The 144,179-nt window shown below is 42.7% G+C and overlaps 2 protein-coding genes across 2 annotated transcripts in view; both read right to left on the bottom strand.

Moving 5' to 3' along the window:
• The window catches only part of KERA (keratocan), a 46,108-nt gene extending 2,392 nt beyond the window's left edge, over window positions 1-43,716 (bottom strand). Inside the window, 5 exon segments of the mRNA XM_029597532.1 lie at window positions 8,389-8,758; window positions 8,760-9,037; window positions 9,040-9,137; window positions 42,769-42,873; window positions 43,598-43,716. Of these exon segments, the coding sequence (XP_029453392.1) occupies window positions 8,389-8,758; window positions 8,760-9,037; window positions 9,040-9,137; window positions 42,769-42,873; window positions 43,598-43,716 (970 nt within the window).
• Window positions 43,717-63,194: 19,478 nt separating this feature from the next.
• Window positions 63,195-120,454, bottom strand: LUM (lumican). Its single transcript, XM_029601636.1, has 3 exons — window positions 120,308-120,454; window positions 102,925-103,841; window positions 63,195-64,146 (listed from the first exon to the last, which is right to left on the bottom strand). Exons 2-3 carry the CDS (start codon window positions 103,820-103,822, stop codon window positions 63,992-63,994), a joined length of 1,053 nt encoding a protein of 350 aa, XP_029457496.1. The 5' UTR covers window positions 103,823-103,841; window positions 120,308-120,454; the 3' UTR covers window positions 63,195-63,991.
• Window positions 120,455-144,179: the final 23,725 nt, after the last annotated feature.

The following is a 144,179-nucleotide window of genomic DNA, read 5'->3' as shown; positions in this document are numbered from 1 at the left end:
TGACCTTCATAGTGCCATTTATGCTGACTGCACACTGGTATTCAGATTATCTAGTGTCTGTAACTTGATGGCATGTTTTTGTTTGTAATCATAGGTCATGGCTGAGTCCAGAAGTATTTCTCAAATTATTTTTTAAATAAATGTAAATAAAAACTTAAAGCTGAGAGTTGTGTCTCTCTTGTAAGAAAAGATGACACTTACCTCTAGCTGGAGATCATTTGATGGTTTAATTGTCAAATGGGCCTGACACTGTGCCAGTGTTTCATAATTCCTGCATCATGGGCATAAAAATATAAAACAGATTAGTCTTTTTTTTAGTGTAAGTCAAAGGACAATATATGTGTGGGCATGTCTGAATTTACTACAGAGTGAACCATACATGATTCTTATGATATATCTTCTAAAAAACCCTCCAGTCTTCTATGGATACATTTTGTGAGGGATCTGAGGGTATGGGGTCATATAATCTGTTGTTGCTCTGCTGATGCTGGATCTCCTGGGTGTATACTTCCATGTCTATAATCACCACAGCACAGCCTTTTTCTGTGGGCTTGATGCCGATCTGGTGCTACACTGGCATCACCCCACTTTTGGAATGGAGATCAAACATAAGACACATTCAGACTGCAATACTAAAAAAACGATCTACATTATGGGCGCGGGCCATCCAGTGCTCCTACCATGTGACAGGGGCCGGCCAATGGCATGGATACCCTGTCACATGCTAACGGCAAAGGTCCATCGGCACCATTTTGTTTACTGGCAGTCGACGACCCGAGAGCGGGAGAATGCTCCCGGGACCCCCACTGGACCACCAGGTACTTAAAACGTTTGGGGGGGATACTAAAGAACTAATTTTAAAGGGTTGGGCTGTGTTTTTGTAAGTGCCCTTTATTCCCGCCCCCCCCCCCCTCCCCCAATAACGATAAGAGAACCCACAAAATTAATCATGGGGTTTCCTATTGCTATCGGGGACCCCCGATATCTGATGAGATTGAAAATATCGTCCGATATTTTCGATCGTCAGATAAACGATTCACATCCCTATTATTCAATGCTCCAGCTCTCTGATTTATGTGGGACGAACCAGTCGTATCCGCATACGCTTGATGAAACATCACAGTCACATTAATAAGGCTACATCTATTTCACCATGGGTCAAAAACTGCTTGGAAGAAAATCATAATTCCCAGCAGCTTACCTGGACAGTCTTACAAGTGCTTCATTCATCACCATGGGGAGGTGATATTTCAGCACAACTGAATTGGGTGCTGAAATGTTAGTTTTAATTTAAACACTGTGGTTCCGAATGGGCTGAATGAAGGTCTATGTCATTTTTTCACTATCCCTTTGTAAATTACCATATTCCACGAATGGGATACTTTGATCAGTCAGCTGCCATATTTCTTTAAAAATGGTGTCTTATTGCATGGCCAGTCTCAACTGGCCTGGACACTGACAAGCATTTCAGGTGAAGCCTCTCCAAGTGCGTAAGAAATGATTCCATATTTATATATCTCCAAGTAAAATACTTTTTCGCAACTGTCTTATATGATTATATACATTCCGGCAGTTTACTATCCATGTTTAGAAGATATATCATAATCATGTACAATTTACTTTGTAGTAAAAATTCAGACATGCTCGTACATTTATAGTCCTTTGATTGTTACACTGAAAATAGGACCAATCTTTTTTATATGTTTATGCCCCTGATGCAGGAATTATGAAACACTGATACAGTGTTGGGTCGATTTGACATTGAAACCACAAAATACTCTCCTACTAGAGAGTATTTTGAGGCAGAGCGCCTCAAAACAGGAGCCAGCTAGGGTCAGGAGACCCTCAACGAATGGGGTAAGAGACCCCCAACGACCGGGGTTAGGCCCCAGCGCCGCCGCCGACCGACCTGCCGCCTCAAGGCACAAAGCCCAGCCCACCTACCTCCGAGGGCCTATCAGAAGCCCACTGAAGCCGCCCACCGCAGCCCTTTAAATCAAGGGCTGTCTTCGGCGCCGCGCGCCAAGCGTCGCGTGCTGAAGGAGGGCGACAAAGGGGCAGGCCCCTTTGTGCGCCCCTTCGTGCAGCCACTAGTGGTCACTTAGAATCTCTCGTAATCTCAGGCAACCTTACTGCGGTCCCTATTCCTCACAGCCTTTCAATATCACTTGTCTACTGCCTATCAATTATGTTCTCCTCCACTATCCCCACAATTAAAAACCTTTACTGCCACCGGAAAAGAATCAACCACCCCACCATCCTCCAGCACAATCATCTGATACCCATCATGACTACAAACATAACTCAATTCCTGGGTCTTTCATTTTTCTCATTAACTCTATTTAATGCCCAATCCATCACAAAAAAAATGCATCTCGTCAACGACTATCTACTTGACTCACAACCGGATATCTGCGGCATCACAGAAACCTGGCTGAAGCCCACAGACATTACTCTTATCAACCAATTACCCATTCAGCTATATGATGTTTTCTCAATTCCTAGATCGAAAAAGAGAGGGGGCGGTCTGATTCTAGCCGCAAAAAAAGAGTTTAGATTAACCTTACAAAGCACCAAACTCAACTCGAAACTTGAATGCGCCTTGTTTAACCAAACAGCTTCAGGTCTGTCTACTCTACGCCCCGCCTGGTCTTTTGGAATCAGACCCTTCTCCCCTAGTCGAGTATATTGCAAAATACATTAAAGCCGACACCCCAGCCATCATAATGGGAGATTTCAACCTCCACATGGATATGATCCCACTCTCAACCAACTGCGAAGCCCTGCGTTCAGCCTTCAAGGCTCTGGGATTCACACAAATAGTTAACATTCCCACGCATAAGGCTGGCCACACGCTGGACCTCATATTCATAAATTCAGGCCTCACTCAACCCTCCCCGCCTCACTGCACCCATATTCCATGGTCGGACCATCGGATGATCACTACTGAGCTTCTTATCAAGGAAAATCCAGCTCCCACCTTCTCCAAAACCAAGATTCAATACAGAAAAACCTGCACCTTAGAGGACCTAAGATCCCATCTCTCAACAGAACTTGCCAACCTGGACCTCACAGACGCAGATAAAGTGATCACCTCCTGGCACAACATCACAAATAAGGTAGCAGAAAAAATTTGCCCTTTAAAAACAAAAGAGCTAGACCCTCACACCAGAAACAAAAAACCTTGGTTCACACAGGAATTGAGAAAAATCAAACTAGAACTAAGACGAAAAGAGCACCTATGGCGAAAGAGACCGTCCTCAGAGAACTTAACTGAGTATAAAACCCTCATGCACATCTACAGAAATAACACCCTCCGTACAAAAAGAGACCATTATGCCAGCAAAATTCACAATTTCCTCTATGACGCCAAAGCACTATTCTCCTATGTCACCGAGCTCACAAAACCCAACCCTCTAATCATCCCAGACGACCAAGCCCTCTCAAGGTGCACGGAACTTGCACAATTCTTTGAAAATAAAATCCTTAAACTAATAGCCCCACTGGCTTCTTCAAACACAGGAACTCCTACACTCCTCTCTCCTAGCCTAGACCAGAATCCACAGCTAAATTCTTTCAAACCCACCACCTCACTCGAAATAGAATCCATGCTCAAAAAGATGAAACCATCCACCCACCCCATTGATGCAATCCCCTCTAAATTATTGCTCACCATTCCAGAAATCATCTCCAAGCCTCTAGCAGAGATTATCAACTGCTCTCTAACTCAAGGATTTGTACCAGACACACTGAAACTATCCACCCTTAAGCCACTTCTCAAGAAACCCAACTTGAACCCAATAGACCCGGCAAATTTTCGCCCCATTGCGAACTTGCCTTTTGTAGCCAAGCTCATGGAGAAAGTGAATACATTGAGGAATACATTGAGGAAAATAAGATTCTTGCTCCAGCACAATATGGTTTCCGTAAATCCCTCAACACGGAATCCCTCCTCATCTCGCTGACGGATAGAATCTACACAGGCCTTGAAAAAAAGACACCTTTTTTGCTGGCTCTTCTCGACCTATCCGCAGCCTTCGACATGGTGAAGCACTCCATCCTCATCAAGCACTCCATCCTCATCAAACGTCTAGCAGACATTGGCATATCAGGAACAGCCCTAGACTGGTTCAAGTCTTTTCTCGACAACAGAATATTCAAGGTTAGAGTAAATAATACTGATTCGCACCCAGTCAAAGCCACTCTTGGAGTCCCTCAAGGATCCTCTTTATCCCCAACTTTATTTAACATCTATCTTCTACCCCTCTGCCAACTCCTCACAAGCCTAAAGGTCACGTATTACATTTATGCTGACGACGTCCAAATACTGTTACCAATCTCGGAATCAATAGCTAAAACCAATCTCGGAATCAATAGCTAAAACTCTCAACTTTTGGAACAATTGCCTACAATCCATAAACTCACTCCTCACCAGCATTAATCTAGTACTTAACACCTCAAAAACTGAACTACTGCTCATCACCCTGGATGAAAACCTTCCTTCAGCTCAACTGACCTCGACCCCACATGTAAGAGATCTAGGAGTAACATTAGACAACTGCCTGAACTTAAAAAAATTTGTCAATAATACAACAAAAGAATGTTTTCACAAATTACATATATTAAATATACATATATTAAAAAACCTGAAACCTCTCCTCCATTTCCAAGACTTCCGTACAGTCCTCCAATCTATCCTATTTTCAAAAATCGACTACTGCAATTCCATTCTAATCAGCCTTCCAGCAGTCACGACAAAGCCTCTACAAATGCTACAGAACTCCGCAGCCAGGATCCTAACCAATACCAGCAGAGGTGAACACATCACTCCTATACTTAAGAGCCTACACTGGCTCCCCATTAAGTTCAGAGTCATATACAAAGTGCTAACGATAATACACAAAACCATCCACTCACAAACTACCCTCAAACTAAATTGCCCCCTCAGATTCCAATCAGCCTCCAGACCTATTAGAACATTGTATCTAGGCACCCTTCATGTTCCCCCTGCTAAGTCGTCTATGAAGAAACGTGCCTTCTCCATAGCTGGCCCTATTCACTGGAACAATCTGCCTTTGGACCTGCGCTTAGAACCATGCCTATGGACATTCAAGAAGAAACTGAAGACCTGGCTCTTTACCAAAGCCTTCACTTAAACCCCCATACTACCAATAAAGAACCATACGACCCATGCCGCACCTTACATTTGAATATTCTTACTTGCATAACACGCCATACTCTAGGTATATCCTATGCATTATGGTTTCAAATTGTTTAACGTTTTAATTCGTATAACCCTATATTTCATGTATCCATTATTTATTAATGTACACTGTTGAATGTTAATTGTTAATGTTAATTGTTCTATGTACACCATATATATGGTAATTCTAATGCTGGTTATCTGTAAACCGAAGCGATATGTACTAGTACATATGTACATATGTACTAGTACACAAAAACAAAAAATTGAGAAATACTTCTGGACTCAGTCATGACCTATAATTAAAAACAAACCCATGCTGTCAAGCTATAAACAAACACTCTGAATAGCAGGGTGCAGTCAGCATCCATGGCACTATGAAGGTCATGTTATAAAAGCATATATTCAGTGGGATATTCTGATTTAACTATCAGTGTATTCGGGTGAATCTCTTTCCATCATATGATGAGGCAAAGACCAGTAGGCACCATTTTGGAAAATGATGTGGACCAGCCCGGAGTTAGGGGGGGGGGGGGGGAGAGGCTCCAGGTCACCCCCCCTCCCCCCAGATCACCAGTGTCTATTTTCTATGTAAGGTGGGGGAGGTGAGTCCATCAAGCTAGATTGAGAGAACATTGCACAAATCTCATCTTTGGGTGAGTTTCCTCACTCCGAAGATCATCAAATCTTCACAAGAGAGCACTGTTCTGTTCGTACATCTCACTCTGAATGTCAAAGTGGCCCCTAACCCCTACACTAATACCTAAACCTCACCTTGAGTGAGTAGGTGGGCCTCCCATAGAGATATAAATATCAATCTAGTGGGACAACTTTATGGCTACTCTCTCTCTCTCCCCTTTGCATCGCACTAAATGTTATGGTGCTTTCACATGAGTTAAGGTGTTTTTTGCATGCGAAAATGCCATATAGCACTTTGATAAATGACCCCCTTAGCCAGATAAGTAAAATAATTATCAAGATAAGTGGCAGACATCTGATATGCGTGTGTATTTGTGCTCCTAATTTTAATCATTTACACAAGGAAATTTAACTGGGTGCCTGAATGTAATCCACTTTGAAGCGCTGAAAAAGTGTGAAAAGTGGAATATAAATCTAAATAAAATAAATATTTTCCTTAGCATCTGTCAGCTTTTATGTATACACTGTAAATTATCAAATTTTATAACATGCGTGCTTGAAGGAAATTACCAGTCAAACCAATTATTCCACCAATTTGCCAGGTCTATCCCTGGATCATCAAGACCCTCTGGTTCTTCAACCTGCACTCTCCCACGTTTACCCAGACCCCTCACCCAGTCAGTATTTGCCTTGAAAGATTATATTCTGATTTACACGTGATAATTAGCAGGCGTAAATATGCGCAGGTAACAGATGTGCATATGTCACTTCTTCGGGCTATAAAATAGCAACTTATATGTATAAATGTTGACTGTCCCGGAACGTCCCTAGCCAACCTCTTTTTATATGAGCAAAGATATTTGTGCACCATTACTTGCACATGTAGGTTTGAGGATTATAAAACAGCACAGAACTTCTATAGATTCTCTCTGCCTCTTAGGTATGGAATTCTTTTAAAATTCTCTTTTGAGTTTGTACTAGAGACAGCAGAGGGTAAAGCGTCTTGTCTGAGGTCACAAGGAGCTGCATCAGGATTTGAATGCTGGTTTCTGAGGTTCGTAGCCTACTGTTCTAACCACTAGGCTACTCCTTCACTCTGGCCAGAAAGCTTCCCTTCAGTAATGATATATTTCTTGAACCATGATTATACTTGAACCTTTGTCTTGCTATAGTTCTGTTAGTGTGTAATTATTGCAAACTTACCCATTTTAAAAGTTTGGCATGGTCGTATTGTGCTGTATAAGGCCATAGAGAGGGTAATTGTATAACTTAACCACATTGGACTAAAGTCTGCAGTTACTTTTTACCCTAATGTTCAAAGAGGACTTTTGTGTATAAATCTGTTTTGAAAATGTTCAGGATCTGTCTGTTCATCCCAGAGCGGAGTGAATAAATGAATACTAAATGCTGATACCTGTCAGCTCTATCAGCACTTAGTATTCTCCCTAGCAGGAGGAGGTAACAGCCTTTCCTCCTTTGCTGGGCTTCAGGGACGCTTCTGAAGGTTAATGGGTTAGGATAGAGGAATGGGGATTTGGCACCACACTCAGGGGCGGATTTTAAAAGGGTTACGTGCGTAAATCCTCAGGCGACACGCGCAAAGCCCCGGGACGTGCGTATGTCCCAGGGCTTTGTGAAAGGGGCGGGGCGGGACCGAGGCATCCGACACAGCCAGAGGCAGGCGTAATTTACAAAATAATGGTAGGGGGATTTAGGTAGGGCTTGGGGGCAGATTAGATAGGGGAAGGGAGGAGAAGGTGGGGGGTGCCGAAGGAAAGTTCCCTCCGAGGCTGCTCTGATTTTGGAGCGGCCTTGTAGGGAACGGAGAAAGCTATCAGGGCTCCCCTAGGGCTTGGCATGCGCAAGGGGCACTAGTGTGCACCCCCTTGCACGCGCTGACCCCGGATTTGAAACCAGTCCAGCACCAGCACCGGCACCGAGGGTATGATTGAAGGGATGGCTCCCGGACCCCCCGCTAGACCACCAGGTACATGTAAAAGGTTTTTGGGGGGGTTGGGAGGGTGGGAGAAGCAAAGGGGTAATTTGTAAAGGGTCGGGTGGGTTTTTTTTATCGGGCCGGGCCCTCCCACCCCCCACTGGACCACCAGGTAATTTAACATTTTGGGGGGGGGGGGGTTCAGGAGGGTGGGGAGAGCAAAGGGGTCATTTGTAAAGGGTCGGGGTGGGTTTTTTTTTTTTATCTGCTCAGGCCTCACTAAAAAATTAACAATGTGAATTGGAATCGGAACCAATTCCAATTCACATCTCTAACGATTCGATTTTTTTCTCCCTCCATCCGAACCTGATCGTTAAAACGATTGGGCACACGATTCACATCTCTAATTATGATCACTATTGCCAAGTGGCCCCACCACCATTTTTAGAATATATGTCTAAAAATAGCTGGCTAAAATTAGCAGGGTATCTTGCCTGTTCAGCTGGTCTTTGAATATGTACCTTATCCTGATAAAACAGATGATTTTGCTGAGCACTGAAAAAGTGCAGTTATTATTTGAAGGCTATACTTGCCATGACTGAGCACTTACTTTTGATCTTGTTGTGTTCAAGATGCAGATGCTCCACATGAGCACTGAAATGAGAAACTGTAGTGAGCAGATTGAAGGATAGCTGTAAGTCTAAAATAGATGAAACATTAAATACAAATGGAGGGGGGGGGGGGGGGGGGGGGATACCGGTATCAGAGAGCTTATTGTAGTTCAGCCTAAGGAAAGTCACATTTGGTACCATATTGAAGTAGTCAGCTGGTATTGTTTCTATGGAGTTGTTGTCTAAAAAGAGCTGTATGGTGTTTCTATGGAGTTGTTGTCTAAAAAGAGCTGTATGGTGTTAGCTGGGCATTTTCTGGAGTGAGTTCTTTGCGATATTGAGTTGCACAAGTTTTTTTAAGCCCTTGAAAAGTGTCCTCGTTAAAAGCACCATCTGCTAGTTTGTTATGTTGAAGATCAAGCATAGTTAAGTTTTCCAGCATACTGAAAACACCTTCTAGTATCTTGGATATCTTATTTTTATCCAGGCGTAGCTGCTCTAAACTTGCCGGCAGGGGAGATGGCACTTCTTCAAGTTCATTATCCTCTAGAAACAAAAAATGCAAGTTCTTCAGATTTCTCTGCAGATTCATTCCAATTCCTTTGTTCTCTATTTTATTTTGGTTCCAATTGATCCACTTTAATTGAAAAAAGATGTTTTCGAAAATATTTCCATCAGATTATTTTGGAGATAAAGGTACCAGATTCTTGATGGGATTGGTAGCACTTCTTTCACAATATACCAGATTCTTGATGGAAAAACATTCAAAGAGAAGCAAATTAGAAAGTGCAAAATGTGTTCAGTAAAAGCATCTGTGTACTTTGCACCTCCTATTTTGTGGATAGCAAGGGCAGCGGGGAGGGAGGAATATAGCGATTAGAAACTCAAATGTACGTGTGCTGTTTTCTCCTCTGACAAAAACAAGCCCACAGGAATGCCCATCCCCCTGCCTCTCCCCCCCCCCCCCCCCCCCCCCCCCCCCAGCTAAAATGTATCTGCTAAATGGAAGCCAGGAGCACTTTTAGCCATATTTGAGGAGGACAATTTCCAGTCAAGCCATTTTACCCAGCATAATCATTTGAAAATTGCCCTCCCCTTCAGTAGTATAGATCCAAGCTATTACTTTTGAATTTTTTTCACAAGGAGCTGAATATTTTTTAATGTTTACAGGATTTTTTTTTAATCAATTTCAAATCAAGAATAAACTTGTGACCTCATTCACTAAGCTGTGTTAGGCCATTTACCATGCAAAAAACAGTTTATCATGCAGTATAAGGCCTAACATGGCATACAAATACATGCTAATGAGTTCATTACTAGCCTAATCTATGTAAATCAGATAATGCAGCTTGCTGAAAAATTCACAAACTACGTTATTTGATTTGGAATTAACTGCAGCTCAGGAGTTGTAGCTCTTTTCTTGCAGGTGCATCGGGACATTAATGCATGTCCCGATGCACCCATGGCCTATACTTAAAGAGGCTGCTTAGCTCCGTGTATACTCTCCCCACCAAAGTCATGAAATCCCCCCGCAGTCTGCATAAGCCTCCTTATCCCATCCTCCAGACACCCTTGGAGGCAGCCGATGTTTAAAAAAATGTAAACTTCTTTTATATCCAAAGAGATTCCCTGCTACACCCTCCAACCCATAGAAACATAGAAACATAGAAATGACGGCAGAAGAAGACCAAACGTCCCATCCAGTCTGCCCAGCAAGCTTTCACACTTATTTTTCTCATACTTATCTGCTACTCTGACCGCTGAGGTCAGGGCCCTTATTGGTAACTTTTTGGTTCTAATTTCCTTTCACCCCCGCCATTGATGTAGAGAGCAGTGCTGGAACTTCATCAAAGTGAAGTATGAAGCCTAATTGGTCAGGGGTAGCAATAAGCAAGCTACTCCCACGCTTATTTGTTTACCCAACCTGTGCAATTTAGTCCTTGTTGGTTGTTGTCTGAATATAAATCCTCTTTTCTTCATTCCCCCTGCCATTGAAGCAGTGAGCTGCGCTGTATAGGTATTCCCACCCTGGAGATCTCCCAGACCCCTTACACCCGCTTTGTAAAAGGCATGTCCCTGGTGGTCCAGTTGGCTGTCTCACCCTCCCCAGATACTCCTTACACAAAAAGAGATCCCTGGTGATCTAGTTCAAAATGGCTGCTGCCTGGGCCTGGAGCAAGGCCGCACTCCAGCTCCCTCTGCATTTTTTAGGAAAGGGAGAGTCCAGGAGGATGGGGGGTTGGAGGATGGGGGTCCACTAGACCTTCAGGGATTTGTTTTTGTATAAGGGCAGGCCCACATGGGGCAAAGGGTTGGGCAGGGGCTTTCCTTTTACAAAGGGGGAGTCCAGAGGCATGGGGGTCCTGGATTTCTTGTAAAGGAGCAGGAATGGAGGGTGGGGAGGTGGAAGCAGTGTCACAGCGGGTATAAAAAAATGTTAATTATTTCAAAATGGGCCACCTCCAAGGGCAGCCAGTGGGGGGAGGGGGCGGGGGGGGTCTATGGCTTTGGTGGAGGGGACATCCGAGCAATGCATGATGGCAGCCCCAAAGTCCCAGGGCTGCCATCATGCATTGTTCGGATGCCCTTTCTCTACCACAGTATTTTTACACTGTGGGAAAATATACGAGGCATGGTATTTTCCTGCAGGGAAAACGGCACTGAATTCATTAAGCAGCAGCATGATTCACCAAGCCACAGAGTTATCTACTAGGACTTGGGGAATCCCTTGGTACGTTTATACCACAGCTTAGTGAATGACCCTGTTGGTTTGAAAAGCATCAATGGAATAAGAAGGAAGTAGAAGAGTAGAAATCATTCAGTTATGCTGTATATTGGTCTCCAAATGCAAGGGGAGCCTTTAAGAAAAATTATGAAGAAAAAGAAAAATACTGAAGAAATCAGGGGCCAACAGCAAAAGAACCTATGAATCTGTTTTTACATATATAGATCCTCTACCAGTATTGTTTGTGGATTTAACACTGTTGTATCCTACTTTAAATTTATATTAATCCAAATTGAAGCCATTCATGGTAAAAAAAACAAAAACAAAAACAAAAAAACCCCCGGAATATCAAATGCCAATAAATAAATTGAGAGTTCTTACAAATATCCCATCAAGCAAATAAAATAGGGGAAGACATCACAGGGAGGTTTACAACCTCCCTGTGATGTCTTCCCCTCCATTAAATAGCACAAACCTCCATTAAATAGCACAAACTCTTATTCTATAACTGGACCTAATACAAATCAACCAACCTTAAATTGACACTTATCAATACCTTCTGAGCTTTTATCATACCATTATCGCATTTATGCATCCGGTTATTTATGTACCGTCTCATAGTGATGTACCGCCACAGTTACTCACATATTCTTATTTAATCACTTTGCTACTCTATTACATTAATAGGCCAAAATGTAAATATTGCTCTGTACAATCTCTCCCCTTTTCCAGTTCCAAGTTGATTTCCCTGATTTTTTGTAACTTTCTCACATCCTTTATTTGATACACTGTATTTATTCACTGTATTTAAAGTTCAAGGTTCTTACTGAGAACATTGTTTTAAGTTATGTTATGCTTTACACACTATGTTAATTGTAAACCGGGTTGATGTGATGCCTGTCATGAAACTCGGTATAACAAAAACAATAAATAATAAAATAATAATAATAATAACAACTGATCCTGATTCGATAGACAAGAAAGCTGAAAGCTGAGTGGGGTAAATACTAGGGATGTGAATCGGGCTTCGGACGATTGAAAATACCGTCGATATTTTCAAAATTGTCAGAAATCGGGGGCTCTCCCAAAACAATAGGAAAACCCCACGATATTGATCGTGGGGCTTCCCTTATCGTTTTGGGGGAGGGCGGGAAAAACGGCATACAAAAATAACCCCTAAACCCACCCCGACCCTTTAAAGTAACCCCTTAGCTTCCTCCACCCTCCTGACCCCCCCCCCCAAAAACCTTTTTACAGGTACCTGGTGGTCCAGTGGGGGTCCCGGGAGTGATCTCCCACGATCTCCCACTCCGGGCCGTCCTCTGGCTACCGGGCCGTCCTTTGCCCTTACCTTGTAACAGGGTATCCGTGTTATTGGCCGGATCCTGTCACATGGTAGGAGCACTGGATGGCCAGCGCCATCTTGTGCTCCTACCATGTGACAGGGGCTGACCAATGGCACCGGTAGCCCCTGTGACATAGTAAGGGCAAGGCTATCGGTGCCATTTTGCCCTCAGGGCAAAGGCTAGCGCCGGCGCCATTTTGAATACTGGCAATATGGCCCGAGTGCAGGAGGTCGCTCCCGGACCCCCGCTGGACTTTTGGCAAGTCTTGTGGGGGTCAGGAGGTCCCGCCAAGCTGGCCAAAAGTCCCTGGGGGTCCAGTGGGGGTCCGGGAGCGATCTCCTGCACTCGTGCCGTCAGGTGCCAGGAACCAAAATGGCGCTGATAGCCTTGCCCTTACTATGTCACAGGGGCTACCAGTGCCATTGGTCAGCCCCTGTCACATGGTAGGAGCACAAGATGGCGCCGGCCATCCAGTGCTCCTACCATGTGACAGGATCCGGCCAATGGCACGGATACCCTGTCACAAGGTAAGGGCAAAGGACGGCCCGGTAGCTGAAGGATGGCCTAGAGCGGGAGATCGCTCCCGGCACCCCACTGGACCACCAGGTACCTGTAAAAGGTTTTGGGGGGGTCGGGAGGGTGGGGAGGGTGGGGGAAGCTAAGGGGTTACTTTTAAAGAGTTGGGGTGGGTTTTTTGTTTATCGGCTGGGCACCTGTGCGCACATACGTGAGCATCCTATAAAATAACCCTGTTCCACGTACATGTGCCCCTAATTTTAAGCTTGTGCGCACACAGCAGCACCACCCGTCAGCTTTGGGACCCACAAGTGAGGGAATATTATAACAGATGCATGTCCAGGCCTTGACCACTTTCACCAGTTTGTCCACCAGTTTGCTCAGTCTGGAGCAAGGTCCTCCACACCCCCTTGGTTCTTTAGCCTGCACTCCTCCCCCCGTCCCTGCAGTTTACCCTAGATGACTGGAAATAGTTTTATTAAGACTTGACACCTCATCCATTGCAGTTGTGACTTTGCGCTGAAATATACCTGGGCATGCACCCAGGTGTATATCTACTTGTGGACATATCTGATGGCCCCACCCCAGAACATCCATGCCCTGTCCACACTCCGCCCCTTCTTTTCCCGATGCGAGTCACCATGCATTGGTATTTGTGTGTGCATGTGAGTGGCTTACATTTTCCTTTGAAAATTACCTCCTACAAGCCTTTATCTGTCCAAAGTTTGTTCCATTCTCTGAATCGCTTCTCATAAACCATTCAGAGTAACTGAATGCGGTCTTATAAGAGCTGAGGATTTGACTAAATATTCCGAATCTCTTTTCCCCATAAATTCTTCAGGTATTCCTCTCGCAGGGTGCTCCCCTTGCTTGGTGATCTACCCAGAAAACCAGAGCTGCTTAACCTGCCCCTGCGCATCTGTGCCAGAGCCTTCCAACCCTACAGGGTCACAGCTTTTGCTTTCATCCGTCAGCACCTCTGCCTGGATGTCGGTGTAGTTCCTTTCCAGTGCCAGACTAGGGATGAAGCCCTGCATCTCCAGGCTGAAAGTAGCCTTTCAGTCCAAAGTCGCTGCTGTTCCTACCACATTTCGGAGCTAGCAAAGACATCAAGGATTCTGTTCTAAAGAATGTCATCTGCGCCCCTCTAACAATGTGCATACCCACTGGGCCTAGAGATATTACTGCTGCCACTACCGCTTTCCACTTGAGACCATCAGGAAGTTGGAACGTTGGACCCGCTCACAAAGGGCCTGATTTTAAAAAGCACTTACATGTATAAAATTGGGTTTTACACGTATAAATGCACGTTACCCTTGAAAGTGGGCTTTTGAAAATTGCTACAATGTATGCCATTGAATTGTCCATTGGATTTACCCGCGTAAGTGCACTTTATGCACGTAAAGAGATTTTGAAAATTGCTACAATAGTATGTTATATTTACTCATGTACCTCCTTTTAAAGTTACCTCTAAAGCTAGGTATTTATTGTCCACCATCTTGGGCACACCAGTTACATGTTAATCCACGTTTTTTTTTAAAGAAAAACAATCATGTTAATGACTCCTTAAATAGCACAGTTCCCACTCCTGTAACCCAAATTAATCCTGATAGTGATGAATGTTAAAATAGTACTAAATGAATCGGCTCCCATTTAACTGTCACATAGCTGTGAAGCATGCTAGAAATACTGGAATTGTCTGGATATCATATTAAATTAGAACGACTCTTATTAATTGAGCAATGGGTTGTTTCTTTTTTGCACACCAGTATCAGAGTACTTCTTATATGAGCATGTTCCATGGAAATTAGTGGTAATGTACCATGTAGTATTAAAAGAAATGAATCAATAGTAATAAATTTAATGTGGATTCTGTGTTAATTCTCTCAAGTACTCATATGTTCCTACTTTTCATTCCTGAACAATAACAACAGATGGATCAGATTTTCCAGGCCCTTCTCCCCTTAGACCACAAAAAGGATCAGAAAGCATTTTAGTAGCTGCTTCTTGGGTATGGTCTTAAATTACTGGAAAGTCTGCTTAACTAATTCAGCGGCTGCTGATGCACCCTTGGAAAAACGGTCTCACCTTTCTATCGGAAAAAGCACATAGTTCATCCAGACACTATGATTATAGTTTTTAAGGAAAAGAATGATTTCAATATCCACAGTACTTGTATGGCTGCTGAAAATATTATTTCATTTATTTTTTAGTTTCTGTCTTTAAATTCCCACTTTTTGTTAACAATGTTCATTTTAGCATTTATTTTTTTAGCAAAATGCATCAAATAGATCCTTTTTTTAGTAGCAATTTCTAGCACTAATGCGAGAGTGCCTGTCATTGATGCTCAAGCTTGTCTGTCTGTTCATCTGAATGCAGATCACAACCTAACAACAACCAAGGCTTGAAACCAACTCAGAATGCACTGGAGTAACCTTACACATTATTCCAGTCTTAATATGTTGGATTTGTGCAACTAAACTGCTCTGCTCTAGCAGCATTTCATAAATCTAGTATCCTGTTTGTTCATTTCTTTTGGAAATCAAAATTTTCCCTGTTTATCATAATTTTTTCCAGATTTGTTGTGAGATTAGGATGGTGAGAGCAAATGCTTGTTATCCATAAAATAAGAACATTAGATTTTCTATACTGTGACAGAACAAACGTCCATCAAGCCCAGTATTCTGTTCCCAGCAGTGGCCAATCCAGGTCACACGTACCTGGCAGGATCCCAAAATGTCGATAGATTCCATGCTGCTTATCCCAGGGATAAGCAGTGGATTTGCCCAAGTTCACCTTAATAATGGTTTATCTAATGGACTATTTTTCCTCCTATTAACTACTTTTGCTGTATTGTTCTCTAGTATCATATTCTGGCTCTTCCACAGTAAGGTTTTCAATGCATCTGGAATCCTTCCAAGCGACTCTTCGCCTTACACATTTCTAAGCATATACTAGTACTTTATTTGATAAATGTAATTTTTCACATTATCTCAAATTTACAACATGAACAATATCAAAAGAGGAAAAGAGAGAATTTACATTGGTGTGTTTCTGGTTTAATTGATGACTGCAGGACTTCACCTTAAAATAAAGATTTTGCCTCTAGTATGTTGTTCTGATCTTGCCCGTTGAGATTTAATTGCACATAAAGACAAAATGTGTTCCCCCAGTTTATTTCTTACACCTTTCTAGATTCACTTGTAATGAAGTATTGTTTGCAATATGATAATGTTTCAAAATCAGACCTACCTTGGTTTCCCTGTACCCTTGTGTTGTTTTTCTTGGCCACAGTTATGAGACTGTGTGAGTTTGATACAGACTGCATACCATGAATACAGCCTAATATATTTATTAGAGATGTGAATCGTGTGATCGATCGTCTTAACGATCGATTTTGGCTGGGAGGGGCAGGGAATCGGATCGTCACCGTTTGGGTTTTTTAAATATTGTGAAAATCGTGAAAATCGTGAAAATCGAAAACCGGCACACTAAAACATCCCTAAAACCCACCCCGACCCTTTAAAATAAATCCCCCACCCTCCCGAACCCCCCCAAAATACCTTAAATTACCTGGGGTCCAGAGGAAGGCTCCCACTGTGATCTTCCACTCTCGGACCTCCGGTGCTTGTAGAAATGGCCAGCGCCATTTTGCACCACCATTTTGCGCAAAATGGCGCCGGCCATAGACAACACGATTCGACTGCAGGAGGTCGTTCTGGACCCCTGCTGGACTTTTGGCAAGTCTTGTGGGGGTCAGGAGGCCCCCCCAAGCTGGCCAAAAGTCCCTGGGGGTCCAGCAGGGGTCCGGGAGCGATCTCCTGCCGCGAATCGTTTTTCCGTACGGAAAAACCAAAGGTAGCGCCGGCGCCATTTCTACAAGCACCGGAGGTCCGAGAGTGGAAGATCACAGCGGGACCCTTCCTCTGGACCCCAGGTAATTTAAGGTATTTTGGGGGGGTTCGGGAGGGTGGGGATTTATTTTAAAGGGTCGGGGTGGGTTTTAGGGTTTTTTTAGTGTGCCGGTTTTCCCGCCCTCCCCTTTCCCCTCCCCCTTCCCCCGATTTACGATTTTTGACGATAAATCGGGGGAATTGTTATTGTATCGCGGCTCTAACGATTTTTGACGATTTAAAATATATCAGACGATATTTTAAATCGTCAAAAAGCGATTCACATCCCTAATATTTATATGCTCCAGAAACTACCTTTAACCCCTAAAATAAATTAAGAACACTTAAGCACCTAAACAAAAAAAAAAAAAAGAGACATGGCGTTTCTGACTTTAGCATGAAGAAGCAGCTTAAGGGCATGTTCTTTGAATGTAAATTCATATCTCAAAAGCTACCTGAATAGATTGGATCATAGCAAGCAGGTAATAATATGAAATGAACTCTAAAAATGTATCTGTCATTTGATATGATAGGCAACATAAAAAGTTATCTTTGAAAATAATCCCTCTGTGAAATGTGTAAGGCGAAGGTACAACAACAATTAGAAAAGCAATACAATCTGTTCATGCAGAAATCTTTGATTTGATTAAAAAAAGCAAATGTTAGGAATGCTGCTCAGATACAGAATTCTTGATTAAAGAAAAGGAAATGTTAGACCATTTATTACAGCAATTTTGAAAAGGGTCATATTTTAGTTCTAAAAGTAAAGCATAAGCTTTATATATTCTCGATCCCTAGACCTAAGAAAAGAGGAGGCGGCGTGCTTTTAGCTGCGAAGAAAGACCTAAAGATAACTCTGCAACAATCCCTTTCAAGCTCAAATCTAGAAGGGGCATGCTTCAAATCCAAGCAACTACAAATATGCCTCATTTACGCTCCCCCCGGAAAATTAGAGGCCGACCCATCCCCCATTATAGAATACATATCTAAGTACATCAACTACGACTCCCCTGCATTAATAATGGGAGACTTCAATCTACACGTTGACTCGAACAAACGCTCCTCCAATTGCGAAATGTTCCTTGCTGCACTTAAGCACTTGGGCTTCAAACAAATCATAGACAACCCTACTCATAAAGCTGGCCATACTTTGGACCTGATCTTCGTGAACAAAGGCATCTCTCCATCATCCCCTCCAATCTGTATGCCAGTACCCTGGCCGGACCACTTTATCATCACAACGGTCCTCAAGACAGCAGATCTTCCACCACCTACCTTCCCCAAATCCACAATTCACTTCAGGAAACCATGCTCAGCAGAAACCATCTCCAATTTTCTTGACAAAGAGCTACCACGGCTCAACCTCTCCAATGTGAACTCAGCCATCACATCTTGGCATGCAATCACCAACAAAGTCGCAGACCAAACCTGCCCACTAACCACCAAGGTGATTCACAAGGCTCAAGACAACAGAAAACCTTGGTTCACACCCGAACTAAAGGCCATCAAATTAGAACTCAGAAACAAAGAACATATCTGGCGCAGAAATCCCTCTACCACAAATCAAGCAATACAAATCCATACTCAATAAGTACAGGAACTCTATGTTTAAAACAAAGAAAGACTTCTACGCAAAAAAAATCCACCACTTCATCTTTGACTCTAAAGCTCTATTCTCATATGTCTCCGCCCTCACCAAACCCCCTCTTCCATCTATTCCAGACGACCAGGCTCTTTCCAAAGCTAATGAACTCGCTTCTTTCTTCGAAGAAAAAATCATCAAGCTCACCAAACAGTTTCACACTTCCAACTCTACCACCAACCTCTCGCAAACCTCAATACCGCAACTGAACACCAAGTTAGAATCCTTCGAGACCACCTCATCTCTCGATTCCTTCAAGAACATTTCATCACTCGAAGTTATGAATATTCTGAAGAAACTCAAACCTTTCTCGCACCCTCTAGATACCATCCCCTCAAACATTCTCATTTCAATACCAAACTCCATAGCGAAACCCATCGCAGAAATCATCAACTGCTGATTAAATCAAGGTCACGTTCCCAACTCCCTCAAGCAAGCCATCTTGAAACCTCTCCTAAAAAAACCTAATCTGTCTACAGCGGAACCAGCAAACTTCCGTCCCATTGCCAACTTACCCTTCATTTCAAAGATCTTGGAAAAAATAGTCAATAAACAGCTCACAGAGTATCTTGAAGAACACAAAATTCTGGCTCCATCTCAATATGGATTTTGAAAAGCTCTAAATACAGAATCCCTTCTGATTTCTCTCATGGACTCAGTCTTCTTAAGTTCAGAAAAAAGACAACCTCACCTCCTCACTCTCCTCGACCTTTCTGCGGCCTTTGATACAGTCAGTCACTCAATCCTCCTTGACCGACTAGCTGACATTGGTATCTCAGGCACTGCCCTAGACTGGTTCCATTCATTTCTCAACAACAGATCATTCAAGGTCAAAATCAACAACAAAGAATCACAGGCTATCAGTTCAAACGTGGGAGTCCCGCAAGGTTCCTCTCTCTCCCCGACCCTCTTCAACATTTATCTTCTACCTCTCTGCTTCCTCCTATCTAAACTGAATATCAAACATCTTGTATACGCGGATGACGTACAAATCCTCATCCCTATCAGGAAATCACTTCAAAAAGCTTTAATTTTCTGGGAATATTGCTTTCAAGAAATTAGCTCGCTCCTAACCAAACTCAATTTAGTCATCAACAAGGACAAAACAGAATACCTCATCATCTCCCAGGAAGACAACTTCATCCCCAGAGAGATATCCTCCATCATAACTGATCAACCACAAAAAGGCATCTTCTCTATTCCAAATACACTTACAAACATTCTAAACAACCTCAAAAATACATACTACGTAAGAGACTTAGGAGTGCTTCTGGACAATCAGCTGAACCTCAAAAGATTTGTAAATAACACAACTAAAAAATGCTTTTTCAAATTACAAGTGCTGAAAAAGCTAAAACCCTTACTACACACACACGATTTCCGCCTCGTCCTGCAATCAATTATCCTCACCAAAATTGATTACTGTAACGCGTTGCTACTTGGTCTACCAGCTACCACCATTAAGCCTCTTCAGATGTTACAGAACTCTGCAGCTAGGGTCTTGACCAACTCTAATAAGAGAGACCACATCACGCCCATCCTGTACAATCTCCACTGGCTTCCAATTAAATACAGAGTCCTCTACAAAGTCCTGACCCTCATACACAAATCCTTAAACAATCTAGCTCCAATCGAACTCACCCTTCAGCTACGCACCATTAAATCAACAAGACCTATCAGAAAAGCCTACCAAGGCACCCTGTTCATTCCCCAAGCCAAAAATCCGCTAAGGAACAGGGCTTTTTCCACCGCTAGTCATTCTCTTTGGAACTCTCTTCCACCAGACCTCAGACAAGACCCCTGCCACCAGTCTTTCAAGAAAAAACTGAAAACTTGGCTTTTCAGCCAAGCTTTTCCCTGATTACTCTCAAGCCATATTCAACTTGCAATTATGTTTCTGCATCGCTCTAATTGTACAACTCAACTTGCAATTATGTTTCTGCATCGCTCTAATTGTACAACTCCACCCCACTCCTCCCCCCATTAAACTCCACCCTCTCAATGCTTTAAATCTCCCTCCTCATCATACTCCACCCCCTGTCCCTCCCCAATAAACCCTCCATCCCTTTAAACCCCCATCCCTCCTTTTCAACCCACCTTTTTTCCAGACCCCCTGTCTATCCCTCTCCTCCCTCCTCCCCATATCCGCCCTTTGCTTATCTTCCTTGCTCCCAAGCTCAAATGCGTTCGATTCATCCACGTGTAAGTTAATTATTGTTCGACTCATCCACATGTAAGGTTATTATTTAAGGTCTCTTCTTCAGCCTCTCGCAAGGTTCCTGTATAATTAGGAATATCTTCTAATAACATGTAATTCATAGTTCTTACATGTTTTCTTATATTTATTTGTTATTTAAAAATTTCTTCGCTATATGTAATGCCACCATGCAAGTTTAACCTGTTATTTAAAAGTTTCTTGTTATATGTAATGCTACCTTGCAAGTTTAATTTGTTCTCTGTAAACCGATTTGATTTGCATACAATGTAAGAAGATCGGTATATAAAAAACCAAAAATAAATAAATATAAATAAGCTCTGAAGTTTATAATTAATTGATGAAAACTTGTTAATTTATTTTGCTGAACTCAAATATTTTGTGCTTAATTTGGGTTCAATGGAAATTGTGTAAAAGGGCAAAGAAGGGAGGCTTATGTACAAATAGAGAGGGCAATCCTGAAAGCCATCTCTGCAAGCACAAAGCTGCCCTGGCTGTGTAAATGGTTTCTCATTGTTATCCTCTCTGTGCATGGGTAAAAATTACCTGGGGTGGGATTCGGTCAGGGGGGAACATTTAGTCAAGTGGTTTTGAATAATCAAAGCTCCCTGCATAAGTTTCCCTTATAAAAACCACCCGCTCAGAAAGCAGGCGCAAATTTGTGCAGATACTTCTCCCGGGGCAAGAATCGAAGTAAAACGATCCATATAGTTTTGCTTTGATTATTTCGGCAAACCTCCATGGGTAAAAGCAACCTTCAGGGCAGTAGCACAGGTCCTGAGGTAGCCAAGTTGGTCTAGCAGGCTGCTTAAGCTGAGGGTCAACAGGGTTGATTTAGCAGCTCCATTACAGCCATGTCTACTTGGCAAGCAGCAAATAAGTAGCGTTAATATGTAAGAAAAGACAACATTGTTATCGGTGGGATACCCAAGGTCTTGATACTGGAGCCAGTTCTTTTAAATACATTTAATAGTGGCATTACTGATGAACTTGAGGCAAAACTATGCTTGTCTGCAGATGATCCAAAAATTTGTAACAGAGTAGACACTTGGCAAGCTGTCAAAATGATACATATTTATAAATAAAGCTGGTCCAACGAGGGTCCCGGAGCGACCTCCTGCCACGTGACCTGTCACGTGGTAGGAGCACAAGATGGCACCGGTGACCATGTGACAGGGGCTGACCAATGGCACCGGCAGCTCCTGTGACACAGGCTATCGGCGCCATGAGGAAACCACAAACGAGTGCAGGGATGGCTTCCTGACTCCCCGCTGGACCACCAGGGAGTTTTGGTAAGTCTTGGGGGGGGGGGGTGTCAGGAGGGTGGGGGGTTGTAGTTAATTTAGTAGTAACGTATTTACAGATCGACAACTTATTGAATTCTCCATACTTCCGCATGAAACGGAATTGACCCCCCACGAATACCTATCTCGTACACAACGAAAACTTTTTGCCTGCACATCTCTAGTGACAGGTTCCCATGTTATGACTTATTCCTACAATGTTAGCATGGTAATGCAGTGCAATTAAATACATTTTTATGCACGTGACCAGTTATGTAAGAGCAGACGTTTCAGTTGGCAGAGTCTGGACCGAGGAGAATGGGTATTGTCAGACGAGGCATTTCAGCTAATTGTGGATCACCGGGGCCTTCCATTTCTGGACCTGCTAGCAACTTCTTAGGATACAAAGGTTCTTCAAGTCTTCAGTCACAGGAGAGCTCCAAAATCATTGGGTATTGATGCTCTCATGCAGAAATGACCGGGAGCCAAGTTGCTGTATGCATTTCCCCTGTGGGCCCTGTTGGGCAGCATGGTTCAGAGGAACAAGAGTCACAGAGGTATGGTGCATCAGGTGGCACCATATTGCCCAGGAGACCATTGTATATGGATCTGTGAAGGCTCATGGTAGACTCCCCCCCTCCCTCTGGTTACCGGCGCACAGGGATCTGTTGCGGCAGGGGCCTGTTCTTCACAAAGATCCAATTCAATTTTGTCTTAAGGTATGGCCCTTGAGAGGGCTCTCTTGTTGAAAAGTGGATATTCTACTGCAGTGATTACCACCTTGCTACAAGCAAGAAAGCATTTGTGTGGGTTTGGCGAATGTTTGGAGGCTTGGTGTGAAGACTGAGACGTGCTTCCTCATTCGGTTATGATCCAACTCATTTTGGAATTTTTGCAGGATGGATTGAATATGGAAGAGGCTTTTGCCTGTTTCAGGGGTCAGGTACATGGTGGACTGTTGTCGGCTCATCCAGATGTGGCCAGTTTCTTGAAAGGAATGAAACATCTTCGACCTTCCTTGCGGTTACTGGTGCCCTCATGGAGGCTTAATCTGGTTTTGGATTTTTTAGCGGGCTCTACGTTTCGACCAAATCGTAACCTTTCCTTGTGGTTGCTGACATTGAAAATGGTGTTTTTTGTGGCGATATGTTCTGCACGTAGAATATCCGAGCTACAGGCCTTGTCTTGCTGGGAGCCATTTCTTTGAGTGACTTCAGCGGCGATAACTGCTGCGTACTGTTCCTTCCTTTTTGCCAAAAGTGGTCTTGGATTTTCACTTGAATCTGTCCATTTCCCTGCTGTCTCTGGATAGTGAAAGAGACCCGGAGGAATAACGCCTATTGCAAGCCTTGGATATCAAGAGACATATCTTGAGGTATCTGGAGGTTTCTAAACTTTTCCAGAAGATGCATTGCTTGTTTGTCCTCCATGGTGGAGGTAAACAGGATGAACCAACTTTGCGGGCTACAATAGCTCACTGGATTAAGGGGATTGTCACGGCCGCATTTGTGGATGCTCAACAGCCATTACTTAGTCAAGTTAGGGCTCATTCCACTAGGGCTCAGGCAGTGTCATGGACGGAAGTTACATTGTTGTCTCCTGTTGACATTTGCCGAGCTGCGACGTGGTCTTCTTTACACACCTTTTTCCAGGATTTATCATTTGGATGTGCGGGCCCGAGAGGACGCAGCCTTTGCAAGTGCGGTTTTGACAGGACCGTGGGAAACCTCCCCCCCGGTTACATCCCACTTGTTCTGAATTCATCTGCTTGGTTGCTAAGACATGAGAAATTACTATTTACCTGATAATTTCCTTTTCTTTAGACCAGAAAGATGAATTCAGCTTCCTGCCTTTGGCTGCAGAATGATTCTGCTAGGGTCCTCCTGCGTGGCTATGTGTTCCAGGAGTTATTGGTAAGTGTTACTCCAGTCCCTAAAGTAGTGTTGATACATTCTTTGTCTAAGCTCAGTGTCTCCTGTGGGCTGAGTACTGAAATGGTTATCTTTTATTAAATAAGTTTTTCTTAGTCTGTCCTCAGTTAGCTTTTGAAGAGAATGCTGGCTGGCTGATATCACTGAAGGGATATATATACTGTGGCACCATGCATTTGCTAGTTTTACTAGTTCGCTCCCAGTTTGCCTGGTTAACCCCCCTGGTTTGATAGCCTGCACACACCCCCAGTTAACCCAGACCCTTTTAACCCCTCCAAAATGGCTTGTTATTTTTTTTTTTAACTTATAGGCCATCCATAACAGAAGTAGAGTTACGCAGCAGGGGGTCTTGGTGCGCGCCGGATTTTGTAAGTATTTACATGCAAATGTTTGGTTAAATTCCCAAAACACCCATGTACTGCCCAGACCATGCCCACACCTCAGCTTTTTTTTTCCAGAAGTTCCAAGATGTTCACACACAGTGGCATTTACGCACGAATCCAAGCAGCTTTTAAAATCCGCTCAGCAAGTGCAAACCCGATATTTTCTCGCATCCTCTAATTTCGGTGTGCATCAGGCTTTTAAAATTCACCTTTTAATTTTTAAATGTAACCACTCAGATCAGTCACCCAATTTTTTCTTTTTAAATATATGATTCCTGAAATAAGGGAAGGGACTGCAGAGAAATATATGTTACACCTCCAGTGAATTAAGATATTAGAACATAAGATATACCATACTGGGTTAGACTAAGGGTCCATCAAGCCCAGCATCCTGTTTCCAACAGTGGCCAATCCAAGTCACAAGTACCTGGCAAGTACCCAAACATTAAATAAATCTCAAGCTACTATTGCTTATTAATTAATCACAGTTTATGGATTTTTCCTCTTGGAACTTTTCCAAACCTTTTTTAAACCCAGTTACACTAACTGCTGTAACCACATCCTCTGGTAATGAATTCCAGAGCTTAACTATGCGCTGAGTGAAAAATAATTTCCTTCGATTTGTTTTAAATGAGCTACTTGCTAACTTCATGGAGTGCCCTCTAGTCCTTCTATTATCTGAGAGAGTAAATAACCAATTTACATTAACTTGTTCGTCCTGGATGGGCCTTGTGCATGTTACGCACAGAAGTGCAGGACACTGCAAAAAGGGCTGCCCCGGGGCCATGGTCTGGGCAGAGAGCGGCAGGGGGGGGGGGGGGGGGGCAGGCCGGGACAGTGCCATTAGCCACTGTCCCGGGGAAGTGCTTTTGCTCCCAAGGAGCAGTAAGTATAAAAATGTTTTAAAAAGAGGATAGGTAGGTTTAGTTTACAGGTCAGGGAAAAGGGAGGAAGGGAAGGTAGAGAGTAGGACTAAAGGAAAGTTGCCTCCCAGTCCGTGCCTGGAGCAGACCAGAAGGGAACTGGGCAAAGCCCCGATCACGCCACCTTGTGAACTTTTGAAAATTCCCCCTCTCCGCGTGTGCAAGTCGTGGGCTGCCCACACATGGGTGCGCAGATGTTAAAATCTTCTGCACATGTGCATGAGGATATCATATTTTATAACATGCGCGCACTGACACGCGCCTGTTATAAAATGATCATGTCCATGTGCGAGCGCCGGGAACTGTGCACAGATAGACGTGTGAACGCTCGTTTTAAAATCTACCTTAGTCAGTATATTGTGATTAAAAACTGGCATTCCAGAGTGGGGCCAATAGTTATGTGCATAAGTTGCTATTTTATAAAACACACGCACATTTGCAAATTTACTTGTGTAATTTGAAGCCTGCTAATTATCTTGCGTAATTGTTTTATGACTTGTTTATTGTGTATTATTAACTGGGTAGGCTGTCTGGGTGAACAGGGGAATTTAGGCTGAAGAATCAGGAGGGTTTTAATGACCTGGAGAAGGAGTGGGAGAATTGGTGGAGGAATAAGAAAACTGGAATTTCAATTGTGTGTGCATGCTTTAAAATACACCAACTTCCACACTTAAATCGGGTTTTACACGAGCAAGCCCTAATTTATTTTTGTATGTGAGACATACACACATATATTTTAAAAACTGGCAGGAAAAGTGCATGAGCTCAGTGTGCTGAAATACTTGCTTTCAGTGCCTTGTATGTATTTGCGCATAAGCATATATTTGTGTGTGTGCTGCAGGATAGAGATACATGGATTTTATAATATGCATGTTATCTGACACACACGGGTTATAAAATACTATCTCAGATCTCCACACAGCCATATATGTATATATGGGCTTTGCAGAGTTGTTTGAAAGTTACCTTAAAATCTTTTTACTGAAGACAAAAGACATAAAACAAAAATGTATAAAGTAGAAGAATCTGTTTCATTGCACTTCCCAATTCTTAATGTATGAAACAGTTACAGACCAATAGCTATATGGAATTACTATGTTTTACCCACATAAACGCCTTTTAAAATTAATCTTTAGCGTGTAAATGTTCTCAAATTAAAACTTTTTGTGATACCAAAAACAAGGATGAGAGTAAGTTTAGGAAGCATAAATGTAGCCACCTCCTGAGTCTTCACTGTAAAATGAAGGACTGCAGAGGTGCAGGTCCATTCCTGAGCAGAGGGGAAGACACCCTTTGAGACTCTTGGAATTAGACAGCTGGACTCTGACAAATCAGTTTTCACTCAGGAAAGGTGTGCCAGCAAAGCTTTGCTTAAAACAACAGTTTTTCAATGGTGATATCCAGATACCAAGTGCATTTCAATGGTGATTAATCTGTTTCTTATTTAATTGATGTATACTCCACCTTTCAGCCACTTCAAATCAAAGCGGATTACATTCAGGAGTTGTAGATATTTCTCTGTCCCCGAAGGGCTCACATTCTCTCTAATCCTGCATTCTCAGGATCCTCAAGCTTTTCTATGGCAGGATATCCCAATGAACACATGATAGGATCTCTTACTCTTCTAGGACATCCTGAGTGCTCGGATTCCAATGATTGTACCACTCGATAGCAGTCAAACAAATACTAGAGATAGAAGCATGCCAAAATGTAAGGCAGAGGGATGCCAGCAAGCTGGGAACTTTGAAGCCGTTAAGAGTTGGACTCCCAATTTGAATCCATGAGATATCCATGTTCGATTTCAAGCATGCTTGCTAGATAAATCATTTAAAAGTCTTTCTCCCACTGATGCAGGCCATTGCCAAAATATCAGCTGATATTGGGGCAGTTGTGAAGTTTTCAAACTGGCGATCATTTTGGGTTATGGCTTTTTTTTTCTAAGCTGTGTTCGAGTTCCCATGCATGAGATGTTTTGTGAGATATAAACTTGGCAATTTATTTTTGTGAAGTTTCTACTTCTAATCGTGTTGAATCTTTAGCCTCTCTATGACCAATATGTGAAAAGTATTACCTTTTGTGGTTGCTTTTAAGAAAATCTCCAAAAAGTTTTACAATTTCAGCAATAGATTATTTATTTGTTTATTTATTTATTTAAGTTCTTTTAATATACCGATGTTCAAGACAAGTCTTATCGAACCGGTTTACAATGAACAAGGGGAGAACCAATTAACAGAGCAGGCGTAGAAAAAAGTTACAATAAACAGGGAATGAATAACTTGGTCATTAGAAAATGAGGGATAGATTATTCATATTAGAATAAATGGCTGAGTAGCCAGGGTTGTCCACCTTTGGGCCAAATACAATGGCCATAATGGGTAGAACTTAAATATTCCTGGCTTGCTGACATCCCTCTTCCTTACAAATGTATTACATTATGGCATGCTTCTTTTAAAGTAGTATATTATCTCTAATATTTCTGATTGAGATAGTTTGTTACTCTTTTTCATTTTTGATTGGCTACTCAATAGCAGAACAGCCTCCTTTTCTCTTTTCTCCTTTAGTTGACCACCATGTTGGGAACAAGCTTGTCTCTTTTTCTTCAAATTGCATAGCTCCTTTCTTAAAAATACAGTCAGAGAAAGTTTCATGCTTGCTTTTCCCTCCATTGCTCTTCAAAAGAACGAGAGAGCCTACAAGCCCCCTTCTTTTGGGCATACAGCTATTCCTCTAGCACACTACAGCTCTTATGCTGTCTGTGTGCTAGGATTGCTATAAGTAATTAAAATAGGTCATGCTGTATACCACCAATTTAGAATAGATCTTGGAACCCTTAAGCTTACCTTATAGGCAGAGCGAGATAGATACCAATTTTCAAATGGAAAGGATAAAGCTAAGAGCAAAAAAGCCCATGAAAATGATGATCTCCAGGAACGTGAAATTGCATAGAGTATTCATATGTTTGTTGTGGTTTATGTAAACTCTGTTTGGCAGTATAGTGATTATAGTTTTTTTCTTTAATATACAATATAATAACACTCATTGCTGGTGGGAACAGAGAGAACTAGTCATTTCTCTTTAGAGTAAGTGATTGGATCGGGGTTCTCAAGGGCAGGAATTCACTGTTAATTACTAGCCTGTGCAGCCTCAGCATTGTGTGATTTGGCATTAAAAATTGTCAAGGTTTTACATTATTATTGTACTGAAATGATATGAAACTATGGGTTAGCCTCTACAGTGTAACGTAGGATTGCTGTCAATTTCCCCTTTGGATTCCATGTGGCAAAGTTATTCTTTGTATTTTATCCATACAATCCTCTGAAAGTTATGATGTTGTTAAATTGCCTTACGTTGAGTTTAACTATAAAGATCCTCCATAATCTCATTGAACCTGACAGGTTCAAGCTTCTCGCCTCCTAATAAATGTTCTGTTTCGCAGAATGTGAGTGTTATCATTTGCGACATTGCTATCTTGTACTTTTTTTTTTTTTTTAATAATAATTTGGTTCCTTCATTGGAACAAACTGTGAGACCTATCGCTTTAAGGTTTTATACTTCTGATTCTGTTAATGCCAGGAGCAGCAATGAAACCATGCTATTATTTCTGGAATGAAATCATAACTCTTGAGTGTTCTGTATTTCATTGATTATTTGAAAATGATTATACCCACAGTGATCCACAATGCTTAGAGACGGGTATCCATTATGAATATCCCCTAAAAAAGCATTATGAGGTAGATATTGGGAGGTCGATATTCAGCCACGGAGTGGCTACTTAAGGTAGCCAGATATAGCTATCGGCTAACTTAATGGGGATATTCAGCGGTGTGGCCATGCCACCAAATATCCCCAGCTATGTTAATCTTAGCCAGTTATGTCAAACCAGCTAACTTTAGGACAGCTCTATGGGCCAACCAGAGTTAGTCACATTGGTTAAGCAGATAACTCCAAATAATTCTGCATAACATATGTGGCTAACTCTGGCCTGCCCCAAAACGCCTCCTGCCTGCTCCTGAAACACCTCCAACTTATGCGGCTAGAATTTAGTCACATACGGCTCTCAATGTAGCCAGGTTCCATTTAGATGGATAACTTTGATAAATGACCCCTAGGTTGGGGGCGCACCAAGGGCGTAACTGGGAGGAGTTGACTTAGCCGGCTAAGTCTAGCTGGACCAAAGAGCTGTCCTAAAGTTAGGCAGCTATAGTTAGCCAGCTATATTCAATAGTGTGGTTGCACTATTGAAAGTTTATCTGGTTAACTTTGCTAGCCAGACTGTGTCTGAATCGTGGACCTCTCCATTGACACAGGTATTAATTCAGACTACTTGTACAACCTTTCAGAAGGCTCTCTAATTTGCCAAAAAGTTGAAAAACAATGAAAATACCTAGAAAACATGAAAAAAAGAGAGTTATATCTTTCATTGAAGTGGTGGTTCCCCCTTCCTGCTTTATTCTTCTACCTCAGTTAAATGGTGCTGAGAAATGGAACCATTAGCCTTATTTCGCAACTCTCTGAGGTATTTGACCCCCGATTTTCTTCCCTTTAATCCAGCCATCATAGCAGCAGTCCTCGGCTGGGCATTACACTCTCACATGGTGTTGCTGTTGAGCAATGGACAAGGCTTTCTTTCCTTCACACCCACCACTATCCCTGGCGGCTGTGAGCGCTGCCTGTGCAGCATCCACAATGCAGGAGGTGGAGTTCTGGTTTGGAAATCAAACCCAGTTTCTTCTCCATAGCAGCATGTATTGCTTCCACTTAGGTTTCTTGGCCGGCTCAGGAGCTATTTTTAATTATTTTTTCTTTCTGCCTGTTGCCATTCCTGAGGTGGCTGCAGAATAACAGTTGAAAGTTCCATGTTGTAACTTTAGTTTGTTTTTGACTATACTAATAAAAATGGACACGAATGTTTCAAAACCAGATCCAAACTGAATTTATGATTGCCAACGTGGAAATTAATTTTCTAGCTGACACCTAATGAATAAACAATGTATGGACCTTTTCCAGGCTTTTCACATTTCAAGCTGATAGAAGGCTAAAAAGGATCAAGTATTTACATTAGAACATAAGATTTCCATACTGGGTCAGAACAAAGATCCATCAAGCCCAGTATCCTGTTTCCAACCATGGTCAATCAAGGCTGCTTATCCCAGGGATTTCCTCAAATCCACCTTAATAATGGTTTATGGATTTTTCCTTCAGGAGCCTGCCCAAATCTTATATTAAATCTAGTTACACTAACAATTTTTACCATATCCTCCTGCAATTAATGCTAGAGGTTAATTTTGTGTTGAGTAAACAAATATTTTCTCCTATTTGTTTTAAATGTACTACCTAGTAACTTCATTGTGTATCCCCTAGTCTTTGTACTTTCTGAAAGAGTAAACAACAGATTCCCATTACACATTCCACTCCACTCATTATATTTTAGACCTCTGACTCTCCTCAGCTGTCTCTTCTCCAAGCTGAAGAGCCATAACCTCTTTAGCCATTTATCATTTTGGACTCCATTCTTTATTTTTTTTCTAATTATGCTATCTATTTTTGAGATATTTTGATCAGAATTGCACATTAAGGTGTGGTCACACCATGGAGCGATACAGATACTGTATTCTTACAGGGGCGGATTTTAAAAGCCCTGCTCGCGTAAATCCGCCCGGATTTACGCGAGCTGGGCCTTGCGTGCCGGCGCGCCTATTTTCCATACGCCGCCGGCGCGTGCAGAGCCCCGGGACATGCGTAGGTCCCGGGGTTTTTCGAAGGGGGCGTGTCGGGGGCGTGTTGGGGGTGGGACCGGATAACGCGGCGTTTCGGGGCGGGGCGCGGCGTTTTGGGGGCGGGACCGGGGACGTGGCACCGGCCCGGGGACGTGGTCCAGGCCTCTGGACCAGCCCCCGGGTTGGAAGACGGCGCGCCAGCAGTCCGCTGGCGCGCGTAGATTTACGTCTGCTTCTTGCAGGCGTAAATCTAGGGACAAAGGTAAGGGGGGGTTTACATAGGGCCGGGGGAGTGGGTTACGTAGGGGAAGGGAGGGGAAGGTGAGGGGAGGGTGAAAGGAAGTTCCCTCCGAGGCCGCTCCGATTTCGGAGCGGCCTCGGAGGGAATGGAGGCAGGCTGCGCGGCTCGGCGCGTGCAGGCTGCCCAAAATCGGCAGCCTTGCGTGTGCCGATCCAGGATTTTAGAGGATACGCGCAGCTATGCGCGTATCTTATAAAATCCAGCGTACTTTTGTTTGTGCCTGCTGCGCAAACAAAAGTACGCGATCGCACTTTTTAAAAAAATCTACCCCACAGTATGCAAATGGGTGTAAGATTTGGGCTGATGGTGTCCAAAACAGGCGAAGCTTAAAAGTTGCATTCTAATCTTAAATTTTGCCCACCATACGGGTATTTATCCTTAAGTGATGTTCATTGGCTCACAGTCTGTGATCTGATAATCTGGAAAAATCATGAATGAAATATATGTCTGCATTGGTATTTATTATTTTTTTTACATTTTTATTTAGTTAAACTAATTTCAGTTCTATCCTACTCACATGGAACATTTCAGTATGTTCCATGTGAGTTGTGACATACATAGCCAAATGATTTGCATGGGTTTGACTCATTTCTTCCCATCTTGAGTTAAAAAACATACCTGTAGCTGCAGAGAATATTTAAAACTTCACTTAACTTAAAATTTTAAGGCGTAGAATTTGAAACTTCCCCCTGCTGAAAATGCTAATCAAAATAAATAGTAAATAATATACAGTTTCTGAGCATTCAGACAGATGAATCCAGAACCAATGGGTTATGCTCCTCTACCAGATAGAGAAGTAGCAAAGCTGACATTACAGTATATACACCCCTTCAGTGACATCAGCCTTCCAGGATTCTTCAACTCCAGCAGATGATGGACATGCATCTCCCTACTGGGGAATGCTTAAGGTTTTCAGAAGGAGAAGAGAACAAAAGAATATTAATTTGCCCCGCTCTCCTGTGGTGATACCATATGGTCCCTCCCTCAGTTGAGAATCCCTGAGGTGATATATATTGGATTTTCCCTCAGATGAGTGCCTTGGTCCATTAGCTGGTTTTCATCCAGTGTGGACTTAGCTGTTAAAGACAGCTGAAAGGCAAGCAGGTGCAGGAAGCCAAGTGCAGTGATGATGGTATATGCCCTCTCCACCTGTAGCCGGAGATCGATTCTGTGAGTCGGGATGGGCTAAACTCGGGTAAAGCTAAAAAAAAGGAGGGTTTGCTGTTGGAATTCCTTCATCCTCTAGTCTCCGTGAGGTGATTGTCACTTTGCTGCGAGCAAGAAAGTTCTCCACTTCCTTGGTCTATGTGCGGGTTTGGCGAGTGTTTAAGGGTTGGTGTGAACATTGAGGGGTTGTTCCTTGTTTGGTTAAGGTCCCGCTCATTTTGGAATTTTTGCAGGATGGCTTGAATAAAGGATTGGTCCTTAATTCTTTGAAGGTACAGGTAGCGGCTCTTGCCTGTTTCAGGGGTCAACTGGACCCTTGTCGTCTCATCTAGAAGTGGCCCATTTCTTGAAAGGAGTTAAAAGATTTCATCCTCCCTCATGGTTACCGGTGCCCTCATGGAGGTGTAATCTCATTTTGGATTTTTCATCAATGCAAAAAATTTCCTTGTGTTTATTGACCTTGAAAACAGTGTTTCTGATGACAATTTGTTCATTGCATACAGTATCCAAGCTGCAGGCCTTATCTTGCTGGGAGCAGTTCCTTCAAGTGACTCCAGGGGCAATACAGCTGTGTACTGTTCCTTCCTTTTTGCCAAAAGTGGTCTCAGATTTCACTTGAACAATCCATTTCCCTGCTGTCCCTGGATAGGGAAACAAATGCGGAGGAATGTTGTTTGTTGTGGTCCTTGGATGTCAAGAGACATATCATGGGGTATCTGGAGGTTTCTAAGCCTCTCAGGAGGATGGGTCATCTGTTTGCCCTCCACAGTGGAAGCAAACAAGGCGAACCGGCTTTGTGGGCTACAATAGTTCGCTGGATTAAGGAAGTAGTCACTGCTGTGTATGTGGATGCTCATTCCACTAGGGCTCAGGCAGTGTCAGGTGCAGAAGTTAGATCGTTGACTCCCATCGACATTTGCCGAGCTGCAACATGTCCTTCATACACATTATCTTCTGGATGTGCAGGCCTGGGAGGATGCAGCCTTTATACATGCAGTTTTGACTGGACTACAGGCAGCCTCCCACCCTATTTGGGAGTAGCTTGGGTACATCCCACTGATTCTGCATTCATTTGTCTAAATTTATTTATTTATTTATTTAACATTTTTATATACCGAGGTTCTAGAGACAGAATCACTAAGCACTTCGGTTTACAGAGAACAATTGAAATGACTGAAAGTGAGTCTTACAGAGAACAAGGAAATGAATAACTGGGATGTTACTCAATTTAAAAACTCATTATGGTATAGAAACCTTAAATAACAGAATCATCAATAAAAGAATGGTAGTCAAACATGTAACAGTTGAATAAAATGATTAGAGTAATATGTGATTAAATCTGAGGTTGTTTAGTCGTGAAAAACATAATAAACTGAGACAGGGAGGATAGGAAGGATTAAGTCCAATTAATCGTAGGCAAGGGTGAAGAGCCAAGTCTTGAGCCTTTTTTTGAAAGTAATTGGGCATTGTTCAAGTCTAAGGTCTGAAGGAAGAGAGTTCCAATGATTCGGGCCAACTGTGGAAAAGGCTCTTTTATTTGAAAATGATTTAATTGGAGGTGTTTTAGAGAGCCTTGTTGAGCAGCTCTCAATGGACGGGAAGATGAATATAGTTGTAAAGGGATCCGGAGGTCAAGGGGTATATAAATGATAAGAAATGATAAACTACTACTTACCTGATAATTTTATTTTCTTTAGGACAAACAGATGAATCCAGCTTCCCGCTCTTGGCTGCTGAATGATTGTGCTGTGGCTTCCTGTGTGGCTATGTGTTTTCAGGGATTACTGGTAAGTGTTACTCCAGTCCCAAAACTAGTATTTATACATTTTTTGTCTGAGCTCAGTGTTGGCTGAGTGCTGAAATGGTTATCTGTTATTAATCAAGTTTTGTTAGTCTGTCCACAGTTGGCTTTTGCAGAGAATACTGGAAGGCTGATGTCACTACAGTGGTATATATACAGTGATGTCAGCTTTGCTCAGTCTCCATCTGCTGGTAGAGGTGCATAACCCACTGGTTCTAGATTCATATGTCTGGTATTAAAGTATCAATCACTAGAAGACAGCGTGAGACCCAAGTTAAACTTCAAAGTATACTATAAGGAAACACTTTCCCATATGCCAATATATACTCAAATATGCCATCATTATAGACTCTACCGGTGCTGAGACCTTCATTGTCTTATAAATAATCATCCTGCAAAGTTTATAATTTTCTCAAAAAGTATTTTTTAATAATTGCATTTTAAAAATTATCTTTGCCTAAAGAATACATGTCCCATCCCGACACAGTCCGCATTTCGAAACAAGTGTTTCTGCATCAGGGGGTAATCTCGTTGCAATACATTGCACCTTTCAATTCTGAAAAAAACAGGAAAAAATGTTTATAAAAGAATACAGTCCAATCACAAAGATAATCTAAATGTCTCTACTCATACATTGAATGACAGCGTTAGCATGAAATGGTGCCAATTTTACCGGAAGTGGGGATTGCATGATTGACATATAAATAGGAAAACTTCCTTAGACGTTAAACCAGTGACGTAAGTCTAGAAAGCAGTATTTCGTGATTAACCATATCAAAGGTGAGAGAGAGAGCTAAAAAGATGGATACATAAGATGTACCTGCATTGAATCCACAATGAATTATGTTGATGCTTGATGATTTATTTATTTATTTATTTATTTATTTAAACAGGTTATTTCTTCCCTGTTCTTTGTTTTATCCAGGTTATTATTCCCTGTTCATTGTAAAACAAGACTTTGTCTATGTTATTTTGCTGGTTGTAATGTAAACCGAAGTGATAATTAATCTTGTTAATTGAACCTCGGTATATAAAAGTTATAAATAAATAAATAAATAAATAAATAAATGATAATAGCATTTCTGTGCTATGGTTATGAAGTTGGTCTCCTAATTATATAATTTTAGCTCACTGAATTTGCTTATCTTTTAAATATTAGTTTCTATGGGCAGTTAGAGTTTTGTTAAAAATTGTATTGATTGTATTATTTTATTACATATTATTTTAGATCTGTTTAACCTCTGTATTAAGTTTTTCTTTTGGTTTTTAATGTCTTATGATATAAACCGATATGAAGCTTTTACGAATATCGGTATATAAAAAGAGAATAAATAAATAAATAAATAAATAAACAAATAAAGCAAAGTTGATATTAAGAACATAAGAACATAAGAACATGCCATACTGGGTAAGACCAAGGGTCCACAAACCCAGCATCCTGTTTCCAACAGTGGCCAATCCAGGCCATAAGAACCTGGCAAGTACCCAAAAACTAAGTCTATTCCATGTTACCGTTGCTAGTAATAGCAGTGGCTATTTTATAAGTCAACTTAATTAATAACAGGTAATGGACTTCTCCTCCAAGAACTTATCCAATCCTTTTTTAAACACAGCTATACTAACTGCATTAACCCCATCCTCTGGCAACAAATTCCAGAGTTTAATTGTGCGATTAGTTTTAAATATGCCACATGCTAACTTCATGGAGTGCCCCCCAGTCTTTCTATTATCCGAAAGAGTAAATAACCGATTCACATCTACCCGTTCTAGACCTATCGTGATTTTAAACACCTCTATCATATCTCCCCTCAGCCGTCTCTTCTCCAAGCTGAAAAGTCCTAACCTCTTTAGTCTTTCCTCATAGGGGAGCTGTTCCATTCCCCTTATCATTTTGGTAGCCCTTCTCTGTACCTTCTCCATCGCAATTATAACTTTTTTGAGATGCGGCGACCAGAATTGTACACAGTATTCAAGGTGCAGTCTCACCATGGAGCGATACAGAGGCATTATGACATTTTCCATTTTATTCACCATTCCCTTTCTAATAATTCCCAACATTCTGTTTCCCTTTTTGACTGCCGCAGCACACTGAACTGACGATTTCAATGTGTTATCCACTATGACACCTAGATCTCTTTCTTGGGTTGTAGCACCAAATATGGAACCTAACATTGTGTAACTATAGCATGGGTTATTTTTCCCTATATGCTTCACCTTGCACTTATCCACATTAAATTTCATCTGCCATTTTGATGCCCAATTTTCTAGTCTTACAAGGTCTTCCTGAAATTTATCACAATCTGCTTGTGATTTAGCTACTCTGAACAATTTTGTATCATCTGCAAATTTGATTATTTCACTCGTCGTATTTCTTTCCAGATCATTTATAAATATATTGAAAAGTAAGGGTCCCAATATAGATCCCTGAGGCACTCCACTGCCCACTCCCTTCCACTGAGAAAATTGGTCTAACACGGAGTGTTCATCGAGGAAGGTTGTAAGTTACTTTAACACAACTGATTCAATGATTTTGTATTGAAAAGGAAGAGAGGAGTTAAGGCAAAAGTCACAGAAATCTGGATTCTTAATGGGTTTCTTTAGAATTGGAGTGACATCAGCAATTTTTAGAAAGTATGGAAGAGTACAGTAGACAGAGAAGAATTGACAATTGGCAGGGCTATATCCTTTTTAATGGCTTTAAGAAGAACAAAGGAGCAGGTGACAAAGGATGAGAGGAAGGTTTCATATTTTAGATTATTTGTAACATTTCTGTACTGGTGACGGTATGAAAGGTGTCCCAAGTACAGATGGAGGAAGTAGTTGAGATAGTTGGAAGTAAAGCTGGAAATGTTTGAACTAAATTTTGAATTTTTGATTGAAACCATTTCCCAAATGAATTGCATAATTCTTGTGGGGAGCTAGGATCAGGATATTTATGGTTGTGGCTATGATGCATTGTAATTGATTTGACGGTATTAAATAAGACTTTAGGATTGTTATTGGATTGTTGAATACATTTTGAGAAATAAGCATTTTTAGTGGTATTGTCTAGGGATGTGAATCGTGTGATCGATCGTCTTAACAATCGATTTTGCTGGGGGGGAGGGAAATCTGATCGTCATGGTTTGTTTTTTTTTTAAATCGTAAAAAATCGTAAATTGGGGGAGGGCGGGAAAACCGGCACACCAAAACAACCCTAAAACCCACCCCGACCCTTTAAAACAAATCCCCCACCCTCCCGAACCCCCCAAAATGTTTTAAATTACCTGGGGTCCAGTGGGGGGGGGGGGGGGGTCCCGGCGTGATCTCCCACAATCTCCCGCTCTCGGGCCACGGCTGCTTTAATAGAAATGGCATCGGTGGCCCTTTGCCCTTACCATATGACAGGGCAAAGGTAGCACCGGCACCATTTTGGTTCCTGTCACCCGACATCACGAGTGCAGGAGATCGCTCCCGGACCCCCGCTGGACCCCCAGGGACTTTTGGCCAGCTTGGGGGGCCTCCTGACCCCCACAAGACTTGCCAAAAGTCCAGCAGGGGTCCGGGAGCGACCTCCTGCACTCGCGCCGTATTGCCAATATTCAAAATGGCGCCGGCGCTACTTTTGCCCTCACTATGTGATATGGGTCCGGGAGCGATCTCCTGCACTTGTGACGTCGTAGAAGCCTCTCATAAGGGACTTTGTCAAACGCCTTCTGAAAATCCAAATACACTATATCTACCGGTTCACCTTTATCCACATGTTTATTAACCCCTTCAAAAAAATAAAGCAGATTTGTTAGGCAAGACTTCCCTTGGGTAAATCCATGTTGACTGTGTTCCATTAAATCATGTCTTTCTATATGCTCTATGATTTTGATCTTGAAAATAGTTTCCACTATTTTTCCCGGCACTGAAGTTAGGCTCACTGGTCTATAGTTACCCGGATCACTCCGGAGCCTTTTTTAAATATTGGGGTTACATTGGCCACCCTCCAGTCTTCAGGTACAATGGATGATTTTAATGATAGGTTACACATTTTAACTAATAGGTCAGAAATTTCATTTTTTAGTTCCTTCAGTACCCTAGGATGCATACCATCCGGTCCAGGTGGTTTGCTACTCTTTAATTTGTCAATCTGGCCTACTACATCTTCCAGGTTCACAGTGATTTCATTCAGTTCATCTGACTCATCACCCCTGAAAACCATCTCCGGAACTGGTATCTCCCCAACATCCTCATCCTCATCCTCATTAGTAAACACGGAAGCAAGGAATTCATTTAGTTTTTCTACAATGGCCTTATCTTCCCTAAGAGCCCCTTTAACCCCTCGGTCATCTAATGGTCCAACGGACCCCCTCACAGGTTTCTTGCTTTGAATATATTTTAAAAAGTTTTTATTATGAGTTTTTGCCTATATGGCCAGCTTCATTTCAAATTCTCTCTTCGCCTGTCTTATCAATGCTTTACACTTAACTTGACAATGCTTATGTTTTATCCTATTTTCTTCAGATGGATCCTTCTTCCAATTTTTGAAGGATTTTTTTTGGCTAAAATAGCCTCTTTCACCTCACCTTTTAACCATGACGGTAATCATTTTGCCTTCCTTCCACCTTTCTTAATGTGTAGAATACATATGGACTGCGCCTCTAGGATTGTATTTTTAAACAATGTCCAAGCCTGTTGAACACTTTTAACCTTTGCAGCTGCACCTTTCAGTTTTTTCCTATTTTCCTCACTTTGGCGCTCACAAAGGAGCATGCTCCTTTGCTTGCACTCCTTTATGTGGGTGCCTCTGGCAACCTGGGCCCAAATAATTTGGGCCGTTGCCCCAATAATGTCAGGGGGATGGGACTATCACCGCCAAAGCGGCAGGTTCCTTACATGGAATGAAGCTGTAACGAGGGCTGAGACAGCTTGCAGGAGCAGCAGCAGGCACAATCCAGGCAAGAGATGGTAGGCAGACAGTACTATTTTGGAACATTTCTTGACAAGCTTTTGGGAATTTCAATCTCTTCATCATGTCAAAGTAAATTGTAAACCTGTATGATTCTGAAACATTCCTCTGTTGCTGCTTTTTTTTCTCATGCTGCACAAAAGATATTGGCCAACTTGGGAGATGGTCGACTCTGTCTCAGAGAGATTTACTCTGGTGGCCAAATTTTCTCCACAATTCCGAATTTTGCAAGACTGAGGCTCAGTATATTGACAAGCTGCTTTAATTTACCACTGGATAGCTGTAGCAATTATCTTGTTGATTTAAAATATAGTTTTTCTAAATTAATAAAGCAGAATGACCTAACCTCAAAGAAATGAAGCAAATGTGCTCCCTTCCCCCTCTCACCCCACCTTACAGATCTTTATTTTGGCCAGAACTGGTATTGGAAACAGATGTCCTGGAGGTGGGATCTTCGTGCCATTGCAAAGTAACAGAATTGAAGAAAAATACAAGAATAAGTTGTGCCCATGGGAAGAAAGATATTCAGTGCTTTAAAAAGAAGAAAACATCTGCTGTTAACAATGGCTCCGCAAAATCTGTAATGCTGCTTGCTAAGCAGGCAGCCACATCAGTAACACATTCTCAGACTTGTTTTTGGCGCAAAAAGGACAAAATATGCCTTAGCAGCCATTTAATACAGCAGTATTTGAATGCCAGATATTTTTATTTTTCAAATTATGAGACTAGCAAAGTCTTAATAGTTGTAGAGCTCTAAAATCAATTGTCTTCTCTTGTGTCAAAATCTGTTATGGAATTATAGTAAATTTAAGAAGAAAAAAGAACAGTCTGGGAAAAAAATCGTATGGAAAACTGCATAAAATCTTGAAACTTATCAAAATAGTATTTGGCAACCAAGCTATCTAAATGTCTATTCATGTTTAAAAATCAGTTGATTTAATCATTCACTCTCCTGTTTACTGAGAACGTCTTTTATTTCACTCCAGCTCCTCATGTAGCAGGAAAACGGACCTCAGTGCGGTGGAATGCCATATACTATCGCTCTGCTGAGGGCTTAGGGCATACTGGATGCACAAAGGACGGCTGAACTATTTTAGCTTACATCTTTAACCTGTCCAAATTGGGTACATCAGATATCCAGAGTTAAATTGAGACATGCTGCAAATTAGGGATGTGCAGCAGGGACGGATTTGTCCCATTCGGTATTCGTATTTGTTGGGACCCCAATCCATTGCATCCGTTCTCGGGGGACCCCGATCTGTTCATTAGTTACATATGTATTTGTTTCCCAAAGAAAACCCCATCCCAACCCTTTAAATTGAATTAACTACAACCCCCCACCCTCTTGACCCCCCCCAAGACTTGCCAAAAGTCCCTGGTGGTCCAGCGAGGGTCCTGGAGCGATCTCCTGCACTTACATAGAAACATAGAAACATAGAAATGACGGCAGAAGAAGACCAAATGGCCCATCCAGTCTGCCCAGCAAGCTTTCGCACTTTTTTTTTTTCTCTCACATACTTATCTGTTTCTCTTGGCTCTTAGTAACCTTTTTTTATTCTATTTCCCTTCCACCCCCACCATTAATGTAGAGAGCAGTGTTGGAACTGCACCTAAGTGAAATAGCTTAATTTAGTTAGGGGTATTAACCACGGCAATAAGCAAGCTACACCCATGCTTATCTGTTTATTCAGACTGTGTAATTCAGTCCTTGTTGATTGTTGCCTGAATATAGATCAACCTTTCTTCATTCTCCCCTGTCGTTGAAGCAGAGAGCCATGCTGGCTATGTATTGAAAGTGAAGTATCAGTCTTGCTCCCCTGCCGTTGAAGCAGAGAGCTATGCTGGATATGCATGAAGTGTCAAACTTCCTCCCTGCCGTTGAAGCAGAGAGCTATGCTGGCTTTGCATTGAAGTGAAATATCAGACTTGCTCCCCTGCCATTGAAGCAGAGGGCTATGCTGGATATGCGTGAATTGTCAAATTTCCTCCCCTGCCGTTGAAGCAGAGAGTTTTGCTGGATATGTGTGAAGTGTTAAACTTCCTCCCCTGCCGTTGAAGCAGAGAGTTATGCTGGATTTGCATTGAAAGTGAAGTATCAGGTATTTTTTGGTTTGGGGTAGTAACCGGTGCCATTGGTCGGCCCCTGTGACATAGCAAGGGCAAAAGCTATCGGCACCATTTTGAATACTGGCAGCTGAAGGCCCGAGTGCAGGATATCGCTCCAGGACCCACGTTGGACCACCAGGGACTTTTGGCAAGTCTTGGGGGGGGGGGGGGCAGGAACTCCTGACCTCCCCAAGACTTGGTCCAGTGGGGGTCCTAAAGCCATATCCTGCACTCAGGCCGTCGGCTGCCAGTATTCAAAATGGCGCCAATAGCCTTTGCCCTTGCTATGTCACAGGGGCCGACCAATGGCACCGGTAGCCCCTGTGACATAGTAAGGGCAAAGGCTATCGGCGCCATTTTGAATACTGGCAGCCGACGGCCTGAGTGCAGGATATAGCTCCAGGACCCCCACTGGACCACCAGGGACTTTGGCAAGTCTTGGGGAGGTCAGGAGTCCTCCCCCCCCCAAGACTTGCCAAAAGTCCCTGGTGGTCCAGCGTGGGTCCTGGAGCGATATCCTGCACTCGGACCTTCAGCTGCCAGTATTCAAAATGGCGCCGATAGCCTTTGCCCTTACTATGTCACAGGGGCTACCGGTGCCATAGGTCAGCCCCTGTCACATGGTAGTAGCACAAGATGGCATCGGCCGTCCATTGCTCCTATCATGTGACAAGGGCCAAGTAATGGAACCGGTAGCCCCTGTGACATAGTAAGGGCAAAGGCTATCGGCACCATTTTGAATACCGGCAGCCGACTGCCCGAGTGCAGGAGATCGCTCCAGGAACCCCGCTGGACCACCAGGGACTTTTGGCAAGTCTTGGGGGGGTCATGAGGGTGGGGGATTATTCGTTAGTGATACGTTGTATTCATGGGGGTTTACCATATGTTTTGTGACCCCCACGAATACAACGAATATGGCATATATGTTGCGGATTGCCAACACGTTGCAAACGAATGCACACCCCCTACTGCAAATCAGTTTTGATGACTCCATGGCATTTACAGGTTGGCAATAATAAGTTTGCCCCATTAACCTGTCTTCATTGCTAATGATCATCCCATCTGCCAACCACAGAGTGTGACCACTTGCAAGGTTTCTCCTTATCCTGGACAGTCTTTTATATCATCCTTCTTTGTACTGCCCCTCTGTACTGAAGAGTAAATGTGGTGCGCTATTCATAAGACATTCCATAGTATTGAAAGACATCATCCTGTCTATTGTGGGCTTTTCTCCCTTCAGGTGGCAGTTTTTTCTGACTTAAAATTCTTTTCTTAAGTCCCAAACCAATTTTTCACTTTAGTACACAGGGGTAGAATACCTTCACAGCTCACTATTAAATATTTAATAGCATGCCCATTAACCTATCTGAAATCATTTCAGGCTTCTTTTTTTTCCTACAACTGCCTTCACTCTGCAGCTCCATACTCCCTCTTTTATTTTCTCCTACATCATCTCTCCTTTTGATCTATGTTTCTTAGGCTAGCTGCTCTTACCTGTGCACCTCTCCTGCATTGTTAATTCCATGCTTCATGCTTTTCATCTTGCGGCACTGAATACCTAGAACGGCTCGATTCAAGTCCCCTCCTCTAAAAATATACCTTTTTGAGAATATAAGAACATACAAAAGTATTATATGGGTCAGATCAATTCTAATTCAGGTTACTTCAGTGAGATACTTTCTCTGTTGTTCATTCCATAGATATAGGAAGTGGTGATCCCTATGCCTGCCTGGCTAAGAAGTATTAAATGGACATATCTTCCAGATTCTTGTCCAAACATTTTGTAAACTCAGCTGTGCTATTACCCCATCATCTTGCAACATATTCCACAGCTTAATTATGTGTTGACTGAAAAAATGGTTCTTAAATTTGTTTAAAATCTCTTCTACCTGTTAGTTTCACTGAGTATACCCTAGTTCTACTAATATCTGAAAGGGTAAATAATAATTCCCTGTTAACTCATTCTGTACTACTCATGATTTTATAAACCTCGATCATGTCCCCTCTCAGTGATCTCTTGTCCAAGCTGTAAAGCCCTAACCTATTTAGCCTTTCTCCATAAAGGAGCCATTCCACCCTTTTATCAATTTTGTTGCGAGCCATCCAGGCTTCAGCTTCCACAGCACCCACACTCTTTCCAGCAGCAAAGGACTAGAAGGCTCATCTGCCTACTTCATATCAGCCATAGAAGAAGACTTGAGAAGAGACTGCTCACCATCCAGGCTATAACTTCCATAGCCCCTGCACTCCTTCTAACAGCAGAGAACTGCAAGGCTCATCTGCCTACAACTCCCAGCAGAGGGCTCCAGAAGACATTGCTCACCATCTAGGCTTCATCTTCCAGAGCCCTCTCATTCTTTCCAACAGCAGAGGACCAGAAGGCTCATCTGCATACCTCCCCAACAGTCCCAGAAGAGGATACCAGAAGATACTGCTCACCATCTAGGCTTAGCTTCCACAGCTCTCTCACTCTTTTCAACAGCAGGCTCATCTGCTTTCTTCTCCTAACAACCCCAGCAGAAGACTTCAGAAGACACCACTCACCTTATATACTTCAACTTCCACAGCTCCCACACTTTCCAACAGCAGAGGACCAGAAGATGCACGTCAAACAGGTATATGCCTCAACATCACCTCTTATAAATTTGCAACAACAGATGTGATACACTAAAGCATTTAGCTTTCATAAAGGTAACTATGATAAAATGAGGAAAATAGTAAAAAGCTGAAAGGAGCAGGTACAAAGATTGAGAGTTTACATCAGACATGGACACTGATATAAACCCAGACCAGATATATTCCATGCATTAGAAAATGTGGAAGGAAAGCTAAATGACTACCGTCATGGTTCAAAGGTGAGGTGAGTGAGGCTTTAATATGGAAAATGGATCCAAATGAAGAAAACAGGAAACAGCATAAGCAATGGCAAGTTAGATGCAGAGCATTGATAAAGGAAGACAAAGAGAAGTTGATAAGAATCTTGCCATGGAAGCAAAAACTCATAATAAAAACTTTTCCATGTACTTTTGACGTACAAAGCCTGTGAGGGAGTTGGTTTGGCCATTAGATGATCAAGGGATAAAAGGGGAACCTGGGGATGAAAAAGCAATAGCAGAGACAATAATGGCCAAATTTTTAAAACCCGGCCGCGCCAATATCGGGAAATATGCGCATGGCCAGGCCACACGCATTTTCCAAGCAGCCCAGCCATGCACGTATCTACCAGTACATGCAGAAGAGCCGGATATGTAAAAAAGGGTGGGCTGGAGCGGGGCGGGGGCCGGCCATGACAGCGCCATTAGGTGCTGTTCCGATGAAGCGTGTGCCGGCAGTCGGCCGGTGCATACAACTTACTGCTGCTCCATTGAGCAGGTAAGTTTAAAAACAAAACAAATTAGAGGAGGTAGGAAGGTTTTAGGGGTTAGGGTGGAGAGGAGAGGAGAAAAGGGAGGAGGGGTAGCTAGGGGGTTAGGGATGTTTCCTCCCAGTCCGCTCCTTTATAGGAGCGGACTGGAAGGGAACTGGCGAAGGCCTGATCGCATCGCCATGCACTTCTAACTAAAATCTCTCCCTTTGCGCGCACGAGTTGGCGGGTGTGCATGTGTGCGCTGATATAGGAGTTTTTAACATACGCGCGGCGACACGTGCATATTATAAAATTGCCATGTCCCTTTTAAAATTTATCTTTAAATTAATTCTTTTCATCAGTCTTCACCAAGGAAGATGTAAGAGAGATAGCCATGCTCAAAATGATATTCAAAGGTGATGATTCTGCACCACTAAAACAAATCTCAGTGAACCTGGAAAATGTACTGGGGTAAATTGACAATTAAAGAGTAGCACATCACCTGGACCAGATAGTATACATCCCAAAGTGCTGAAAGAACTTAAAAATGAAATTGTGGACCTGCCATTAGTAATTGTAAACTATCATTAAAATCATCTATGGTATCTGGAGGACTGCCAATATAATGGGCAAAAAACTGATTGGTTGAACTTTTCAATCTGCTTACACACTCCACATAGAATATTAAGATCAGCAAATAAAGGATTACTGCAAATTCCCTCAGTAAACACAGCCCACCTCACTTTAGTACGTGAGAGGATCATTTCCATTGCAGGCCCCAGTGTCTGGAATATGATGCTTGTTGAGTTGAGACTTGAAAAAGAGTTCAAAAATGTTTTCAAAAGCCTTAAAGACCTGGCTTTTTGAGCAGGCTTATGCAGATTACCTTGAGAAAGGCTAAAAACAGCTAGAATCAAAGATTGGCTAATTTTTATGCCTTTGTTTTATTTTATTTTATTTTATTATTAATTGTATTTTATTTCACATGGAAAACGTTTCTGTAAAATTCTTCTTTTGATGTATACCCTCTGTCTTTTATGATGTTTTTATGTAAACCGTTGTGATGTTTTTCGAACGACGGTATACAAAACCTTTTAAATAAATAAATAAATAAAATTATGCCAATTTTTAAAAAGTGCTGAAGGGTTGATCCAGGAAACTACTGATGTCAGTGTGTCTGAATCTATGCTAGGCAAAATGGTAGAAACTATCATAAAGAACAAAATTGCTGAACATATAGATAGGCATAGTTTAATGGGACAAAGCCAACATGGATTTGGTCAAGGGTAGACTTGCCTCACCAATCTGAGGGGGTGCATAAATAAACATGTAGATAAAGGCGAGCCAGTTGATGTAATGTATCCGGATTACCAGAAAGCATTTGACAAAGTCCCTCATGAGAGATTTCTTAGGAAATTAAAAGGACATGGGTTAGGAGGCAGTGAGCCATTACGGATTGCGAATTGGTTAAAAGAAAATGGAGAATAGAGCTAAATGGTAAATGTTCCTAATAAAAAAAAAAGGTGAATAGTGGAGTTTCCCAGGGATCTGTTCTGGGACCACTGCTTTTCAATATATCTATAAATGACCTGGAAATGGGAACAAAAAGTGAGGTGATCAAATTTGCCAATTTATTTAAAGTTGTTAAATCACAGAATGATTGTGAGAAATTGCAAGGGGACTTTGCAAAACTGGGAGACTGGGCATGCAATTGGAAAATTAAATTTAATGTGGACAAGTACAACGTGTGCATTTAGAGAAGAATAACCCAAATTATAACTCCACAATGCAAGGTTCTGTATTAGGAGTCACCATTCGGGAAAGGGATCTAGGTGAAATTGTTGATAATACGTTGAAATCTTCTGCTCAGTGTGCAGCAGCAGCCAAGAAAGCAAATAGAATACTAGGGATTATTAGGAAAGGAATGGAGAATAAAACAGAGAATATCATAATGCCTCTATATTTTGTCAATGATGTGACCTCATCCTGAATATTGTGTGCAGTTCTGATCACTATATCTCAAATAGATAGAGCAAAATTAGAAAAGTCACAGACAAAGGCAAGCAAAATGATAAAGGGGTTGGAACGATGAGGAAAGGTCAAAGAAATTAAGACTTTTCAGCTTGGAGAAGAAACTGCGGAGGGGAGATATGATAGAGGTCTATAAAAAATGGAGTGGAATGAGTAAACATTAATCAGTTGTTTATTCTTTCAAAGAGTACAAAGACTAGGGGACCCACAATGAAGTAACTAGGTGATACTAATAAGAGAAAATATTTTTTACCCAAATCATAATTAGCTCTGGAATTTCTTGCCAGAGGATGTAGTGAAAGCTATTAGTGTAGCTACATTTAACAAAGATTTAGAACACTTCTGGAGGCAAAGGCCATAAACAATTATTAAGATGGACTTGGGGAAATCCACTGCTTGCCCTTAGAATAAGCAACATGGAATTTTTCTACCCCTTGGGATCCTGTCAGGTACTAATGACCTGGATTGACCACTGTTGGAAACAGGATACTGGATTTGATAGACCTTTGGTCTGACCCAGTATGGCAAGCCTTATGTTCTTATATATTTATATCTTGGAATCTTAGACCAGATGTATTCCACACATTAAAAAAGGTTGAAGAATGGCAGCTGACTTCATGCATGGTTAAAAGGTGAGGTAAGAGAGGCTATTCTAGCCAAAAGAACACTTTCAAAAACTGGAAAAGGATCCAAATAAAGAAAACAGGAAACAGCATTAGCATGGGCAAGTTAGATGTAATGCATTGATAAGGAAGGCAAAGAGAGAATTTGAAAAGAAACTTGCCATGAAAATAAAACTCGTATTAAAAACTTTTTCAGGTACAGAAAGGCTGCGAGGAAGTCAGTTGGACCATTAGATAATCGAGGGGAAAAGGGGCACTAAGGAAGGGTAAGGTCATAGTAGATAGACTAAATTAATTATTTGCTTTGGTTATTATTGTGGAAGATGGAAAGGAGATACTCATGCCAGAAGTGATATTTAAAGGTGATGAATCAGAGGAAATAAAACAAATCTCAGTGAACCTGGTAGGTGTAATAGGGTAAATTGACAAACTGAAGAATAGCAGATCACTTGAACCAGATGGCATACATCTCAGAGTGCTACTTGAAGATTGGAGGATGGCAAACATAATGCCAATTTTTTAAATGGGTTCCGAGGTGATCTAGGATGAGTCTGACATCAGTGCAGGGCAAAATGGTTTAAACTATTATAAAGAATAAAATTAGTAAACATATAGACAGTCATAGTTTAATGGGACAAAGCTAACATTGATTTAGCCTGGGGTAGTCTTGCCTCACCAATCTGCTACTTTTCTTGAAGGTGTGAATAAAGGTGAGACAGCTGATATAGTGTATCTGGATTTTTAGAAAGCATTTCACAAAACATCTCATGAGAGGCCCTTGAAGAAATTAAAGTCATGAGGTAGGAGGCTATGTTCTGTTGTGGAATGAGAACTGATTAAAAGATAGAAAACAGAGAGCAGGGCTAAATGATCAATTTTCTCAATGGAAGAAGGTGAATAGTGGAGTGCCTAGGGATCTGTACTGGGACCAATAGTTTCTAACATATTTATAAATGATCAAGAGATGGGAACAATTAATGAGATAATCAGATTTGCTGATGATGCAACATTATTCAAAGTTTTTAGATCACAAAAGGATTGTGAGTGTTTGAACCAGCTCCTATGGGAGGAGGAGTTAACAATCTGTTATGAACTAGCTCCTATGGAGGGAGGAGTTAGCAATCTGTTATGAACTAGCTCCTATGGGAGGAGGCGTTAGCAATCTGTTATGAGTGGACTCCTACGGAGGGAGGAGTTTGCAATCTGTTATGAATCTACTCCTGTGGAAGGCGGAGTTAGCAATCTGTTAGGAACCTGCTAGAGAGTAACAATCTGATATTCTTCAACTCCTGAGGAAGGAAGGAGTTAGATTGTGTTATGGAACTCCGAGAGGAGTTAGCAATCTTGATAGGTATTAGACTGCGGAGTATCAATCTGATATGAGTCTGTTGCTGAAGACTCCTGATGGAGAAGGAGTAGCAATCTGTTACCAGCAGAGTGCTTGGAGAGGACACTCAGCTGTAGAGGAATGTAGATAGGTGGATCCTTGGGCCGATGGCAGATGACTGCGCCCCCAGGAGGATATTCTGAGAGGGACCACCGGCTAGGTTTGGATACAGAGACAGAACCAGATAATTCTTTTATTAGACAAATTAGTAGAACCACCAGAGGTGGCAGTAGTGAGTTGATATGCTCGGCAGGGCTAAAGTCCCTCAGGTACAGGAACAGCGATCCCAGGGTTGCTGAGCTGTAGAGAAACTATAGATAGTAGAGATGTGAATCGTGTCCTCGATCGCCTTAACGATCGATTTCAGCTGGGAGGGGGAGGGAATCGTATCTTTGCCGTTTGGGTGTTTAGAGTATCGTGAAAATCGTTAAAATCGTGAACCGGCACACTAAAAACCCCTAAAACCCACCCCGACCCTTTAAATTAAATCCCCCACCCTCTCGAACCCCCCCCCCCTCAAATGCCTTAAATTACCTGGGGGTCCAGCGGCGGTCCGTAGCTAAATCGGGGGAAGGGGGAGGGCAGGAAAACTGGCACACTAAAACACCCTAAAACCCACCGCCGACTGCAGGAGGTTGTTCCGGACCGCCGCTGGACCCCCAGGTAATGGCGGCGCAAAATGGCGGCGGCCATAGACCAACACGATTCGACTGCAGGAGGTCGTTCCGGACCCCCGCTGGACTTTTGGCAAGTCTTGTGGGGGTCAGGAGGCCCCCCCAAGCTGGCCAAAAGTCCCTGGGGGTCCAGCGGGGGTCCGGGAGCGATCTCCTGTCGCGAATCGTTTTCCGTACGGAAAATGGCGCCGGCAGGAGATCGACTGCAGGAGGTTGTTCAGCCGGGGTCCGGAACCCCCGCTGAACGACCTCCTGCCATTTTCCGTACGGAAAATGGGCCGGCAGGAGATCGACTGCAGGAGGTCGTTCAGCGGGGGTCCGGAACCCCCGCTGAACGACCTCCTGCAGTCGATCTCCTGCAGTCGATCTCCTGCCGGTGCCATTTTCCGTACGGAAAACGATTCGCGGCAGGAAATCGCTCCCGGACCCCCGCTGGACCCCCAGGGACTTTTGGCCAGCTTGGGGGGGCCTCCTGACCCCCACAAGACTTGCCAAAAGTCCAGCGGGGGTCCGGAACGACCTCCTGCAGTCGAATCGTGTTGGTCTATGGCCGCCGTCATTTTGCGCCGCTGGACCCCCAGGTAATTTAAGGCATTTGGGGGGGGGGGGTTCAGGAGGGTGGGGGATTTAATTTAAAGGGTCGGGGATGGGTTTTAGGGTGTTTTAGTGTGCCGGTTTTCCTGCCCTCCCCCTTCCCCCGATTTACAATTTTTTGACGATAAATCGGGGGAATTGGTATTGTATCGTGGCCCTAACGATTTTTGATGATTTAAAATATATCGGACAATATTTTAAATCGTCAAAAAACAATTCACATCCCTAATAGATAGTGAGTAGACAGGGTATGCTGTGTTCTTAACCAGAACTAGATGACAAAACTCACATAAGGTCTTTAGAAAGCTCAGTAGCTGGAAAGGATTAGGCCCTCGAGGAGCGAGTACCTGGTTCCAGAGAAAGCTCTGAGAGAGCGGTGGTAACTCACAAATGTCTGTATCTGCGATAGCTTCCAGGCAGTATAGAATCTTCAGCGTGTTCAGGAACATGGGCTCTCAAGAAGCGAGTGCCGGTTCCTATCGGCAGTCTGAAATAAATATAACTCACAAATGTCTGCATTTGCGAGAACTTCCAGACAGTAGAGAATCTTCAGAGTGTTCAGGAACATGGGCCCTCGAGGAGCGAGTACCGATTCCTATCGGCAATCTGAAATAAAGATAACTCACAAATGTCTGTATCTGCAATAGGGATGTGAATCGGGCTTCAGACGATTGAAAATATTGTCGATATTTTCAAAATCGTCAGAAATCGGGAGCTCCCCCGTAACGATAGGAAAAACCCATGATATTGTTTGTGGGGGTTCTCTTATCGTTTTGGGGGAGGGCGAGAAAAACGGCACACAAAAATAACCCCTAAACCCACCCCGACCCTTTAAAACTAATTCCTTTGCTTCCCCCACCCTCCCGACCCCCCAAAAACATTTTACAGGTACCTGGTGGTCCAGTGGGGGTCCCGGGAGCGATCTCCCGCTCTCGGGCCGTCGGCTGCCACTAATCAAAATGGCACCGATGGCCCTTTGCCCTTACCATGTGACAGGGTATCCGTGCCATTGGCCGGCCCCTGTCACATGGTAGGAGCACTGGATGGCCCGCGCCATTTTTAAAGATGGCGCCAGACATCCAGTGCTCTTCAGTTTGGAGAAGAGATGGCTGATTGGAGATATGATAGAGGAATATAAAATGAGTGGAGTGAAACAGGTAAACGCAAATCAGTTGTTTACGCTTTCAAAATGTACAAAGAGTAGGGGACATTCAATGAAGTTACTAGTTGATACATTTAAGACAAATAGGTGAAAATATTTTTTTATTCAATACATAATTCATCTGGAGGGTGTGGTGAAAGCTGTTAATGTAGCTGGGTTTATTTTTAAATTACAAAGTAAACCAAAGCAATTTAGTGCAGACATGATCGGGCTCACTGGTTGGTACTTCCCAGCCTTCCCTAAGCAAGACTAAATAATACTTCTTCAAAACTAGAACCCTAACCCCCTCCCCCTCTCCCTCCCCAGGCAGCACCTCTCAGGAAACCTGAACTAATTGCCTTCTCCTCTATTTCTCAATCTTATACTAAGAAAGTCTTTAGTCCATCAATAATTATTAAGAACTTGACTTCAAGCCTATGTTGTAGGGACTGCAGGTAAGGACCCCAGATTTGTAGAAAGACTCCCTCTTCTTCTTCTGGAAATATATCTTTCCACATATTTCTCACATAAGTACATATGATGTTGCTAGTTTGGTTTCTCCACTGAGTCAGTATCAGTGGATCTTCCTTCAACCAACATTGTAATATAATCTTTTTTGCCATTAGGAGGTCCTTGCATATCCAAAGCCTCAGAAATGTCTGCCCCGAGGAATTCCACCCAAACCATTAAAGAGGAGTACTTTACTCTGCAAAGATAACAATATATTCATAATCTTATAAATATGATGTATGACAGATTACCAAAAGTTGCTAATCAAGGAACACCCCCAAAACTGGTGTCCCAGAGTTCCTGATGAAGATTTGCACTTAACAATATGTCAGATGTTACTAAGTTCATTACAAAGGCTAACTTCTGTGAAAAATGATTCCTCATTAAGAATTCTTCATTCCAAGCATTTTATAATTTTTTTATATCTTGTCACTTGTTTTTGTCTCACCAGAGTACGATATAGAGATAATATTATATGATGAATCAGATCTTCTGTATCAAACAAGTCAGATAAAAATTCCCTATTATCCTGAGACCAATTACTAACCTGCAAAGATAGAATGTAATGCCTGACTTACAGACAGGCAAAGAAATGTTTTTTGGTCTAAATCAAATTTCGTTAATTCCTCTTGTAAAGATCAAAGCTTCTCTTCCTCGTTTAAAAATTGCGAGATCAGTTGATTGGCCCACACCGTAAACATTCGGTTGCGGATACCAGGCAAAAATTGGCAAGCAAAACTCTTTGATTGGAGCAGGGAACACAGATACCTCCAAGTTTGGACCAACGGGTAACAAAAGGATTTGCTTTGAGATTGCTTGGTAACAGCCCAAGACGCATGCAATACAAAGCTTGGATTCAGAGGAAAAAGGAAACCCTCTTTCCAATCCAATAGATGTGTAATAATTAGTGCTCAACAGACAATGGGCCATGTGGTGTAGATTACAGGCAACATTGTATAACTGCAGTTCTGCTACTCCCATCCCTCTATATTCCCATCTTCCTGATAGTTTAGCCAAGACTATTCTTGGTTTTGCATTCTTCCACAATTAACCCCTTAAGAGCCTCTCAACCTGGACCCCTCTTTTCTTGACAAGTAACAGAATAGTTTGAAACATATATATTATCATCTGAAATAAATTTACCCTGCCCCCCCCCCCCAAAGGTAAATGAAAATCCCTCCAAGTGTGAAAAATGCTTTTGTTTTACCTATCAGTTTTTGGAAATTGATTTTATAAAGCTGTACAGGATACCTTCTAGGGTCTGAGAAAATTCTCCCATGAGAGCCTGCAAGGATGCCACTGGATGTGTAGCAAAATATCAGCAAAAACTGCCAATTTAAAATATTGTAGTGTCAGTGGACCAATTGGAATGCCGTTCTGAATCTTCACTGTTCTGAATCTTCAACAGAAGTGGTTCTAGAGACAGAATAAACAATAACGGTGACAACAGGCACCCCTGCCTGGTGCCACGACTCAGGTGAATGTCAACTGAATTATAACCATTAACTGAAACATATGTCTGCGGGTCATTATATAATACTTGCAGTACCTTTACAAAATATCCTGTTATCTCAAACTCTTCTATTGTTTGAAACATAAAGCCTCCCAGTCTAGCCTATCAAATGCTTTTTCTGCGTCTATGCTCAGCAGCATAGACAGTATCTGCTACCATTTACTACTTACCAGGAAAGCAATGATTTTACAAATATTCATTATTGAATGGTGACCCTGTATGACCCCCACTTGATCTTCACCAATATGTTTAGGAAGAATGCCCACTAAACGGTTTGCCATGATCTTTGCCAGCAACTTTTTATCAAAATTTAATAATGAAATTAGGTGGTAGGAAGCTACAGAAGTCGGATCCTTACCTGCTTTAGGTAAAACAGATATAACTGCCCTATTAGGAGCCAATGGGAACCGTCCTAGTTCAATTAGTTGTTCATCCATTTTTCCCATTGGACTCACTACCTTTAGAGCTAAAAGTTTATAATATTCAGCCAAACAAACATCGGGCCCTGGGGCCTTAAATAATTTTGAATCCTTAATTCCCTCAAAACTTCTTCATATTGGTTGATTTAAACTCATCAGTTGTTCTTCTGTTACTTGAGGAATAACACCGAATTTAAATAATTCTGGATGTCATGGGGTCCCCAGAAGGCACTGTGTATGGAGACAGGTAATATTCTCTAAATACTTCGCTGATGTCTTTTCCAGTATTTACTAAACTGCCCACTTTATCTCGTATTGCATTACACATGTTTTACCCGCCCAATTTTTAGCTAAATTCACCAGGGACATATCTACTTTGTTTCCAAATTGTTAAAACTTATAACAATAATATATTATACCCTTATGGACTAGAGATGTGAATCGTGTCCTCGATCATCTTAACGATCGATTTCGGCTGGGAGGGGGAGGGAATCGTATTGTTGCCGTTTGGGGGGGTAAAATATCGTGATATATCGTTAAAATCGTTAAAACCCGCTAAAACCCACCCCGACCCTTTAAATTAAATCCCCCACCCTCCCGAACCCCCCCCCCAAATGACTTAAATTACCTGGTGGTCCAGCAGCGGTCCGGAACGGCAGCGGTCCGGAACGGGCTCCTGCTACTAAATCTTGTTGTCTTCGGCCGGCGCCATTTTCCAAAATGGCGCCGAAAAATGGCGGCGGCCATAGACCAACAAGATTCGACGGCAGGAGGTCCTTCCGGACCCCCGCTGGACTTTTGGCAAGTCTTGTGGGGGTCAGGAGGCCCCCCCCAAGCTGGCCAAAAGTTCCTGGAGGTCCAGCGGGGGTCAGGGAGCGATTTCCCGCCGCGAATCGTTTTCCGTACGGAAAATGGCGCCGGCAGGAGATCGACTGCAGGAGGTCGTTCAGCGAGGCGCTGGAACCCTCGCTGAACGACCTCCTGCAGTCGATCTCCTGCCGGCGCCATTTTCCGTACGGAAAATGATTCGCGGCGGGAAATCGCTCCCTGACCCCCGCTGGACCTCCAGGAACTTTTGGCCAGCTTGGGGGGGGCCTCTTGACCCCCACAAGACTTGCCAAAAGTCCAGCGGGGGTCCGGAAGGACCTCCTGCCGTCGAATCCTGTTGGTCTATGGCCGCCGCCATTTTTCGGCGCCATTTTGGAAAATAGCGCCGGCCGAAGACAACAAGATTCAGTAGCAGGAGCCCGTTCCGGACCGCTGCCGTTCCGGACCCCCAGGTAATTTAAGTCATTTGGGGGGGGGGGTTCGGGAGGGTGGGGGATTGAAGGAGGTAGGATTTGGCAAGGAAATGTTTAAGTTATTTGGGGGGGGTTCGGGAGGGTGGGGGATTTAATTTAAAGGGTCGGGGGTGGGTTTTAGCGGGTTTTAGTGTGCCGGCTCACGATTCTAACGATTTATAACGATAAATCGTTAGAATCTCTATTGTATTGTGTTCCATAACGGTTTAAGACGATATTAAAATTATCGGACGATAATTTTAATCGTCCTAAAACGATTCACATCCCTATTATGGACTCTGGTGTAGGAATGTATTCAAGGCCACTTGAGTAGCAATAAAGCTATCTTTGGTTTCTTTCTTTGAGTTTCGTTCATATCTATGCTTTTCTACATAGAGTTTGCTTCTCTAGAGACAATATTGATGTTGTCATTGTTTTCCGCTTAGCCACTGTATAGGAGATAATTTCCCCCCTAATTACTGCTTTGGCAGTCTCCCAAAATAATATAGGGGAAGTCTGATGATTTGTATTATAAGACAAAAAATGATCCCATTACTTTGTGAGGTACTCCTGAAACACTTTATCATTATATAAGTGCTTTGGGATTCGCCAAGATTGAGAATCATCTGTTGGGTGATACCCATCTAAGTCTATCTAGATGGGCACATGATTAGATATTATTATAGGGCCAATTTTGGACTCCAAATCCTGGAGAATGCCATCTGGCTGAGAAGAATGTAATCAATACAGGATTGTGAGTTCTGCGTGCGAGACACATGCGTGAATTCTCTATCTAGGGGATGCAGTGCTTTCCAAGTATCCACCAGGACTAGGTTATGGCACAAATAGCCTATTCCTTTCCCTGTCAACCCTGTAGGACCGGAAGCATTCGTGAAATGGTCCAATTGAGTATTAAAGACACAATTAAAGTCTCCTCCTATCATTATGGTTGTATTCACATATGGCAATAATAATTGGGCTAGATGCACAAAAAAGGAATGCTCATAATTATTTGGGGCATAGATATTACAGAATACTATGGGGTTCCAAAATAGAGTGCCTTCGACCACCAAATACCTCCCCTCATTTTCTGTTATTACCGACGTTTCTTGAAATGGAACTGCTTTCCCTATAAGAAGCATTACCCCTGCTTTCCTAGTACCTGAATGCAAAGAGTACACCTTACCCACCCTAATGTCTTTGTAACTTTTGATGCTCAACAGTGTCTAAATGTGTCTCCTGAATTTTGCTATGTGTTCCCCATCTTTTCAGAGCTTTTAAAATTTTATATCGTTTTGTAACCAATCCAGTTCTACCCACATTCTGTGTCACACATTGAATACTTGCCATCTTCATTCCAGCCCTGGAATATATAGATATTCTTGACAGTACACACATTCCATGGAACTCATTAGGGCCTCCCAGCCTAGGCCCTTACAGCTCACTATTAGGACTCTTCTTTATTCCAATATTCACTGCCTGATGTTAGTATCCCCTGAAAAGTCTACTCCCAGGAGGTCCTCTCCCCAACTGCCCTATATACCCCCTTCCCATTCCTCCCCCTCCTATAACCTTCTCTCCACCCCTTATTCCCACTATCTCCATTTTAATCAATACTACCATCTGTTGAATTCACTCAGTCATGAGCCAGAGGAAATATGCATTTCTGTATGGAAGGACTCCACTTCTTACACTCATCCAAAGAAACACATTCCTAGAGATAAAGAACAGAAAGAAGAAGAAAAAGAAAAAGAAGAGAGAGAAGCAAAAGAAAAAGAGTGAGAGAAACAAACAAAAAAAAAAGAGCAGCAATAGTCATGGCAAGGCTTCATAGCACACTGCTACCGTTTTCCAGTTTCAAGCATGAGCCTGCTTGTAACGATCTTCAAAACAAAAATAAAAACCAGAATCTCTCTAATTCTTGAAGAAACTTCTAAGTTCTTCCCAGTACTGCGCATCTAACCAGATGCTTCTGCTGATCCCTTTTACCGAGTGTCCTGCTCAGCCTCTGATTGCTTTGCGTCTACTGCTAGCTTCTGATTGAAGAACATTTGTGCTTCCACTGCCGACTCAAACAGGAGGGTCGCATTGTTATAGGTCACTTTTAGTTTGGCTGGGAATTGCTAAGTGAAGCAAATTTGATGCTGCACTAATCTGGAGCAAATTGGAGTGAAAGCCCTTCCCTGGGCGGATACTGCCGCCGAGTGATAAGGAAAGAGCAGCACTGAATGCCATTCAAACTCCAATTGACAGGTTAGCCTATATTTCCACAGTACATCTTCTTTATGTTGGAAATTCAAAAACTTGACTATTATAGGCCTAGATTTACCTTGACTCATGCTTCACGGCCCTATTCAATGTGCTGTCTTGATCTGGAGGACACCAACCCCAAGATCCACTAATGTAGGTAAATATACCAAAGACACATTTAACAAGCCATATTCACAACTTTTTTATATATTTTTTTCTTTTTTATATATACTTGCCCCTTAAAGATCCCAAAATCTGAGTAAAAAAATTTTTTTACTAATTTTTCTTAAAGACAAAATTATTTTATACAAAAAATTTGTTAAGAGGAAAGTGGTTGTTTCAAAAACTTTTAAGAGTACCATCCAGGTTATCCTTGTTGTTATTTTTAATCACGAACAAACCACCGTCCCCCTATGAATTAATAATTATTTATTCAAAAACATTTTTTCTTATTTTTTAAAAATTTCATTGTAAATTTTTGTCAAAAATGGGAACAGTCCACCACTACAGTGTTACCAAAAAGGAATCTTCTTTCTTCTCATACTTTAATCAGTTCCCTTTGTTGTATTCATTTTCAAATAACATCAAAGAATACTTAGTTTTAGCTTAGTCCACCTTGTTAAACAAGACGCTGAGGCACCAATCCACGGCGGCGTTTTAGCCCGACATGGCCAGGTTTCGAAAGAATTCTTCATCAGGGGAAATCGCTTACCCACCGCTCATCTCAGCTCTCAGTAGTTATCAATCATTGATCTTGTTCTTTTATTTTTCCATTTTCAAATCGCTTGCCATTTTTTGGGGAAAGGATACATGCAACACATAGCGAGCGATTTGAAAATGGAAAAATAAAAGAACAAGATCGATGATTGATAACTACTGAGAGCTGAGATGAGCGGTGGGTAAGCGTTTTCCCCTGATGAAGAATTCTTTCAAAACCTGGCCATGTCCACGCTGCCGTGGATTGGTGCCTCAGCGTCTTGTTTAACAATGTGAACTAAGCTAAAGCTAAGTATTCTTTGATGTTGTTTGAAAATGAATACAACAAAGGGAACTGATTAAAGTATAAGAAGAAAGAAGATTACTTTTTGGTAACACTGTAGTGGTGGACTGTTCCCATTTTTTGACAAAAATTCATTTTTGACTCCTATAAACTGCAGGCTACTCTTCCTCGAGCGGATTTCAAGATCCTTGAGCTTTATTTCTGTTTTTGCTGCTTCTGATTTGATCGCCACCATTTCTACCTCTAAGACCTGCATTCATGCATCTACACCCAAGGGATGTGTCTCCACCTCCGTTATTTGTTTAGTGTTATCCATCAATAAAGTTTGCAGTTCATCGAACTGGAGATGGATTTTATCAAGTTTATCATCCATCATTGCAATAATTGAAGTGGCAATGTCACCTTTTTCAGCCACTTTAGTGTTCAGGGATGGAGGATTATTAGGGTTCTCTGCCATTTTGTTTATCTCCGGCTTGCTCTTATGTTTTTACATAGATTTTGTTGCCATCTGCGATTCAAATGCCCCCAGAACCAGCCCAAAAAAGAGCACTCATCATCATGCCATATGGAACAACTTAATGTAAGAGAACTCTGTAATGACAATCGATGTAGGAAATAAGAGTCCCAGAGCTACTGAGGAACGCATCTTCACTCTCTCTTCACATCACATGACCTCCGTATAGCTGAGTTTAAAAAAAGGTTTAGACAGGTTCCTGGAAGAAATGTCAATAAACCATTATTAACGTGAACTTGAGGAAATCCAATGCTTATCCCTGGGATAAGCAGCATGAAATCTATTGATTTTTTGGGATCCTACCAGGTACTTGTGACCTGGTTTGGTCTTTATACGAAACAGAATACTGGGTTTGATGATATTTTTGTTTGACCAAGAATGGCAAAGCTTATTTTTTAACTTATAAGAATGGGCATCCAAATGGCAGATGACATTTAATGTGAACAATTGCAAAATGATTTGGGGAAGAGCACCCCAAATTATACCTATCAATGCATGGTTCCATGTTGGGAGTTCACCACCCAGGAGCAGGATCTAGGCGTCATCGTGGATAATATTTTGAAATCCTCTGCTCAGTGCATGGCGGTGGCCAAGAAAGCAAACAGAATGTTGGGAATTATTAAGAAAGGAATGGAGAATAAAACACAGGATATCATAATGCCTCTGTAAAGGCCTGGATTTATGCCAACATAGACACCTGCCTAGGGTGTCAAATTTTGATAGGCACCAAATACCCTAGCTGAAGAGGATGTGTCAAAGGGCTGCCTCCATGGCACTTCATCCACCCCTCTCTGACCCTTAATTTTCAGTCAGGCCTAAGGGCAACAGAATCTTCAATCCAGTCCTGCTTCTATATTGATCCATGGTGCAACCATATCTTGACTATTGTGTGCAGTTCAGATCATTGCATCTCAAAAATGATATAGCAGAATTAATAAAGGTACAGAGAAGGACAACCAAAATGATAAAGAGGAAGGAATGATTCCCCAATGAGGAGTTTGAGATTAAGGATCTTCATCTTAGATAATACAGCTGAGGGGAGATATAATAGAGGTCTTTAAAACTTTCAGTGGAGTGGAATCGGTAAACACGAATCAGTTGTCTACTCTTTAAAAGGTTCAAAGGATACTAGATGATACATTTAAAACAAATAAGAAACATATTTTTTTACTCAAAGCATTATTAAACTTTGGAAATCATTGCCAGAGGATGTGGTAAAAAAGCTGTTAGTGCAGCTGGGATAAAAAAAGTTTTGGACAAGTTCCTGGAAGAAAAGTCCGTAAACCATTATTACGTTCTACTTGGGGAAATCCACTGCTTACCTCTGGGATAAGCAGCATGGAATCTATCTACCCCTTGGGATCCTGCCAGGTAGAGATGTGAATCGGAACCGGAATCTGATCGGTTCCGGTTCCAATCCAAATCTTAAAATTTTTATCGCCCAGCCCGATTTGAGTTTTGATTATCGGCTGCGCCCGATCCGATAATCAAAAAACCCTCCCCCACCCTCCCAAACCCCCCAATAAGGTTTTAAAATTACCTGGTGGTCCAGCGGGAGCACGGGGAGCGACCTCCTGCTCTCAGACCATCGGCTGCGTTAATAAAAATGGCACCGATGGCCCTTTGCCCTTACCATGTGACAGGGCAAAGGTAGCGCCAGTGCCATTTTGAAAACTGGCAATATGGCCTGAGTGCAGGAGATCGCTTCTGGACCCCCGCTGGACCCCCAGGGACTTTTGCCCAGCTTGGGGGGGCCTCCTGACCCCCACAATCCTTGCCAAAAGTCCAGCGGGGGTCCGGGAGCAACCTCCTGCCCTCGGGCCGTATTGCCAGTATTCAAAATGGTGCCGGCGCTACCTTTGCCCTCACTATGTCACAGGGGCCGATGGCCAGGCAAGGTGTAGGTCAAAGCTACAGGAGCTTGTCCTTGTAGCTTCCAAAATCTCTGTCGGTAGAAGACCTTCCTACCTCTAATTTTTGAATGTCACATATTAATTTACTCAGATGATTTTTGATTCTAGCTCTTGTATTTTAAGGCTTTGTGAAAACTGGTTCACATTGCCCACAGAAGCAAAATGGTCCTATTTTCCACAGATTGGACAAATCTTCCCTTTAGCTATATAATGTCTCTTGTGAGGATAGTCCTGGCCACATTTGTAGCAGGATATGTCTGATATGAATAGAGAATCTATTGTAGTGCACATTAGAGATGTGATTTGGCTGAACCTTTTGGTTCGGCCTTCGTTATGGGCCTGCCGTGGGAAATTTTGTTTCCCGCAGTTCGGGCCGATTTTTGTTTGGCTACCCGAAACGAAAAAAAAAAAAACCCCACCCCAACCCTTCAGATTTAATTAATTACAACCCCCCACCCTCCCAACCCCCCAAAATGTACCAAAAGTCCCTGGTGGTCCAGCGGGGGTCCCAGGAGTGATCTCCTGCTTTTGGAACGTCAGCTGCTAGTAAACAAAATGGCGCCATGGCCGTTTGCCCTTACCATGTGACAGGGGCTATCGGTGCCATTGGCCGGCCTCTGTCACATGGTAGGAGCAATGGACAGCCAGCGCCATCTTAAAAATGGCATGGGCCATCCATTGCTCCTACCATGTGACAGGGGCCGACTAATGGCACCGATAGCCCGTCACATGGTAAGGGCAAAGGGCCATTGGTGCCATTTTGATTAGTAGCAGCTAACAGCCCAAGAGGAGGAGATCGCTCCTGGGACACCACTGGACCAACAGGGACTTTCGGTAAGTCTTGGGGGGGGGGGGGTTTGGGCAAGTCTTGAGGGGTCGGGAGGGTGGGGGGTTGCAATTAATTAAATTTGAAGGGTTGGGATGGGTTTGGGGTTTATTTTTAACGTGCCCTTTCTCCCCCCAAAAACGATAAGAAAACCGCACTTAATTTTGTGGGTTTTCCTATCGTTTCTTCTGCCCCCCGAAATGCCACTAAATAGGAAATATCATCTATATTTCCTATTTTGTCGCAAACGAATGCACATCCCTAGTGCACATTAGCTTGGATATTTAGTTCAGTCGATAACAATATTTTTCAGGGTTGAATAACTGTCATGCAAAGGGAAGGACATACCAGATTCCTAACTAATAGGGTCATTTATCAAATTGCATTATGGCGTTTTCACATGCGTTAAGGTGTTTTCGTATGCGTAAAATGTCTTAATGCATGCGATAAGCACCATAACGCATGGTGCAATGCAGATTTTTAAAAGGAGAGGGCTTGGGGAGGAGTCGGGAGCGGGATTTCTGAAAAAGTGGGCTGGCTTCGTGAAGCCATAACGCACAATATCACACAGTTTTAATTATGTTACCCTGGTAGAGAGTCCATCAAGATAGGTTGAGATAACATTGTACAAATCTCATCTTTGTGTGAGTTTCCTCACTCTGAAGGATCTCAGATCTTCACAAGAGTGTACTGTTCTGTTTGTATGTCCCACTCTGCATGTAAAAGTGACCCCTAATCCCTACACTAATACCTAAACCTCACCTCGAGTTACTAGGTGTGCCTCCTATAGAGATATAAATAGCTAACTACTACAATGACCTCGTAGATAGTCTCTCTCTCTCTTAGTTCCTCCCTAACTGGTTTTTTTGAAAGTAATAGGTGAATGATAGTCCAATTTCTCAGAAATAGTTCTATAAAAAAGATAATCTGTTCAAAAAAAAAAATAGTCCTGATCATAAAAATCTAGAATGATCCACAGGATTTTCTTAAGGCATTAAAATTGTTTTAGGATCTACTTCACAGGAGTAAGTGGCAATAATTGAAAAATAGTTCTGTACAGAGTTCTTGAAGATACTTGAAATGGTGCTGTGATTACTAGGCAAATGTCTTAAAATAAACATTATACAATTGGGAGGTAAATTTCAAACAGCCCACTGAGGGCTAAAATCTGCTGAGAGATACATTACCTGCAGAATTTTCAAAGCAGTCATATGCACAGAAGTCCACTTTGAAAATCTACAGATTGTCCTAGGATGTGTGTACACATACATACAGGAAGTTGAGGTGGTGTAAGCTTCTTTGGGTATATTCACGTGCATATTTTTGAAAACTGAAAGCATGGATGCAAATGCTTTCCCTGCCTCAACTCCCCCCCCCCCCCCCCCCGGGATGCCTATTGTGAATGCAGGGAAATGTTATGCAAGTAATCGTGTTAATACATAGGGTTTATGCATGCTACTCCTTTCAAATATTAAACCAAAATGACATTGATTGTGACATTGTGTTTCCCACTGTGGCAGATATTGTTTTAGAGGAATTTGAAATTTCATTATGACAGAGTTCATAAGCTGTAGCTCACACTTGCTTATATTTCAGGTCTTTCAGAAAACTAGGAAATTAAACCTTGTTATTGCTTGTTATTGTTTTTCATTCTTAAGAATTTATAAATCCAATGTTTCCATAAAAATTCATTACTGTTATTGTAATTGGATACAAATTGTTTTTCAATTTTTCTTTGTAAAAATGGAAATTTATAAATAAAGAATTAAAAAAAAAAAAAAGGAATCAAGTGACATCACTAACTATTCCAAAGGTTAATAGGCATAGATTGAATGATGGCTCAGACATTTCAAACAGGTATGAAATAGTATGCTGAAAAAATACTTTGAAGCTGCAAGATACAGAAAACAATTTATTTTTTTTGGATAAACATACAGTAGACTTTGCAAATTAATATGCTAGCTTAGATTTCTTTCTTTTTTTTTTTTTTAGCAGAACCCATTTTGAAGCATGACATGTAATACGAGGTTTAAACATTTCATAAGGGTATGAGCACAACCATATGATTTGTTATGGGTTATTTTCTAAAAATGGTTAAACATAGCATGCAGGTAATTAGTGGATATTTGTATATATGACTTACAGAAGGAGAGAACATTAGCAGAGAAAAACTGAGGCATCAGTATAAGAGCTAAAAAAATTGTTCACAAAGAGACAAAAAAGACTGGACACAATATAAGTACTTACTTAACAACCTCTAATAGAATGTAGTAATGCTGTGCTTTAACTGAATTTGAAACAAGTGTGTTTAAGCCACAATATTTTTGCCTTATACTTGTATATTCATTAGATTTTTATTTCATGTGTCCCTTGCAAAGCATTAAAAATCTAGGTGATACAAGGAGCTGTATAATTCAAAGTACGGCCGTCAAGTTGCTCGATATATACTTCATTTCCTTACACTATGGATTTGCTTCTTAGGAAGCAAAGAGCATCCACAAGAATTTGGAATAAAAATAAACTATGTTTACAAAATATAATTTTTTAGGATCACCCAATTTGTACTAGATAGTAAACTTGAAGAGTTAAACCGAGTGAAAATGAACCGACACTGTTTTTCATAACATGATGGTACCCTTTAAGTGCATCTTAACTAAAGGTTGCTCATTTATAGAGTTGAGAGCTGCAGAGTCTCATCACACCAGGTCTATTTCACTTGCTTGGCGGAGACAGGTATGAATTTCCTGTGGAACTTCAGCCTGAGTAATATTGTTTCCATCCAGGCGCAGATGTTTAATCCTTGAGTATTCCAGTGGTCCAATAGTTTTGCAAAAGCTGCTTACTTTGACCTCTGTAACACAAAAGTTTTAAGCAATAAATACATTGATAATATATCTAAGTATAGCCATTTGCCATTTGTTATTATTATCAGTTATGAAGATAACATTAAGTAACAGTCAGTATAGAGCAACATGATGCATTCTTTGTGCAAAGGAATTTTAGAGGCAGATGTACTAAGCATTTTCTCCAGAGATACAAACGGCTGAATTTTCAAAGCCATTTGCATGTATGAAACCCAATTTTATGCACATGAGTGGCTGTACTAAAAGAGCCTGGGGATCAGTTTACGTAAAACTACACATTTAACTGGGTTTCACTCAAACTGGCAAGAGGCATTCCGGGGTGTGGAATTTGCGAAGTGTTTAGTCTTGTGTGCATCCTCTTCGTTTTTAATAAGTATACACTTAACTGCACAGGATATGCTCTCGCTAGAGGAGGTGTAACTGTATGTGGGTTGGTTCGTGCATATTTCAAGGCGAACTTCTGTGCATAAATTATCTTCGAAAATTTGGGATATAGTCTGCGCATAAAAGGTTTGTGCAGACTTTACCTAATTGTACATAGTTATAAAATAATCTATGGGATAAACTCATTAGTACATCAGAATAAAAAAAAAACATTTTCTTGAAAACTAGAGGTGGAGCACCATCCTAACTGAGAAGTACCAGTTAGATTCCTCAGAATACCAATTTGTTGATCACTTAATTGTTCCTTTCTTTTTGGTCATATTCCTTGTTCTCTTTTTGGTTTTATGTCAATATATGTTTTAGTTTTTTACACTTTTTGGAATAAAACATGTGAACCCTATACTCTGTTCATATACACCTTTTAAAAAAAATCTCCTTCCTTGAGTTGAATCATCAGATGTTTATACAATAGTCATACTTTTGATTTTTATCCTATTTATTATCCTGATATTTTATGATGAATTTTATGATATTTTATGATATTTTATGAAAGCAAATGGCGGAAAACACCAACACAGACATCCCTCTCTGCTTACAAACTCGCACTCCACCAATACAAAAGCGCTACATTAAAAACAAAAAGGGACTTCTTTGCACAGAAGATCCACCATATTATCTTTGATTCCAAAGCCCTCTTTGCCTATGTATCTAACTTAACGCAAACCTCGACTCCTGACATCCCTGCCAACCTAGCACAAGAAAAAGCAGAGGAGCTGGCCCTCTTTTTTAGCAACAAAATCTCCAACCTTATAACACAGCTGAGAACCAACACATCAACGCCATCCAATACATACTTCCACCACAACAAAGACATTACTCTACAATCCTTCGAACCCATCACTACTTCTGAGATACTCTCTACACTGAAGAAAATGAAACCTTCATCTCACCCTTTAGACCACATCCCATCCAAACTTCTCCTGCTAATACCAGACACAATCTCCAATGCTCTGACAGACATTATTAACTGTTCTCTAGCACAAGGAATCTACCCGGACGACCTGAAAATTGCATCCATCAAACCGCTCTTAAAAAACCCCAACTTAAATCCTAATGATCCTACCAATTTCCATCCTATATCCAATCTCCCTTTCATAGCTAAGGTAATGGAAAAATTAGTTAATTCCAGACTCTCAGACTACCTCGAAGAACATAAAATTCTGTTCCCATCTCAATATGGCTTCAGAAAAGCTTTAAGTACTGAATCACTACTAATTTCCCTGACCGACTACCTCATCATGGGCCTGGATAAAGGTCACACTTACTTACTGATCCTCCTGGACCTCTCAGCTGCCTTTGATACTGTTAACCACTCCACCCTACTAATTCAACTAGCAAACATCGGAATAACAGGAACAGCACTATCATGGTTCAAATCGTTCTTAGGGAACAGAAAATACAAAGTCAAAATTCACAACAAAGAATCTCAACACTACTCTTCATCTACGGGAGTTCCACAGGGCTCCTCCCTTTCACCAACGCTCTTTAATATCTACCTGCTCCCTCTTTGCCAACTTCTAACTAACTTAAACCTTAAACACTTTCTGTATGCAGATGACGTCCAGATAGTCATCCCCGTCACAGAATCCTACACCAAAACCCTAGAATTCTGGGAAACTTGTCTTCAAAAAATTGATGGACTCCTCTCAAACCTTAATCTAATACTAAACTCTTCAAAAAGCGAACTCCTCCTAATTTCATCTGAAAACAGTAACATCGACACAAATCCTCCACCCAACTTACAAACTCCACAAGTAAGAAACTTGGGAGCTATCATGGATAACAGGTTAAACCTAAAAGCATTCATAAATCAAACTACTAAGGACTGCTTCTATAAAATCCAAGTCTTAAAAAGAATAAGACCACTCTTCCATTTTCATGACTACAGAACTATTCTACAATCAATAATTTTTGCTAAACTAGATTACTGCAACTCTTTGCTATTAGGTCTTCCATCATCTCACACCAAACCCCTTCAGATGGTCCAAAACACGGCTGCGAGAATATTAACTAACACACGGAGAAGAGACCACATATCACCAATCCTCAAAGACCTGCACTGGCTGCCAATTCACTACAGAATCATATATAAGTCCATAACCACTATTTACAAAGCTATACATCAACACTCTCAGCTCAACCTTCAAATTCCTCTCAAAAAATTCACGTCCAAAAGACCAATCAGAGAGTCCTATAGAGAAACCCTACAAGTACCACTCGCCAAATCCATGAGGCACATAACCGCCAGAGACAGGGCTTTCTCCACTGCAGGACCAACACTGTGGAATTCCATCCCACCAGATTTGCGACAGGAACCCTGCCTTCCTACATTTAGGAAAAGACTTAAAACGTGGCTCTTCATGAAAGCCTTTCCTGAACTAAACTGAACATATTCCATTATTACCTATTCACTCAGACTTTACCTTAATCATGGTAATTAATATCCCTACCTCATAAGGGCAATTCATAAACGCTACAAGCACATTGACTGGCATATATGTTCTCTCTATTTAAACCCCTGCTTCTTTTCTCTGATCCAAGTTATACTACTCCCTTGTTTTATTGTAACTGCATTCCTTAGCCTTCTCTTGTTTAATGTTTTTTTACTACTATTATTATTATTATTTGTATTACTTAGATCAATGTTATTTTTTACCTTTTGTTCCCTATCCACTTGTTAATTGTAAACCGACATGATGCGATATTTATCGCGAATGCCGGTATAGAAAAAAATTAAAATAAATAAATAAAATAAATGATGTTTTAGTCACTGTTGTCTGCAAACTATAGCTTTATTTATGTATGTACTAGACGTTAAGCCCGTAACGGACTACATTAACATTTTTTTCAGTCCATTTCCTTACCCCTCATTCTCCCCCTCCCCCTCATTCTCCCTCCCCCTCTAGTCTCCCTCCCCCTCCCCTCCCTCTCCTCCCCTCCCCTCTCCCCTCACTCTCTCCTCCCACCTCCCACCTCCCACTCTTCCCCCCCCCCCTCCCCCCTCATTCTCTCTTCCCACCCCCCACTCTTCCCCCTCCCCCTCACTCTTTCCTCCCTCCCCTCACTCTCTCCCCCTCCCCTCACTCCCTCACTTTCTCCCCCTCCCCTCAGTCACTCTCTCCCCCCTCCCCTCAGTCACTCTCTCCTCCCTCCCCTCCCCTCAGTCACTCCCTCCTCCCTCCCCTCAGTCACTCCCTCTCTCTCAGCTCATTCACAACCCCCTTGGATGGCACAGATGGAAGATCTCCGGGAGAGGTCCCTCCCTCCCCTGCGCACGCTGCCGCCGCCGCCACTGCTCCTCACCGCCTCCGCCACTACTGCTACTGCTCCTTGCTGCACCATTTTTGTTACAGGCAAGCTCTGACTGACATGCTGCCCGCACATGCGCGGTAGAGTTGCTCTCTACTGCGCATTTGCGGCATGTCGGTCAAGCTTCATTTATCTAGTAGATAAACCACATGGAATGGTTCTTCCACTATAGGTGGTATATAGGAATTTTAAAATAAATATATAAATATTTGGTGCTTTGACCCCTGCAAGGAGTTATGGCAAGAAGTCGCACTGTAGCATCTCAATGTTTTTAGATTCATAATTATGAGGATATGTAAAACAAAGAACTTTCCAAAAATGTACATATTAATATGCACACAGAAACAAAATATACATCAGAAAGAAAAAAAGGAATGTCTAATGATTAACTGAATCATTATTTATAAACTATTATAAAACTGAATTAACTTATGGTATTTATTATTTATATATTTGTTAATTCGTAGCTTACTTATTCTCAATACTAAGAGGGTTACAAGTATACATACATATTTAAGCAAATAAAATGTCAATAAACATATACAAAACTGGTGCGCAATATTAAAACAGAAATCCATAACATGTTCTGATAAAAAATTTCAAATTAAGGTAGACATAAATAAGGCAAATATTAAAAAGCCTGCTGGAAAAAGTAAGATGATAACCTTTAAACAGCCATGTGGGCATGCATGTACGCACATATGCCGGCTTGCGCCAATGGATGTCGCTATTTTATGCCATATGCAAGTATATTTGCATATGTTAAATAAAATCAGTAGTACGCGCATACATGTGATGCAATTTTATATGGACGCGCTCATGTACTAGCCGCCTCTACCAAGTGGGGGGATTTTGCTAGGCATGCATGCTGACACAAATACCCGTTTCCCCAGTTCGTTCCCAGTTTACTCAGTTAAAGGATAGGACTTCCTACTCCCCTAGCTAGCAAGCCTCTCTTTTACCCTATTAGCCCCGACTCTTTGACCCCGCTGACAAGCCCTGATTTTTTATTTTAAAACTTACATGAATTCCATAGCAGAAGTATAGTTACGCAGTAGGGGACCCCGGCAACTCTGTTGTGCATAAATATAGACCCAGACCTCCCATATCTCGCCCATGCCCCTCCTCTTCTTAAAATCTGTGTGGCGCACTCCGGCCCAAGATATGCGCAAATCTCCCGGCTTTGGCATGCGTAGGGCTTTTAAAATCGACCTTTAATCTTTTAGCATATTATGAAAAGTCATCATTGTGTGAATGTTTTTTACTGGTTCTGGTAGTGAATCCCATAAACTAGGCCCTGTAACATAAAACATTCTCTCTCTACTTTCCATAAGACGAATCTGAAGAAAGGTTGGAATCATTAAAAGATTCTGATCTGTAATGTAGGAATAGGACAATAAATCTTTAAAAGAGAACTAAAATAAGGTGGAGCCAGGAGGAGCCAGGAGAAGGAATAGCCTAGTGGTTAGAGCAGTGGGTTCGAGTCCCGCTGTTGCTCTTTGGGCCTTATTTTCTAAACATATAGCACGTGATAAGGGATGTTTCGCACACAAAAGGTCCCTTTTCGCATGCGATACCAAAATGGGGGCGGAGTCGGCCCCGGAAGAGGAGGAGTCGGGGCATCACCGGGGCCAACTCCACGAAGTCGCCACAGACGACGAAAAGGTAAGGCCCTTTTCGCGTCCGTGTTCGCGCCAATAGCTACACCTCCTATGGTGGCGCTATTGGGTGCGAAACTGGCAGCGATCGCACCGCGATACTTTAGAAAATGAGGCCCTTTGTGACCTTGGGCAAGTCACTTTACCCTCCATTGCCTCATGTACAAAACTTAGATTATAAGCCCTCTGGGGATAGAGAAATACCTACAGTACCCAAATGCAAACCAATGTGATATCTCAGATCAAATGTCGGTATATAAAAATAATAAATAAATAAATAAATGTTATGAATAGGCTGTATGTCGCCCATAGATACAAAATGGGAGAAAACCTAGGGATGATAACATTCAAACAACTCAGCATAGTGGCACAAACCAGTACATATGGTCATGCATAGATCTATAATATTATTTTAAACTTGCATATTATAAAATATGCGTCTCTCTATCCCGCAACATATGCACAAATGTATGTTTATGTACTAATATATGTGTAAGCCTTTGTCGGGGGGTTGTTGGTTCCCCTAAGACCATATAAGAATTTGTTAGTTGGGGCTGCTCTTGCCATCCTTCCCCTTCTGAGCTCATTCTGTGGGGGAAATGAAACCTTCTGTAGCTCATGTGATGGAGAGTCCCTTCTGTGGTGTGTGTGTATCTTTCTGGTAATGTGTTCTCTTTAAGGACATATAGGCTGTACTCAGATTGGGTGTTTAAATCATATTTATTGATTATTTCCAAAAGGTCAATCACTGTCCTTCAAACATTCAATAAATGAAACTGTACAGTTGATCTATTTACACGGTGTTTCTGCTGCGGTGCTGGTGTCCATCTCTCCAGCTTCTGGGAGAGAGCTTGCCACTGCCTACTCATCTGTGCAACAGCCCCATAGAGGAAGAATCCTAGTGGGAGACCCCATACCATGTAAAGATTTTACATGAGTCCATAGTTCAGTCTGAAGCCCACAGCCTGTGTCCTGGTCCCTATGAGATGGAGATCTGATTGGGAGTCTCCCAAGGTTTGATGTCACAACCTTGATGGATCTCTCAGGGAGAGAGGCCAAATGTTCCAGTTCAGCTCACAGCTCTCTATCTCCTTCATCAGGTTGCACAGAGGGGTGGGAAAAGCCTCCATATGAACAAAATGGGGAAAAAATCCAAAAGTCTTTATCCAAAATATCTCACAGTGGGTTGTGCTGTCACTGGTCTTGCTTCCTTTAGAGAGTAGAGGCATTACTCACAGATCTCTAGCCCCTATTCTCAGGATTAAAGGAGTTGCTCCTTTCTCAAGGCACAGGGTGTTCCCCAGAATAAGAAATAAAAAACTGGATCAAAACCTACAAAAACCTTAACTCGCTACAAAAATGAGGCAGATCATCTCAGATACAGAGTGCACTGAGAAAGGATCTTCCTCTCCTTACTCCTCAAAACCTAACTCAAACTAAAACCCATACTCTGATTCTAGCTCTGCCTAAGCCCTTGGGAGATCCAATCACAGTTAGCTCGGTGGAGAGACTGAAAGAGAATGGAAATCCCATGTTGACAGTAGTCCAGATGGTAAGGAACCTAGTGCCACTAGTGACAAACTAAAGGTCTAGTCACACTTGCAATGCGTTGAAAGTGCATACTTTTCTTACCTATTTTAAATACGTTTGTATGTTTTACGCATAAAAATAAAGTAGGACTTAGTCACGTTAAACCTGATTTACACATGCAAGTCAGTATATTTTAAAACATGCGTGGACTTAATTACCAGTTACTCCACCATTTCATCCAGTCCTTCTTCAGGTCATTGAGACTCTCCTGGTTCTTCAGCTTGAATTCTCCCCAGTTCACCCAGACCTCCCACCCAGTCAATAATACACAATAAACAAGTCTGATATCAATTACATGAGTAAGTTACCAAATGAATATGCATAAGTCTCATATAAAATAGCAACTTACACATGTAACGGTTGGCACCATCCTGGAATGTCCCTAGACTGCTCCTTTTTTTGCACATATATCTGTTTGAAACCAAAATAATGCACATATTTTTGATTTTTATAAAATAAAAATTAAGCGAGTACAGGCTACTTATGTGTGTATCTGTTAATTTTTATGCACATAACTCTTTGAAAATGAACCTCCTAGTACATATGCCCCTATATAATGGTTAAAACTTTGCTAATACTGCCATTTTGTGTTAACTATATGGTTGAATTTTATATATTTTTTAAGTTTGTATTCTTTGGAGTAAGAAAGAATGCATTTAAAAGCCTCATCTTTCTATATAATTTTATTTGATCTGGTAACCCATGTTTCTGATTACAAGATATGCTTATTAAAAGTGATTTGAAAGTTGCATTAAAAAGCATCTCATCTTGGTTTCTCTGTCAACAAGCAAGGCTTCATTAGTCATAACTTGGGTAAAGTAATCCGACAGCGTAGAATGAATTCAGCAGAACTTTTGCCATACTGAGCATGTGCAGGAATTCTTATGGTAACACTGCCTTATGAGCACCTTAGTCAACTGTCCATCCTACAGCCTGAATATTTATCTCTCTCTGTCTATCTTTTTTCATTTGTGGCCTAAATAGGCCTCCTTTTTTATTTGTTTTATCTGCCTCGCTCACTTAGCAACCCCTCAAAAGCATTTTTCAATGCTTAAAAAAAAAATAAGGAAGTACAACAGAATCTGTTGGGGGCTCAGAAAACTGACCTTCTGTAACTTCAAGGACTGTATCTGCAGTCATAAGATGTTGCTTATTGACATCCATGAATTCCATTAAACGTGTCTCAGTCTCTACCATGACTCAGAACATAGAGAAACTGAGCCTACAAGATGGCAGAGCTTCGAAACTTCAGAGCTCCTTTTCTTGGTAGGGGGTGAGTTGAACAAAACTTCTTCCACTGCTGGAGCAGCCTGGAGGTCAACTGGATCAAGGAAGCATTGTGCTTCAGATCATTCCGATTTTGTGCAGTAAGCAGGAACAATTTCCTCAGTGCTAAAGATGCAGGATCCCAACACATTGGTTGGAGAAAAGGTTCTGACTCTTCATCAAAGTGCAAGAGCATGGTGTGGTTAGTGCCATCAAAGTAAAAAAGCCTGACGTCATTGATGCCATAGATGCATGGAGCATTGCTGCCATTGGCACAGTCAATGCATGGAGCATCAGGACACCACACATAGCACTGATGTATGGAGTGGTGTCATCAGTGGATGATGTATGGAATGGTGTCACTGTTGCCTGGAGCATGGGTGCCATAAGCAATACTGGCACTACTGATGCAAGGAGCATCAGTACCACTGATGCCACTTATGTATTGAGCATCGGCACCATTGATGAAACTGGTACCATCAGTGCAAAGGGTCTGGAATTATTGATGCATCAATTTTCCTTGATCCTATCCATGCATTTCCAGGTGCAGGAACAGAAAATATCCTTGGAGCTACCAATGCACAGCACAAATATTCCAGCATGGGGATCAGAGGGAAATACATTTTGAGTTCCTTCTTTATTCATGATGTAGAACATACCTCTGCAACTCAAAGCTCCAGTATCCATGTGCTCTATTCTCCCTCTGTTTTCAAAGCAATGCAGGTTCAGATAGTCTAGTCAGAAGCAATATTCCCTCTAATTTTTTAAAGGCTATCTGTGCAAAAATGTTTCTTTTGTGTTATTTTTTATAAGCTGAGGTCAAAAATATGTGCAATGAGCCAATATAATACAAATAATATTGGGATTTCTTGTGCTCTCTATGTTTTATCATGTACACAGGATTCATGACATATGTCCATGTGCACAGTTTAGAGGGAACAGTGATCAGGAGCCCCTTTGTGGAGCTTGGAGGAGACATCCCAGAGTGATGATCCCATACTGGTTTCAGAAAACAATGTTACCTCACCAAGACCAGTCCAAGGGATACATCAGCCTACGGATCATTTGATGAAGCTGATCAAGAATTTCTTTACCTCCTTAGCTGCCAATCATAAAAGGGGAGCTTTACAACCATCTCTGCTTTGTTGACTGCACTATTAGGGAGTCCCATTGATTTCTACCTCACTGCAGGAGAATTCTCTTGTGCTTCCTACTTTTGGGACTAGTCCTCAAGCATCAGATCTATGCCTTGCAATAGAAGGATTCCCTGACTAATCAGAGGACCCAGCAGATGGAACCTCTCCCAAATCAAGGTGTCACCATTGTCAGCCTTGTCTTCATTGGGGTCTTGAGTAAGTATTTCTCCACTGATGGATTCAGAGGACGGTTCCACAGCCATTTCTTCAGACTCTTTACCAGATGCACTGGAGCATTCGTCTTCACAAAAAAAAACTCTACTAATCAAATTTTCTCAATAAGTTAAGCAAAGCCTTCAATGTCCATAGATGAAGGGAAAAAAGGTCTAAAATGGAGATGTTTGATATCCTCCATGTTTCAGAAACACTTTTGGAGCCAGCAACCCTACAAATTCATCAAATTCTGCACTTGTCAGCTGGTGATATGAAAGCTGGATCACAACAATAGAATGCAGCGAACACCAAGTTTTGGGGTGGTCCAGCTTCCAGACCAGTCAGTGGTAATGCCCTGAATAAAGCAAAGAAACCAATCCCAGCCCAGGAAGGATCCAAGGCTTCTGGATTTATTTGTGAAAATGTTTTTCCAAAGCTTAATGTTCCATGCCCGCATAACTAACCACCAGCTTTATATGGTACAATGAGTAGGGATGTGAATCGTGTCCTCGATCGTCTTAACGATCGATTTCGGCTGGGAGGGGGAGGGAATCGTATTGTTGCCGTTTGGGGGGGTAAAATATCGTGAAAAATCGTGAAAAATCGTGAAAAATCGAAAAATCGAAAAATCGCAAAACCGGCACATTAAAACCCCCTAAAACCCACCCCCGACCCTTTAAATTAAATCCCCCACCCTCCCGAACCCCCCCAAATGACTTAAATAACCTGCGGGTCCAGCGGCGGTCCGGAACGGCAGCGGTCCGGAACGGGCTCCTGCTCCTGAATCTTGTTGTCTTCAGCCGGCGCCATTTTCCAAAATGGCGCCGAAAAATGGCGGCGGCCATAGACGAACACGATTGGACAGCAGGAGGTCCTTCCGGACCCCCGCTGGACTTTTGGCAAGTCTCGTGGGGGTCAGGAGGCCCCCATAAGCTGGCCAAAAGTTCCTGGAGGTCCAGCGGGGGTCAGGGAGCGATTTCCCGCCGCGAATCGTTTTCGTACGGAAAATGGCGCCGGCAGGAGATCGACTGCAGGAGGTCGTTCAGCGAGGGTTCCGGCGCCTCGCTGAACAACCTCCTGCAGTCGATCTCCTGCCGGCGCCATTTTCCGTACGAAAACGATTCGCGGCGGGAAATCGCTCCCTGACCCCCGCTGGACCTCCAGGAACTTTTGGCCAGCTTGTGGGGGGCCTCCTGACCCCCACAAGACTTGCCAAAAGTCCAGCGGGGGTCCAGAAGGACCTCCTGCCGTCCAATCGTGTTCGTCTATGGCCGCCGCCATTTTTCGGCGCCATTTTGGAAAATGGCGCCGGCTGAAGACAACAAGATTCAGGAGCAGGGGCCCGTTCCGGACCGCTGCCGTTCCGGACCGCCGCTGGACCCGCAGGTTATTTAAGTCATTGGGGGGGGGGGGGGTTCGGGAGGGTGGGGGATTTAATTTAAAGGGTCGGGGGTGGGTGTTAGGGGGTTTTAGTGTGCCGGCTCACGATTCTAACGATTTATAACGATAAATCGTTAGAATCTCTATTGTATTGTGTTCCATAACGGTTTAAGACGATATTAAAATTATCGGACGATAATTTTAATCGTCCTAAAACGATTCACATCCCTAACAATGAGGCCTATCGCCAAGTATTCTTGGATGCAGAAAATGTGAGTGACATCTCAATCACTCCATCTACAAATTTTTCAATATGGTGGTGGACATCTTGTGTTCTGGAGATAACCTTTTCAGAGACGAGGATAGAGAAATGGTGTGGCAGACCAAGGAGCAACCTGCAGTGTTGCAATTGTTAACAAGTGCCACCAACCAGCCCTATGCTCAGAGGTGTGAGATTTTCTCCTACAAGAGGGTATACTTTCATTGCGCCTCTTGCGTACCGTGCTCCACCTCTGCCAGTTTTTTGACGAAGGTAAGCCTCACTCCCTACCTTCTCTGATGGGAGGGGAGGGTCCAACAGTTTCCTTCTACATGGAAAAAAATCACCAAGAACCAGTGGGCGCTAAAGATTGTGGAACATGATTACTGCTTACATTTCTTCCATCTACCATCACAACGCAACTGTTTGGCCTTTAATTCAATTCTGGTTCACTCAGCCCAACTCAATCCCTAGGTAGATTCACTACTTTGCCAATGGGTGATAAAGCGAGTACCCTTTTTGAGGCATGGTTGGGCTTTTACTCCTGCTATTTCCTTATCCCCAAGAAATCAGGGTCTTGAGTCCCTATCCTGGATTTACAAATATTGAACAAGCTTCTCAGAGGGAACATTTCAAAACAAATTCCCTTCACACCATCCTCCTCATCCAAGGCATTATCATAAGAACATAAGAACATGCCATACTGGGTCAGACCAAGGGTCCATCAAGCCCAGCATCCTGTTTCCAACAGTGGCCAATCCAGGCCATAAGAACCTGGCAAGTACCCAAAAACTAAGTCTATATTCCATGTTACCATTGCTAGTAATAGCATTGGCTATTTTCTAAGTCAACTTAATTAATAGCAGGTAATAGACTTCTCCTCCAAAAACGTATCCAATCCTTTTTTAAACACAGCTATAACTGCACTAACCACATCCTCTAGCAACAAATTCCAGAATTTAATTGTGCGTTGAGTAAAAAAAAACTTTCTACGATTAGTTTTAAATGTGCCACATGCTAACTTCATGGAGTGCCCCCTAGTCTTTCTATTATCTGAAAGATTCACATCTACCCGTTCTAGACCTCTCATGATTTTAAACACCTCTGTCATATCCCCCCTCAGCCATCTCTTCTCCAAGCTGAAAAGTCCTAACCTCTTTAGACTTTCCTCATAGGGGAGCTGTTCCATTCCCCTTATCATTTTGGTAGCCTTCTCTGTACCTTCTCCATCGCAATTATATCTTTTTTGAGATGCGGTGACCAGAATTGTACACAGTATTCAAGGTGCGGTCTCACCATGGAGCGATACAGAGGCATTATGACATTTTCCATTTTATTCACCATTCCCTTTCTAATAATTCCCAACATTCTGTTTGCTTTTTTGACTGCCGCAGCACACTGAAATGACAATTTCAATGTATTATCCACTATGACACCTAAATCTCTTTCTTGGGTTGAGCACCTAATATGGAACCTAACATTGTGTAACTATAGCATGGATTATTTTTCCCTATATGCATCACCTTGCCCTTATCCACATTAAATTTCATCTGCCATTTTGATGCCCAATTTTCCAGTCTCACAAGATCTTCCTGCAATTTATCACAATCTGCTTGTGATTTAACTACTCTGAACAATTATGTATCATCTGTAAATTTGATTATCTCACTTGTCGTATTTCTTTCCATATCATTTATAAATATATTGAAAAGTAAGGGTTCCAATACAGATCCCTGAGGCACTCCACTGCTCACTCCCTTCCACTAAGAAAATTGTCCATTTAATCCTACTCTCTATTTCCTGTCTTTTAGCCATTTTGCAATCCACGAAAGGACTGTCACCTATCCCATGACTTTTTACTTTTCCTAGAAGCCTCTCAAGAGGAACTTTGTCAAACGCCTTCTGAAAATCCAAGTATACTACATCTACTGGTTCACCTTTATCCACATGTTTATTAATTCCTTCAAAAAAGTGAAGCAGATTTGTGAGGCAAGACTTGCCTTGGGTAAAGCCATGCTGACTTTGTTCCATTAAACCATGTCTTTCTATATGTTCTGTAATTTTGATATTTAGAACACTTTCCACTATTTTTCCTGGCACTGAAGTCAGGCTAACCGGTCTGTAGTTTCCCGGATCGCCCCTGGAGCCCTTTTTAAATATTGGGGTTACATTTGCTATCCTCCAGTCTTCAGGTACAATGGATGATTTTAATGATAGGTTACAAATTTTTACTAATAGGTCTGAAATTTCATTTTTTAGTTCCTTCAGAAATCTGTGGTGTATACCATCCGGTCCAGGTGATTTACTACTCTTCAATTTGTCAATCAGATCTACCACATCTTCTAGGTTTACCATGATTTGATTCAGTCCATCTGAATCATTACCCATGAAAACCTTCTCCAGTACGGGTACTTCCCCAACATCCTCTTCAGTGAACACCAAAGCAAAGAAATCATTTAATCTTTCCATGATGGCCTTATCTTCTCTCAGTGCCCCTTTAACCCCTCGATCATTTATTTATTTAAACGTTTTTATATACCGGCATTAATTGTGGACATAATGCCGGTTTACATCAAAAACTGGTTAAGTTTGGAAATTACATTTTAACAGGGGAATCAAAACTGGCAGGAGGGTAACAAGAAATAGAATAGAAGAGAAGTAACAGTAACAGTAACATTAACATTAACGTGGATCCTCGGAGTGAAGAGGAGAGAGGATAACAAAATATGGTTCCTCAGTATGAGGAAGAGGATAACAAAATATGATTCCTCAGTATGAGGAAGAGAGAGTAGACGCAAGGTGGTCTATTTTTATTGGAAACGGTGTAAGCTTTTTATTCTGGGTAGGCTTGTTTGAACAACCATGTTTTCAATTTCTTTTTGAAGTTGTTCATACATGGTTCAAGGCGTATATCAGGTGGCAGTGTGTTCCAATGAGTAGGACCTGCTATGGAGAGTGCGCGGTCATGTGTAGAGGAGAGATGGGCTGTTTTCAGGGAGGGCACAACAAGGGTGCCTTTTTTGGTCGTTCTAGTCGGTCGATTGGACTGGGTGGCTGTGAAAGGGAGGTCTAGCCAGTTGGAGTTGTGGGTGTAAATTGCTTTATGCATTATAGTGAGGGTTTTGTAGATAATACGAGATCTAACGGTCCAACTGACTCCCTCACAGGCTTTCTGCTTCGGATATATTTTAAAAGGTTTTTACTGTGAGTTTTTGCCTCTATGGCCAACTTATTTTCAAATTCTCTCTTAGCCTGTCTTATCAATGTCTTACATTTAACTTGCCAACATTTATGAATTATCCTATTTTCTTCTGTTGGATCCTTCTTCCAATTATTGAATGAAGATCTTTTGGCTAAAATAGCTTCTTTCACCTCCCCTTTTAACCATGCCGTTAATCGTTTTGCCTTCTTTCTACCTTTCTTAATGTGTGGAATACATCTGGACTGTGCTTTTAGAATGGTATTTTTTAACAATGACCATGCCTCTTGCACACTTTTTACTTTTGTAGATGCTTCTTTCAGTTTTTTTCTAACAATTTTTCTCATTCTATCAAAGTTTCCCTTTTGAAAGTTTAGCACAAGAGCCGTGGATTTGCATACTTTTCCTCTTCCAGTCATTAATTCAAATTTGATCATATTATAGAAATGAAATGAAACATAGAAATGATGGCAGAAGAAGACCAAACAGCCCATCCAGTCTGCCCAGCAAGCTTTCACACTTTTTTTTTCTCTCACATACTTATCTGTTTCTCTTGACTCTTAGTAACCTTTTTTTATTATATTCCCTTCCACCCTCACCATTAATGTAGAGAGCAGTGTTGGAACTGCATCTAAGTGAAATAGCTTAATTTAGTTAGGGATATTAACCATTGCAATAGGCAAGCTACACCCATGCTTATCTGTTTATTCAGACTGTGTAATTCAGTCCTTGTTGATTGTTGCCTGAATATAGATCCACCTTTCTTCATTCTCCCCTGTCGTTGAAGCAGAGAGCCATGCTGGCTATGTATTGAAAGTGAACTATCAGACTTGTTCCCCTGCCATTGAAGCAGAGGGCTATGCTGGATATGCGTGAAGTGTCAAAATTTCCTCCCCTGCCGTTGAAGCAGAGAGTTATGCTGGGTATGTGTGAAGTGTTGAACTTCCTCCCCTGCCGTTGAAGCAGAGAGTTATGGTGGATTTGCATTGAAAGTGAATTATCAGGTATTTTTTGATTTGGGGTAGTAACCGCCATAACAAGCAAGCTACTCTCCTGCTTTTATGTGGTTGCAAATTCTTTTTTCCACATTTCCTCTTGCCATTGAAGCATAGAGCAATGTTGGAGTCGCATTATTGAATAAGGATATTCATCTCCAGGTAGTAGCCATCATTCCCTCAAGCCACCCCCATGCCTCTTCTCTTCATTCACATCCTCTAGACTTTATGGATAGTGATTATGATCACTATTGCCAAGCAGCCCCACCACCGTTACCTCTCTCACTGTGTTATTCCTCTCTCTCTCTCTATACATTCCAGCATTCTTCTCACTTTAGCTATCGCCTTGTCAGATTGCTTCACTACCTTCAGATCGCCAGTCACTATGACCCCAAGATCCCTCTCCCACATTAGTCTTTCACCTCCATCGTATACAGCTCTTTTGGATTACTGCTTCCCAGATGCATGATTCTGCACTTCTTGGCATTGAATCCCAACTGTGAAATCTTTGACCACTCGTCAAGCTTTCTTAAATCACTTTTCATTCTTCTACTCCTTCAAGCATGTTCACTCTGTTGCAGATCTTGTACCATCCACAAATAGACAGACTTTACCTTCTATCCCTTCCATAATGCCACTCACAGAGATATTGAACAGAACCAGTCCTAAATCTCATCCCTGTGGCACTCCACTTAACAATGTTCTCTCTTCAGTGTAGGTTCCATTTACCATTACATGCTGACTCCTGTCAGTCAAGGTGTTTGTAATCTACTTCACCACTTTGGCACCCACTCCCAAGCTTCTCATTTTATTCATGAGCCTCCTATGCAGGACCATATCAAAAGTTTTGCTGATATCCAAGTAAACAAGCTTTGCTGAAATCCAAGTAAATGGGCTTTTTCTGATCCAGCATTGTGGAATTCACTACTGGAAGCTTTGAGAAATGTTGATGATGTTTTACAGTTTCGCAAACATTTGAAAGCATTTTTGTTTTGCAGGATGTGACCTTATTGCAATTGTATATTTGTTTTTACTAATATTTTGTATTTATTAGTTTAATTATTGTTTGTTATTTTTATGTTTTTATTGTATTTTTATCTTGTTGTAATCCGCCTAGCATGGAGATCCATTCTAGGCAGAAAACAAATTGTTTCAAATAAATAAATAAATCACATCGATCACTCTTCCTTTATCCAGTTCTCTAGTCACCCAATCAAAAAATTCAATCAGATTTATCTGACAGGATCTTCCCCTGGTGAATCCATGCTGCCTCAGGTCCAGCAGCCCACCAGACTGTAGATAGTTCACTATTCTTTCCTTTGATATCATTTTTTTATATAAATTAAATTTATTTAAATTTCACCTGCAGCAGAGACTCAATAAACTTTTCCACCACTGAGATTAGGATAACAGGACTAAAGTTTCCACTTTCTTCTCTGCTACCATCCTTGTTAAGTAAAACCACAACTGCTCTTCTCCAATCTTGCAGTACCACTCCCATTTCCAGGGATCTATTGAACAGGTCTTTCAGCAGACCCACCAGCACATCTTTAAACTCCCTTAGTATCCTGGGATGCACTTCATCCGGCCCCATGCCTTATTTATTTATTTATAAAATTTCTATCCCGCTGATCCACAAATCTCAGTAGGTAACAGAAAATGCACACATAAAATATAAATAATCAGCAATGATCATCTAATGATATCAGCAAGCAATACCATAAAGCAAAGCCAAAACAAAACAAAAAGAGGATGTGTAACCAAACTTAAAGGGTCCTAGACCGCAGTCAGTGTTGTCTTTTGGCAAATGCCATGGAAAAGAGATGAGTTTTAAATTGTTTACTAAAGCAAAACAACTGTATACTCCTTAGGCTGTTAATTCCCTAGCTCTTTACATTCATTCTCTTCTGTAAAAGGAGTTTTCATCTTTCCACCCCCATCTATAGTCTTGGCAACCAGCAACAGTCCTTCTCCAGGCTCATCTTTAGTGAAAACTAAACTAAAGTATTTATTCAATATTTTTGCCATTTCTTCTCTCTCTACACATTATTCCTTGTCATCTTTCAGTTTCACTATACCACTTTGGGTCTTCCTTCTTTCTCTGATATTTTTGAAAAATGTTTTGTCACTTTGCTTTATCTCTTTGGAAATCCTTTTTTCTGCTTGATCTTTTATTTTCCTGATTTCTTTCTTCATCTCCCTCATTTTCACCAGGTATTCTTCCTTGTGTTCCTTTTTTAGGATCTTTTATACTTCTTGAATGCTGTATTTTTTGCCTTTATTTTTTCAGCCACCTCCTTTGAGGTTTGTTTTTCCTCTTAACTTTTGTTTACTTTTCTAACATATAGATTTGTTGCCTTTGTAATAGATCATTTTCATTTGGCCCACTGTTGTTCCACCTCAACTTTTTTCTCCCTGTCTTCTAGTTCTTCCTCCAGTTATGTCCATATTTTTGAAATTCAAAACTTTGGTCTTTGTGTGACTTCTCTGTATCCTATTTGCGATATCAAACCATACCGTCAGATGATCACTGGTGCTCAGCTGGGCACCTACCCGGACATTAGAGATGTTATCCCCATTAAAGAGCATGAGGTTGAGTATCGCACATCCCTCATAGGTTTCATTATCATTTGTTTGAGCAGAGCCCCTTGAAGGGCATCCACAATCTATTTATTATAGATCCTGCAGAAGAGATAATCCAATCCACATCTGGAAGCTTAAACTCTCCAAAGAGCAAAACCTCTCCCTTCTTTCCCACAATTTGGATATCCTTGATCAGATCTCTGGCCAGTTTGTCTAGTTGAGTCAAAGGCCTGTAGAACACACCAATAAAAATGGAAGCACAATTAATCCTTTTTAGGACAGTCCATAATGCTTCTTTTTTACCCTATTTCCCTTGCAATTCAGTTGCTTGGATATTGTTTTTAACATAAAGAGCTACCCCCTCCCCCTATTCTGTCCTCTCTGACCTTCCTTAACAAGTTGTAGCCCAAGATGGCCATTTGCAAATCATGAGAATCATTGAACTATGTCTCTGTAACAGCAACAATGTCCAAGTCGACCTCCACCATTAGGGACTGCAAATTTAGGGTTTTATTGCCCAGCCTATGAGCATTTTTGTTCATAGCTTTCCAACTTTTCTCTCTTGGGCCAGGATTCATCATTTCTTGCGGAATGATCAACACGGCAGTAAAGGCGGGCAGGGGGGCGAAGAAAGGAGCCGTCGGGCGATAGCCTGCAGCTGGCCACACCACGGCGGTGCGGTTTCGCTTGCCATGATGCAGCCGTGCTGCACACTATCACGGGCATAGCCCCACCCTAAAAGGTAGTGCTATTTCTTGCTTTACTGCTAGCGATAATGTTCTAAACATTATCGCCAGCGGTGGTGCTGCCGGCCAATTTCCTTAGTCCCCTCCCTAACTCCTCCACGACTCCTCCCCTCCACCTAATTTGAATGCTACCGCTGTGATAAGGCCCTAATGCACGCGATAATAACCCCCTTGGTTTGCTGCTCTTCCTTTTCTGCTTTTCTGAACTGATTGATTTTATTTTCTCCTTCCACTTCCTGTATTGCTTGGGGATGAAATGCCAATTTCATTGGCTACCTCTTGCCACACCCATTCCCTGGTTTAAATGCCTGATAACATATGATCTGAATTTCTCACTTAGCATCTTCTTTTCCTGCCATGGATAATTGTAGGATATCCTTACCATATAACCTTTTACTGCTCCATTCTCGGCTTCGGGCTCCAATGTATCCAAAACCACTTTCTTTACAACAGGTTTTGAGCCAGGAATTGAAATTATCTATATGGCATAGTCTTTGCCATGTGTCTAATCTTCTTCCCTAGATTTTGGAAATCTTTCTGTTCTTGCTGGACATCATTTCTATGAAGATCATTGGTCCCCAGGTGGATGATAACATTGATATCAGAGTCCCTACTTCTTTAACTGCTTTGACGACCTGGTTTGCATTTCGATTAGCTGAGGACTCTGGAAGGCATTTAACTATTGTTTCTCCATCAAAATGAGTTCCCAAAGTGATCCCTCTCATTGGACAGCTCAGATGCAATTTAAATATCAGTCACTAGTTCCTCCTTGGTTTTATCTATGATCTATGATTCATCTTCTATAAGTACATCATTTAAGGAGTTGAGCTGTATAATGAATTGTGAAGAAGTTATATAAGTAATCTATTTCCCTTTTTAAGTGATCTATTTTCAAGGGCAGGCCCAGGATTTCTCAAAACTGGGGGACCCCACAACAAGTCAGATTTTCAGGCTATCCACAGTGAATATGCATGAGATAAAGAACTCTAATTGCATGCATTCCTACTTCAGTAGCAACAAGGTAAACTTAAATAGGATTTCAATTAAATTAAGATGAAGGCAGCAGTCCAGCAGCAAGAGGGGGGGCTTCCAGTCTTTTGCTTCAAGTGTCACATGTATGATTTTTTACCCTCCTGGTTAGAGGTTGTATGTGTGCACTCAGTGCAAAGAGCTCCTGGCTCTCAGAGAACAAGTCTGATCTTTGAAGGCTAGAGTGGCAGACCTGGAGGAGCTGAGGCAGACAGAGAGGTATATAGATGAGACGTTCAGGGACATAGTAGCCAGGTCCAAACTCCAATCTGGTAGCCCTGGTGCTTCCTTGGAGGAGGAAGCATCAACCTGGTACAGCAGGACATGATCCTGTAGCAAGGACCTGCTCTCTAGATGATGCCTTGTCCTTGCCCTGAGAATATGTCTCCCAAGGCTATTTCCCAGGAGGGAAGATTTAGGTCGGCCATCATAGTTGATTATTAGGAATGTATGCCAGAAGTCTAAGAAATGAGAAGGGAGAGTTAGAGTGTATAGCAGTGATGAGATAGACTTAATTAGCATCTCAGAAACATGGTGTAAGGATGAAAAACAATGGGATAGTGCCATATCAGGGTACAAATTATATCGCAATTATAAAGAGGAGCAACTTGGTGGTGGGGAGGCACTTTATGTCCAGGATGGCATAGAGTCCAACAGAATAAAGATCCTGCATGAGATTAAATGCACAATCAAATCTTTATGGGTAGAAATCCCTTGTGTGTTGGAGAAGAGTATAATAACAGGAGTATACTACCATCCCCTGGCCAAAATGATGAGATGGATGATGAAATGCTCAGAGAAATTAGGGAAGCTAACCAAATAGGTAGTGCAATAATGGAGATTTCAATTACCCCAATATTGCCGGGGTACATTAGCATCAGGACATGCTAGAGAGATAACGTTCCTGGATGGAATAAATGAAATATTTATGGAGTAATTGATACAAAAACCAATGAGAGAGGAAGCTATTTTAGATCTAATTCTTAGTAGAGTGCAGGGTTTGATGAGAGAGGTAATGGTGGTGGGGCCATTTGGAAATAGTGATCATAACATAACATTTGAATTAATGACTGGAAGGAGGACAAGAAGTGTATTTATTTATTTATTTATTTTATTTGTTTATTTAAGGGGTTTTTTACTGACATTCGTCGGGGACATCATGGCGGTTTACATTGAAACAAGAGTAACAACGTAGAAAAATCAGTTACAAAAAACAAGGGCGCAGGAAACTGGGAATTGCGAACGTAATATGCATAAAAGTATGTAGGAAAGGCATAAGTAAGATATTATAAAACTAATATGGTGGCATGTCCAGAAGCGTATAACATTAGGAAATTATACACAAATCATGTTTCAAGGCCTTAGGAAGCATACAGCATAAACATATAACAGTAAAAAAACTTATACACAAATCATGTTTCAAGGTCTTAGGGAGGATTGCTGAAGTAAGGGTGGATATTCAAGGATTTCGTGAAAAGAATCTAAAATTGGTGGGAAGTGAAGAGGGGGGGGGGGGCAAGTTATATTAGCGGTTGGTAATCCATGGGAAGATTAAGTTATGCGGGGGTTAAGGGTAGGATTGCTTAAATAACCATGTTTTGAGGGTTTTTTTTAAATTTCTGTGCGCACTGCTCCTGTCTGAGTTCAGGTGGCATGGAGTTCCAGGCATAAGAGCCAGCAATGGATATGGCACGCTCTTTTGTGGAGTTGAGGTGTAAATGTTTTGGAGAGGGAGTGTGGAGGGTACATTTATATGATGATCTGGTAGGTCTATTGGATGTGTGGAAGTGGATCAAGTCTTTCAACCAGTGCATGTTCTGGGTGTGGAGGGTTTTATTTTATTTATTTATTTAAAGTCTTTTATATACCGAAGTATAGCTATCTGCCTTCACTCCGGTGGCACCGATAGCCTTTGACCTACCATGTATGATAGTGAGTGTTTTGTATGTTATGCGGTGGTAGATGGGGAGCCAATGAAGATCTTTGAGGATAGGAGTGATGTGGTCGAATTTGCATGAGTTGGTGAGTATTCTGGTGGTGGCATTCTGAAGCAATTGAAGGGGTTTAATCATGGTTTTGGGTAGACCAAGTAGGAGAACAGTGGCTTGCAGTACTGTAAAGTCACTAAGGTGGAGGAGAGGTCTGAGTTTTTTAAAGTATTTTTAAAATAGCAATCTTTCATAGTCGAGCCAATAAATTTTTGGAAGTTGAGGCGATTATCTATTATGACCCCTAAATCTCATGCATGCATTGAGAAGGAGAGGTTTTAGGGTGGGGGAAGGTGTACTAATGGTGTGATGCGACAGTGAGATTATGAGTAGTTCTGTTTTGGAGGAGTTGAGGGCTAGGTTTAGGCAGGTGAGGAGGCTATTTATCGATGATAGAGCATTTTCCCATCTTTCAAGGGTGGAGGCTAGAGAATCAGAAATGGGGATAAGTATTTGAATGTCATCTGCATAAATGAAGTGGGCGAGGTCAAGGTCAGAGAGGAGTCAGCATAGGGTAAGTAGATAAATATTGAAAGGGTGGAGGACAGTGAGGATCCTTGGGGTAAGCCTCTGTGGAGGTGAATAGGTTTAGATTCATGGTCACTGATTTTAATTTTGTAGAGTCTATTAGTGAGATATGATTTGAACCATAGGAGGGGGGTGCCAGCAATACCAATTTCATTGAGACGTGTTAGGAGTATGTTTATTTATTTATTTAAAACTTTTTCTATACCGTCCTTAAGGTAGGTACCGTCACAACGGTTTACAGTAAGGCACAAAAGTAATGCTGTTAACCTCTATCAGTTTACACAGGTGCCATAATGTTCGGTAACATAGTTTTAATCAATGTTAGTTGTTTAATGAGTGTGAACACTATCATGTCCCGGTCGATTCTATAGCAGTTTTGAGTCAAGGACTCATATCTATAAGTAACTTATCCTTTACTGATGAATTCTATTAAAACAAAAACATACACCCTAGTGACTTCTGTTTGTGAGGGTGTTTTGTCCCTTGCACTTACCTGGTTTATGTTGTGGTTTACCATGTCAAAAGCAGAAGAAATGTCAAGTAGTGCCAGTAAGTATGAGTGACCTTTGTCAAAGCCTTTTAGAATGGTATCAGTGAGGGAGAGTAGGAGAGTTTCAGTGTTGTATAGGGATGTGCAGAGGGACGCCATACGTTGCATTCGAGATACATATTTGTTGGGGGGCAAATACGTTGCATACGTCTGTTTGGCGCCCCGATACGGTTATACGTCTAATCCTATTCGGTACCCGGCTAAAATTAAATTTACTACAACCCCCCACCCTCCTGAACCCCCCAAGACTTACCAAAACTCCCTGGTGGTCCAGCAGGGAGTCCGGGACCCATCCCCTGCACTCACACACCCTCGGAACCAGTTTCAAAATGGCATCGAGAGCCTTTGACCTACCATGTCACAGGGGCTACCGGTGCCATTGGTCAGCCTCTGTCACATGGCCATCGGCGCCATCTTGTGCTCCTACCATGTGACAGGGGCTGACCAATGGCACCGGTAGCCCCTGTGACATAGTAAGGGCAAGGCTATCGGCGCCATTTTGATTCCTGGCACCCGACAGCATGAGTGTAGGAGATCGCTCCCGGACCCCCGCTGGACCCCCAGGGACTTTTGGCCAGCTTGGGGGGCCTCCTGACCCCCACAAGACTTGCCAAAAGTCCAGCGGGGTCCGGAACAACCTCCTGCTCTCGGGCCGTATTGCCAGCACTCAAAATGGCGCCGGCGCTACCTTCGCCCTCACTATGTCACAGGTATCGACGGTCGGCCCCTGTGACATAGTGAGGGCAAAGGCTAGTGGCTGCCAGTACTCAAAATGGTACCGGCTCTAGCCTTCACCTTCACTATGTCACAGAGGCTGACCATCGGCCCCTGTGACATAGTGAGGGGGAAGGTAGCACAGGCGCCATTTTGAATACTGGCAATACGGCCCAAGTGCAGGAGGTCGCTCCTGGACCCCTGCTGGACTTTTGGCAAGGCTTGTGGGGGTCAGGAGGCCCCCCAAGCTGGCCAAAAGTCCCTGGGGGTCCAGCGGGGGTCCGGGAGCGATCTCCTGCACTCGTGCCGTCGGGTGCCAGGAATCAAAATGGCACCGATAGCCTTGCCCTTACTATGTCACAGGGGCTATCGGCGCCATTTTGAAATGTACCGAGGGTGTGAGAGTGCAGGGGATGGATCCCGGAGCCCCCCCCCCCCCCCCGCTGGACCACCAGGGAGTTTTGGTAAGTCTTGGGGGGGTTGTTTAAATTGGCGACCGAATAATTCGGCGAAAATTTGTTGGATTCGTGGGGAATCGCGATACGTTTCGCTTCCCCACGAATACAACGAATATTGGCACATCCGTTGCAGTTTGCCAATACGTAGGGACCGAATGCACACCCCTAGTGTTGTATAGTTTTCAGAATCCGAATTGAAAAGGGAAGAGGATGTTATGTTTTTAAGATGGTCAGAAAGCTGAGTATTGACTATCTTTTCAAGTACTTTGGATAGGAATGGAAGGTTAGAAATGGGTCGGAAATTGGAGATGTCATTAGGGTCACGTTTTGGCTTCTTAAGTAGGGGTTTAACAGTGGCTTGCTTGAGGAGATACATGACTCTAGCACTAAACTTCCAAAAGGGAAACTTTGATAAAATGAGAAAAAAAGGTGCAGCTACAAAGGTAAAGAGTATGCAACAGGCATGGACATTGTAAAAAATATCATCTTAGAAGCACAGTCCAAATGTATTTCATGCATTAAGAAAGGTGAAAGGAAGGCCAAACAATTCCCAGTTTGGTTAAAAGGTGACAAGAAAGAGGATATTTTATCCAAAACATCTTTCCTCAAAAATTGGAAGAAAGATCTATCTGAAGAAAATAGGAAAAAACATAAGCATTGGAAAGTTAAATGTAAAACATTGATAAGACAGTCTAAAAGAGAAATTGAAAACAAGTTGGCCATAGAGGCAAAAACTCATAATAGAAGCTTTTTTAAAATATATCTGAAGCAGGAATGCTGTGAGGGAGTCAATTGGACCATTAGATAACCGAGGGGTTAAAGGGGCACTTAGGGAAGATAAGGCCATCACAGAAAGACTAAATGAATGATTTGCTTTGGTGTTAACCAAGGAGGATGTTAGAGAGATAGCCATTCTGGAAATGGTTTTCAAGGATGACGATTCAGATGAACTGACCCAAATCATGGTGAACCCTGAAGATGTAGTAGGCCATATTGACAAACTGAAGAGTAGCAAATCACCTGGACCCCAGTGTTCAAAAGAGTAGCAAATCACCAGGACCCCAGTGTTCTGAAAGAACTCAAAAATGAAATTTCAGACCTACTGCAAGTAATTTGTAACCTATCATTAAAATCATTCGTTGTATCTGAAGACTGGAAGTTGAATATATGAAAAGGGCTTCAGAGGTGATCCAGGAAACTATAGGTCTGTGAGCCTGACTTCAGGTCCAGGAAAAATCATGGAAACTATTATAAAGAATAAAATCACAGAACATATAGATAGACATGATTTAATGGAACATAGCTAATATGGTGGTACATAAGGGAAGTCTTGCCTCACAAATCTGCTATATTTTTTTGAAGGGGATGAATAAACATGTGAACAAAGGTGAACAGGTAGCTGTGGTATATTTGGATTTTCAGAAAGCATTTCACAAAGTCCCTCATGAAAGGCTTCTAAGAAAACTAAAAAGTCATGGGATAAGAGATGTCCTTTTGTGGATTGCAAACTGTTTAAAAGACAGGAAACAGAGAGTAGGATTAAATGGTCTAATTTCACAGTGGTAAAAGGTAAACAGTGGAGTGCCTCAGGGATCTGTAGTTGAACTGGTGCTTGCTTATTAATATATTTATAAATTATCTAGAAAGGGGTATGACAAGTGAGGTGATCAAATTTGCAGATGACACAAAATTATTCAATGTAATTAAATCAGAAGTGTGTTGTGATAAATGACAGGATGTCCTTGCATGACTAGAAGATTGGGCAACCATATGGCAGATGAAATAAAATGTGAACAAGTGCAAGGTGATGCATAAAGGGAAAAATAACCCATGTTGTAGTTATGCAATGTTAGGTTCCATATTAGGAGTTATTATGCAGGAAAAAGATCTGGGCGTCATATTTGATATTACATTGAAATCGTCAGCTCAGTGTGCTGTGGTGGTCAAAAAAGCAAACAGAATGTTAGGAATTATTAGGAAGGGAATGGCATTGGTTAATAAAACAATGGATGTCATAAAGCCACTGTATCGCGCCATGATTTGACCACACCTTGAATACTGTGTGCAATTCTGGTCGCCACATCTCAAAAAGGATATAGTTGCACTGGAGAAAGTACAGAGAAGGGCGACCAAAATGATAAAGGGCAAGGAACAGCTTGGTTAGGGCTGTTCAGCTTGGAGAAAAGATGGCTGAGGGGGGACTTGATAGAGGTTTAGAAAATCATGAAAGGACTTGAACGGGTAAATGTGAAATGGTTATTTGCACTTTCGGATAATACAAGAACTAGGGGGCACTCCATGAAGTTAGCAAGTAGCGCATTAAAAACTAATCAGAGAAAATTCTTTTTCATTCAACGCACAATTAAGCTCTGGAATTTGTTGCTAGAGGATGTGGTTACGAAAGTTAGTGTAGCTGGGTTTAAAAAAGGTTTGGATAACTTCCTGGAGGAAAAGTCCATAAACTGCTGTTAATCAATAGGGAATTGCCACTGCTTCTTGCCAACATCAGTAGAAAGGGATCTATTTAATGTTTGGTACTTGCCGTGTACTTGTGACTTGGATTGGCTGCTGTTGGAGACAGGATACTGGGCTTGATGGATCCTTAGTCTGACCCAGTATGGCATGCCCTTATAAATTTGATTATGCTGGGTCTCCAATACATGCAGAATATCTTGAAAACCCAATCACACTGATCTCTTTGGATTTGTGTTAAACAATGAAATGAACTAAGCTAAACTAAACTTACTGCAAGGTCCCCAGAACAAGTTTGGTAGCATTAGCCTAGCTCTAGATGAGAGTGTATGTTGATTTGGTCTGAGGACACCTGAAGGATGATGCTGCAATCTACGGGGCAGATTTTCAAAGCTTACGCATGTAAATCCAGGTGGATTTACGTGCGTAACCGCTCCTGCGTGCGCCGAGCCTATTTTGCATAGGCCCGGCGACGAGCGCAAGCCCCGGGACGCACGTTATGTCCCAGGGCTTGAAAAAAGGGGCAGGGCGGGGCAGTCCGGGGGCGGGGCCGGAGGCAGGCACAACTTATAAGATAAAGGTAAGGGGGGTTTAGGTAGGGCTGGGGGGTGGGTTAGGGAGGGGAAGGTGGGGGGAGGGCAGAAGGAAAGTTCCCTCCGAGGTCGCTCCAATTTTGGAGCGGCCTCGGAAGGAACGGAGGAAGGCTGCGTGACTCGGCGCACACAATTGTGCACCCCCTTGTGCATGCCGACCCTGGATTTTATAACATGCACGCGGCTGCGCACGCATGTTATAAAATTGGGCGTACATTTGTGCGTGCCGGGTTGCGTGCACAAATGTATGCCCGCACGTACCTCTTAAAATCCAGCCCTATGTCTATAAGTAACTACAAGAGCTACACTGGGATGTTAATAAACTATAGTTCATTCTATGCTGAAATGAGAAATACAGCGTAGTGCCAGCATCCTCTCATCCACTTGATTAGATATATTCTTCAGTACAAATGGGGATGGACTGTCTAATATCACAGTGACTGCCCATCTACCTGAGATCACATATGTCTAAATATATTGGTTTGTGATGACCATTTTTAGCACTTGTCATTTAGGAGGGTAAGTTAGTAACAGCACAGATAGTGTTTGCTGTAGCTTCATATTATAAGTTACACCTATTTATCCAAAATGCCTGCTCTTTGCAGGGAATAATTAGTGCAGGTTACTTTATGTACTTTTTTTTTTAATGCAAAAATCCCACTTCTATCTCTCAGAGCACTTGTTTTTTATGTGAATAAAAGTATGTCCGAGCTTGAGTTGCACGCATACGTTAATGTACACCAACCCCAGACACTTTTATGACAAAGCTATTTACTTGCATAAACTTGTGTTTTGTGTTCATAAATGGCTTTGAAAATTACCCCCCAAAAGCTAATATGCCGGTGGTTTGGGAGTTAGCTGATTTTCAAATTTTTCTCCATTGACTGGCTGCTTTTAATTACCTAAATTCACAAGGCTGGCAGATTTAGCCAGTCAAAAAAGGGCAAGCTGCAGGAGCTTTCCTGGACTCAGATTATAATTTAACTGCTTAGCACTGATTTTCAGTGCAAACTGGCTCAGTTTAGGTGGGCAACCCCAGCCACATAAATAGCAATCCTAAATCTAGCAGTTCAAATTTTTAGCTGAAAACCTAACTAGTTAAGTTTGGCTGAAAAATCATCCTAAAATTAACCAGCTAATGTTAACTGATTATCTTATCCAGTATCTTGAAACTTATTGGACTGCTACAGACTAGGACATTCTTCACAAGCTTGTGTGCAGGTGTGGATTTAGGAACAGGCAACGCAGGCAAGTACCGCCGGTATCAGATAATCGCTGCCACTGCATATCCCTAAATTGAAATCTTGCCGTATTGCCATTCTCTTCCTAATGTAGCACAGACTCTGGTTCCACCTAGGAAGTTGAGTTAAAATTAACACAGGGCCTTTAGCAGCCCTCTTGTGTTGTCAAACCCTGCTGTGTCCCACCCCTCGCATTGATTTTCCTGGCAATAGGAAGCCTGTGCAGGAGGAGGGGATGGGGTGCTACAGAGTCCGATAGCATGAGAGGGCTACTGAAGGCCCCAATGCTGATTTTTCCTCATCTTTACTGCTGCAGCCCAAGGAGCCGCAATTTTGAGGTGAGAGGGGACACCCTGAAAGGAGGATTTGAGGAAGAGGGATTGTACCCTCTCTGTCTTTCTCCCCCCCCCCCCCCCCCCCACTGTTGGGAGGAGGGGAGGATAACTCTCCCCGTTGCCTATGGACGCACACCCTCTAAAGTCAGTCCTGCTTGGGTCTGATTCTAAACACACCTGAATTACAAATGAACTTAGCCATCCATTTGGAGGTTAATTTTCAAACAGCTGCTAACTGGATAATGTAACCAGTTAGTCCCAACTTATCCAGCAAGCAGGTCAATACAGTAAAGTGCGGCCGCGGTTACCCTGCTCCTAACCTGCTTTTTACCCACTTTTCAGCCGCGTTAGTCCAACCCGCGATACACTATCCCCTTTAACCTACTCTTACCACGTCCTTAAATCACCGGGTAACCCCTTCCTCCCGCGGCATGTATATTACATGGAAACGATCGAATTAGCTATTCCCTCCCATACAGTAACGCGCGCCCCGACTATCGCTTTTTTACCCTGCCGTTTTGCCGCTCGTTTAACCTGCTAACTTACCGCCTACCCTTAGCCCTGCGTTAGAGGCAGGGGTAAGGGTAGGCAGCAAACTTTCCCCCAGCCCCCGCTCACCTGCCCTGGCTGCGTCCATGGGTGCTGGTCTCCGGGGCAGCCCCAGTCCTCTCCCCTCCTCCCGAAGCAACGAAAGTGGAAAAAAGCGAAAAAGCGAAAAAAAAAGTTGCAAGAGAGAGAGGGGAGAGAGGACGGGCAATCCTACGCTTGGGATTGCCAGTCCTCTCTCCCCTCCTCCCGAAGCAAGGCGCGAAAAGCAGCCTTGCTTCGGGAGGAGGGGAGAGAGGACTGGCAGTGTAAAGCAACAAAACGACTTACTTTTTTTGCAGCCCCCCTCCGGAGACGGACATCGGCGACGACAGACCGCGGCTCCCCTGCCTCCAGCTACCCGCGAAGATGGACGCATCGCACGGGCGAAAGCAGCCCCTGTGCGTGCAATTGGGCCACTCAAGGCGTGATATCATGAAGTTTGGTGTCACGGCTTGTGACGTCACATCTTGAGCGGCCCAATTGCATGCACAGGGGCCGCTTTCGCCCGTGTGATGCGTCCATCTTCGCGGGCAGCTGGAGGCAGGGGAGCCGCGGTCCGTCGTCGCCGATGTCCATCTCTGGAGGGGGGCTGTAAAAAAAGTAAGTCGCTTCGTTGCTTTACACTGCCAGTCCTCTCTCCCCTCCTCCCGAAGCAAGGCTGCTTTTTGCGCCTTGCTTCGGGAGGAGGGGAGAGAGGACAGGCAATCCTGAGCGTAGGATTGCCCGTCCTCTCTCCCCTCTCTCTTGCTACTTTTTTTTTTTTCGCTTTTTTTCCGCTTTCGTTGCTTGCTTCTGGAGGAGGGGAGAGAGGACTGGCAATCCCGAGCATAGGAGAACCGTCCACTTCCTGGTACCTGTCATTTCAAATGTCATTTGAAATGACAGATACCAGCGTGTCCGTGAAACGTTAGGCCAGCGCACCCAGGATACTGTATAGCGCTCTATACAGTAAAATGGGTTGCGTGGGCCTAACGCTTCACGGACGCTTCTTAGACGCAGCTTGCATTTGCAAGCTATTTACATACAGTATCGAGCGGTAGGTGAGCTGGACTGTGCGTGCGGCAACCGCGAGTGCGCCCGGCGCTAACGCAGCTCTTCCTACCGCTCCTTACTGTATCGGCCTGAGTGATGCCAAATATTAGGCCCCTAGGTCCAGATGCAGGCATAGTGGCTTGATCAGGGTAAACTTTCACTTTTCCTTGTCTCTTACCCTTCTCATACAGTGAAACTTTCTTCAGGACCGAGAACATTGGACACCACCTGAATCCCAGCTCATTAACTACTAATAATAATAATTATCATTTCTAAAGCGCTATTAGACATAAGATACACAAAAGAGACAGCCTTTGCTCCATGGAGCTTACAGTCTTGTCAGAACAAGCATTCATAACCAACAAGAGTCTGTGGGAAATGCATTTAGTTTAGAGAAGTACTTAAGATTTAAAAGCAACTGGTAGATGCCACCCTGGGTCTCCCATTCCTGTTCTTTTTTCATTTTAAGGCTAAATGGTACTATAATTTAGAGCAACACACCCTCTGATCTTTTCAGTCTGATCATCCAATTCTGTGAATCAGATGTTAGCAAAGATTATCACAGAAACATTGAAATTGAAACCAGACAAGAACCACTTAGTTTACCCAATCCTGATGCTATAACTCATAGCCTACAATATCTCAGACTTCACCTTTACATTTTATATAAGGCTTTTCTTTGCTTATCCCATGCTTTCTTGAAATATATTACTAGTTTGACTGCTACCACTTCTACTTGGAAGCAGTTTTATGTATGCACTACCCTTTCTGAGAAGAAATATTTCCTTACGTTACTCATGAGTCCTAATCCCTTTGAGCTGCATTTTATGGCCCCTTGTTCTAGAATTTCCAGTCATTTGAAGAATGCTTGCTTGTTGTACATTAATGCTTTTCAGGTTTTGGAATGGCTGTGTCCTCACTTCCAGAGTATGCATATTTAAGTCCAAAAGTCTCATTTCATAGGATTTATATGATGCAGACTTTGCACCATTTTAGTAGCCCTTCTCTGAACTGCCTCTGGTTGGTCTATACCCTTTTGGCAGTGTATGGCCATCAGCACTGGACAAAATTCTGCAGATGAAGTCTTACCAATTGCCTGTACAGAGGCATTATCACCTCTATTTTTCTACTGCTATTACCTCTCCTTATGCACCCTACCATTCTTCCAGCTCTTCCCACTACTTTGTCACACTGTTTGTATATCTCAGTATCATCATATATGATCAACCTGAGATCTCTCTTTTTATTTGATTCACATCAGTATTTCACTTCCCATCAAATACTGCTCCCTTGAATGACTCATCTCTTTTTCAGCACTTTTGCAGATTATGATTATTAATCGAAATGAAAAGAGATTATATTGTTTACTGGATTAAGGAGTTTAATAAGTTAAGAAACGACAACTCTTGTGTGCATTCCCAGTGTGATTTTTATAATATGCAGAACACAGGCAAGATGTTAGTGTTGGAATCTGTTGGAAGGAGCGCTAGGGAGCGCTCCCGATTCTGGGAAGATGTGTGCCCTTGGAACACGACGTGACTGCAGAGAGGAGCTCCATGGAAGCATCGCGGCAGGCAAGATGTGTCTAAGCATGGAAGGAGCAGGCTCCTCTGCCGAACCTGCATGCACCAGTAGAGACCCAACAACGCAAAGCTGGTCTCTGGGGCGGCAGATGTGGCAGGACGGACAGAGGTCGAGGACAGGCGATGGTACTGGAACTTGGAACAAGATGGAACCTCGGCCTTGGACTAGGCTTGAGGACTAGAACAAGACGAGGAAGCTCGGAGGCTCAGATGAACATAAGAACATAAGAAAATGCCATACTGGGTCAGACCAAGGGTCCATCAAGCCCAGCATCTTGTTTCCAACAGTGGCCAATCCAGGCCATAAGAACCTGGCAATTATCCAAAAACTAAGTCTATTCCATGTTACCTTTGCTAATGGCAGTGGCTATTCTCTAAGTGAACTTAATAGCAGGTAATGGACTTCTCCTCCAAGAACTTATCCAATCCTTTTTTAAACACAGCTATACTAACTGCACTAACCACATCCTCTGGCAACAAATTCCAGAGTTTAATTGTGCGTTGAGTAAAAAAGAACTTTCTCCGATTAGTTTTAAATGTGCCCCATGCTAACTTCATGGAGTGCCCCCTAGTCTTTCTACTATCCGAAAGAGTAAATAACCGATTCACATCTACCCGTTCTAGACCTCTCATGATTTTAAACACCTCTATCATATCCCCCCTCAGCCGTCTCTTCTCCAAGCTGAAAAGTCCTAACCTCTTTAGTCTTTCCTCATAGGGGAGCTGTTCCATTCCCCTTATCATTTTGGTAGCCCTTCTCTGTACCTTCTCCATCGCAATTATATCTTTTTTGAGATGCGGCGACCAGAATTGTACACAGTATTCAAGGTGCGGTCTCACCATGGAGCGATACAGAGGCATTATGACATTTTCCGTTTTATTCACCATTCCCTTTCTAATAATTCCCAACATTCTGTTTGCTTTTTTGACTGCCGCAGCACACTGTACCGACGATTTCAATGTGTTATCCACTATGACACCTGTGTTATCCACTATGAGATGAAGACATGTAGAGCTTGGGACTCAGACGAGATGAGGACGCTTGGTACTTGGTTGCTCAGACGAAATGAGGACACTTGGTACTTGGGAGTTCAGATGAGTCAAGGTCACTTTAAGGCTCAGACGAGATGAGAACAAGAGGAAACATGGAACTTGGAAGAGACGAGGACACTTGGAAACTTGGAACTCGGAACTCAGAAGAGATGAGGACAAAGGTAGCTTGGAACTCAGATGAGACAAGGACATGAGGTAGCTTGGAACTCAGACATGGGACGTTCAGACGTAGATGAAGATCAGAGATGGATTCCAGAGAGTGGGGTGAGGATCCAGATACTCCAATGAGGGCTTGGAACTGGGGAAGACTCAGAAGAGGATAAGGACTCAGGATACTCAGAGACAGACAGGCGCTGCCCCTCAGGGCGCCCTACTGTTATGATCTGCTTCTCCAGAGAGGAGGAGTTAGCAATCTGTTATGAGTGAGCTCCCCAGGAGGGAGGAGTTAGCGATCTGTTAGAGGTTTGCTCTTCCAGAGGGGAGGAGTTGGCACTCTGTTATAATCTCTGTGCTGAGTTGAAATCTTTTATGGTTCTGATGTCTGATGGGTGGAGACATAGATGAGAGCTAGCACTCTGTTATGCTCAGCTCCTGAAGTGGGAGGAGTGAGCACACTGTAGTAAATAGGTGAATCCTTGGGCTGATGGCAGATGACAGTGCCCCCAAGAGGATATCCTGAGAGGGACCACCGGCTAGGCTCGTGTATGGAGACAGATACAGATAGTTCTTTTATTAGACAGGTTAGTAGATCCACCAGAGGTGGCAGTAGTGAGCTGGTATGCCCGGCAGGGCTGATGTCCATCAGATACTGGAACTGCGATCCCAGGGCTGCTGAGCTGTAGAGAGACTATAGATAGTGAATAGACAGGGTATGCTGTATACATAGCCAGTAGTAGATGACAATCTCACATAGAATTTTAAGAAGTCTCAGTAGCTGGAAAGAGTTAAGCCCTCAAGGAGCGAGTACCTGGTCCCAGGGAAAGCTCTGAGAGAGTGGTGGCAACTCACTATTGTCTGTATCTGTAGTAGCTTCTAGGCAGTAGAGAATCTTCAGGGTCTTCAGTAACATGGGCCCTTGAGGCGTGAGTACCGGTTCCTATCTGTAATCTGAAATAGTAACCCACAAATGTCTGTACCTGCGATAGCTTCTAGACAGTAGAGAATCTTCAGAGTGTTTAGGAACATGGGCCCTCGAGGAGCGAGTACCGGTTCCTATCAGTAATCTTAAATAGTAACTCACAATGTCTGTATCTGCGATAGCTTCTAAACAGTAGAGAATCTACAGAGTATTTAGGAACATGGGCCCTTGAGGATTGAGTACTGGTTCCTATCTGTAATCTGAAATAGTAACTTACAATGTCTGTATCTGCGATCGCTTCCAGGTAATAGAGAGTCTTCAGGAACATAGGCCCTCGAGGAGCGAGTACCGGTTCCTGTCTGCAATCTGAAATCAAGAAAAGAGAATGAGGCCCCCAAGGAGCGGGTTCCCCTGGTAAGTCCGAGGAGGCAGAGAAGCGTAGGAGAGAAGCAGGTCCAGATGAATCCCTGCAATCAATCCACCAGAGTCCTTGCTAACTCGAATAGTAAGTGCAAGTGAAGACCTTATATGTTGGAAGCAGATGACGTCAATACAGGGGGATGCCCCTGAGGTTCACGCCGTTGCTGGTACATACTTCAGAGCACGCGCATGTGCATGCCCTACGTCATCAGGAACATGGCGGATCCGCAGTGTCGAGCTGGTCCGGGGACATCAGAAAGAAGCGGCATGGAGACGCCGCGGCAGCAAGCCGTCCATCAGGCCCGGAGGGAGTCCCCACAGAGGTAGAGAGGGTGGAGTGAGGGCGAAGAGCAGGCCTGAACGCAACACCTACACAGCTGACATGGGCTGGTCACGGACCACCCTGTCCCTTGGCGCACCCTACACAACCTGAGGAGGCTAGTCGCAAACCATGCGGAGAGCAGAACAAGCACAGGACTGAGGCTCAGGACAAAAGAGGAATCTGGGCAGTGCTCGAAGAGAGATCCAACCAGAAGAGGGTTCCAGCCACCAAACTCAGACACCGGATAGAAATGGATTTATTCCCAGGAAGTTCAGCTGAAGACAAGGACTGTGGTGAGGTGAAGCTGAACCTGGAGCTTGAGGACTGATGGTACTTCAGGATTAGGACTTGGAACATCAGGGCTGTAATGTAGGACATTGGATATGAAAGGACACCGGTACCTCAGGACATCAGGACATCTAGGCAACTGGACATCTATGGCATTTGGACATCTATGGCATCTGGACATCAGGGACCTCTAGAGAGGAAGACCTCAGGGACGTCTGGAACATGACGGATGAAGATATCAGAAGACTAAGACGTCTGGACATCTGAAGACAAAGGGACTTCGGGACATCCGGAGACAGAAAAACGTCTGGACATGGAGACACGGAGACATCAGGACATCTGAAGACAAGAGGACGGGATCCATCGAGAGACCAGGACATGGAATGAAGATGACAATGAAGGTTCAGGAACCATGAACAAAGACAAGGAGGACCAACAAGGAACAGAGTGCCTTGAAAAAGTGAAGAGGGATCACGGAGGACTCTGGAATGAAGAGCTGGAACTGAAAATCCAGGAGAGGTCCGACTCCGTGATCAACTCCTTGCGAAGGCGAAGATGGAATGAAGGAAGGCTCTCTTTATGGGGCTGAAGAGGAAACGTCTAAGGACATCAGCAGGAGGAGCTCAGAAGGACTGCCCACTGCTGGCCTTTTAAATCAGGAGAGGAGGTGCGACCTTGCACCTAAGGAGATAGGAGGCAGAACCCTGGAGAGCAGCGATGCTGAGAAGAGGAGCTGAAGCAGCACTAGGCCAAGAAGCAGGGCCCAGCTTTAAGGGCAGCTTCCTGCCACAGAAGAGAAGCCTGAAGATGGCAGTTCTCCCAGCGCTGGAAGAGGGAGAATGTCAGCGACCTCCGGGCCGCAAAGAGGAGCTCTGGGGCGGCCTCCTGGCTGCAGAAGAGGAGCAACGATGGTGGCACTTCGTGCCGCGAGAACAGCGCTGACATCGGCTGCTCCCTGCCGCGAAGACTAAGGACTTCAGGGCAGCCTCCAGGCTGCAAGGAACAGCGACAGCGGCCTCCTGGCCGCAAGGAAGCGCGGCGGTTCCAGAGAGCAGCGACGGCCTCCGGGCTGCATGGAGGCACGGCGGCAAGGCCTGCCGTGCGGAAGCTGAACGTGGGTGGTCTCCGGACCGCAAGGGAACAGCAATGACATCGGGGGGCTGGCTGGCAGAAGAGAGGAAAGGTGAGAGGCTGCTTGTGGGCTTGTTCCCACAAGCAGAATCGTAACAGCTGGGATTCTTTAATGACCCCTACACATGCAAAACTCTTTAATGTGGCCATGTCAGTAAGAGAGACGATGTTCATGTTTAGTATAGTCACCTTCTAATTAATATTATGGACTAAGAAAGCCATATTCAAAGATCTGCAGAGCTGGTAAATTACTCAGACAATTTTATACAGTAAAATTTACTTGGATATTCAGCAGCATTTATCCTGGTAAAAATGCCATTTAATATATTTGGATAAAGCTAACTTTAGGGTAATTTTAGGGCAGTGATTTTTCAATTGGAGTTATCTGGATGACTTTGTCTGGGCAGTGATCTGTGCAGGCCAGACAAAGTGATATTATGCCCTAGGTATGGCTCCCAGCATGCTTCGTTTTTACTCAGCCAGCAGACCTTCTGAAGTATTAATCTTTTTTTAAAGGATCAATATTCAATAAGCCACTGAGCAGCAGAAGCAAATAGGTAATTTTACCTGGTTCTCTTCAGCTGAATTTTCAATTAAACCTAACCAACTAGGTTTGCAGCTGAAATTTTTATCTAAATCTATCCTGATAACATTTGTCTGGTTAGATTCAGGGCAGCTGTGGGTAAGACTGGAGTTCTTCAGCTAATTTATCCAGTTAATGCTGAAAATCCATGCTGACTGGCTAAACTGAAAAGCTACCCCCGAGCAGCTCTAGAGTATTCCCTTTTCTGACAAATTTAGCAGTACTGCCCAACCAGTACTGCCCAACCAGCCCTTAGGCAGTACTGTTATTTTCATTATTTTCTCTTATGTGTATAAAGGGGTTTAAATATTCCTTACTAGGGATACAAGTATCACCATAGACAATTAGCAATGAGGTCAACAAGAAAGAGGTATTAGTTTTCCCGACATTCCCAGTGGGAGGTTTCTAAGGGTTTGGGGTTGAATAAAAAGATTAGACTCCTTCTGGCTCTCTGCTCAGACAGTCCACGGCTCAGGATCAGAGTCCCTGGAGCTTCAGGAAGGGGAGTAGTGCCTGGAATGACCATGAGGGGCTCCAAGCAGGAACCTTATCAAGGCTTCTTTGGAACGGAAACCTGGATGAGGTTTCTTTCTCTGTCAGGAATCCCCCAGCTTTTGTCTATTTGTGTAGAAGGTTGAAAGAAACTTTAAAGTAGTCCAAGCTTCATGGAGTGTGTACGGCAGTAGACCTATATTTTTAATTGTGTGTTTGCAAAATGAGATGTAGGGACTGGAGCCCAACCTTCAAATGTATCCAGGTACAGCATTTGCAAGCGTTAAGTATATGTGAAAAGATTAATGCTAGCATTTTATAATCTGTGATGGGAGCCGCACAGTTTATAAAATATCACATATTTCAACTCAAAACGTATGTGCATATGGTTCAGTACTCATATATATTTCCAATGCAAGAAAATGAATACTTTCTCTTCCCATTTTATGTATGCATATATTTTACATGTGAAATAATTGTGACACTGCATGAAAAAACACCTAAAATTAAACACAGAGACAGATATTTTATAAAGTGTGCTTATATACCATTTTGAAAAAACCTTACGCAAGCGCTTGGAATCATCATTTTGCAGATACCTCTACCAGTTCATCCAGGCCTTCTCCACTTCATCTAGACTCTCTAGCATGTCATCCTAAACCCCTGCCAGTTCATCCAATCCTCCCTCCCAAATACTCAGACAAGTCCAATTTCCCTTGCATGAAAAAAGTATCCTAAATACATTTGGTAATGTATAACTTTTATAAAATAGCAATTACTATCTGCACTTTAGAACCCCGCCCTGCAACACCACTAGACCACTCCTTTTTTTCCTAGTAATAAATGTACACATGAACTGAAAATACACACACACTCGCAACATTTATAAAATAGCATATATGCACGTACGCTTCTTGCGTGTGTGTGTATGCTAGTTTTATAAGTGAAACGCCTTTAAAAATTCCTTCCTTAATGTTTTTGTCCCCATTTATTGTTTTTTTAGGCATTCCTTTATGAAGTATAGTAAGAATGTCTTCTAGGGAGATTGCATCCATCCCTCTGTCTCTCTTTGACCTCATATGTCAGACAAAACAACGGGAGGCAGGGTGTTGTGCTATGGTGCGATTTGAGAGTGAGCTGTGGGAGTTACAATTGCTAAGTTTCACACTGGTCAGGCAGACACTATCATGTCTACAAGAATGCCACTCCCACACCCCTTGGTGGGAGTATACCTTTTATATTTGTTATCACTGCATGTGAGATATGTCATTTTTGCTTTTTTTCCTAACTGATCTTGAGAATGTAACTGCAATACATTTTAGAGTAAAGTAATACTGTAAGATACTGACACAGGGTGGGTGAAATTAACTAGATCTGTAACAGCATCAGAACTTCCTGTCATGCTTTATTGTTTAAAGACAGTTCTAAAAGTTGTAATCGTGAAAGGTATCTTGATTGCATCCTCATATAAATAAAACAACATTGTACAAATATGTAAATATAACTTACTATTGATGTTGTTGGCCTGTAAGTAGAGATTTTCTAGACCTTCATTGACGGTTGGAATACTGTTTAGTTCATTAAAGGAAAGATCCAGCTCAAGTAGGGAAGAGACGTTAAAAAGATTGCCAGGCACACCAGCATCTGCCAGTTTATTGTGAGACAAACGGAAATATTTTATACTTTGAAAACCTTGAAAGTAGTCGTTGGGAATACTGGTGATTTGGTTGTTATCAAGATATAAAATCTGTAGGGAAGCAGGAAGCCCAAGAGGTACTTTTGTGAGTTTATTGAAGCTCAAGTCAAGGTGTTCAAGTGAATTCAGACCTTTAAAAGCACCAGCAATAGAATCATCTTTCAGATCATTGTGTTGTAGATCAATCATGGTCACGTTCACTAGACCTTCTAATACATTAGGTGTGATTTTTGAGATTTGATTGTGAGCAAACTGCAGATCAGTCATGGTTTTTGGAAGTGGTCCAACAGGTTCAGTCAGGTTGTTAAAGTTAATATGCAATTTCTTCAGTTGTTTGAGTTTAGAGAATGCATTTTTCTGTATTTTAGCATTGGATAAGTGGTTATAGTCCATAATCAACCACTGCAGATCAGTCACATTATCAAATGTATTGTCTTCGATGGACTCAATCTGATTGTTTTGGAGATACAGATACTTAATTCCAGATGGAATAACTGGAATACTCTTCAGTTTGAGCTCATTACAGTACATGGCAGTAGGATAATTTGAAGGACAGTTGCACTCTGGTGCACAGTTTGCTGCTGATGCACTAAAAAATGCATGAGCATAGCTGTAATCATCTTCTGGAGGATACATTTGAGCATAATAATCATATGTACATTGGATGCCACTAATCAATACCACAAAGAACGGAAGGTAGTACAGATGCATCTCTGCAATAAATGTTGACCTAAAAACAAAATCAAGAAATTATGTAAGCATTTGCTTAATCATCAAAAGAATATTAATGAAGAACAGAGGCACATTCTGCTTTAGAAATGGCTAGAAAAATACCTTTAAATATTAGCCTGTTTCCAAAGGTTAAATCACCAGGAATAAAGTACCTTAGCTTCAAAGTACCAGAATACTAAGCACATGTGGCTCGGTTGAGGACTGAACAGCTTCCCTGACATTGCAGTTGGGATACATTTTTGCAGTGTAATTTTATTTTAACTTTACCACTATATTGCTCATTATTTCTGCTGTTAGATTCTGCCTATCTGTGTTACCAGCGGCGGATTCCCAATGAAGACTGACCCAGGGATTCGCCACCCAGGCCGGCCCAGGAGATACCATGTGGTCTGGTGAGCGCAGCTCTGTCACGGCCGCGTTCAACAGACCACGTGACTAGCGCAACCAGCCCACCAGGGGATGCCCGATCCCCCGATAGGCCAATCCACCCCTGTGTGTTACGTGGCTTTTGAATTTTTTTCTAGCAGTTAAAATATAAGATTCTTTTTGTAGCTTTTATTTTTAATTCCCTGTGTTTTTTAAAGGGAGAAGTAAAGGGGCGTTAACCTTTTGTTTTCCTTCCCATCCACCCCTAGGGTGTTTTCTTCTTAAATCATTTTTTCCAAGGACTTAAGTGAATCATATTAGACTTAAGTAATAATCCAACAACTTTTACGTTAGTCAAGCGAACCTTATACAAATCTTCCTGACACTCACTATCAGAATGTCTTTATACAGTGTAACAATTGTAGTTCTTATGTCCAAAAGCACAACATTTGGAAACTTAAGGGTTGTCCAATTTGCTTTTAGCTGTCTGCAATGAAAAAGGAGCTGACTCATCTGAAAGAGGAATTGCCTAGCCTCCGAAAAATCTCCCATACCTCTCAACATCCAGAATGTCACCCCCAATTCCCATAAATGATTTGAAAATCCAGGAAAACATGTATTACAGTGGGCTCTGGTAGAATAAGATCTGTGACCCAGGGATACCCGGTTTCAACTGAGCAGCATCCAGGATATCCACCCCACTTCCACAGAGGAGTCAAGAATCCAGGAATAAATGGATTCCAGGGGGCTCTGTTAAAATAAGGCCTGTGACAGAGACATGCCCACTCTCGCCGATGATAAACTTTCATAATGCCTTTTCTGAATTGGAAATGCAGCTGCTTCAGCAATGGAACTGAAGTGTTGACCAGAAAGGAAGAAGACACTCAATTCACTCAGAAACCCTTTAACATTATCAAATGTCATGAAAGAAAGCTTCTTCTGTTAGGAGACTAGGTCATCAGAGGAACTAATCTGGGAACCCATTTTGAGAGGGACACAATAGTTTAATACCTTCCAGGATCCTCAGCTGATAGAACGCATATTCCCAGATGCTCTCAAATCGGCCACCCTCAAACCCATACTCAAAAAACCGAACCTGGACCCGGGCGACCTCAACAACTACCGCCCCTTTTCAAATATATCGTTTGTAGCTAAGATCATGGAGAAAATCGTAAATAAGCAACTTTCAAATTACCTAGAAGACCATAATATCCTACACCCGTCACAATACGGTTTCCGAAAAGAACACAATACCGAAACCCTCCTCATCTCATTCCTTGATCAAATATACATTGGCTTTGATAAAGGACAATCGTTCCTCCTAGCCCTTCTCGACATCTCTGCAGCTTTCGATACTATAAATCATAATACTCTTCTAAACCGGCTATCAGACATAGGAATTGCAGGATCAGCTGTTAGATGGTTCGATTCCTTCCTTAGCAATAGAGGCTATAAGGTTAAAATCAATAACAAGGAATCCTCTCACACTAACTCCCCATTCGGAATCCCCCAGGGCTCCTCCTTATCGCCCACTCTGTTTAACATCTACATACTCCCTCTCTGCCATTTACTCTCAAGTCTAAAACTTAAGTTCTATATATACGCAGACGATGTTCAAATTTTAATCCCCATATCCAATTCACTGGACTCAACACTCAAATTATGGAACTCTCACCTGCAAACGATCAACCATCTCCTTTCAAGCCTCAACCTGGTGCTCAACACTTCCAAGACAGAACTATTGCTAATCACCCCAGAAGGCAGTCCCTTCCATCACGAACTGCAATCTAACATACAAATATCCCACGCTAGAGATCTTTAAGTCATAATTGATAGTCACTTGAACCTAGAGCAATTTATAAAACACACTACAAAGGAGTGCTTCTACAAGCTATAAGTACTCAAAAAACTCAAACCGCTCCTATTCCATTACGATTTCAGATCTGTCCTCCAATCCACTCTGTTCTCCAAGATCGACTACTGCAATTCCATCTTGCAAGGTCTCCCGGCTTCTACTATAAAACCCCTCCAGTTGCTCCAAAATGCAGCGGCGAGAATTTTGACGAATACCAATCGGAGAGCGCATATCTCTCCCATTCTAAAAGATCTTCACTGTCTCCCAGTAAACTTCAGGATTCTCCATAAATCACTTACAATTATCCACAAAAATATTCACCATCAGACCCCTCTTGATCTGCTACACCCTCTCAAATTGCACTCGACGGCCAGACCCTTAAGGGATGCCTACAAGGGATCCTTACATGTTCCTCCAATCAAAATCATACACCATTCAAACATCAGAGATAGGACGTTCTCTATCACAGGTCCCTCCATCTAGGAACGACATGCCTCTGGACCTCAGGCAGGAAACTTGTCTACTAACTTTTAAAAAGAAACTAAAGACATGGCTGTTCTGCTGAGCCTTCCCCGCCTCCAGCCCAACAGCCTGACTTAGAATTGTTTGATCACTTATGTAAATAAACAAATGCTAAATCACGCTTACAAGTTATCATGAGGTCGGCTCCTTGCCTCCCTCCCATACTCTATAGAATATTGTACTTTATCTTCGTTCTCCCTCTCTTTTTTCCTACTCCCAGTTAAGGCATCCTTGTTATAATGTAACTTTATGCTCCTTTTAAATTGTCTCTTGTTGATTGGTTGGTTTATAGTTACTGCTTAGTTCGATGTAAACCGAGTTGATTTGATTTGTATCAAAAAAGTCGGTATATAAAAGCCTTTAATAAATAAATAAATGCAGACCAGGTACTAGTCAGTGCAATCAGAGAAGAAAGTTAAATAATGTCAGTGTTATCCATCTAGAGACCAGCAACCTTGCTAGCAACAACATCCAAGCAGTACATGAAGATTTCCAGAATTTAAGGAAGGACATTAGACACATGGCAAAGACTATTCCCTTTTCTGAAGTATCACCTGTTAATGGAAACAGGTGATACATATTTTGAACCAATATATGGCTCAAAATATGGTGTAAAAAAAAAGTGGATTTAGATACATTGGAGGCTGGGGCCATGTATGGAGCAGTAAAAGACTATACCAGAGCTTTCCAAACTTTTCATGTTGGTGACACACTTTTTAGATAAGCGTAATTTCACGACACAGTAATTCAGTCTACTAGCAAACCAGAGATTAAAGGTTAAATGAACAAAACATATTTTGACAATTTATGTATGTTTCCTTAAATATATACATAAATTATTGTGGATTACATAATGTTACACCCGCACTGACCCCCAGGCAGCTCCCATTCATTCTCACACTGCTCCCTCCCCACCCCCCAGGCATGCACACATTCATTCTCACACATGCACAGAGACCCCCAGGCAGGCAGGCAGGCACTAATTTATTCTTACACACACATACACCACACACAGGCAGGCACCTATTCTCACACAGACAGACCCCAGGAAGACACCCATTTGTTCTCATACACAGATACAACCTCAGACAGGCATTCATACATTCACACATATACACCCCCAGGCAGACTCCTATTCATACACATGCACACACTGAAGGCAGACCCCCCCCCCTCTCTTTCTTTTTCCAGCAACCTCAGAGCCTCTCTCATTCCTCTGCTACTGCTGTCACTGCTGCCATGTGGATATTTGGGGAGGTGCTGATTGCTGCTACTGGCATTGAAACCCATTCTGCTGCCTCCTCTGTGCAGGCCCCGCGGTATTAAATATTTGCGGGCTTCCACTTCCTCCATGCCGATCTCATACATTGCGAGATTGGCATAGAGAAAGTAGATTCCCAAAGATAACAAACGCCAATCACTAAAAAGTAATTTGTTTTACCTTTGCTGTCTGATCTTAGTTTTCTAATTGGTTGGTCACAGGCTTTTTTTTCCACCTTCCCTTTCTTGTTTTTTGGCCAATTCCTTTTACAGGGTCTATTTTTTTTTTCTATTTCTTTTCTCTCCATCTGTCTTCTTCCCTCAAACACGCAATCAGGTTCTCATTCTCACAGCGGCCCTACTACTTGGTTTCCTCCTCTTCTTGGGCCATCATGACATGGGATATGCAGCGGCCCATTAACGCTGCTCTTCTTCTGACACGGCAGATGCTCCTCCTCCTTCCTGCCCATGCTGCTCCGACAACGTTTTTCTTCCGGGCTGCGCAGGCAGGAAGGAGGGGAAGTGAACGTGACCCTTTTCTTCCCGCCGTGGTGAGGTAAGCTCTACCACAGCCCCACTGATCTTCCTGCTGTAATTCCCTGCTTCCGCCGGCTCTGCTGCTATGTGGACCAGGCGACACACCTTTAAACTGCAGGCAACACACTAATGTGTCGCGACACACAGTTTGGAAAGCTCTGGACTATACGGTAAGGATGGCTTACATTTGACAGTGGTAGGAAAGAAGATCTGAGGATGGTAACTTTCAAACAGCCACGTGGGTGTACATGTATGCATATATGACAGCTCATTAGGGATGTGCAGAGAGACGCCATACGTTGAATTCGGGATTCATATTCATCGGGGGCAGATACGTTGCATTCGGCAAGGGGTCCCCCGATACATACATGTGTTAATTCTTATTCGTTTCCCGACTAAAATTGAATTAAGTACAACCCTCCACCCTCTTGACCTCTCCAAGACTTACCAAAACTCCCTGGTGGTCCAGCGGGGGGGTCCAGGAGCCATCTCCTGCACTCACACCCTCAGCTGCCGGTATTCAAAATGGCGCCAATAGCCTTTGACCTTCTATGTCACAGGGGCTACCGGTGCCATTGGTCAGCCCCGTCACATGGTAGGAGCAATGGATGGTCGGCCCCTGTGACATAGTGAGGGCAAAGGCTATCGTTTGCCCGAGTGCAGGAGGTCGCTCCCGGACCCCCGCTGGACTTTTGGCAAGTCTTGTGGGGGTCAGGAGGGTCCCCCAAGACTTTCCAAAAGTCCCTGGTGGTCCAGCAGGGGTCTGGGAGTGACCTCCTGCACTCGGGCCATCGGCTGCCAGTATTCAAAATGGCGCCAATAGCCTTTGCCCTTACTATGTCACAGGGGATACTGGTGCCATTGGTCAGCCCCTGTCACATGGTAGGAGCACAAGATGGTGCAGCCTCAGAGGGAACTTTCCTTCCGCCTCCCCCCACCATCCCCTCCCTTCCCCTACCTAACCCACCCCCCCCCCCCCGGCCCTATCTAAACCCCCCCTACCTTTGTTGCAGAAGTTACGCCTGCTCGAAGCAGGTGTAACTTTATGTGCGCTGGGCCGGCTGCCTGCCGCCATGTTCCGGTCCAGGGGCTGGTCCGGAGGCTGCGGCCACACCCCCAGAATGCCCCGGGCCGAAATCACGCCCGTGGCACCGCCCCCGGATGACGTGCCGACCGCGTCACGCCCCCCGACACGCCCCCGGATGACGCGCCGATCGCATCACGTCCCCTGACACGCCCACCCCAAGAAATCCCCGGGACTTACGCACGTCCCGGGGCTTTGCACATGCCGGAAGCCTATGCAATATAGGCTCGGCGCACGCAGGGCCGTTTTAGAAGGGTTATACGCAGAACCCTTTTAAAATCCGGCCCTGTATGCGCGAATATGGGCATGTAGTTTTATATGGATGCATGAATGTGTATGCAAAGACCATCTCTTTCACATAAGTGGGGGGATTTTATTAGATATGTGCGTGATGCAATTACCAGTTTTCCAAGTCTTTTCCCAGTTTGCCCAGGTAAAGGATAGGACTTCCTAACCCCCAAGTTAATAGGCCTCCCTTTTACATTTTTAGCTCCAATCCTTAAAACCCTGCTAACTAGCTTTGTTTTTTTTTTTTTTATTACTTACTCACTATCAATAGCAGGAGTAGAGTTATGCACTAGGGGACCCCGGTGCAAGCTTGTATGCATAAATACGTATGCGTACATTTCATGTTATAGACCTGGACTAAAGTACATTGAGGAGGAACTAGAAACCCAGGTGATGATGTGTGAAGTAGAACAACAATGGGCAAATTTAAAGGAGCTATTACAAAGACAATAAATCTCTATATAAGAAAAGTAAACAACTTTAAGAAGATAAAGAAACCAATCTGGTTCTCAAAGGAGTTGGCTTAAAAATAAAGGCAAAAAGAACAGCATTCAGGAAGTACAGTACAAAGATTCTCAAAAAGAGGAACACAGGGAAGAATATCTGGAGAAGCCTAGGTAGACAAGGAAAGAAATCAGGAAAGCAAAAGGTTAAACAGAAGAAAGGATTCCAAAAGAGGTAAAGTGAGGTGACAAAACCCTTTTAAGATATATTTATTTATTTTATTTATTTATTTTACATTTTTCTATACTGTTGTTTGGTGGGAACCGTCACAACGGTTTACATTAAGGCACATAAAAAGAAGCTAATGTATCTTAAATTACATAGGTGCCATTTGAAGGTCGGTAACATAGGCCTGGATTTATCAAAATGCGATAAGTACCGCATGCAATAGCAAAAGGGGTGTGTTTTATGCTAATGTAGTATTTATTGCATTTTGCAATAATTACCTGTGTGAAGAGCTAAGTTAGTGCACATTGTGATACCATTTCATATTCTGCAATAAGTGCCAAACCTGATGTATTTCCTGCATGCAACCACTGGGGGACCTGTTTTTCAATGATCCCAGATGTGAGAGAGAGAGAGAGAGAGAGAGAGAGAGAGAGAGAGAGAGAGAGAGAGAGAGAGAGAGAGAGAGAGAGAGAGAGCGCACCTGGCTGTAATAGCATGTCCCATACATAGGTATTTGTATCCCTAGGATAGGCCCACCTAGTAACTCGAGGTGGGGATTAGGTAAGAGTGTAGGGGGTTAGGGGCCGCTTTCACATTCTACATGAGACGTACGAACAGAACAGTGGTCACTGGTCTCTTGTGAAGATTTGCTGGCCTTCGGAGTGAGGAAACTCACTCAAAGATGAGATTTGGGCAAGGGTCTCTCAACCTAGCTTGATGTTACCCAGGTAGAGAGTCCATCAAGCTAGGTTAAGAGACCCTTGCCCAAATCTCATCTTTGAGTGAGTTTCCACAGTATACTACTACTTTATCTGACAAGTTTTATAGGTTCTCCATCGATGGCTGTACTATGTACTCATAGTACAGCAATCTGTACTATGAGTCTGTATACTAAAGGTTTTTTCACGTTTTGTGTCTGTGAGAAAAATATTTAGTTCCTATGTAGATACAGAGGATTATGGCATACATATATTTTTCAAACCTGCAGGAAGCTATTCATATAAAGGTGAATTTTAAAAGCCACACAGGTACAACAATTAGAGAATGTGTGAATATGTCCGGCCAGCGCATACTGAGCAGATTTTAAAAGCTGCCCAGATATGAGCGTAAATGCCGCTGTGCGCACAAATGAAAAGTTTTCAAAAAGGGGTGGGGTATGGGCGTGGTCTGAGTGGAGCTTGGTCGTTCCGGGATTTTAACCTAAAATTTGCACATAAACACTGATGCACACTGGCGCAGGCTGGGGTCCCCTGCCGCGTAAGTTTACTTCTGATATGGATGATGTGTGAGTTATAAAACAAAAAAATCTAGGCAGATCAGCGGGGTTTTAAAGGTTGGGGCTAACAGGGGGGAAGGAAGGCTATTAAACTAGGGGAGTTTGGAAGTTGTCGTTTCCCTTAACTGGGCAAACTGGAATCGAGCTGATAAAATTGGCCATGGGATTGGCGTTGTTGTCTTTTAAAATCCCTTCACGCGGTAGAAGCAGTATTTGCACACACAGGGCTTGCCCACTTAAAGTTGAGTCCACATGACTGCACGGCCAAGCTATTTTATAACATGTGCGTGAGTACGCATTATTATTATGAAATAGTCAAGTCCCTGGGTGCGGGCCGACGAACGTGTATGTGTGTGCGCCTGGCGCCACTTTGAAAGTTATCATCTTATATTTACCTATCTGAATGTCTGAGTTGGAACAGGACGGTCTAGCAAATTACTCCTCCCCCGCCCCTTCCCCCATTATCCAAAGGTTATGTTAAACAGCCCTCCATGATAAGGATGTACTTTTTTATTAAAACGAAATAGGAAATGTCAATGACATTTTGTTCACTTAACTTTCATTTATTTTTCACTAGCAACCAGTATTCCCAACGCCTTACCCCTGTCAATTTAAACCCATTCACCACATTTTTAAATAAAGCCCACCACAGGTTTGTCTACCTCCTTCCGCCACCTTCAGTCCCTGGGCTCAGCCTCCAGCATCTTACACCACAGCTGTAGGGTCCAAAGGAAGCTGGTGCCATTTTTTGAGGATGGCACTAGACAGACAGTTGCAATTGGGGATAGCTTTTGCACCCCTTTGAATTCCACAGCGAAGAGATAAGATAAGGAGAAGGGCAGCACTGGCGAGAGGAAGATGGGGCAAGACCAGGAGGGGATTTAAAAAAAACGTTTTGTGGTCGGGTTTTATCAGCAGGGGATGGAGCTGGCAGACAGGTTTTAGTGCTCTCTAATGGACCTCTACTTTTTAGCGCCTGCCCTAAAAATTATCCTTAATAGAAAATGCACACTATTAGCATGCACACAAAATGCACACCTGGATCTTCAGCCAGACTTTCAATGATGATTTAAGCAATCCACAATTGTGATGCCTTAAGCTTCTCATCCTTCTCCCCTCTTCTCTTCTCCTCATACCTACCCCTTCCTCCTTCCTTTACCTACCCCATCCCCCCCTCATTTCCTTCTTTTCCCATTCAGACTTTCTTGTATTCAGAGCACGAGTTTGTATATACCTTCCTCGTTTTTCGTTTCTATTTTCATTTTCGTTATTTGAATTAAATTATTTTTAGTTATTTCCTGTTACATCCTTCTCCATATGCTAGTTGCATATACTTTTGTTTCTCAAATTGTTCTATGTATCATTGTTTCGTTCCAATGTAAACCGGGGTGAAGGCATGTGCTAAACCTCGGTATATAAAAGCTTCAAATAAATAAATAAATAAATAATTCAAAACATTATGGGATCTGCATGCTATATACTGAATGCTTGCTTACTAAATAACATGAGGCCACTGCAAAAATAACCTAAATGAATTAAACTGAGCATTCTCCATTTTCTTTCCCTAATGGCTCAGTCTTCTTCTTTCAAACCTATGTAAATGTTTTCCAGTCATGGGGGGCTAGTTTTTAGTGCTGAGGAAGAAGTCAGAGAGCAATTGGACCCCGGAAAGAGAGACAGAGAGAGCAACCAGATAACGTTTGTTTGTCTTCAAATGCTATTATAATTATGTAAGAGAGTTTCGTTCTGTTTTTTCCACAGTGAGTCTTCACTCGTTCTTAGTTACAGGTCATTCCTTATGCATCCTGCTCTCCTTAGCATCACTACTCTGTTATCTACTGTAAACCATTGTAAAACTGTTTTGGATTCCTACTATCTTATTACTGTCTTTGTAATTCACGCTGAGCTTAGGAAATGTAGAATATAAATCCAACAAATGAATGAATGAATTCCAGGAAAGGGAGAAACAAGTGTTTGCCTGGCTTATGTTGTGCCTTACACTGCTTTTGTGTCTGATCTTTCTTTTGTTTGTCCATTGTTCCAAGTTTGTCATTGAATGAGTGTGTGTTTCTCTCTATTGGTTTCTGTGTCAGTGTAACCCCTGAGCTGAGGGTCCTAGATGAAGGACCACGCCTCAAACTCATCTCTGATATCCAAACTTCCCATGCTTTTAGTTTTAAGCTAACTTCCAGGATTCAGCTGAGCTTGGGGGGGGGGGGGGTGGTGAGAATTCTCTTCTAGGCCCTGTGCACTGCATTCAGTAAATCCCAATATTAAAGTCAGTTATAAACAGTACTAATAATCACAGCACGTGAATCCCCTTCAGATGATAATGATCCTACTTCTAGGTCCAGACACTCCTTCTCTCCCCTTCACTCATCCAGGAATGGATGAGAACCAACTCCTCTTCAGAACTCCTCACAGTTCCCCTGTGTTCTCAGATTGAGAAACACCACTCATTTGTTCTACTTTCACTGAGCCTCAGGGTGAGTACTCAGGCATGTTGAAAAAAAATGATTCAAAAGGGAAACCAAAAATATGAGATGAGGAGGGTGGAAAAAACTCCTATATCTGAAACACAAAACATTAGCAGATGTCCGGACATGGTCTGCATGGCTTCTGACACAGTCTTTCAAAATGTGGAAGTTCTCTGTCTCCTTTCTGAATCCAGGTCTCAATCAAAGACCCCCAGAGGCCTTCCTCCTGAAAAATAAATGAATCCAGGGAACAGCCATGGAGATGCTGCTCCTGGGAGGATCCACGCCATAAAATGGTGGCAGAGATTTATATACTCTAAAAGCATACCATTCTAGGTTCCCACATGGGAGAATTACAATCCCTCACTAGCTATTCTGTTTCTTTCCATTCACTAAATGGATCATTCCTTATGGTAGAAATCCGGTTCTAGTAAAGATCTGGGAGGATCTATGTATCAGTCAGGGTCTTGAAAGAATAGGAGTGAGAGACATGGCTGGTGAGAGAATGGAGCATGGAAGGTGTAGGTGGGTATAGGGGGGAGCATGAGAGGTGTCAGTGTGGATAAGTGTAACAGTGAAGAGATACAGAGGGATATTAATGCCAAAAGGAGAGTGGAAGCCATGGGAAGGAAGCCTAATTCAGTGCTGGAGGAAAGCAGAAAGGGAGGAGGTAGTGGTGGGGCAGGGTCAGAGGAAGTGCAGTCAGGCCAGGGGGCTATAAGACAGAGCCTGTATAGCCTGGTCCAGGCCCATCAGATACCTGGTGGAGGAACACAGGACAGGGAAGCACAGCAAAGGGAGAAAGTGATAGGAGAAGGACAAGAGTTGAGATGTTAAGGTGGCAAGGACTCCTAAAAGCATGCCACAAGCCTAATTTGTATCTGATGTTTTTCATCTACATGCTTATGCTCACTAATTTTAGTGCATATGTGTTAGTATTCTGGGGCTGGTTTAGCATGCAAACTAGGGCCTTCCTCTTACATGTGCAAACTAAACAGCCTTAGTATGCATGCTAAACTTTGTCTCTATGGGAAAAATGCTTAGTACATCTGGCCTATAATAATCTATAGATTTTCAGATTTCCTGAAGTTTTCTAAATCTGTTATATTTTTTGGTTACAATAGCCTAGTGTTGACGATAGTAAAGAATATCAATGATTGACAAAATAAATACAGTTTTTCACTAAGTATGTTTCTTTTAGTAGGAACTTCCAGTTGTTAAGGATGAGTTTTAAGGCCAATGAAGTAAAATATCTGTCAATGTCTTATTACAAGCAGAAATATCTTACAAAATTGCAGAAAGTTTCAAAAGAGTAATTTGAAATAAATGTCAGGATAGCCCGAATTTTAAATCGCGGTGTGTGTAAAATCCAGGGGTTGCACTCATGGCTGGGCCCTGCGCATGCCGAGCACATTTTAGAAAGGGCCCGGCCACGTGCGTAACTCCCCATACACACAGAAGTCCTGGACCTGAAGAAAGAGGCGGGGTCTGGGTGGAGAGGGGCGGGCTGGGACAGTGCCATTAGATGCTGTCCCGGGAAAGCATGCGCCGGCAGCCGGCTGGCGCGCGGAGTTTATTTCTTCTCCAGAGGAGCAGTAAGTATAAAAACAAAAAAACTGGGGATAGCTAGGGTAGGTCTAGGGGTCAGGGAGGAGAGGAGGAAGGATAGGGTTAGGGTTAGGGTTAGGGAAGTTCCCTCCCAGTCCTCTCCTTTATTAGAGTGGACTGGGAGGGAACTGAGGAAAGGCCCAATCGCATCGACGCGCAATTCTTTTAAAATCCCCCCCCCCACGCATGGAGGAGGACACCCGCCTGCACATGCTCACGTGGACATTAAAATCTGGCATGCATGTGTGCGTGGGAATCATGGTTTATAACATGCACGCGCCAACACGCACATGTTATAAAATAGCCGGAGGTCCCAGCACACGCACATGGACGTCTGCACGGGCCTTTAAAATCTACCCCTATATTCTTAATCCTTGCCCATGTCTTTCTCTATTTTTTCTTTGTATTTTTACAGAAATATAACATATATGAGAATATCCCTGTCTCTATGCAGCAAAACCAATACTTATTCCTGACTTTTGAGTTTGGAGATTTTTGCCAGTGTCGTCTGTCCTCTGAGCAATAGAATACAATGTCTGAATGAAGGATGCAGACATTGAAACCCACAATGACATGCTAGAAAAATTGCCTATTGCACATTGACTTCCTTTTCTCAAACTTTTTTTAATCCCCTCAGGAGCCCCTGGTAAATGTAGTCACAAGTTTTAAAAATCTCTAGCATTTCTTTCAATGAATGGATATTAGTTTTCTCTGCTAAAATACAGAGCCTCAACTGAAGCCATTTAAATCTTTGAGAACTTGCTAACTAACATTTCATACTTGTCTCTTGACAGGCCATAAGTGCTTTACCATTTAATATCTGGTTCAACATCCATGTGCTCTGTCTTTTACACCCAGGCCAATTAATGCAAGAATTGTTAATTTTTAACATTGGATTGTACCATCTTTGATGGTACCTTTCCATTTTATTTTCAATGAATCATTCATTTCCAAAATGCTGTACAGTTTGATATTAGTACTAAATTTTCTTTAATACTTTTTATAGGAATCACATCTGTAATATGAGACAGAGGGGAGAAGACAGACTAGTTCTGTTTCCATCTCTAACCACTGTGAGTTAGTCTCTTCCCTTCAATTTTGTAGCCATATTCCAATGCAGATTTATAATCTATAAAACAGATGCATTGTGCATAAAAGGCTTACAAAATTGCATAAAGCATAACACATCTGAGAAAAGAAACCTCCAAACAAATGTTTACAGTAAGAGTTAAACTCATTGCATGGCCCATGCAAAAAATAATTAAAACATCCTCAACTCTACATATTTCTGTTCAACACTTCCATTGAGACTGCTTATCCCAAATCTCGTCACTTAGCACTATCTATGACTAACACTTAGAATGAACAATTTTGGTCTTGTGCATTACATAGTAATGACGGCAGAAAAAGACCAAAATGTTACAGTATGGCTCTCTGTGACATATGCTCAAAATGAAACATCCTGGATACTCAGAACTCCTTGTAAATCACCCCTTCAATGAGGCTTCCTCACTCTGTGGAGATGAAACTCTATTTTTTTTTACTAATGGGATGGAATATTACTATAGTGTTTCCTTTATTAGTGTTGTTTTAGTAACAAATATTAGTCAACCATTTTAAAGAAAAGGTGTGGCCTAGTGGTTAGAGCAATAGGCTACAAACAAAACCAGGGTTCAGATCCTGCTTCTTTAACAGATATTTCTTATGTGCATAGGCAAGTCACTTTATCTCCCATTGCCCCAGATAATTATGTGGTTGGAAGCTCTTTGGGGAAGAGATTTATAAACCACTTTGAACCAAAATGGGAAAGGCCATCTCAAAACATTTTTAGTTATATATCTGTTCAGACTTTGTACTGCAAGGTTGTGTTTATGTTAAATTTGTTAGCCACCAAGAGCAAGGTTTTAGATTTGGATAACTAAAAATCCTATGAAATGTATAATTCATTAAAATAAATATGTATTTATGAATAACTAAATTCAGTGCAATAGCCCAATGTACCCTCGCCTGTTTTATCATGGGTATTATTTACTTTCAAACTGCCCACTCAAAAATCTATGTCTTTCATGCACGTTGTTCTTTATTTTTATGTAATCTGCTTGGTGTCTAACTTGGGAAAGGTGGAATATCAAATGATGAATAAATAAGTAAATACATTTGTTTGCCTATATGGTTGATTTTATTAGTTGGCTATATATTGCTGCTGTAAAGATGTAGGTTGGAAATCACTGGGTAATGCATGTGCAGTTTCTTGTTAAGCAATAGAATTGCAGGGAGCATCTATAAGATGCCTGCCCAAATCCTCAGCCTGTATTTATTTCATTGGAGGTCAATATATGGCTACCTGGCAGATATGACTTTCACATTCAGAGATTTTCTACAGTAATTTCTCCCATTCATAGATCAATGAGCAAGTAGGTGAAGAGTTCTATTATTTTACTATTTTCTTTTCTTTTATTTCCATAGGCCCCTTGGTTTACTGGCTAGAATGCCTATTTTTGATGACGACAGTTAATGCTGCTGCTTACAAATTTCAAACTTGTGTGTTTTCAGCCCATTTCTATATCTGTAACCCTGTGCTAATATATGGACACATTTTTCTGGCTAGAATAAGAATGCAAATAAGAGTACAACAATAGCTGTACCTTTCTAAAGTAATGTCTTCTGTGACATTCATAATGGAAGTCCTTTTTCTACTGTATTCAAAATCATTTTTAGGAATGTATAATGCTGAAAATAATACTCAAATTAAATTCAGATTTAGACATTAAATTAAACATTTTTGTGAAACTGTATATTTATTTCACTGAAATTCAATATGCTTTGCACTGTCATGCCACTTTAAAAAAAAATAGCATTTTCTAAAAATATTGGATTTTGACGTTCTTAAATGTGATATGGCACAGTACAAAACTCTTTTTTAATTTTCTTTGCTCTTTAAAGGGGTACACCCAGACAGTGTTATGCTGAAAGAGACACATTTTACCTTAAATTTACTTTGAAGTGAATGTGGCAAAATATTTGGTTAGGTTGATAGAATACAAGAGGTCCATTTCTCTTGGTTGTAGAATGGTTCCATTTGTCTTTTACCTGGTATATTCCTCCAGGCCATTTTTTTAGCCCCTAAACTCTTATGCCAAAGACACTTGCAGACTTGACATTTTATATCAATAATTACATCTTGATTGCACTAAGAAAAATGTATGTTTGTAGTCCTCACAGATATCTGATGATTGCTAGAAGGCTTAAAAATATAGTGTTATTATTAATTTTAGTTGAACAAATCTTTTACTATATACAAAAAGGTTGTTATATTGTCTAAAGATATCATGTATCTCAGCTTTAATATCAATGCCTGTTTTCAATGTATAGACAATCATCACCTTGCTAATAATCATCCTTTATGTCTTCAGATTACCCTAAGCTCCTGTACTGGTTTGAAGATTCTGCCTATATTAAAAGTGCTGAACTCTTCTGACTAGCATCTCCACTACGACTTGTCCAGGATTCGTTACAGCGGAGCAGATGTTTTAAGCTGCACAAATTTAATTAATTCCCTTTTTCATTTTGCCCAGCTCGCTGCATGCCAATGAAAGTAAGTGTATGAAGAAATAGGAACTTAACAATGTCACAAATACAATTCTTACATGTTGCAAGAGGATGTAACGCAGTTCCAGCTACTTTTTCCAGTGTGTTCTAAAGTAAGTGTCTTCATTAATGAATTATGCCTCAGTTTTTAAATAATATTTTATGTTATGTAGTTTCAGTACTTTTCAGATTCATGCATTTTTCAGATTTTGATTTGCAAAGAATAATTTCAGTTTTATATATATATATATATATATATAATAAAGTTCTAATACAATTAGCAGGTTTGTTTTGTCATGATTCACTTTATTAATATTGGTTTCTCAATCATATGCGGAGCAGGAAAAATGGTGGACTATAGCTCTGCGAATTATTATATTACCTAAAATGATAAGTAACAATCTCATCAGATGATATATTTGTCTTTTTTTAAGTCTTTGAGGTCATTGTTTTAAATGCAAGAGTCCCATCAAATCTTGGGTGCTGTAGGAACAAACTGTTTTCTTTCAGTCTATCCTGGAATTTCTTTTTCATCTCTTGGCAAATTAAGATTCATATTCTGTTCCATATTGCAAAATAGTTTGAGAATAGCTTACATCCTGAAAAGGGTTAATAAAACTTATAATTCTAAACACTACTGAACTTAAGTAATTTTTTTAAAAGCTTTATATTTTATTTTCAAGAATGCATTTTCCTTAAGTTTCATTTCATAAATACAATAAAAAAATTATATATAGATAATTTGCTCTAATTAACCCAAACATATATATATCATTTTTAAAGAAAATCAAGAAAGAATAAGCATCAGAATAACTCTAATTTAATAACTGGCAATGTTTCAAAGACATATTTTCCATGTTCAAATTGCAACTAGTCTATGTTACTTCTAAGTGAATGTTATCGTTAAAACATGGACTGCAATAGTACTTACCTCTCTGCCTTGAAGCTCCTTCCCTTAAATCCCGGCACAGAGGCAATAAGGGAGTAAACCAGCTGCTGTGTGAATTGTTGTAACCAGTATCAGGGGGGATGCTGATTGCCAGATTGGGTGAGATAGATAACTGGAAAAAAAAAAAAAAAAAGCAGCGAAAGGAACGAAAAGGAAAAAAAAAAAAAACAACCCTAGTGCCACTGCTCTATAAAAGCTACTGTGTCATCACACTGAGTGTGTGGTATGTCATGCGAAAGCAGCTCTAACAAAGAGCAGGTGGACAAAGAACGGCGCACAGCACAGCCCGACTGCAATGACTGTGCAACGAGGAAGACTTAGAGTAGCTGAGAAATTGTCAAAGCCAGTGTTGTCATCCAGGACACCATAATTATAGGCTTAATGCAAAAAATAAATAAATAAAAGCAATGCATCGCAGTTTAAAATGATATGAGCCTTTAAAGTCTTCAATTTGTGTGTAAGCTGACTCAAACACATTTTAATAGCGTTCATGCATTCACTGAATATATGATTCCCTAGTGCTCTTTAAATTTTATACCAAATTTTTTTATGTTTGACAGTACGATACATTCATCTAAATAGCAGGATATATACATAGATACATGTTCAACATTCTATGTGCTGAGCCTTTTCTCCTGCCCTTCACACACTTTGAATAAGGAATACTTTTTCTTGTGTAGTTGCTAGATGCTTGCTCCTAGATGATTTAGTCTGGATTTGATTACTGATTTTCCAGATGATACTAGCCAAGGAAAATATGCTTAATTCTTTCACTCCCTTTGGTACTAAACAACACAGTCATACCCTATATGTCTGGAAGTAATCATTTGCAAGGTATCTGTTTCTTGTTTCATGGATAGCTTTCAAGAATGTATCTTAAAGCTTTGATGATAAGGCTTCCTGTAAGTAAAGATAGTGTTGTGGAGTCTAAATGAATTAATTTATAGAACCTGGGGTAATTTTCAAAGGAGTTACACATGTAAATGTAACATACTAACATAGCAATTTTCAAAAGTCCATTTACGTGCTAACAGCCTGATTTTAAAAAGCATTTACTGGAGTAGAATTGTTTTTTTTCATGTGTAAATGCGCTTTAGTAAGTGGACTTTAGAAAATTGCTACAATATAGGCCATTGAATTGTCCATAGGATTTACTAGTTTAAGTGCACTTTACTCAAGTAAATGGCTTTTGAAAATTTATACGATAGTATTTTAGATTTATGCGCATAACTCCTTTTAAAATTACATCTTAAAAGTGCATTTGCATATGTAAAACCTATGGACAATTCAATGGCATATATTGTAGCAATTTTCAAAAGTCCACTTATGCGTAAAAATGCATTTACACATGTAAACCCAATTTTACGCATGTAAATCCTTTTGAAAATGACTCCAGAGGGCCTGATAACTGAAAATGTATTCATCTAAATAACAAAGCCAGCATACTAAAAAATGTATGCACCTAAATTCTAGCCTGATAACTAGTTATGTGGCTATAATTTAGTCACATAAAACGAGGGTGTTACAGGGTCCAGTAGGAAGCATTTCGGGAAAGAGCAAAGTTAGCCGCATAAGTTAACTGGCTGTGCCTCTATTAGCCAAATAGGTTTATCCTTCTTACTAGTTGAACCGCTCAGCGGTTGAATATTGCTCCCTAAGGGGTAGATTTCATAAACTTGCGCACACCCGTACTTTTGTTCGGCCACCAGGCGTGAACAAGAGTACGCGGGATTTCAATAGATACGTGTGTAGCCGCGCATATCCATTAAAATCAGGGGTCGGCGTGTGCAAGGCTGCCAAAAATCGGCAGCCTGCGCGCGCCGAGCCGTGCAGCCTGCCTCCGTTCCCTCCGAGGCCGCTCTGAAATTGGAGCGGCCTCGGAGGGAACTTTCCTTCTGCCTCCCCCACCTTCCCCTCCCTTCCCCTACCTAACCCACCCCCCGGCCCTATCTAAACCCCCCCTACCACTGTCGCGAAAGTTACGCCTGCTCAAGGCAGGCGTAACTTTGCGCGCACCGGGCCGGCTGCCGCGCGCCATGTTCCGGTCCGGGGGCTGGTCCGGAGGCCACGGCCATGCCCCCGGAATGCCCCCGTGCCGAAATCACGCCCACGGCGCCACCTCTGGATGATGCGCCGGCCGCGTCACGCCCCCCTGACACTCACCCCGATGATGCGCGGATCGCATCACCCCATCGCCCACATCACCCGCATCGCCCACCAACACGCCCCCCCCACCCCCCAGGAAAGCTCTGGGACTTACGTGTGTCCCAGGGCTTTGCATGCACCGGAAGCCTATGCAACATAGGCTCGGCGTGCACAGGGGGTGTTTGGGCCAGTTTTTCGGGGGGTACGCGCATATCTTACGCACGTACCCCTTTGAAAAACTGGTGTTAAGTGTACAATTGTTGCCCAGGGTGTAGGCTTGGCTCTGTTCAAGTAGAGTAAAGCAAGTTAAGGGAGGAGGAATAGCTTAGTGGTTAGAGCTGTGGGCTATGAACCAGGAGACCAGCATTGTTGTTCCTTGTGACCTTGGGCAAGTCACTTTACCCTCCATTGCCTCACTTACAAACTTACAGGCTGATACAGTACAGTGCGCTCCGACGGAGCGCACTGTTAACCTGCTCTTGGACGTGCGTTTCCCTTACCCCTTATTCAGTAAGGGGCGGAAAACGTGCGTCTAACCCACGGCACCTAATAGCGCCCTCAACATGCAAATGCATGTTGATGGCCCTATTAGGTATTCCTGCGCGATACAGAAAGTAAAATGTGCAGCCAAGCCGCACATTTTACTTTAAGAAATTAGCGCCTACCTTTGGGTAGGCGCTAGTTTCTGCCGGCACCGGGAAAGTGCACAGAAAAGCAGTAAAAACTGCTTTTCTGTGCACCCTCTGACTTAATATCATGGCGATATTAAGTCGGAGGTCCCAAAGGGTAAAAAAAGTAAAAAAAAAAAAAAATTAAAATGGGCCAGTGGCTGTCGGGCTGAAAACCGGATGCTCAATTTTGCCGGCGTCCGGTTTCCAAGTCCGTGGCTGTCAGCGGGCTCGAGAACCAATGCCTGCAAAATTGACCGTCGGCTGTCAAACCCGCTGACAGCTGCCTCTCTGTGCTAAAAGGAAGCGCTATGGACGCGCTAGTGTCCCTAGTGCTTCCTTTTGCTTGTTTCTACTGCACCACCTAATTTAAATACTGAATCACGCGCACCGGCGAGTGGCCTGTGCGTGCACCGGGAGAGCGGGCGTTCGTCCGCTCTCCCGCAGACTTTACTGAATCGGCCTGTTAGATTGTAAGCCCTCTGGAGATAGGAAAATACCTACAGTACCTGAATGTAAACTAATGTGATATCTCAAATCAAATGTTAGTATATAAAAATAAATAATAAAAGTTATCTTACCATAAATAGTGTTTTCTTTGATGTCATGATGGTGACTTTAGTATCTATTATGTATGTTTATTGTAACCCTTTGAGATCTGTGGATCAGCGGGCTAGATATTTTAAAAGTAAATAAATAAGTGTCTCGGATATCTGAGACCATTGGTTTTCAAACCCCACTGCAATCTCCGTATAAGCAGACAGTTGAGAGAGATATCACATAAATGGCTGCTGCAATATGGCCTAGCAGGACAAGGAGTTTGCGGACCATTGTTCTTGTTTTGCTTCTCAGATTCAAAGCTAAGAGTCATAGGCACTGTGCACTGTGTCTGGGTAGATACACCCTCCCTTATATGGAGTCTATTGTTGCACCTATGAACTGTAAGATCATGGTTGGTTGGAGGACTGACTTCTTGTAAATGATTAGGTAGCCCAATTCTCCCAGGCATTGAATCATGGTGTGTAGGTCTTGGCAAAAATCCAATGGATTGGGGAATACTATTAGCCAGTCGTCAAGGTACGGGAAAATTCATAATCCTTTGCAATGAATATACACCACAGTCACCGCCAAACATTTTGTGAAGACTCGGGACAGGCAAGAGTCCAAAAGGGAGTACTTTGTATTGATAATGTGTGTTCTCTGTTTGGAAGCAGAGGTACCACCAGCAGGAAGGGCAGATCTGAATGTGCACATATGATCTTTCAAATCGAGTGGACACATCCAGTCGTTCAGTTGTATAAAGGGTAGGATAGATTTCAGAATTATCATCTTGAACTTTTCCCTTTGGAGTGTTTTGTTGAGGAGATAGAGATCCAGTATTGTTCAAAGATCCCCCATACATTTGGGAATGAGGAACTATTGGGAATAGAATCCCTTGTGGATGTAGGAAGGTGGGATCTTTTGGATGACTCTTTGTGTTAACATGCTCTCTGCTTCTTGCTTTAAGAGAGGAATTTGGTCAAGATGCCTCACCAGTGAGGCTGGTCGAGGCAGATTTGGGGGAATTCTGAACTTTAAGTGATACCCCTGTTGATTTATATTCAACATCCAGCAGTCGTATGTTTTCTGGGACCACCTTGGATAATGAGTGGAGACTTCCCCAGGCAGACTGGAAGGTTGTGGCTTGGATTGCTTCACATACCCTGATGGTTTTTCACATGTGTCTGCTGTTATGGCTTTTGTGGTCTGCAGTCCGGCTGGTGACCTTTTTGTGAATCTTGTGGAGGTTGCGGGCAATGCTGTTGGTAGACTGGAGCCCGATACTGGGTATATTGCTTGTAGGGCTTTCGATGATAATATATATATTTTTTTATTGCGGAAAAAGTCACTTTAAAGGAGTGGGTTGGTCTGTCTGCAGCATGAATGACTGTAACTCTACATTTTGCTCTTTAATCTGTGCTGCTGTTTCACATAACTTGTTATACCCATAGGGATGTGAATCGTTTTTTGACGATTTAAAACAATCGTCAGATATATTTTAAATCGTCAAAAATCGTTAGAGCCGCGATACAATAACAATTCCCCCGATTTATCATCAAAAAATCGTAAATCAGGGGAGGGGGGAGGGCAGGAAAACCGGCACACCAAAACAACCCTAAAACCCACCCCGACCCTTTAAAAGAAATCCCCCGCCCTCCCGAACCCCCCCAAAATGTTTTAAATTACCTGGGGTCCAGTGGGGGGGTCCCGGCGCGATCTCCCGCGATCTTCCACTCTCGGGCCACGGCTGCGTTAATAGAAATGGTGCCGGTGGCCCTTTGCCCTTACCATATGACAGGGCAAAGGTAGCGCCGGCGCCATTTTGGTTCCTGTCACCCGACGTCACGAGTGCAGGAGATCGCTCCCGGACCCCTGCTGGACCCCCAGGGACTTTTGGCCAGCTTGGGGGGGCCTCCTGACCCATACAAGACTTGCCAAAAGTCCAGCGGGGGTCCGGGAGCGACCTCCTGCACTCGCGCCGTATTGCCAATATTCAAAATGGCGCCGGCGCTACCTTTGCCCTCACTATGTCATACGGCCACAGTACATGCACAGCCCTATGCGCTTGCGATAACGTCTCTCCTGAGAGGTCAGGTGGCTTCGGCCTAGTTGCATAAGTTCTTCCTCCTCTAGGGGTGCAGATGGTAAGCTGGAAGAAATAGACACAGGTTTAGGATGGTTAGCCCCCTCTGTAGACTTTCATGGACTCTTAGCCTCTTGAGTACGATCGCGGATACGTTGGTCAATTCTCACTGCTAGTTCCTTCAGGGACTCAGGCAAATCACGAGCCACTAATTTGTCCTTTATGCGAGAGTTGAGATCCTCCATGAATATGACATGTAAGCTTCCAGTGTCCCAATGCAGTTCGGATGCTAGTGTCTTAAATTCTATAGCAAAGCCTGTAAGTGGCTTGTAACCTTGCTGAAGGTTGAGCAAGGCGGATGCAGTGATGGTCTGATGAGTTGGGTCATCAAACACAGACTTAAAAAGTTGTAGAAATCCTGGTAGGTCATTCAGGATAGGATCTTCACGTTCCCATAGCAGTGAAGCCCATGCCAGGGCTCGTCCTTCAAGGAACGACAGGATGTAAGTGGTCTTTTAAGCCTCAGTGGGAAAGAGGGTAGGCTGTAATGAAAAATGCATGCTGCATTGATTGATGAACCCTCTGCACATCTTGGCTTCACCCGTGAAGCGGGTAGGTGTTGATAAAGGCACAGTGGTCTTATGGGTTACCATTGGTGACAGCAATTCCTTCACAGGAGGAGCTGAAGAGTTCAGTTGAGTGTGAAACTGATTGAAGGCAGTAGCTAGGCTCTCCAAAGACTTTTGTTGTTCTGTAATCCGCTGGGCTAGGCCAGGGATGGCCTGAAGGGCTGCGAGCTGAGCAGAGTCCATGGAGTAGCAATCTGTTGTGTTTGAGGCATTGTGGACGGGGAAGAGCCCCATGGGGAACCACTGCGATTGACTGACACAGATAGCACATACAGAATGGATAGAGTCTTTATTGTACCGCTGCAAATAGATGGTGGAGCAGGAAGATAAGGCACTGATCCACGAAGTGCCAATACGCTCAACAGGCTCAGAAGTATAGTCTCACCCAGATGTTCACGATTGGCAGGAGCCTGCAGTGTGGGTAATGTCGCGGCTGGTGGATGGAGTTGGAGCACTGGATCATAGAGGTACTCACAGAGTGAAGGCGTCTTCCTGAAGGTAGAATGGTGGGAATGAAAGTCCGTGTTGCAGGATATGAAGTATATAGGCCCTCGAGGAGCAAGTACCCAGTGGTCCAATATCCTGGAAATGAATAGAGAGAAAAAACCCCTGAGGAGCAGTTGTCTTGTTTAGTAAGGACCCCGAAGGGAAGTTGGAAGCGAGAGACCCCCGAGGAGCGGATGTCTAGAGTTTCTGCTGGAGCGAGGCCCTTAGCATGAAAGTAGCGTCTAAGCGTACAGCTTAGAGCAGGCAGAGTAGTGAAGCGAAGTCTTTGCTAATTCAAATTGGTAGCGTAAGCGGAGGCTAGATATACCCGGAGGTACTGACATCATGCGGTGGGGCCGCCTGCGAGGTTCCCGCCATGATATGTATTTGAGCATGGCGGATGGGGACGCCCATGCTGGTCTGGAAATGCCGGGGCCCTCGGCACTCGGCACCAGAGTCAGCCATCTTGCCCAAAGAGAGAGAAAGGGGAGAAAAAGAGGTAAGACAGAGCGGTCGTCTGCGACCGACAGACGCAACAATTAAATTAGAAATAATATTCAGTTCACATTATCACATCATCAAAAAAGAAAAACAATTACAACATCACACCTCATATAAAGGTAACAGATGACCATAAACCAAATACAATACTGCATTTTCAAAGGCTACAGTGAAAAGATATTTTTTCTTGAACTCCTTAGTGTTAAGTGTTAACCGGAGTGAATCAGGCAGGGTGTTCCAGAGGATAGGACCAGCAACAGAAAAGGCAAGCCTTCTGGTAAGATCAAGTCTTCTGGTAAGATAAAGCCTTGCTAACTTAATTGTGTGGACATTGAGGAAATTTGTGTTCATTGAAAGAAGATGCCTGCCAGGTTGATAAATGCGAAGACTAGAGCATAACCAGATTGAAGATTTATTGTATAATAAGTTGTGAATTATAGTAAGAACTTTGTACTGAATATGGAAAGAAACAGGACGCCAGTGTAGTGAATGAAGAGCAGGTGTTATGTGTTTTCGGTGACTCAAATTAACTAGGATGTATGCTTCTGCATTTTGGATTAGTTTTAGTGGATGTGTGGCATTAGCTGGAAGCCCCAGGTATAGCACATTATAGTTATCTAGTTTCTTTGTTTACAGCAGTCTTGTGTCATATGGCTTTGTAGACTGCTCCGTTTATATTGGACCTGCATTACGTGGAGTCATGTGCTTTGGTCACGATGGACCTGCATCACATGGTTTGGGCACACGGGTGTCATGCGTCATGTGTCGAAAGTGCTGTCTGAGCTGGAGGTTGTGCACCATGTGGCGATGCATGTTCATCGTGTCAATGCACATCGTGTGTGGATGCGCTGATTGCTTGGGCCCCAGGTGCTGGTTTCGAGCCTCTGTCCCACTCATGCATCTTTTTGAGTGGTGTTGATGATGCAGATTTTGACTGAGGTTTTGCTTGTATTGCTGAATCACTGCCCTTTCTTTTTTGTGGCTTGGCTTTGATTGGTTTGGAATTTTTGTCTCGTGGCCTGGAAGCCATTGTTGTCTCGGGACCCTCCGATGAGGCCCATTTTTGTGTCTCCCTATGGTAAACCTTTGGTCCTGGCGAAGGCTGTATAGAGCGCCCTGGGGAAAGTGAAGATCCGGCCTCCGTCTCTCAAAGTCTGGCAATTTTTTCATCTCTCTGATGCTAAGGCTAGGGAGACATGCAGCCACAGTCCCTACATGTAGACTGATCGTGGTCGGGCCCAAGACACAGGTAACAATAGTTGTGCCCATCCGTCACAGACATAATGTGTCCACAGGAGCAGTATTTAAAGCCCTTTCATTTTGACATTGTTGAATACTTGCTGTTGTGAAACAATTAGATCTTAATCAACTGAGGTGAGAAGATTCACATCCGTTGAGTGTCGTGGAAAAAATGTAACTGAGAACTATTGACTGAGGTAATTGCAAGGGAACAGCTGTGTATGGGCAGAGAGTCAAAGCTCTACTAACCAGAGAAGGTTCCGATCGCATGCCGTGGATGACGTCACACAGCATGGCTAATTCACTTGGCTTATCGATCCAAATGAATCACATTCATGGTATCCGATCTGGAATAAAGCAGAGTAAAGACTGTTAGTGGTCTAATTGCTAAAATATTCCTCAGGCCTGAGAAAAAGCCAATATTTACTTGAGCGCCATCTACCAACTAACATTATGGCCTCCTGTGGGAGACTAAGTGCTGTCACCAAAGTCACTGCTCAAATTCAGAAGAAATGTCAGCTGAAACTCTCATTTGTAATGCCTACTGAAAACAAAGATGGTAGCAGAATAGTGGTAGCCCATTCTTGTCCACTGAAGGGTCCCAGAACCTGGCAGCTTCAAGGACAGGTAATGCTCCAGGTCATAGAGTGGGCTAGTATCATCACCTACCAACTTGTGAAGCTTGACCTTAGAACCACATTCACCTTGGTCCAATTTGGACCTACGTATGGTCAGTGCCAGCTTGTTGCAAAATATCTGAATATCCTTAAACTGAGAATTATTTTTGTTTGACTATGCAACTAGCTTGATGATATGCAATGCTGCAAGGAATGCCAGTGAAAACACAATGAAAAAAAGACAAGTTTCAAAATTGTTAAAGCAAACTCTCCTCAATACCTGCATTACCATCCACATGTATTGATGCATAATAGAACATCATTTGTCCCTGGCCCTTCCTGCAACTCTTGCCTATCAATCCTTTCTTCCATCTGACTTTTTGCTTTTTTTGATTACTTTCTTTATCTCCCTCAGTTTCACCAAATATTCTTTCCTGTGTTCCTCTTTTCTTGAACGCTGTACTTTTTGCTTTTATTATGTCAGCCACCTCCCTTGAGAACCAGATCAGTTTCTTATTTCCTACTTTTGTTTACTTTTCTAAAATATAGATTTGTTGCTTTTGTAATTATTCCTTTTAGTTTGGCTCACTGTTGTTCCACCTCTTCCATTTTCTCCCAGTCTTCTAGTTCTACCTCCAGATACATTCCCATTTTGATAAAATCTGTATTTTTGAAATGTAAAACTCGGGTCTTCATGTGTCTTCTCCTTGTCCTATTTGCGATGTCAAACCATACCGTTTGATGATCACTGGTGCTGAGGTGGGAACCCGTCCAGACATTAGAGACATTATCCATGTTAGTGAGTACTAGGTCGAGTATAACTCCCTCCCTCGTGGGTTCCATTATCATTTGTTTAAAGAGAGCCTTTTGCAGGGCATCCACTATCTCTCTACTTTTGATAGGTTCCGCAGAAGGGATTTTTCAGTCCAAGTCCAGCATATTAAAGTCTCCAACAATCAACACTTCTCCCTTCTTTCCACCCTTTTGGATGTTTTCAACCAGATCTCTGTCTAGTTCTTCCATTTGAGTTGGAGGCCTGTAATCCACACCAGTAAAAATGGATGCACCATCATCTTATTTTTAGGACAGCCCATAATGCTTCTTCTCTACCCCACTTTCCTGGTGGAGGTAGACTTGGACATTGTTGCTGTTACGGAGACATGGCTCACTGATTCTCATGATTGGGATATAGCCATACCGAGCTATAACTTGTCAAGAAAGGATAGAAAGGACAGAAAAGGGGGAAGAGTCACACTTTATGTCAAAAACAAATCCTGGCAACTGAATTGCAAAGGACATGGGGTAGAGAAGAAGCATTATGGTGCTTTCATTTCTATGGGTGTGATCTACAGGTCACTGACTCAAACAGAAGAACTGGACTGAGAACTCATGGAAGACATTCAAAAAGTGGGAAAGAAGGGCAAAGTATTGCTCATTGGAGATTTTAATCTGCCGGATATGGATTGGACTATCCCTTCTGTGGAATCTATGAGAAGTAGAGAGATAGTGGATGCCCTTCAAGTGGCTCTGCTCAAACAAATGCTAATGGAACCCACAAGAAGGGGGCATGATAATCGAGCTAGTGCTCACTAATGGTGATAATGTCTCTAATGTTTGAGTAGGGGCTCACCTGAGCACCAGTGATAATCAGATGGTGTTGCGCTGGAGGTGGACCCTTGGCCTGGTGCAGAATTCGTACGGCCCTCAGGTCAGACCCAGAGAACGCCTACCACTAGGAGGTGGAGCACAGGAGGAGACAGAGGCTAGCTGGAGCTTCGCCAATAGCAACTCGGGGTTCCCTCAGGTTGAGCCCTTGGTTACCCGGGCCACCTGGTCTTAGGTGGGCCTCGCAGGGTCTCCTAGAGAGAAAGTGTAGGTGCCCACCTCGAACAAGGGTGCACGGTCGATGTTCAGGCAACAATGTCCATAGGTCGCAGGAGGCCAGAAGAGAGTGTCCGAGTGGATAGCGAGGATCAAGGCCAGAGTATCAGTCCAGAATGGTCAAATGAAGCAGGGGTCAGTACCTGTAGTCAGTCCAGGAGTAGTCAGGCCAGGCAGAGGTTAAGTTCCAGGTAGCAATCAGGAGAAGTCAGTGGACAGGCAGAGGTCGGATCCAGGCAGCAGGCAGACAAGGTCAGGAGCAAGCAAAGGTCAGTACTGTGAGATCAGTCTGAAGGGTACTACCAGGGATGGAGAGATGAAGGAACAGGAGACGCTGGAACAGGAGACACAGAAGACGCAGGAATAAGAGACACTGGAACAGGCAAACTAGAGAACACTGGAGTGTACGACCTGATTGCCAAGGCAAGGAAGTGGTGTCTGACCACTTCCTTATATCCGGCTGTCAATCAGCACGTGCCGCGGAGCTGGGAGCCGCCCTTGGCCCTTTAAGAGGCCAGGCGGTTCGCGTGTGTGCGCCTAGGGGCAGGGCCGACACCATGGAGGACGCTGAGCCCCGCCATGAGGCCTGGTGAGCGGTGAAAGGCCCAGCGGATGCCACCGTGGGACACCGAGGACGAGCAGAGCTGGCAGCAGCAGCGGGGGAGACGACCTGGGACCCATCAGAGCGGGGATGAGGTGAGCAGGCACGGGCCAAGTGCGGACGGGACACGCAACAGATGGTATGGTTCGATTTTGCAAATATAATACAGAGAAGTCACACAAAGACTCAAGTTTTTTATTTCAAAAATACTGGCTTTGTTAAAATAGGGAAGTTCCTGGAGGAAGAACTGGAAGACTGGGAGAAAATGGGTTAGGTGAAACAATAATGGGCCAAGTTAAAAGGAGCTATTACAAAGGCAACAAATTTAAAATTTAAGAAAAGTAAACAAAAGTAAGAAGGAAAAAAATGATCTGGTGGCTGAAAAGATAAAGGCAAAAAGAACAGAATTCAAGAAGTATAAAGTATCCCAAAAACAGGAACACAGGGAAAAATATCTGTTAAAACAGAGGGAGAAGAAGAACAAAATAAGGAAAGCAAAAGGTTAGGTGGAAGAAAGGATGGCCAAAGAAGTAAAATGAGGAGACAAAACATTTTTCTGATATCTCAATGAAAGAACGGAGACCAGAAATGGTATAGTGAAATTGAAAGGTGACAAGGCTAAATGTCTGGAGAGTAACAAAGAAATGGCAGAAATATTATACAAATACTTCAGTTTGGTATTCACTAAAGAAGACCCTGGAGAAGGACCATTGCAGGTTAACAAGACCATAGATGGGGAAGGAGTAGATGAAACTCCATTTACAAAAGAGAATGTATAGGAGAAGCTAGGCAAGTGAAAGTGGACAAGGCAATGGGGCCAGATGAGATACACTCCAGGATAGTGAGAGAACTCAAAGATGTGCTGACGGGTCTGCTGAAGGACCTGTTCAATAGATCCATGGAATTGTCATGGGAAAAGTGATTGGATAGGAGATGATGTCCTGTTGTGCTTTACAAACTGGTTATAAGACAGGAAACAGAGAGTAAGAACATAAGAACATAACAACATGCCATACTGGGTCAGACCAAGGGTCCATCAAGCCAAGCATCCTGTTTCCAACAGTGGCCAAGCCAGGCCACAAGAACCTGGCAAGTACCCAAAAACTAAGTCTATCCCATGCTACTGTTGCTAGTAATAGCAGTGGCTATTTTCTAAGTCAACTTAATTAATAACCGGTAGTTGACTTAGAAAATAGCCATTCCTATTACTAGCAACGGTAACATGGAATAGACTAAGTTTTTAGGTACTTGCTAGGTTCTTATGGCCTGGATTGGCCACTGTTGGAAACAGGATGCTGGGCTTGATGGACCCTTGGTCTGACCCAGTATGGCATGTTCTTATGTTCTTAGGTTCTTAATGGACTTCTCCTCCAAAAACTTATCCAATTCTTTTTTTAAACACAGCTACATTAACTGCACTAACCACATCCTCTGGCAACAAATTCCAGAGTTTAATTGTGCATTGAGTGAAAAAGAACTTTCTCCGATTAGTTTTAAATGTGCCACATTCTAACTTCATGGAGTGCCCCCTAGTCTATCTATTATCCGAAAGAGTAAATAACTGATTCACATTTACTTGTTCTAGACCTCTCATGATTTTAAACACCTCTATCATATTCCCCCTCAGCCGTCTCTTCTCCAAGCTGAAAAGTCCTAACCTCTTTAGTCTTTCCTCATAGGGGAGCTGTTCCATTCCCTTTATCATTTTGGTCGCCCTTCTCTGTACCTTCTCCATCACAACTATATCTTTTTTGAGATGCGGTGACCAGAATTGTACACAGTATTCAAGGTGCGGTCTCACCATGGACTGATACAGAGGCATTATGATATTGTTATGGTTTAGCGGTGTTTGGGTGGATTCCTGGATACTGTGGCAGATGACCATGCCCACAGGGAGGAGCCCCGTGGGGAGCCACAATACTGGGCTAGACTCAGGATACACAAACACAGAGTTAGATCTATTATTATACAGCTTGTAGTATACCACCAGAAGTGGCAGTAGTGTGGTGATCCAGAGGTAGCAGTCCAGGGACCCTCGGCAGAGGGACCCCGTCTCACTATGTTGGTATAGGGAGATTCCAGTGTAGGTTTCCCAGCATGGCAAAGCTGTAGGTGAGATAGACTGAGAATTAGATTACTCACTAGATGGTAGCTGTAAGGTTGGCGATTCCACCAGGTTGACGTATATGGTAACAGGCACCGATGCAGGGAGAGCAGGCCCTCGAGGAGTGAATACCTGATCCCAGTAAGGCACCTGAAAGTAAAGCAGAGGGCCCCCGAGGAGTGGGTACCCAGGTTAGAGAATACCCCGAAGGGTAAGGTAGAGCTTCCAGTGGCAGCAAGAAGCAGCAGAGTAGCGTAGACCGGACGTATCCAATCCTTGCTAACTCAACGAGCTAGCAAACAAGTGAAGGCTAAATACCCGGATGTTGTGACATCACTCGAGGGGACGCCCCCAAGGTTCGTGCCATAGCTAGAATAAAGACATGGGTAGCGCGCGTGCACCCTAGGAGGCCCTTGGGAGGATTATGGCGGGATGCAATGCCATAGCCGTTCCAGGGACACCGGAGAGAGCGGCTTGCAGATGCAACAGTAGCCATCTTCCCAATGCTAGTGGGGAGAGCAGAGAAAAAGGTGAAGCACAAGGGTCGAAGCCATCTGAGACCAATGGACACAACAGACATTTTCCGTTTTATTCACCATTCCCTTTCTAATAATTCCCAGGGTTCCCAGTAGGATTAAATAGTCTGTTTTCACAGTGGAAAAAGATAAAGAGTGGAGTGCCTCAGGGATCTCTACTTGGACCAGTGCTTTTTAATACATTTATAAATGATCTGGAAAGGGGTACGATGAGTGAGTGATCAGATTTGCGGATGACACAAAAGTATGCAGAGTAGTTAAATCTCAAGCGGATTATGATAAACTGCAAGAAGACCTTGTGAGGTTGGAAGATTGGGCATCCAAATGGCGGATGAAATTTATTGTGGACAACTGCAAAGTGATGCATATAGGGAAAAATAACCCTTGCTTTACTTACACGATGTTAGGCTCCATATTAGGAGTTACCACCCTGGAAAAGATCTAGGTGTCACAGTGGATAATACATTGAAATCATCGACTCAGTGTGGTGTGCCAGTCAAAAAAGCAAACAGAATGTTAGGAATTATTAGGAAGGGAATGGCATCTAAAATGGTGGATGTCATAATGCCTCTGTATCGCTCCATGGTGAGACCACACCTTGAATACTGTGTGCAATTCTGGTTGCCGCATCTCAAAAAAGATATAGCTGCACTGGAGAAAGTAAAAAGAAGGGTGACCACAATGATAAAGGGGATGGAATGGCTCCCCTATGAGGAAAGGCTAAAGAGGTTAGTGCTGTTCAGCTTGGAGAAGAGAAGGCTGAGGGGGGATATGATAGAGGTCTACAAAATCATGAAAGCATTTGAACGGGTAAATGTAAATCAGTTATTTATTCTCTCAGACAATAAAAGGAATAGGGCACACTCCATGAATTTGGCAAGTAGCTCATTTAAAACAAATCAGAGAAAATTATTTTTCACTCAAAGCATAATTAAACTCTGGAATTCATTGCCAGAGGATGTGGTTTCGGCAGTTAATGTAACTGGGTTTAAAAAAGGTTTGGATACGTTCCTAGAGGAAAAGTCCATAAACTGTTATTAATTGATAAGGAATAGTAGCTTGGGATCTGTTAATGTTTATGTATTTTATTTTCTAAATATTTGTGACTTGGATTGGCCACTGTTGGAAACAGGATGCTGGGCTTGATGGATCCTTGGTCTGACCCAGTATGGCATGTCTTATGTTATGTTATGGGAGTGGTGCCAAGGGATTGGAGAAGAGTGGTGGAGATCCAGCTTCACAAGAGTGGTAGCAGAGAGGAGGCTGGAAACAACAGGCCGATTAGCCTCATCTCAGTGGTGGGAAAATTAATGGAAACGGTGTTGAAGGAACGGATAGTGAACTATCTACAATCCAGTCAGATGCAGGACCCAAGGCAGAATAGATTCATCAGGAGAAGGTCCTGTCAGACAAATTTGATTGACTTTTTAAATTGAAGACTAGAGAATTGGATATTGAGGAAGAATGCTTGATGTGATCTACTTGGATTTCAGCAAAGCTTTTGATACGGTCCCACATAGAAGCCTAATGCATAAAATGAGAAGTTTGGGAGTGAGCACCAAGGTGGTGGTATGGATTACAAACTGGTTGACTGATAGGAGACAGTGTGTAATGGTAAATGAAACCTACTCTGAGTAGAGATCAGTGTTAAGTGGATTGCCACAGGGATCAGTTTTGGGACTGGTTCTGTTCAAGATCTCTGTGAGTGACATTGTGGAAGGGATAGAAGGTAAAGTTTATCTGTTTGCAGATGGTACAAGATCTGCAACAGAGCGATCTGAAGGTAGTGAAGCAATGTGACAAGGCGATAGCTAAAGCCAGAAGAATGCTGGGCTGCATAGAGAGAGGAATAACCAGTAAGAAAAAGGCAGTGATAATGCCTTTGATGAGGAGGATGGTGTCAAGGGAATCTTTTTTGAAATTTTCCCCCTGAGATGCTTGTTCAATCTTTGTAAATCCAGGATAGGGGCTCAAGACCCTGATTTCTTGGGGATAAGGAAATACCAGGAATAAAAGCCCGACCATGCCCCATAAAAGGTACTCACTTTATCACCCATTGGCAAAGTAGTGAATCTACTTAGAGATGGAATTGGGCTGAGTGAACCAGATTTGAATTAAAGGCCAAACAGTTGTGTTGTGATAGTAGATGGAAGAAATGTAAGCGGTAATCACGTTCCATAATCTTTAGCGCCCGTTCATTCTTGGTGATTTCTTTCCATGTAGAGAGAAACTGTTGGATCCTCCCCTCCCATCAGAGAAGGTTGGGAGTGAGGTTTACCTCCATCAAAAAACTGGCAGAGATGGAGCACTGTCGCAAGAGGCGCAATGAAAGTACACCCTCTTGTAGGAGAAAATCTCACACTTCTGAGCACTTGTTAACAATTGCAACACTGCAGGTTGTTCCTTGGTCTGCCCCACCATTTCTTTATCCTCATCTTCGAAAAGGTTATCTCCAGAACACAAGACGTCCACCACCATATTGAAAAATTTGTAGATGGAGTGATTGAGATGTCACTCACATTTTCTGCATCCAGGAATACAGCTGTCTCTCTGGCCCCTGAAGCAGGTATAGACTGCCAAAACACTGCCAGTATCGGGTGGCTTCACAGCACCTAGAGAACATTATCAGCAATGCGGCGGACTGTTTAAGATAGGTTAAGTCAGCGAGACTAGCTGTCTTAGAAATTTCACAAGGATGACTTTATAAGTATTTTGGAAAAACGACATATTCAGCCAGTCTAAAACACTTTAAGGCCTGTGGTTATTAAGGAGATCTTAAGTAAGATGATCTTAAAAGACTGAGAACACTATGAGGAGAGGTCCATTACCTGCTATTAAGTTCACTTAGAGAATAGCCACTGCCATTAGCAATGGTTACATGGAATAGACTTAGTTTTTGGGTACTTGCCAGGTTCTTATGGCCTGGATTGGCCACAGTTGGAAACAGGATGCTGGGCTTGATGGACCCTTGGTCTGACCCAGTATGGCATTTTCTTATGTTCTTATGTTCAATGAGTGTATGATTATACACTCAATGTTCTCAGTCTTTTAAGACCATCTTACTTAAGATCTCCTTAATAACCACAGGCCTTAAAGTGTTTTAGACCGGCTGAATATAAGTCATTTTTCCAAGCTCACATATAAAATTAAAAGCAAAAATGGTATACATTAACATTGAGGTACTTCCTTTTGGTTGTTACCCATAAAGATACCGGACATTAGAGTTTATTCACAAAGATTTATATTTTCCCCATGTTTTGTTTGTTTGCTAGATGAAGAAAGGGGGAATTGTATTCTGAGGTTGGGTATTTTTAATTGTGATTCAATGCCAAGAAGTATGGATTCATGTATCTGGGGGGGGGGGGGGGGGGGGGGGGGGGCGGGTGAAAGACTGATGTGCACAGACCAAAAGAGGGATCTTGAGGTGATAGTGTCTGGTGATCTGAAGATGATGAAACAATGAGACAAGGTGATAGCTAAACTCAGAAGAATACTGGGTTGCATAGAGAGAGGAATAACTAGTAAGAAAAAGAAGGTGATAAATGCCCTTGTACAGGTACGTGGTGAGGCTAAATCTGGAGTACTGTGTTCAGTTCTGAAGACCATATCTGAAGAAGGATAGAGATAGGATGCAGGTGGTCCAGAGAAGAATGACCAAAATGTCTGTATCGAAAGACCTATGAGAAGAGGATGAAGTATCTGAATATATATAGGGGCAGATTTTAAAACCTGCGCACAGGGGCAGATTTGTTCGAGGAATCCGGCACGAACAAATCTATGCCCGATTTTATAACATGCGTGCGCAGCTGCGTGCATGTTATAAAATCCAGGGTCGGCGCACACAAAGGGGTGCACAATTGTGCAACTTGCCCACGCCGAGCTGCGCAGCCTACCTCCATTCTCTCCGAGGCCACTCCGAAATTGGAGCGGCCTCGGAGGGAACTTCTTCCGCCAACCCGCACCTTCCCCTCCCCTTCCCTACCTAACCTGCCCCCCAACCCTACCTAGAACCCCCCCCCTTACCTTTGTTGAAGAAGTTACGCCTGCTTCCCGGCAGGTGTAATTTACGTGCGCCGGCCATCAGCCAGCCCGCGATCCCGGGCACAGCAGCAAATGGCCGCTGTGCCTGAAGGCTCAGGCCATGCCCTTCCCTGCCCCCCACCCCGGACCACCCATGCCCCTCCCCTTTTTGCAAGTCCCAGGGCTTGCGCGCGCTGCCGAGCCTATGCAAGATAGGCTCGGCGCATGCAGGGGGAGGCAGGGGTAGGTTTTCGGGGGTTGTGTGCATATCTTATGCATGCAATCCTTTGAAAATCTACCCCATAGCCAGGAAGAGAGGAGGTGCAGGGGAGTTATGATACAGACCTTCAGATACCTGAAAAATGTTAATGATGCACAAACTTCAAAACTTTTCTGTTGGAAAGAAAACAATAGAACTAGGGATCACAAAATGAAACTCCAGGGGGGATGACTCAGAACCAATGTCAGGAAATATTTTTTTACGGAAAGGGTGGTAGATGCCTAGAATGCCCTTCCAGGGGAAGTGGTGAAGACAAAAACAGTCAAAGAATTCAAAGGGGCATGGGATAAACCTTGTGGATCTCTGAAGGCTAGAGGACAGAAATGAGAAAAGCATGCAGGGGGGTAACTTGCTGGTGTGGCAGTTACTACCCTTAGCAGAAGGCATGGGATTACTATCCTTAACCAATAAGCCTTGATACTTTTAATGCAATGTCAAGATTACTCCTCACTTAGTTGGCTAGAGGACGGAAATGTATGGCATACAGGGGTGTAACTTGCTTTTGCAGCAGTTACTAACCTTAACAGATGCCCCCCCCCCCACTCAGTTAGCAGTGGGGGGGGGGAGAGGAATTGGTTTCAGACAACAACCCAGGGCTTGACTACTGTGGTCTGGGTTACTGATACACAGACATAAAGGAAAAAGCTCAGGACTGCTTCTATGCCCAAGTCCTAAAGGAAATGAAGAAACCATGCATGGGGCTATCTTCCTGGTATGGTAGTTACCAGGGATGTGAATCGTGTCCTCGATCGTCTTAACGATCGATTTCGGCTGGGAGGGGGAGGGAATCGTATTGTTGCCATTTGGGGGGGTAAAATATCGTGAAAAAATCGTGAAAAATCGTGAAAAATCTAAAAATCTAAAAATCGCAAAACCGGCACATTAAAACCCCCTAAAACCCACCCCCGACCCTTTAAATTAAATCCCCCACCCTCCTGAACCCCCCCAAATGACTTAAATAACCTGCGGGTCCAGCGGCGGTCCGGAACGGCAGCGGTCCGGAACGGGCTCCTGCTCCTCAATCTTGTTGTCTTCAGCCGGCCGCCATTTTCCAAAATGGCGGCGAAAAATGGCGGCGGCCATAGACGAACACGATTGGACGGCAGGAGGTCCTTCCGGACCCCCGCTGGACTTTTGGCAAGTCTCGTGGGGGTCAGGAGGCCCCCCACAAGCTGGCCAAAAGTTCCTGGAGGTCCAGCGGGGGTCAGGGAGCGATTTCCCGCCGCGAATCGTTTTCGTACGGAAAATGGTGCCGGCCATACGCGTATGGCCGGCGCCATTTTCCGTACGGAAAATGGCGCCGGCAGGAGATCGACTGCAGGAGGTCGTTCAGCGAGGCGCCGGAACCCTCGCTGAACGACCTCCTGCAGTCGATCTCCTGCCGGCGCCATTTTCCGTACGAAAACGATTCGCGGCGGGAAATCACTCCCTGACCCCCGCTGGACCTCCAGGAACTTTTGGCCAGCTTGTGGGGGGCCTCCTGACCCCCACGAGACTTGCCAAAAGTCCAGCGGGGGTCCGGAAGGACCTCCTGCCGTCCAATCGTGTTCGTCTATGGCCGCCGCCATTTTTTGCCGCCATTTTGGAAAATGGCGCCGGCTGAAGACAACAAGATTGAGGAGCAGGAGCCCGTTCCGGACCGCTGCCGTTCCGGACCGCCGCTGGACCCGCAGGTTATTTAACTCATTTGGGGGGGGGGGTTCGGGAGGGTGGGGGATTTAATTTAAAGGGTCGGGGGTGGGTTTTAGGGGGTTTTAGTGTGCCGGCTCACGATTCTAACGATTTATAACGATAAATCGTTAGAATCTCTATTGTATTGTGTTCCATAACGGTTTAAGACGATATTAAAATTATCGGACGATAATTTTAATCGTCCTAAAACGATTCACATCCCTAGTAGTTACTACCCTTAGCAGAAGGCATGGAGATTACCACCTTAACCATTAAGTCTTGATGCTTTAAATGCAACTGAAAACACTGCTCCTCGCTTCAATGGCAGGGGGAAAAGGGAAATTGGATTCAAACAACAACCAAGAGAGCCTCGACTTCTATGGTCTGGGGTATCGATATGTAGACATAAGATAAAAAACACAGGACTGCATCCACAGCCAAGTGTATAAGCACATCAAGCAACTCTTATCAATTGTCAAGAAAGTTCATCCCCCGGTAAAAAAAATGTTGCTAGCTGAAATTTGTATGGGTATCATAAGGTATGGGGATAATTGCACAGTTACTACCCTTAAGAGAAATATGGGAGTAACCTGCACAGACTGGCAATTACTACCTTAAGCTTGCTGGTCAGACAAGATGGACCATTTGGTCCTTTTCTGCTATCACTACTATGTTACTATGTGTGTTATCTTCTGGCAAAACTTTGCCCAACTTAAAACAGGTGGAAAAGCTCAGAAGTAAGATGGGAGAATTAGAATGTATAGCAGTGAATGATGACATAGACTTAATTGGTATCTCAGAGACATGGAGGAAGGAGGACAGTGCTATACTTACTGGGATACAAACTATATCGCTATGACAGAGAGGAGCACCCGGGAGGCAGTGTGGCGCTTTATGTCCTGGATGGCATAGAGTCCAAAAGGATAAACATCCTGCATGAGACTAAATGCACAATTGAATCTTTATGGGTAGAAATCCCTTGTGTGTTGGGGAAGACTATAGTGATAGGAGTATACTACCGTCCACCTGGTCAAGATGGTGAGACTGATAGTGAAATGCTAAGAGAAATTAGGGAAGCTAACCAAATTGGTAGTGCGGTAATAATGGGAGACTTCAATTACCCAATTCAAAAAAGGAGAGTCAATAGGTCAATCAATTACCCCAATATTGACTGGGTAAACGAATCATCGGTACATGCTAGAGATATAAAGTTCCTGGATGGAATAATATTTATTTATTTATTTATTTATTGGTTTTTATATACCGCCGCTCATCAGAGATATCACGTCGGTGTACATAGAACAAAATCCGCAATTGCGTTTTACATAAAACAGTAAGAAAATCAACTGAGAAAACTTTACATTAAAAAACTGTTAAATGTAACAACAACAAAACAATTTATAAAATATAAATAGATATATAATGATAATATTATATAAAGTAGTTATAACATTACAATTTATAACAGAGTCAAGGGAGAATAAGGGGGGGGCAAGGGAAGGAGAGGATAAAAATTTGGGTAGGGGAGGAAAAGAGAAAGGTGTGAGGAGAAGGGATTATATACAAGTGGGGCTGCAAATGAGCAAATTCTTCAGTTTATAAAATGGAAAGGAAGGAGCTAGGGTGAAAAAGGTAGGAAAGAGCCTAGTGTTGGCTGTTGTAAAGAGGAGGTGTGAGAGGTTAGAGGAAAAGGGGGGTGTCGTCTTCCGAGGTTAAACTTAATGGAAAAGAGAGAGAGGAGGTAGAGGTAGAGAGGAGAGGGAGAAGGGAGTAAAGCAAGAACATGTGCAGATCATGTGTAGGCTTTTGTGAATAGCCATGTCTTGAGCTTTTGTTTAAGGTTTTTGGAGACAGTTCCAAGCGTAAGTCAGTAGGCATAGAATTCCATAGCATAGGGCCAGCTAGGGATATGGCACGAGCTTTGGTGGATACATGTTTGAAGAGTTTTGGTGAGGGGGTTTGCAGGGTGGCTATGTAGGGTTTTCTAGTAGGCCTGCTGGAGTTCCTGAATTGAAAGGAATTGGAGGGCCAGTTCTTGAGTTGAAAGGAATTGGAGGGCCAGTTCATTTCTGGGTTATGGAGGGATTTGTGGATAAGTGATAATATCTTGTACTGTATACGATAATGGATAGGGAGCCAGTGTAGGTCTTTAAGTATAGGAGTGATGTGTTCTTTGATGGGCGTATTCGTGAGGATACGAGCTGCAGTATTTTGTAAGATTTGTAGTGGGTGTATGGCATTTTAGGCAGGCCCACTAGCAAAGCATTACAATAATCAATTTTAGAAAAAACCATGGCTTGTAACACAGTACGAAAATCGGAGAAGTGTAGTAGTGGTTTAAGTTTTTTGAGTGTATGGATCTTGAAAAAACACTCCTTGAGGGTAGCATTAATAAATTTTTTGAGAGACATTTGATCATCCAATACAACTCCAAGGTCACGGACTTGTTGGGTGAAGTGTGTGTGTGATGGTATAGTGAGTGATGTAGGTATAGCCTGTGGGGGTGTAGGGGGTGAGATAACCATGAGTTCAGTTTTTGTAGCGTTAAGGGCAAGCTGAATAGAATTTAGGAGGTTGTTTATTGAGGTAAGAGTAGTGTGCCAGATATCCAGGGTTTTTGGAATAGATTCTGTGATGGGAATAAGAATTTGTACGTCATCAGCATACAAATAGTGTGGTAGCTTGAGGTTAGAAAGGAGTTGGCAGAGGGGTAGGAGGTAGACATTGAAAAGTGTAGATGAAAGTGAGGAGCCTTGAGGTACTCCCTGCCCAAGGGGGATTTCCTTAGATTCATGGTTACCAAATTTAACTCTGTAATGTCTGTCGCTGAGGTAGGAACTGAACCATTTGTGGGCGCGGTCGGTTATACCTATATCAGAGAGACGCTGGAGGAGAATCTGATGACTTACAGTGTCAAACGCAGCCGAGATATCAAGTATCACTAGTAGATGGGAAACTCCTTTATCTAAACTTTGCAATACGTAATCAGAGAGTGAGAGAAGAAGTGTTTCTGTACTGTGTAATTTGCGGAAACCAAATTGGGATGGAGAGAGGATTTGTTGCTCATCTAAGTAGTTACTAAGTTGACGGTTAATGGTTTTTTCTAGAATTTTTGCAATAAAAGGAAGATTAGAGATGGGGCGGTAGTTGGTCAGATCGGAGGGGTCAAGCTTAGGTTTTTTTAGGGCAGGTTTAAGGATGGCTTGTTTTAGTGGGAAAGGTACGGTACCAGAATCAATGGAGGCATTGATTATCTTTGAGATAGGCGGGGCTATTAGGTCTGGTATGGTGAGGAGAAGTTTTGTGGGGATAGTATCAGAGGGGTGTGATGATGGTCTTGCTTTTTTAAGTATGTATTCTATTTCCATTGCAGTCGTGTGTTCAAACTTTGTAAGTTTTGTAGAGAGTTTACTAGATTGCACAGTATAGCTATTCTGGGGAGAGTGGGGAATAAAGGGAAAGCGTGTCATGATTTTGTTAACTTTATCGTGGAAGTGCTCAGCCAGTTGCTCACATTTGTTTTTAGCTTCTTCTTCAGGAATGATATTTGGAGTGAGGTTGGTGAGTGAGGTAACATAATCAAATAGGGTTTTGGGGTTGAATTGGTATTGATGTATTTTGATAGCATAGAAATTTTTTTTAGCCAAGTTTATTTCATTATTGTAATTATATAAGGAGGTTTTGTAGCGTGCCAGAAGGGTTGGGGAAGGGTTTTTGCGCCAGTTTTTTTCAGCGTTTCTAAGGGCTTGTTTTTGTTCTTTTAGTGTGGTATTGTACCAGGGTTTTTTTGTGTTTTTTTGAGAGGAAAGTTGTTTGTTAATAAAGGGGCAGATTTTATCCGCAACTGATAGTG

Source organism: Rhinatrema bivittatum, chromosome 4 (assembly GCF_901001135.1).
Source record: "Rhinatrema bivittatum chromosome 4, aRhiBiv1.1, whole genome shotgun sequence".
Classification (NCBI taxonomy): Eukaryota; Metazoa; Chordata; class Amphibia; order Gymnophiona; family Rhinatrematidae; genus Rhinatrema; species Rhinatrema bivittatum.
The sequence above is the reverse complement of the archived record's forward strand: the minus strand, read 5'-3'. Positions and strand labels throughout refer to the sequence as shown.

Coding starts and splice junctions, on each gene's coding strand:
- LUM (XM_029601636.1), bottom strand. CDS start 103,822: ATGCATCTGTACTACCTTCCGTTCTTTGTGGTATTGATTAGTGGCATC. Junction 64,147..102,924: donor ACAGGCCAACAACATCAATA/GTAAGTTATATT, acceptor TTTGTGTTACAG/AGGTCAAAGTAAGCAGCTTT.